The following is a 144,179-nucleotide window of genomic DNA, read 5'->3' as shown; positions in this document are numbered from 1 at the left end:
GTTTTAGTGCACACGCCATCAGCATGAGCTACACAGCCCATGTTAAACAGTAAGTGGATGTGAGTGCTCCATGAGTGGGAGAGGTGTTCGTTAAGGCTTCTTTCATTTCAACTGACGGGTTGAATGCTCCTTAGAGCAAGGGGAGATTTGGGGCTTCACAATATGTGACAGAAGAGATTACAGCAGTAATCCAGCCTGCTCACCGGGGAATCATCTTGTTCTTATTAACTAGTTCACATTCACAGTTAATTAAGAAATCTCTTAATTTACACCTTTTTGATTTACGTAGTTTCTGTATTCAGCAGAGCAATTGGACTAAATATCTTTTATTCCATGGCTAAGCTATGTTTCATTCTAAGGCCGAGCTATTATCCTTTTAGCTGTGGGTTTGATAGACTTTGGAATAAGTAGTCATGTAGTTTTGTATTACAATAGACCTATCCAGCAGTACACGTAATTACAAGGGTTCCTGGCTAAGTCAAAGGTTCTTTACCCCATAGCCTCATTAGGCAGTGTTACAATAAAACGTTAGCCAAAATGTTTCAATGAGACATTCATATGTCAGATTTGAGGCCACATTTTGCTGATACATTTCTTTTGGCCATTGTGGCCTTCCATCCACAAAGAGCCTGTCTTAAGTGTTTGAACTGATGACACTGGCCCTACTGTCTATGGTGGTTGGGAGATGCTTGGCAACAGTCCAGATATATCAATAATTTATGATGCTAGACAAAAGTATTTAAGCTTACAAATTAAAGGAAGGGAATGTTCTCTGAAAATTGATATGAAGAATGATTTATGGTAGGGTGAAACATTTCTTTTCTTATCAGTGCAGTTTCTTCTAATATGGTGATGCCATGGGACTTCCATGGGGCAAAAATGATCATATACTATAGTGTTTTTTATTAGCTTTCAACACAGGTGAACATCAATGCAAGAATTTGCAGATGTGTTAGAATATCATTAAAGGATCATGTTTAATTCTCAGTAGAGCTCCAGAGACAAATTGTGTGAAACACAGTGAAGCTTTTCTAACAGTAGATGGTGGTTTTTCCTTTAATTGTCATCCCTGCTTATGAACTGTCTACTGAAAGGCAGCTACACGCTGCAATATCGTGATTGTAATGGGGTGTTTCCTCGTGCTGTACCTGCTTTGGGAACCTTTGAAATGTAATTAGATTTTATCAGTCAATAAAAAAAAACTTCTTGACCGGGTCAAGTGTGTGCATCATGTGATAAATGCACTGTACACTGATAAGATGCATTTCAGTCTGAATGAAGATGTGGCATTTGGCCTTGAGTAGGTAGTGTGTATCATATAAAATACAATTTTCTTCACATATATACATATTTAATTCCATATATTAACAGATTATCAATATTATTCATTTCAAAACATGTGCAGAAGCCATTCTGATTGCTAAGGGATAGATTTTGTGGTGTGGCTTTTTTTCGTCTAAGTTGCATGGGGTTAATTTAATGATCAGAAGATTATTCGTCATTGTAGACTTTATTGTCGTAGGCCTTTTTCAATAAAATTTCATGTTGTCATGAACACTTGAGGTCTGTACGCATGTGAAATTCCTCCTTCTACATGACTTAACACACAGACAAACATATTGTTCATTGAAAAACAACAAGTAAGCCAGTAAAAAACAAAACAAAACAGTGGAAGTGAATCTGGGGTCCACAGAAGCAATATCCAATGTTCAGGGTGAAACCACCCTGCTGTCCCTTTGTGAGTGGATTAGAGTTGGTCCGACATTCCTGCCAGCTACAAGAAAACCCCAGTTTGTTCCTGTGGCCTGCTCTTGGAGTTCTTTGACATTTGTATTTTTTTATGGACCAGGATTTATTTATTTTTCCGTTATCTGAATCATAGGGATCAAGGAAAATCTGTACAGACTAAAGAACAAATGCACTAAAAACACACAAAATGGATCTGTAAAAGTTTTATATTTTTAATGTGAAATATATGTGAAATATCTGCATTTTTTCATGCAGATATTTCATCAAACAAAAAGTAAGGCCAAATAATAAACTACTTTCCTTTCTGTGTGCACCATAGTAGGCTATAGTACATTAATACAGGAATATTGCTAGATTAATAACATTCCAATTATCCTGTAAGTGATATTGATTGTCTACACAGAAATTAATGTTTTCCAGCTAAGTGAATGTAAATTGGAGATGTTACTGGTTACTCTTTCTTCAGTCTGCTGCCTACAACACAATGACTAGATGGAGACTCAGAGGTTTTCATGTTGCAATAACTATGTTCACCAAAATCAATAGCTCAGGAGAAGGGGCAATAATGCAGACTAAGTGAAAGGAATGAAATCAGACAAAACAAGAGGGGACAGAAGAAGTAAATAAGGTGATTTGTATTGAAGAGTAGGCTTTTCATTAAACACAGACCTTCTGAGTGTTGGCCTGCAACATTCAATTCTGGACCAAGTATTCTTTTAAATCCCAACCCTAAATTAAATATTCTGTGTCAGCACTATTTCATTATTGCTATTTCTCTCAGGAAAATAAGCAAATCATTAAGAATTTAGCTGTGTGTTTTACATCCGCAGTAAGAAATTTACTTTGTATAAAGGTCTTACATAAATGCATCTCAACCATTGTATGTATATGCTGTTATAAATTTCACAGTGTGCGAGCACTGGCAACCTTTCTCATAAACATATTCTTTTTATCAAGTTACTTAAATTTCTCAACTTGCCTTTTCAGATTTTAATTAAAGCACACCACCCTACCCTACTTCCTTCCTGCAGTCCTGAGACCCCTGTGCAGGAGGATTATGGGATTATATCAATAGGGTCCTAGCTTGTGAAAGCCCTCTGTAGCAACTAGTGTACAGCTAGAAGCCCTGTGGCACAAAGGAATTCTAGGTGGAATTCTTCAGGACGACTAACAGAGCCGTGGCCTTTGTAAGCACTAAAGCACCTCTGCCAGCATCTGATGGCAAGCTTCCATAGTGGCCCAATAGTGAGAATAACAGCAACTGATTATAAAAATGATTATCCATGTATTCAGCAAATTTGAATTCTCTCAACTTGTAATGCCAAAAATTAACTCTAAGGTGGTATTTGTGTGTGTGTGTGTGTGTGTGTGTGTGTGTGTGTGTGTGCGTGCGTGCGTGCGTGTGTGTATTTGTGTGTGTGTATTTGTGTGTGTGTGTTGGTGGAGGTGTGGTGAGGCTAGCTGCTGTTTGCCCCTGTAAGTGTGGCAGAATTAATAAGACTATTACCTCAACAATTACTGCTCTGTGCAGCACCCAGGATTCATTTCTGTGGAAACTCAATGCTACTAATTAAAACTGTTGCCATTGCTCTAGCATTAGAGTGATTGTTTCAGAAGATACATTCCCCACCAAATTACAAAGGCAATTTTATGAGTTGGAAAACTGAGGGCAATTATATTAACAAGCATAAAGCATTTTCTATCGAGCAGCAGTCTTGGCTGATCTAATATTAGTGCCCATACTAAAAAGAGAAAAATAAAGAGTGAAGCCAACATCAGGAGAAAATGAGGCTCCCTTTCTCAGAAATCTGTTAGGCAGCGACTTGTAGGCCTCCTGCTGTTACTCTCTGTGTGGTCACAGACTGCCTGGCCATTTTTACAGGATGCACAAAGACACACACAGAGTAGTTTGTAAGGACGCAATATGTTATGAATGGCACATACTGGACAGAAAGACAGTGGCTTTACTGCATGTGTGTGTGCGTGTGTGTAAAGTTTATACTACAGAAACTGCAGCTAATTGCTACTGACGGTATCATAATGACTCACTTATACCAAGAATTTATTTGCACGAATCTGGTTTAAAGCAAGTTTGCCATTATATTCAAAACTGGAAAACTGCCAGCCAATTACATTCGCAGATGAACACCACAAATGGTTTTTTTTCATCATGTTTGAAAGTGTACTCTGTGTATGTAATATGAGACTGTGGGAAGGATTTTCATAAACTTCAAAACTCCACATCCAGGGTAAAGAAACTCTAAGGATTATATTTATATCTAAATTACTAGTTGGTCGGATGGGACACCTTTTAACAAAGAGTGTACTCTAGTGTCTAATTTTTCAAAAGGCAGAGTTTATATTGGTAATGGGTCTCCTTTAACCTTAGTCATAATCATTTCATAAGCTAACCAGTTAGCTTTTGCTAGTGAATTGAGTTAGTTAGTGAAGGCAACATAACCGCCGATGAACATAACTCTAAAAAACAGAAAACAAAGTTCAAGGCACCAACAGCCTCATTAACATGCTTCTTATTTATGCCAACACCACTACCTTGTTATGCACACTTGTGCTCTTTCCAAGAAAAAAAAAAAGTTGGCTCTCTGAGTCCATTATTGCTAAAAAAAAAAAAAAGACCTTTCAAGTATGTACAATGCCAGAGGCATCCGACAAAAAAATCAGCATTTGATAGCCTGGGATAAGAAAGTGTTTGACTGCCAACAACACTAACATATTAACACAGCATTATGATTATTGTCATAATCGCTAGAGGTGAGTCCCTATGTGAAATATTGATCAGTTTTTACGTATGTCTATGGTTGGGGCCTGTACGAAACAAGTTCATTATTCCCAGAATGTATTTTCCTTATGTGGCTTCACTTACCCTAACATGGTCAATAAAGCTAAGCAATCACTTGAAGGTGGCTACAAATTTGATGAGTCAACCCCAATCTAGCTATAAGAACATTCTGATAAAGGGGCAGTACTGGTAGCATATGACCAACCTAAACATAAACATGTCTATTGGCAGAAGAGCTGCTTATTTTTCTGAGTCAAAGCCATTATACACTGAGCGTGTTGCAAACGAAACACGACCGAAATTCAGAATTTTTCTGATTCAAACTTGTTATGCACAGTGTGCACACGCTGAAAATGTTGCGCTTTTGCTGAAAATGTGCTCTTAAAAACTGCCCTGTGAAAAAAATGAAATTGATGTCAAGTCATGAAGAGCTGATCCTGATGTTTCTAAACAAGAAAAAAAGGGAACGGAGATTCTGGTTTCCATGGAATTCTTACAAGAAGGCGCATCAGGGAAGATTTGATGGTTTGATCCCAGAGTTGAAGCTGTATCACCACCGCTTTCATATTTCAGGATGTCAATGGGGCAGTTTGAGCTCTTGTCAACACAGTTGGGACCACATCTGAGGATGCAGAGAAAGAATTTTAGAGAGCTGATTGACCCAAAGCAAAAGTGTGTCACACACAGACACTGCCATAAAAGCTGAAAAAAATAAATTAGGAAAATTACTCCAGTGAAATTATGTGATCAGTGTGAATAGCTGCATTAGGAATAGGTGAATCCAGAAAATATTTTTAACGCATGAAATATTTGCACAGATTTTACTGGTATACTTGTGCTTGTCCTTGCAGCACTCAAAAAGTCTCATAATCAGAATCATAATCAGAATGTTTGTCAGTGCTAATCCAGTGCAACTGAATCAGCAAAGATGTGACATGTGATAAAAGTAAGAGCAAACCAGAGATTTAACGGTACCATGCAAAGTGAAAGCTCAGTCAAAAGGTAGCCCACTGCTCAAGGATGATTTAGGTAGCGTTTTCATTGCCTTAAGCACAAATCTGTCAGGTGAACAATCAAGGACTTGTCAGTCATCCAACTTTTAATAAAGTCTAAAAAATAAATAGAAATTTATATGTATTTTCATATTAGCATACTTTAGAGCTGAGAAATATATATACCTTCCCCCTGTGTTTACTTGCTCAGATCCACAATGTTCCATAACCTGCAGCACCATGTCCTGACCTCATCACACTAACTTATAAAATGTGACTTTTCACACAAGTTGCTTGAGACAATGCTGTCTCTCCTTGCCAAAACACATGAAAGATTCCCCTACATATTCAGTCTACACACATTCGTCAGGCCTCCCACTTAGTTCAGCGGTGTCTCTTCATTCTCCATTATATTCCCAATTAGGGTGGAGTTTCTGGATTTAACAATATTTTCCCTGGTAACACCCACTGTTTACAATACCAGTGTCTCTATGGATGTCACAGGGAATTTGTCAGATCTAGGAAACTGAGACCATTAGTGGAAGGAGAATGCTCTGTCAGTGAAGGGGCCTCTTTAATAATAGTCATGACACAAGATTTTGTTAGTAAAAGTTTGTTTTGTGCTATTGACATGTCAGTGGTGTGCTTTAAGTCCCAACACGTCCAAAACTATGTATTTTCCAGCAAGTTAAAAAAATCTCTAGATGCTTAGATCCATAAATAAATATCACCAGCTAAATCAGGCAGAGCATGGGTTTTGCTTTGTAAAAAGGCACTAACTCAGACATCAAGTGATATAATGCAAGATAAATACGACATGCATTATATTACATAGCAGACTGTCCTGTGGGTACTGCATGTCAACATGAGATCTGGACAGAAAAGAAATTTGCTACTACCAAAACAAATTCACTGTGGTATATGGATATCCATGTAAAACAGTATACATGGTAAAGAAATATGTAACAAGCTGTTTATCTGGCTCTGTCCTCAGTCTCCTGTACATCTGGCCCTTAAATTACAGCTGCTGAAAACAGGGAGAAATTTACAGTGATCTTGACAGGGCTTCAGACTGGGCACAGAGCCCAGACCCCTGCCTCACACAGGCTTGGAGCCCTGAGCACACATGGGGGCCATTATTTGTAAAGTAGCTGCGGTGGCACCAGGGAATGATTTGAAAGTAGCTAGTGTGTGTGTGTGTGTGTGTGTGTGTGTGTGTGTGTGTACGCACGCGCGTGTCTGTCTGCATGTGTGTGCTGGAACATGCAGCCCGAGTATGTTTACTCTTAGTTATCACATCCCCACATCTCCAGTAAGTGGCAGGGAAAAAGTGTGTCGTGTAGAGAGGCAGATATGGAGAGATTATTGTGCTGTTTAAACCCTAAACTCTCCCACCCACTCCTTTCTCCTTAAGAATGGATTATCTTTTCAAGTATTGTAAAGCACTTGAGTGAAATATTCACACACACATTTATCTCACTTGCCATTTGGCAGTGAAACTCTGCCAGATGTGTTATTACAGCACTAGACAAAGCACAACCTAAAAAGTGTGCCTGGATAGCAAAGAGATCTGGAGGTTTATAAGTGCTACTACATTTAATTTAAAAATAGAATATTAAATAACACATAAACCTGGAAAAAGAAAAAGACATAAATGAGAGCGAAAAGAACGAGGGGTGGTGGCTAAACGAGGGGTGATATAATAATAAGGGAAAGGGGATAATATCTCTGGCGTGCAGCCCCTCAGTAAAGCCACTGGTTGGTCATGGCTCTGGGCTGCAGACGGACCGTCTCCTCGCAGCGCTGGGTGAATTAGGCTGTGGTTCCTCAGCAAACCTCAGCCAGCCTCAGCAATGTGCTAAACCCAGACGTGACTTATGGCTACCCACCAGAGATTTGGCCTTTGGACCCAGGACCTACACCACAAAACAGAAAGCCAAAAGAAGTTTTATCATAAATACTGCATTACCAAAGAAAGGACAATGCATGACATATGCACTGCTACAGTGTGGTAAGCTTCATGCTGTATAATTGTTCTAACTTAGCATGGCCAAATGCAGAAAGGCTGGGTTCTGACCAGCCACTGCCTGGCTGTGTTCGTGGTCTGCTGGTCAGTACAAAGCCACAGGGCAGAGATGTTCTTCTGAGACTTCATAACCACAGCTCATAGGGATACTCCCAAGTGGGACAGCTCTGAGTAACAGTGGTTAAAGATGGTTTAAAAAAACATGATTTCTTCCACTTTATTATTTTCGGTTGGATTTTTCCTAAATAAAGGTTTTTCAAATCCTTGAAAGGGAATTTTTGTCTTTCTAGGAAGAGCAAAAAATGGATTAAAGTCCCTCTCAGCATGGATATCTTGCAAAATGAGAGCCTGCTTCATGTCTGTATTTAATATGCACCACCAAAGGTATAGTAGAAACCTAAAACTTTTTTGTTTCCTTTCCAGTCACAATTAAGTCATTACATAACAAGAAAAACCGCAACGTCAGTGCTGTCTTAAGGGTAAGCTCCATGTGTGTCAGAGTGACTTTAAAGTTTTCGCCTTGTTAGAACATGTTCTGATAGTTTTAATACACAACTCTCATTGTCATTCAATATGGGACTCTTTCTCTTTTCATATATAGCGAGGCGAGTAGCGCTTGATTAATCAGACTCATGTATCAAGCATCTTGCTTTTCTGCTTGCCATAGAATCTGTTTTTCATGCTTCAGCTAATAGACGCCATGCCCTGCTATCAAGATAGAGTTTCCCTAAATAAAGTGACTATTCATTTATTTGTCAAAGCTTCCACGGGGGAAACTTCAGCACAAACTTGTACCATATTTTGTCATTTTAATGCAATCATATAAGTTAGAATTGTGTTATTATACTACCCTTAGCCTTGGCCCATATTTAATATGCATGAGGTTACGATAAGCAGCAAGCACGTTAGCTAGCATGTGCGCTTGACATAAGAATTATGAACTACCATTGATGAGATTTACAGTTTCATTTGCAGCATGCAGTCATTTATTGATCTGGAGGAGCTTATTAGCGATCCCTTCCACATGCTTTATCAACAACATGTATCTGTCATCCCTCCTAAGCAGCAGGTTCCTGTGAGAAATCTATGGCTTTGTCACTCACTCTAGGGAGTTAAAGAATGCCCTGTCACAATACACAGCTGTCTATTTTATACAATATACATCATGACACAGCTTCAGGCTATGCTCTCACTATTCTACATTTTGGGGCAAGGACATCCTTTAACTCGTTGGTCTTTTTTTATATATATATAGATTGGCCCAAAACACTTCACAACATTGTCAGTTCTTTCTAGTTTGAGGTAGTAAATATTCTACTTCTGCTTCTATCGTTTTTGTTCATTTGATTGCATTTTTTAAAGTAGATGTTTTGTTTTGTTTTTTAAAGTGGTCAGTGTCACTCAAGTCTGACACTATTTTGCATGTAGGTTTTGTATTTCATATATGTGTACAAGACAAGTTCATAAAAAGAGCAGCTGGTCAGCTATGCAAAATGTTAAATGGACTGGTTCTTATATAGCACTTTTCTACTCTTTCTGAGCACTCAAATCACTTTACACAACTTGCCTCATTCACCCAAGGACTTTTTTCTATGCTCTTTCTATGCAAGTGCTTTCTGTCCAACATTTGCGTGCATTTATACTCTTATAGACAGACTGGAGAGAAACCCGTGGTTAATATCTTAGCCAAGATTATACTCTTTGCATGCAGACAGGAGCAGACAGGGATCGAACCACCAATCTTCCAATTGGTGGTTCTGATGCACCTGAGCTACAGCCACTATTGAGGCAAAAGTGGGCATGTCTTCACTTCACCACAAGGAAAAGGCATACTCACATGAATTCTGTCTACAGCTAAGACTTAGCTTGTAAAGCAGTGACTCAAATGTTTACAACTTGTGAACTTCAAGTTGATTAAAATCTGATATTGATAAATGCTATATTGGTTATCCCAACTATGTTTGTGATGATTCAGCGCCCAGAGCTTGACCAAATATAAACGTAAGACACGTAATGTCAGTGGCTTGAAGCCTCATCTTTGCTCCATGTTTGAATTTTAAAACACGCATTTATCCCAGATCATTTATACAGCTTCGCTCTAACACATTTATTGGCCATCATCAGTCTTGCTTAAAGTATCCATGCATTAGAGATGGGGTTGCTGGGGGGGAAATTGCCCTAGTTTGATAATGAGGCCTGCAAGAGGTAGGCTGATGGCGGTGGGTGGGCTTGGGGGAAGAGACTCAGTAATTAAAGTGTACAGGTGATTCATTCAAAGAGAAGGCAGAGTATGGGAATGTGACAACATTGCAGTGAAGATGAAGCTTAATTGCAAATGTTGGCTATCTCTGAAATGAATTATTCTTACTGGGGTGTCCGTCTTAGCAGAAGCCGTGCTGTGAGGATGAGTTTATCTATGAGAGTTTTACTTTACTTTGTTTGTAAGTATAAATATAAAATATGTCTAAATCGTTTTTTTCCCCTAATTTTTTCATACATGTAAATGATTCACATAATGTTCATCAGACTTGTTTACTGGCCAACGGTCATGATATAAGATTGTAAATATGATTTAAATAAATATTTCTTTATCTTATATGCAGTTACATACAGTAGAGCACATCCTCAATCGTGTTTATTAAAGCTGAAACGTAAAGCTTAACTTAATATCAGTAAACACTCATATTTTACTAAATATCCCAATGATTTCTTTATAGCTTACCACCATTAAGGACAACCTTAACAAGAGTGTGCAATGTATTTAATTGAAATAGCATTTACAAGGAAGAATGTAGCCTTGAATGCCATAATAGCATGGCCTAAACCAGTGCACGTAACTGAACACTGATCTTAAATAGCTTAATACCATTAACTTGTCCACTCATTCTGTTTACAGCCTGAGAACCATCTTGTGACCAGTGGTTAGGAGATGCCATTGTAAATAGCTAATGGCCCAACATTTTTTAACTGTCCACATACAGACAAATCTTGTATTGTAGTTTCTTTTTTTTCACCTGGCCAGCATAAAAAGTACCCTAAAACATGTCTTTAACTGTATTAATATTTAAAAAATAAACAAACAAACAAAAAAACATTGGATGCATTTCATAATTATTTCTGCCTATGGCGGTTCTGAAAACAGCAGCTTAAAGAAATTTGGTAGTTATTGTAATTGAACAAGTTCTGTGCTCCTAAAATGGAAAAAGAGCTGAAAAGTCAGAACGAGGAGAATTAATGCTCTAAAATGCAAAGGAAAATTCAAATATGAGGTCTTATAGAAAGTAACGGATTTGCAAAGTTTAATCCCTTTTTAAATAGACTGTACAGTGAAGCTAGTCCTTAATCTAGAGGAATTCACAGTCCATTTCAGATGTTTGGGCATAGTGGCTCCACAGGGGTGTCACTGTATTAACCCCGAGTAGGAATCCAGCTAGTCCATCCACAATAATTACTGTTATTACCAAGAAATGAATCTGGTCTATACTTAATAAGGCTCAGATGAAGACTTTTCTGACATGAACATGTTGACTTACTTTGATCTCAGTTGAAGAAAATGACACAAACTATCCAGTTCTCTTAACAGCAGTCCGGAGAATAAAATTGAATTCAAAATCTGTGTGCTATGTACATCCACACAGCTATAAACAAAACCATGTTCTTTTTCCTGCATGCTAAATATTTATGAATATTTATAAAAATTATTTTTCTTAAGTATATTTCAAGTGTTAGAAAGGTGTTTGATGATTGTAGTGGACAGTTTTGCATTACAAGCCCTGTGCTACTGGAAGAGACTACTTCCATCACAACATTAAATTGATTTGTTCCCTCTAATGGGATACATGAACCAAAACCATAAATATATATGTATAGCGTTGTACAGTACCATTAGATACACAAAGTAAATTTGTGTAACCAAAACATGAAAACTGTAGTGGAATCTTTTGTGGTCAGAGAGGTAAGATCCGCCAACATGTTTCAGAAAGAACTCTGCATTGCTTTTTAACTGTGAATAATTAATTCCAGGGGCTGAAAAAAAATTAGCTATTCATGACCTTGATAGTGCACACATTAAAGAGGGTAGCGTTTGCTAAACGTGAAATTATATGCGACTAGAAAGGCATAGCTACATCACTGAAGTCACCCCAGAGTAAACAAACGAGTTCAGCAAGCAGAGGAGGGATTACCATATCTCCACTTAACTTATTTTATCCTGTGAGAATCATCAATATTAAAGGGTAAGGAGAGGGAGAGAAAGTGCTGAGGTGGGCTTTTAGCAGCAGGGTGAACCACTGTGTTTAAGGAGAGAGATAAATGAAAGATCTCCCTGGAATCTACAAAGAGAGTAAATATAGTCGTTTCATCTTTTCTTTTAACTACACAAGGTCTCTTCATTTTAAAATAGTTTAATGCAGTTTGATGTAACAATCATCCCCATTCCCATCCTCTCGTGATATTGAATAACTTCTTATAGGTAATGTATTTGTGTTGTCAACCTTTTTGTTTTCCTGTGCAGAAACAGACAAACACAGATATTGACTGGACAGTTTTGAACATATCTGCAGTCATGGTAATATTATTATTAAATCAATCATGGCTACATTTTGCAGGTCATTGCAGTTTTGACACATAAACACAGTGATTCTAACTGAGGCGTGACCTGTGTTTTTGTGCCTTTGGGCAATAAAGCCAGTGAATATGCTGTGCTTGCCTGTCATACCAGTATTTTGTACCATACAGAGGTAGACAGTGCCCCAGGGCTATCAGAGTCAGCATGATGTCTTTGCCAGATAAATAATCCTACAGGGACAAGTACTGCAGATCTATGGACTTTATTTCTGTTACTTTACTTCTCTTAACTTATCTGTCAGTCAAAAGGGTGTGACATTAAACAGCACACACACACCCACCACCACCACCAATACAGTGTTTTCACACATGCCACACACATGCTAGTCAAGGCAGACACAGCCCAGGAGGAGGCCACTTGTTACACAGCCAACCTCCAGCTGATATAAGTTATTGATATTTTCCTGGCTGCTATTAAAACTTTATAGAGGCTGTGATTAGATGGCTCTCAAAGCCTTTATTTAACTGTATAAAGGTGTCCCTGGTGTGTTGCACTGTGGGGCCATACAGGTATAACAAATGAACATCTGTGCTGCGGTCCTCCAAATCTTGGGTTCCATGTAAAGGACTTTACCGCTACTTTCTAAAGTTGTTCATTTACATCCTTAAATCTATTAGTAATGTTAGTAATTCCATAATATAGTGTGATTTAATTCTGTTACACTTTCCCTTCAAAATGCTTACTTTATGTTTAGTAAACTGTAATATTTGTTCTAGGTCACACAATATCCATTTCCCCCCCACAAATAGTAGAAGTTGTGTTTAAGCCAATTGTCTGTCACTGGAAACATCTTTTTTCTTTTTTTTACATGTTCATTGGACCTATAAAATAAGCTGGATCTATCTAAAAAAAAAAAAGAAAGAAAGAAAGAAAGAAAGAAAGAAAGAAAGAAAGAAAGAAAGAAAGAAAGAAAGAAAGAAAGAAAGAAAGAAAGAAAGAAAGAAAGAAAGAAAGAAAGAAAAAAATGTTAAGTTTGCATTTCATGTTTTCCCAGTCTTGTTTATGGTAAAATTGCATTATGCCACTATGGTATTAACCTGCACTATAAGTATGTAAAGTCTTTGAACCCATTATTTTTTTGGACTTTTTTGGACAATTTGCAGGAGTAGACTCCATTTCTATTGATGCCTTTGCTATACAGCAGAAAAAGATGGCTCAATTTCATGGCCACTTTTCATCTCTTCACACCGTCTACATAATTTCGCTGTCATGTTTGCTGTCAAACTATCAACATTTTTCAGTCAGGAGGAATTTATTTGGAATGATGATGTCAGTCATTTGTCTCATACAAGGTTTCTTTTTTTTATTCTTTGGGGTCCATTTATAGATGCTTCACACTGGACTGTGACAGACATGAGTGTGCGTCAGTACCATCTTGGACAGTGCTAAAGAATCATGACTCTGATGGTAGGGAAATATGAGGGTAATTTTACTGCAAATAAAGAGTACACTGTGCTCCTTTAAGGCATTTAAGGCAGTGAAATACAGTTGAGCCCCTCAAGAGATCACAGGGTTTTGTTTTGGGTTTTTTTGTTTGATTGATTGTTTGCTTGTTTATAATTTTGATCTTATAGTAGTCACAGTACTAACATAGTGGAATGCCTCGTGTTTATGTAGCAATCCAGAATGTAGAATAGACAGGTATAATAAATTAATCTTCTAGTAGTTGATACCACACCAAAGCTTTCATGGTAACAATAAGGATGTGGTAAGAAAATGTAACTGACTATTAAGTATGAAACCAGGGCTTTTAGAGTACTGTTTGATACTCATACCGAAAACCTGATGTAGGGGAAATATCTCTGTGTAAGAGTATTACTATGTTCATTTATATTGTATACATTTACTTCTTTATTTATTTTTAATTAGCAGCTGTATTATTGTAGCTGTAGAACTTTTAACGTTGTGGTTACAGTAACACAAACAGGCCACAAACAACACCCGTTAGTCTCAGCCCCACCCCCGCCCCCCCCCCCAATACAGCTCTCATCATTTTCTCCATCATGGTCTGTCATTCACTTAATATTCACCCTTTCTTCTGTCTTCCTTGTCTTTTGGTCTTTCCTTCCTCTGAAAGCCCTTCAGGCTCATGGTATGCTGAACACTATCCTCTAAGACTATGAAAGGTTTAGGTGAAAGATGAGCTTTACGCAAAACAACTGTCTAATAGCTTGGAAACAGATATGCTGACATAACATCTGAAATGTCAAAATATCTTGATATGACAAAAAACAATAAAACAAAACCCAAACAATAAAAAAATGTATGCAACAATTTATCCCAGTGTGTGTTTGTATATATATATATATATTTCTCTCTCTCTCTCCCTCTAAACATTTTTATAAACACTTTTGCACTACATGAAAATAGAGTAGACAGAAATTTGGGATAGAAATTATTTATAACCTCACTGAAGATTTTGTGACAAAATTTATGTAACAACCTCAGAAGAGCTTTAGTAATAGCAGTCTATTAACAGACGAGTCTCACTGAGGTTTCAGACTATGCAGCTTTCATTAAATTCTTAATTTAAAAAAAAAAAAACTACAGAAGCAGATAGAGGTAAGTGTGCTATACCACTGAATGGAGCAGTTTATTACTTTCAATTTACAACAGATTGTTTTTGTGTGTTTTTTCAGGGGATTTTGTGGAAAACTTTTTTTATTACCACAACACAAAATATAATTTAAAAAAAGAAAAGAAAGATAAAAATGTAGAAATACAGTTGTAATGAAATTCTCTAGTAATTCATTAAATGTGTTTTAACAGCTCACAGGTAATTTTGGTGAGGACTTTTATGGTATTTCCTTATTTCATGCGATTAGATGAGACACTTATCTGTCTTTCCACCAGCAACTGCTTCATGTCTCTTTTTTCTGCCCCACATTCTTTGTTATTCATTTTGTTTTTGTACCACTAGTGCTTCCGTCTTCCTTGATTTTCTTTCTGCCTTCAGTCTTTTCAAGCTTCCTTTACCTTCCTTACTTTCTTCTATTATTTGCACAGCTTTGTGGGCTGTTACAATTCCTGAGGGAGGTTCTACCTTGAAGAGCCAGTTTTGGAAGTTGGCTCTTTCCACAAGTACCACGTCCAATTTGGCCCATCTATGGTGGAAAAGCCGAGTGGCGACCACATAATGACCACTGTCTGAGGGCCTGGCTAATTTTTCATGTTCAAACAGGCGGCTGACTCCTGGACCCAGACTAGGTCTAATGTAAGGTTTGTAAGTGCCTCCAGAGGTCATAAAACACGGTAACCTGTGCGTCTGATCTCTTTTATGTAATCTAAACCATGACTTTCATGACAGCCTGCTGTGGCAGTGATAAATTCACTAAAATACATTAGAAAAGAGTCTGAACACATTTTCCTGGAAAAGTCTGTCTTTATCAGTTAATTTAACACAAGACTGCTTGGCATAATAAAATAAACTTTTGCCAATATGTTCTTTCAAAAAACAAATACCTCATTTTTGGATTATGCATTTTTAAAAATCTACTCTCTTCTTCTGCACCGATCTCATCAGTTCTGAAACAGAGAGGGTAATTTAGGTGGTGTCACACCAAAACCAGTTTTCCTTGCTAGAAATGCCAGGCGCTCATCTGAAAACACCCAGCTGGGACCACTTGAGAGCATTTTGGAAGCTCAGTGGTTTATCAGCTGTGAAAATTTGGTTGCTGTGATACAAAACTTACTTGAAACTAATGTGTTGGAAAGGAAAGTACCAGAGTCTAGCTGACTGCTGCTTACCTGGTAGACCCACAGTACAAACTCAATTGAGTAACACACCCAGTTATTCTCTGTAAATCTGTTTCATCGTTTTATTTAAAAAATTTGACTGGATTCTTTACATCTGACATCTTGCAGTGTTGGACCTCATGCTCCTCATCACTTGCTCAGTGCAGGTGTTGAAGAATGTTTAAAATGTGTGCATCTGTTGGAATTCCAGACAGTGTCTTGATAGTCCTGTGAGAGTAAAAATATTGTGGTGTGTTGGGGGATTGTTGTACAGGTAATAATATAGTTTCTCCTTTGCTTTCCTTTGCCTTTGCCTCCTTTGCTAATAGAACGTGAACACTTGAAGAAGGATGCAAAGTCAGTCTAGTATTTGTCCACTTCAGTTTCACTGTAATTGGATACCTTGGTAAAAATAATGATAAAGAAAGAAAGAATAAAAGAATAAAAGAAAAGAAAAGAAATAGACAGTCATGAGCTACTTCAATTAATTCTTGGAGATCTGAAAAAAAGGGTTATAATCACTTTAACCATTATAATCACCTTGCCACAGTGTTAGTGTTTTTCGCATCTTATAAAAACCAATCTAGCATAAAAGTGGATCTAACAACAGTGACTTCACCCACTGGTTTTGGACTCTGCATTAGAGCATTGAACATCTTGCTTTTTTGAAGCCAGAAATGATCTTACATGAGACGGTAGACTGCACAAGTTTTCAGCTAATAATAGCTAGCTTGGTTAGAAAAGCCCTTTAATAAACTTTATCTGTGCAGCTCAACAGACAGAGACAGTGAGTACAAAGTGACAAATAAAATCACTGAAACTGAAGAACAAACTTCTTGGACAGTCTGGACCATGCTGTCAATCAAAGCACCTGTGGCTCTAACTCAATTATGCAGATGGATGAATATAAGAAGAAGAAAAAATCACCCCACTCATGGTTTTTATGAAAACAGATGTCAAAACAGGCTGTAAATAATGCTGTAAATTTGAACATTTATTATAAGAGTTTAGGTGAGTTTAGACTCCCTTTCAGAACCAAGTGGTACAAAGAGGAACTGCAGTTGTGGGTTGGGTTTCTCAGCTCTGGATGTTGCCCCATGGTAAAAATACAATGCTCCTAACATTTTGGCTTTACAAAAAACACTCGTGAGTAAATGCTCCCTTATGTTAGCAGTTTTATTTTAGAGCTTGAAAACATGTCAGCTAACCCTTGTACATATTGTCTGAAACTGAAGGCTATTACTCTTGATTCTGTCATGTTCCCATTAGTTCAGCGATAGGTGTTTATGTACATTTTCTTTTGACCACAGCTCCCCACAGAGCAGCTGCTCTTAGCTTTTGGGGCCTGTTGCTTGAGTTCTTCACTCTCTTCCCAGCCTGTCCAAGTGACGTTGGCTTTTTGGCCTTATTCTGTGTGGTTTTGCTCCAGTAAACTGCACACAAATCATGCTTCCAGCAGGCAGAAAGATAAACATCCTAAACGTATTAGCAATAGCATTCTCACTGCAGTATGGCAAAGAAATGAAAATATGGTTTTGGAAGGCAGTGCATCATAACTGTTAAATACGGAGTCAGCTACACTTTGTGGGGGTCACTTCAGATTTTAAATAGGTTAGTGGAAAGTATGCAGCAAAAACAAATGTCTTGCGTCATCTCAATCCTCTAATTATTAGTAGGGATAAAAAGAATAAGACACGCAGATGAGCCGCAGTAAGAATAATAGACCACCTCTATTGTGACCTAGATAATCCATTATGTAAATGGCAATATTCACTGCTCATATTGTGTTAGCCGTCTATATTAATTTCTACTGTGTATTTGTGGGTGCGGTGGTTTACCTCCTTGTGTTTACAGTGAGTTGTGAAAATAAAACAAATCCACAGTGAAGAATTGCCCCTTTAGTATAATTCTTATACAGTATAATATGTATATCTTATTGTAGAAGAATATGTCTTAATTATTTTGAGTGATCACCTTTGCACCACTTTGGGATTTTGTTGTGTGTAGCCACATAATTACTTTGCCACCCAAAAACATTCTGGCAGAATAAGGTAACCTATTGTTATGATGTATCATCGTTTTAAAAAACAACAGCATTTCACTGACTTCTATGAACTTTCTTCAGGAACCTTAAACCAAATTTTAACCCTAAAACTTAATAGCCCCCTTAGAACCAAGGAAAAAAGAACCTTCCTGTTGAACTTTGTTTGTGATTTCCTGCCTCTTTGGCGCTAAAAGAGGCCACCCAAACACATGAGATATCAATTGAAAATCCAGGATGCCCTCTATTTAGCGCATCAGGACTAGATACAGACCAAAAACAAATGTCCATTACAGAGGACGTAAAAATAAATAGGCTGGTTCTCAGGAGGATATAGAAATATATGATAATCTGCTACAGTCTTCCTCTTCCTATAAGTGAACACCACAATAAGTGATAATCTGTTGCAGTGTTCCCATTAGCCTTTAGGTAATTTACATCATAATTCTTCCAGTGGATCACTTTGTCTTGCACATCATCTTTTAAACCATATCCAGTAAACATACAGACCCGAACTGTTCATTCTTGCACTGATAAGCTCTTTCACGCTTACTCGAAATGCCTCTTTGTGGATTTCCTGTGTGAGGAACACAGACTAGTCAGCTTCTCAACGAATCCGGACTTTTTCTTGAGGTCTTCTAATGAAGGGTGTTGTTACTGCAATACAGGATGTAGCTCACTGGCATCTTCATGTACAACTTAAAACTTGAAACCTCAATGAAAGTACCTTGTGGCCTTGTGAAATGCGAATGAAGAACTGCTTTTTAACAATTAAAAAAAAACTTCAAGCAAAGGAAAAGACTAATGTGAGAAAGTTTTCCTCGTGTAGTCATTTCATTACTATAACAGTTGTGGTTTTAGAAGGTGATTACACTGCATGCTCTGCAAATTGTCAGTCTAAAAAAAGTTATACATGTTATTGAATATGTTAAGCACAACTGTTGTTTATGGGGCAGTGCTCAAGGAGATGAGTAGGAGATGTGTTTTCTAATGCAGAACAACTAGACTATGTACTCTCAAACACTGAGGTCTATTCAGACACATATTCAATTTAATCTCTATTTTAAAAATGTTTGATACTCAAATCTGCACTTAAGGAAGCATGGGTTTCTCATTGCCCTTGCTGACATACAATATCCCAATAATTGAGTTGTATTTATGCCAGTGACTGGAAATCTAATGCAAATGTGACGCAAAACAGGGCAACCTAAAAAGATGGTTGGAAAAAGAAAGGACAGCTACTCCACTTCTGGGATTGTGGCTATACAGTAGCTGCCAAAACTGAGACAAACCCAGTAATTCACCCAAATGTTAGTCTGTTAATTCATGGTATCTATACCAGACAACTGTAACACCAACAAGAAATCTAAAAAGGCACAAATGCACAATGAAGAAACTGAAAAGCAGTGGTTAATTCTGTTCTGCATTTCTGAAGAAAATAAAATATTTTTGGGTGTGTAAAATCTCTGTTAGTTTAAAAAAAAACATATTTGCTCACTTGTACATAAAACTTCAGATCATTCATCTTTTTGTGTGGGAAACACTGAGATTGATGCAACAAATTGACTTCTAAGTGAACAAGAATTACATTCTTCTTAAAACACTTAGTAGGTTTGAGTTAGACATCATCGACATCTTCTGTCAGAAAAAAAAGACATAAAATGAATTTTAACCAATATTACCACTTTCATCTACACTAGGATGATGTGTCCTAAATCAATAAGTAATCAAAACAATGTATTTACATTTACTGCCAAAAAATGCACAGTAGTTTAACACTGCACAAAATAAACCTGTGAAAGTTAATGACCTGAAAGCTATTCTATTATAAAATGCTCTTAATCACAAAACCCGAGTAGACGATTGGAATAACAAAAGAAGCTTCAGAGAGAAACTTATTAACAAAGACACCTCTAACCTTAAAGGACACACATTTGTTTATGTCTGGATGTGTGTATATTTTTTTGAGTGGGGGAGGAGGAGCTGTCAGTGGCTTGTCTCATCTGTTGGCAGGCCTTCCATCCATCAGGGCTTAAGTAGTTTTCCAACAGTACATTGACCTTGAGTGCCTGGTATCGATTTCCTGTGGTGTCGCACTGAGAGGGGTCGTTACCACGTGGCCCCTGCCGTGGGGTGTGATCAGGAACAGATTCTTGAAATCCCGATGCGATGGTGATGGATCGGCAGCCTCTGCAGACCATCAATCCTCACCTACCGTAACCAGGGTGACACCTGAACTGAATTTATCATCATACAAGCCACAGACGTGGCAAAGACAAGGATGCAGTGTTACACTGTCAAATAAACTTTCACGCAGGTACAAACATATACACACTCAGTTGTGTGTACTATATCTGACCTTAGCTGAGAGCATATCCTTTTTCTATCTACGGTGGGCCCGTGATTAAACTGAGGATAGAATTTAGATTGCTGATGTGACAAGATGATGTATGACTAGATAAGAGTGTGTCCAGATATAGTTGTTCAGCTACATATAAAAGGCATCAACACAGTAGTAAAGATATCCTCTCTGTCTATGTGACATTGTAAAGAGGAGAAACTGAGCGAGCGCAAACTTCTTTAGCATTTAAAGACAAAAGCTCAAGTGACCTTAAATGACTTGTCATCACTGGTTGTTATGAGCAGGTTTATTCTTATGATAGAAAGGTTATAAAATCAGGTGAAAAAAAAACACTCTCCTTTTTTAAAAAGAAATTAAATTTGTTGTATCTATATTTTCTGTATCCCTGATATTGTCTCTCTGAGAAACAACCATGGTGATAAATTCAGTTCAGGTACCTGTATTATTTGCTTTGTCGTAGAGGGAGTAGTCTGTCGTGCCCTCCAGACCACAGCTCAGAGCCACAGCTGTAGGCCCCATGTGGAGGACATCAGCTTACAAGTGATGCCCAACAAAACGCTCTCACAGTACAATGCTCCTTTTCTCTGAGTTCCCCAACAGGCACCACACGATGAGATTGAGCCAGAGATTTTAAGAGCAAGCAGATACACGCACACACACACACACACACGCACACACACACACGCACACACACACACACACACACGTCCAAGTTCTTATATACTTATTTCATTAACTCTGACAGCAAAAGAGATTAATGCAACGCACCAGTAATAGCAAAAAAGCAGAGTCTAGAGGCCCAAAACTTCTCCATATGCAGATGCCTCACTCCCAACATCCTCACAGTAAGACCTGGATTAGGTTGCATCAAAGGAAGACGACTGTAATCAATCGATTTCTTTTTTAATGTTAATTCTTTCATCAAAAGTAAAACTTTAAATTACTCTTACTTTTTATTTTCAATTAAGATAGATAGATAGATAGATAGATAGATAGATAGATAGATAGATAGATAGATAGATAGATAGATAGATAGATAGATAGATAGATAATAATCTTTTCTTGAATTCACATGATGAACTATGTACAACTGTTGACTAGACATACAGAAAGATCTTGCTGTGATAATTGTACAAACGAATGCCTTTTCATGTGCTAATGCACAGTTTTTTCATTGTTCTTTGATCTTCTCAGTTTGACAGTGGACTGGCCTCCATCTCACCAGTTTGACTGAGAACCAAAGCAGACAGGACTAATCTATCCACACACAGAAGATGGCCTAGACCGTGCTTCAGAACAGCACGCTGCTTTGATAAGGAATGGCTTTGAATGATTCCTTAAACTATTGATTGGCTTGAAGTTGACATCCAGCAGCAGGAGAAAAAAGACAAAAAAGAAAGATAAAATCAAAAGGCTTCTTACTTATAACCCTTTAAGGCAAAAGTTTTGTATGTGAATATCTAAGTAGTTTTCCTACTTGTTTTCTCTAAAATTCAGTCTTACTTGCACATAACAATTTATTTTTATTGCTACAAATGTTTTTATTTAAATATCTGAAAATGTCTTATGTAATTAGTATAAATTGTCCCAACAACTAAGAGGCTTTACCAATTTAGGTGTCAAATTAAAAACATTTTTAGTGTTTAAAATATACTGATATGAATTTATTTAACAAAACACAATACTAATGATAAATGACAGCACTTAAAAATAAACCTATGGCGGCATCAGCTTGCATAGTTTCCTTCATATTTGCGGTTTCAGTGTGGTACAGTAAATACATAAATAAAGGCATTGGGTTGGAGGAGTTGCAATGGGTCTTCCTGTTTCCACTTGTGGTGTCCTTGTCCGTGGTCTGCTTCTGGCTGCACAGGCTGTTGTAGGAACAGCTTCTTTCTGTGCACCACATAATTCAGCCTGGGAGGTAAGCTCACCCCCTACAGCAAAGTGGAGACAAGACATTGCTCAGTTCTTCCACTACTCCATGTACTTCTACATGAATTAGTGGAAGAACATGTAACCATCCACATTTCTTTCCTTTTTTTGACAGAAACGAGCTTGGGAATCGTGGCTTTTCGAGTTGTTATAGTTAAAACCTCTGTATTTTCTGATGAATTTTCTTATAAAAACATAAAAAATAAATAATAGCAGCAATATGCTAACAACTACACAGGGAATTTTCAGCACTCTACAATCCTTTGTTCATATGTCTGTGTCCTTCCAACCACTGTGCGCCATTCCTCTGCCTCTCTCTCCGAACATTGACAACAGCGTAATTTGAACTGCTTTTCCCAGGGGCCTAATCGTTTACTTCCTGCTTGCAGAATATGCAAGTATTGATTAGATATCAGACCCTAATTGGGGTGCAATCTCTCTCACCCTCAAATGTTCAAATCTATGATGGAAATGGCAGAAAGTAAATAAGCTAATAATACTTGTAAATAATTCTGGCCACTTGCCCTGCCACCACATAAGTACATTGTCTAATATTCATTCTTTCATTTTAAACCCAAGCCTTTAAGATCAAAACAGTGGAACTAAACTTTGCTTTAGCAAACATCTGCCTATTAGATCCATGTAAGTGATAGTTTCACTCTCTGTATTGTATGTAAAAGGATTGACCTACATGACCCCCAGCTCTAGAAAGCCTGCACAGCTTTCTGCTCTGCTTGGCCTCTTTGGAATACTGTGGGCGGCTCCGGGCACACAGTGCAGAGCATGGCTGGAATGGGAACAGACAGTTAATGGGCACTTACAGGATGGTGAAAACATTTTCCTCTGGAGATTGTGTGGTTTGGAGATTTCTCAGCAGGACGTAGCATAGCCAGTGTCCCGCCACTCACTGCCTCTGTGTCTATGTCTATTTTTTAGTGTACTTACCCAGTTTGTCTTAATTTCTGGTCTAATACCATTCAGCTGTCGGCATACCTCAATGGTAAATTGCAACTGCTGGTATGCTGTTTACTTATGCCTATCTGCCCCCCTACTAACTTTATTTTTCCTTCATTCATCCCATGGCACTCCACTGGACAGGTTTGGCACACACCAAAACCAGTCTGCTTATGGTGTGTCTGAGGGTCTGGATTACAGTGGAGCTTTTTGCTCACTGCCCAGCAGTGTCTGGTGATGGGTACTGGCTGGGCCCCAAGCCTCACGTCCACTCCAGACCAGACATATGAGAATGCCTTTGAGTCTGGTGTCACCTCAGGATACGTTGGAGTCAGCTGCACATTTTCCGAACCCTTCGTTCTGCTTTTTACTACACTGCTATATCTCTGTCCATTTAATCCACACCTCATATAAGTTTGGACTTCAACCTCAATATACAGTAGATTTTATGATCTATAAAAAGCACTTTCCCACTTTCACTTTCATGTTTTGTTTTTTTTCACTGAATATTTTTGCTAATGTTAGGTCAAGTGTTTGCACTGATTCCTACTTTTCCACAGAATTGTAAAATTTTCCAATATCTACATATGAGGCTTTCTTTTGCGCCAGTCCTTTTGACTGAAAAACAGCAAAAAAATCTGAGGCACAGATTAGATCACTTCAGTTGTAAATACGGAAGAACATACAAAGGCTAACGATGGCTAATGACTGCTGACATCTCAGCCTTGTAGACTGTTTTCTGCCACAGTACAGAATATGCCACAGAGGATTGTTGAAGTGTAGGTGCTTATTCTACGAGAGTGAAGGATATGTGTGCCTGTGGGAGGGGTGAAATCTGCAATGGAAGGCAGAAGTGTCCAAATGTGACCCCCTCAGCAGAACCATCCAACTCTAAAGGCTATCTAATTGACTGGACGGTGCTCTCCTGCCTCTGTCCATCCTCCCCCAGTCCCTGTGGATAGCCATCAGATGGATTGTGTGAACTTGCCCCTAATCAAGACCCATTCACCACTAATGAGAGGACGGTTAATGACCAAATAATGTGTGTACATTAGGTCAGTGTGTCAGTAAGGCAGAGGGATGCATAAAGCTTTAGACAAGCAGGAAGCTTGAAAATTAAAATAGTCATGTTTAGCTGATATGGGGGAAAAAATCAGCTTTTGAAAATGAATAACAATAAACTGAAAATAAAGAAAATACTTGTTTACTTTTTGCTTTTTAAACATTTGGAAAGCTGACTCTAAAAGTAATCTCTGTCTATGAAACTGGACTTAAGTAGAATGTCAGCGGCTTGTTTTCCACTAAATTTATTTGGTAACACATTCAACATTATATTTGTAAGCTGTTATGAAAGCTCACTCATGAGAGAAACACTCTCTAAATAGCTGAACCCATTTGAGAACTCATATCAGTTGTCTCACGAAGATGCTGATAATTTTCTTGCCCACTGGCTAGGCTATAGTTGCACATCAGTCATTGCCCACAAATTTAGATATGTTTTTATGTATCTAAATGTGCCATTTGTTTTAATACCATGATCACAATGTTACTGACATCCCCACCATCAACACACTTTAAGCATGAGGAGGAAAAACTGATGTGTTAATGGTGTAAGTGGAACAATGGGATATCATTATTTTATTACAGAGCAAGTATCTCCATGCCATCAATTGGAAGTAACACAAAGCTGATGCACAAAAAAGGAACTTTAATTAATTTATTTGTAATTACTTTGAATTGTAATTAATTAATCTGCATTCGGTTCTTCTATCAGGTCATCTCTGGAAAAGTTTAAGAAACAAAGCAAAGAAAATTACCAATTAGTAAAAGAAACAATATTACAAATGTAACTGATAAGCTTCCCTAGAGTTACCACCAAACTTGGTAGTGAGACCTACATTTGGTAGGGGGAAATGTTCATGGTTAAATGTAAAACAATAGCCTAAAAGCAGGCTCAACTATAGCTCTGTTGGTTGAGCAAGAAACATATATGCCAAAAACCTGCTGAAGCTTGGGTTCAACTCTGCTCTAGAACATTTCCTGTCTCCTGTGTTTCTACTCTGCTTGCACCATGATGCTAATAAAATATAACCAAAAATTATGTTTTTAGGCTCTAATATAACTCTCATTTTGGTCTCCCTCTTTATGAGTCCATAATATGATGTTAATAGATCTATTTAAAACTGGAAGTAGTAGTAATAAGGTCATTGACAAGTACTTTAATGAATCTTGAAAAATCTCTCTCCAACTCTTTGGGATAGGTGTCCCCATGAGAATTTAGAACCAGACTACTATTTAAAAGGCCCTGGATGACCATTTTCCAGTCTCAAACACCCCTTTCAGAGTCCTGGTTAGTGTAATAAATGTCTGTTTCTAGCTGATTGTGTGTCATCCTTGGACCGGATTAGTTAGCAGGCAGCGGGACCTCTGATGGACCAACATACCTTCTTCTGCCACAGGAGAGACAAGCATGAGGATTCATCCATCACTGCTTTTATGAAGACCTTCCTCAAGGGAATGAGCAACTACTGACTGCTTTGCTAGGGTTGGAGATGAACCTCTGGGGTACATCATGGTCTTGTTTTCTTGAAACTGTGAACTGGATTTGATTGTGATTGCTTGATTAGCTAAATGCAAGGCAATTTCAAAAGCTATGCCTAAATAGATAAGAGCTGTAAGTGTTTGAGACTGTTGCTTTCACTTTCAGTAGCACACTATAGGGTTAAGCAGAGTGCTGCTCAGGCTGGATTGTATTCTCTTCCTCCACACTGTGCGGGGCCAAGGAGGGGGAAGGGAAACAGGAGATTTATGTCCTTCTGTGACACATGCTGCTCTAGGTCTCATGTTAGTGGAAAATTAGATGTTTAAGAGTCTGGCAGAGAAATACAGCTCTCTTTAAATCCTCTGCTTGTCAGCCAGTGTAACAGCATTATAACTAAAGTCCAGCATGATAATGCTTTTAATGACAGCAATATGTCACCTTTTCAGCAGATTTTCATGATTCTTTTACTCTGTGTCCAAGTGAAGCCCTCAGCTGTTTAAAATACAGCTTATATGATGCTTTATGACTGGTCATGTTAGGCACCTACAAGAAAAAATGTAACTTGACTTGAAGATGAACTTAAAAAATAAAGGGTTTTTGTCGCTTTGACCTGATTAATATTCAGACGGCAAGTTCACTGACAATGGAAGCCCAGTTTATCAACGTGCCTGCCCACTCTGCCTGTACACAGAAAGGTCTATGAGTGAAAGTGGCTCATAATGCTTTACCTAAGGTCTGTGGGAAAATGACTTGGGACATAATTTGGCAATCTTTTCCAAACAAGAAGTCACAATTCCATACTTTCCACCCATGACAGTTAGCCTTTGTCCATCCAATCTGACATTCCCATAATGCCCACGTGTTTCAGATGCCTCCCTCTTCCTTGTTTCTTCAATTCTGTGTCTGTTTACTTTCTAAAGGGCTCTCTCTGCCCTCTGTTCTCAGCCTTGCTGCCCACTCTTCTGTAGGAGAAGAATGGAGACTGTAGTAACTGCTGGACTTCTCGATGATGCTGAGGCTTGTGCCACAAGATAGAAGGTCCAGAAGCTTTTGAACCATCCATCCATCCATTCTCTTCTGCCTATCCTTTTTCCCATTACACAATTTTTGTTCTTCAAACTGAGTTTCATCACATTTATTTTGAATACAAAATGTAAATGTCATATTTAAATACCAAATATCTGGTAAACTGGAATATGTTTATATCAGTAAAGAAAAAAGAAAGTGAATGTGAGATTTATCCTTTTTAGCATACTGTGCCATAATTTCTAGGGGTCAAGCAAATACTAAATATATTGGGAATGCTGTACATGTGTATTCTTTAAATGTTACTTCATGTACAAAATAACTAACATATTATTTATAGCTGATTGAGATTTGAGAGATCTTTTCTGTTTTACCCCCAAACCAGTCATGGTACCTGGCTGCTCCTCCATGACCCTGGTTCTGCCTGTGCTCTATTACTCTCAGAAGAGAGGTCTTCCTTTCAGTTCTCATTAAGTGCTTGTTCAAAGAGATGCAGAGTCTCTTCCTGCCGGTATATAGTATGAACTGAAACTTTGTAATTCAAACTAAAAATGTTATATACAGTGAAAAGATGTGACGACGCAAGTGAAGGAAATTCTAGTAAAAAAAATCACATTTCACAACCGGGAGGAACAGAAGCTTACTGAGAAGTAGAAAATAATTTACCTGGTCAAAAGAGGATTTCTTTTTAAAAAATTATCAAAGATGTGATCCCCAGTGTTGTTTATCAGAAGTACAGCATTGGTTTGGGTTGTCTGGAAATAAACCGAGACCCTACTAAGGAAAATGGAAATTTTCAAGTTGTCGAAATGATCAAATTTATCTATAAATGTTCATGGCTGCTTCTTTTCAGTGATATACTAGTAGCCCAGCATGAAACCCACAATAACAAAAACTGAAAAAATTAGGGTTTTTTTAACGTAAGGGTAGATTTAGTCTGTCAATCACAAAGGTTCTATGAATGTCAAAATTAATAAATGTATATGTGGAAAATAGTCTAAAATATCAACGGAAGCAGTAAAGTTAATGTAGCAGTAGTTCAAGCAGAGTTTTTTTTTTCTTTTGCAAGAACATGTTCATACAATTACCAAGAAAAGCAGTTTCACTTCACAGCTGATATGTGACTGCAGCAGAGGATATCTGTGACCTTATAAGGAAATCTGGATGTTGACATCTGCTCAATACTCTGAAGTTTGAACTTTCGGTTACTTTTACAAATGGGTTTCCCAATTTTTCAGAATTCAGTTGAATTCAGTTCGGCTTAGTTCATTGTTATTTATATAGTATCACAACAACAGTTGCCTCAAGGCATTTTTTATATTATATATCTTATTATATATCTAATTGTTATAACCCAACAATCAGTATATCCCCTTATGAACAAGCGCTTGGAAACAGTGGGAAGCAAAAACGGCCTTTTAACAGGAAGAAACATCTGGCACAAACAGGATCAGGGAGGGGCAGCCATATGTGTGGTGAGGGGAAAGAAGCGAGCAGAATGAAGAGAAGCTATTGTGGGAGAAATATGGTCTCTCTTTCTAGTCCCTGTCAGATATTCTCACTACAGCATTTTGGATCAACTGAAAGCCGTTTAAGTAGTTTTTAGGACAACCTGATCATAAAGAATTACAATAGGCCAGCTTAGAAGTACTAAATGCATGAACTAGTTTTTCAGCTTCACTCCGAGCCAGGGTATTTCTAATTGATCAAATATTATGCAAATACAAGAAAGCATATTTGTTTAATATCCACATTCAAGGAAATGTCCAGGATTCCTTACAGTGTTACTGTAGGCCAAGGTAATACCATCCATACTAAGTATCTGGTTAGACACCATGTTTCTAAGATTTTCTAAGATCAGTTTGATGGGTTTGTGTCATCTGGCTTCATGTACGAATAAAGTTGGGTATCATCTGCGTAGCAAAAAAAAAACACACGCTATGCCTTCTAAGAATACATGATTGAACACATAATGTTCTAATCTCTGTTGTACAAACTTGCAGTCAATGGTGCACTGAGTGCACTGAGGTTTAGCGGGACAAGCATAGAAATTAGTCCACTGCGAGAGGCCACAACAAGATCACTTTTTAACCTGCATTAGGGATGTTTCTATACTGTGATGACAGTTTTACAACTCATCTTTCAAGAATTTTTGAAAAAGAAGGAAAGTTGGAGATTGGCCTATAATTAGCTAACACAGCTGGATCAAGTGAGAACTTTTTAAGTAATCGTTTTATTACCGCTCCTTAAAGGCCTGCAGTACACAGCCCATTAATAGACTTATACTGATCACATTTAAGACTGAAGCAGTAGTTAATATAAGGATTTCCTTGAGCAGTCTTGTATGAATTGGGTCTAAAAGATACATTGATGGGTTGCAGGAAGTGTTTATTGATGTTATTCCAGAAAGACTAATAAGAGAGAAAGAGTAAACATCATTAGTACTGTTAGTAGCTGTACACAATGATACATTTGTGAGGATTATTGTGAGGGATTACAAAAGTCACTGACAAAAAGTCATTGACAGAAAAAAGTTTTTCATAAAATATCAAAGACGATATTTATTTTTACTTCTTCTCTGTCAGCCCAATTTTATATTTTTATATTTTTAGAATAATGATTTATCTCTATAGAAGCATTGATCTAAAACTTTACTGTTTGCAATTGAACCACGAAAGACACTTTATCTCATTGCCTCATCTGTAATGGCTTCAGGACTATCATCAGACTTATACTGCCAGGAGATGGTTATCACCGCCGGACATCCCTGTTCAAAACTTAAAATCCAGCTCACCCTCATCAGTGAACCAATCCCTAAAACAACAATAGGGGAGATAAAAACAGTGCTATATAAACCACAGCAGCTTGTCTTCCTCCTGAGCACAAAACCTGTGACCACTGCTTCCTGGGTCAGAGATTGCAGCCGGATTTCATCCAGGAAAGGACGAGTATTCTCTTAGCTAATCCCAGTTCTATGGATGTTGTGAGAAAAGCTTGACCAAAGAAAAACACTGGACTCCCATGAAAAGAACTGAATAGAAAAGCAGCTGAAATTTTTGTATAGTATATGTGGGTTTGTGCAATTACCAGCACTTTGGGGGTTATTTGACGCATAAAGGAGAAGACGGTGGAAAAATGTTCTTCAGATGGCATTTAATAAGTGATTTGTAACGCTATAGCCTAGAGATTATGCTGTTTGTATACCACACAAGGCCATCCTATTTAATCTCATCAAACATAACAACCCATATCATGTCTTCTCTGCCTGGCACTCCTTAGAGATATACACAGCCTCATTTATCTGGTCTGGACTGGGTCCAAAATCTTCCAGCAAAACCTAAATTTGTGTAACAAGATCTGGACCTTGAGATGCACGCCTGCCACAGCAAATTGGCCTCATGTAGAGAGAAAAAAAGAGGAGAAGTAGGGGAGGGCTGCAAAGCTAGTGAAGATGTAAGCTAGCAGGGGGAGGTAATCTTAGATCCTACATGGCCTGGAGTAGCGTGCCCCCTGATGCTAAACATTTGGCAGTGGACCAAACTGTGAGGACAAACACCATGTCTTCTACAATTAGACACAGTTCTCTCAACATAGTAACATAGTGCTACTTCAGATGGGTCTTTTTTTTCAGAATTTTTGTTGTTTAATTTGGGTTTGCCACTGGAAGTGGCACTGGCTTAGTACATACAGTCAGTGAGCTGTAAATCCAGTAGGTAGGTGCAGTTAGGGTTTTTTGTGCGTGATAGAAAGTCTTGCATTGATCATTGTTACAGTTATTTGTTTTGGAGTTTGCAATGCAAAATAAAAATTGCTTGATTTCAGACTGAGAAAGATTCTGTCATTCAATGATGTTTAAGATTGACTGTTTGAAAATCAAATATTCTCTCATGGGAACACTTTCTGTAGTCTCTCTTTGTTCTGTTTCCCTTTTTCTGTCTGACAGCAGATGTAGGTGTGAGATAAATGTGTTCTAGTAGTGCGTTGCATGGCTGGTTGCAAATTTAATGCATATCCTTTTTAATCTGAAGTTTCTCTTGGTTTAGGTCCAGTTCATATCCACAACCTCTATGTACTGTTTTCATTTCCCTGGTCAAGTTTTTCTTTCCGTAAAGGTGCAAATTAAATCATTTTTCTACCTGCCAAAATATTTACAGCTGCTTAAACAGCAATATACCACTCCAACTTTATGTCAGTGTTTCCTTATTACACATTTGTTTAATAATAATGAGTTGTTAATTACTACCAACTTCCTCTCCTTGTCCAGAAGTGATTAGTGAGGTCCTTAATCAACTCATAGACAGAGAGAGTTTAAGACACGCTAAGAGAAATCCACCAAAACATTCATCTGCTTGGATCGTATTGAGATGCAGCTTTTCTGGGGGTGAATGAAGCACTGGAAGTACTATCACTGTGTACTTGAAACAGTGCATTTTGGGTAGCAACTGAGCGTACAGAGTGCAACACTGTGACACTAGCGATAGTTCTCTCATCTATGGTGAAGTTTACATAGTACAGTAAAAGCACTTTGGTTTATGTTAGTCAAACACTGTGGTCATGGTTAGAGGCTGATAAATACAAGGCAAGGCAAGTTCATTTGTATAGCACAATTCAACAACAAGGTGGTTCAAAGTGCTTTACAGAGACATTAGAAACAAAAAATAAATAAAAAGCATGATTTAAATACAGGCAAAGTCACTGTGAACATTCATACATTAGAAATCTCACCAAGCCACACATTAACTAATATAGGCCAACTGGGCCAGAGGCTAAACATAACCATAAAACATAATAATTTCACTCAAGAGGATATTATACAGCAAAATCGGATCTTTTAGCAGAAGGCAAATCCATTCTCAAATATAATAAGTAGCATTTTTAGGAAATTTAATCTGTGTGCATTTACCTCCCTTTAAAAAACACTGGCTCTCAATAGTTAGCTGTAGCCTATATAAAGGGAAGTTCTAGAATCAGGAGTCAAAAATTCAAAGAACTTTATCAACTAGTTTGTTCAACTTTCTTTCATTTGTTATTCTATATTTGTAGCTCTTCTTTTAGTATATAATACAGATTTCCTACACTATTTCCACTGTATATTTTTTATGCACAGGCCTTTTTATTGTGCTGAATACAAGGCCAGTTCGTGCCACGAGCTGGAGAGAATGAAGAAACCTCAGCTCAGTTTATGCAGCCGACACTGTAAAATTAACCCTTTCCATTCCTCAAACTGGCTTTCCTTTGACCATTTCTTGTTGAAGAGTTATTGCATATGCATCACCCTCCGTTGTGCCTCCTGAACACAATGGGTTAACACAGACACTTCCTGTGTTGGCAGCAGTCCCAGATAAAACATGCCTCTGCACGTAGACGTGCAGACGATGAAACATCTGTGTTGCAGAATTGACACATGCATTCAACATTTTACAGTTCTGTGTGCGCACCCCCCACAAATCTTCTTTATTGTTTGCCTTTTATCATATTTTTAGATGAAAAGATAACAATGTGTGTTTCATGAGTTTATATCAATTCAGATTTGGAAAAAGAAAAAGAAAGATGCTTTATATAGCAAACTGCCAAGTCATGTGAAAGACTCAAAGCGCTCATCTAATGTCACTTATTAAGAAAACAAGATTTGACACTACTTTTAAAAAACCAGTGATTGCAGTTGCCTTAAATGTTTGCATTATAGTTTGTTAAAGAATCAGCTCTTTTATGAAGTACTTATTTCCACCTTCCAGTACTTTGTTACCTTGTTACTTCCTAAACATTTTTGCTTTCTTTATCTGTTGCAGAATAACAGGGTCATATAGAATGCACAGACAAAGTCCTGTTAAGCAGAAGTCAGAAAAACCCAAAGGTTTACTCATGTTGCTGGCAGTGATTAGTGAATTTTAAATTATCCCTTGCTGTCTTTGTTACTGAACAATCATAATCACATTTTGAGTACTGGGAAGCTATTCAAACAAATCAAACCAACCTGTGTGTCCTCTGTAGATAAAAATGAGCGTCTCGTTTGATCTTAATTTAAGCTATATGCTCATTATAACATGGAAGTCCAGCTTTTTTCTTTTGTCAAGTGTATGACATTGGTGACATTAACACTGAACTTTGAATAATCCATGAACTTTAATAATACGGGGGTATTTTCCCCCGTCCTTCCTCATGTCTTCCAATTTGTAAACGTGAAGAATACATTGCACTTTCTACAACAGAGACCTTTTGTTTATTTAAAGGTTGCTATGCCAGACAGGCAGTATGCAACACTAGAGCTGCGGTGCCCTGAAGCAGTCAAATTAATGAAAATCAAAACAATTGTGAGCAGCAGGAACAGCTGTCGTGCATACATGTTGGCAAAATGAAACTGAGAAAACTGAGAGGAGGTAGTCCCCCAGTCTCCATTGCAGTATTAATGTCAAGGAAATTTACACTACTACTTGCCACTTGTTAGACTTTTCAACCCATCTCAGTTATATGTGCATAACTGCATCTCTCACTTGTTGCTTGTGTCTAGGTGCAGGGAGCTGGGTGTTTCTGCCCCAGGTGGAATTACTACCCTAACCATACCACTCGACTCGCTCATCTCCTGCTACAGGTGTGTTGTCTGATCTGGAAATCTATGGGAATCAGTTCTCTCTTTGTTCTGTTCCCCCATTATTTTCTGTCTTCCAGGAAAGGTACGCCTTACGATGCCAGTAAGGCATCTAGTGCAGATGTCACACCCCCATCCATCGACCCAGATCACGTCACTCACTAAACTGAAGATTCACTAAGATACAGAACTTCCGTTAATGACTTTATGCTACATCAGCACAACCACACAATGCTAAACCATGCTAAACCACACAAACTCAATTAAAACAATTAGTTATCCACAGTCCAGCTAGTGGTATAGCATGAGTTAGATTTATTTGAAAATACTTCATTTTCTTTTTTCCTCCATGCATCCTCTTGGGATTGTTTCATGATGGGAATCCTTGAACTGGATCAGTGAGGTTTAAGACCTTCAGAGGAATAAAAGCTGTATCTTTTTATCAGACGTTTCCCCACAGATGACAGACAGTTACAGCAACACAGGAAACATTGTAGTGTTTTAACACGTACCAAGTCCGGGGTTCCCCAACATCTCAGGATGTTATATATGAACTTGCGGCATCACATCCTGCCTTCCTCTCACTGCTCTACCACATCACATTAAAGCGAACCTATGCACACACACACATATATATACAGACAAAACAGTACACAGTACACATACACTTGAAAATATTCCCACACTGTGGTGTTTCAGTTTTGTTTTCTTTGCCATTGTACTTCACCTACTTTCTAGGCTTTTTTTTATCACTCATTGTTTGTAACTTTACCTCTTTAACCACCTTTGAAGTAGAATATTCTCTTATGTGAATAATGTAGACCATGCTTTATTTGGCATGTGAAAAAGTTAAAAGATTGCTTAGCATGTCTGCTCCTGAATGTCCTACATTGTAATAAAAGGATGACAGACCTTGTGAATATTAAAATGTCTTTCAAATGGGTACTGAAGAGCGAAAATGGAAATGTTAATGCAGAGAAAGAGAGACAGATCCGTTTTGCATTGTCCATGTCTGACTCAGTGCTCAGTGTGCAATAATGACAGAAGTAAAGCACACCACAGTGATCAGTTGGGTAAGCTCCTAGACCTCCAATACACCCCTCTTCACTCTAATTGACGACTGTAATTTGATGGCACTCGTAACAGAGTTAGAAAGCAATTAGCGTCATGGCCCATCGGCACAAACAGTGCAGAGAGGCCACCTGTGGGTCACTTTTTAATTTGGTGAGTGCTTAGTGCTTAGCGCAGGACTATGCCTTTGATATACTCCGTAGATGGTAAATCCTGTTAGTGCTAACTTCACAAACTACCCCACCAACCAATATCCATCTAATCCACTGGTTAGGAGCTCACCAAGCCACACAGCAAATTATTAGGGTGTCATCTGGCCTAGGATTAAAATCCAGACTCCTTCGCAGAAAAAAAAAAGAGAGAGAGAGATGAAAAAGTGGAGACGAAAGGGAGGGGAGGGAAGAAGGACAAGGCAATGATGGGGGAGGGTGTTTAATTAAAGCGACTGATCCGTGCTGTTTGTTGAAGGACTAATTGTCTTTCCCCTGAGGAGGCTGTTTCCTCAAGGAGCCTCTCCAAATTATACTCTAGACGGTAAATCCTTCTTGGTGGTGAGGACTACAGCTCTAACTGGAAAGGAAAGAATAATTTAAGGAAATAAGTTTATTTCAAAACAATAACAACATACAAGGAGATTTCCTTTGTTCCTTTTGTTCTATGTAAATACTGATGGTCCCGAGTGTCTGTGTTTGTTCTAATTAGGCCAACAGTGTTGATCTTGTCAGACACTGTGCTGTCCCTTTTTTGTTTTTTACCCTGGGGAGTGTGTTTAACATGTAGCCTGCAAGCAGGGTACTTGACCCAGAATGACCTTTAACCTCTAATTAAACCAGTTTGGGTTTTCCTCCCTAGCTGTTATCCTCTGGCCCAGATTTCTGACTTTCCTGCCTTTGACTGTAAACCTGCCTTTGAGCAAAACGCCACATGGTTCACCAGGACACAGTATAAGCTGTTTATGGCAGTCAGTACTCATTGTGTTTATGTGCATTGTAATGTGTTAATGAAAAATGCATTGTACCAGCTGTATAGTGGATAGAAAGAAAGAGTTTGGCATAGTCTGTTTCTCAGAAAGAACGTTCCCATCACATGTTTTTAGGGATCAGTGTTTTCTTGTTTCCAAGACTTGACCCTGGTCTTGAGCAGGAGTCCAAATTATATTTTGTCTAATCTGGTCAGGTGAGGTTATGTTGCATTGCTGGATTTCAATATGACTAATTCCTTGATGGATCTAAACAGACTCCCTATTAGCGCTGATCAAGTGGTGCACCACTATCATCACATGTCGGTTTTCAGGTGGGACAGAGAGTGTGAACTGATGAGAATATGACATTTATTACTACTCATTTTGACCACAGCTGCTCATTAATGAGTAGCACGTCATGCTGCTGCCAGTTTTAGTGTTCTTTAATTGGGTCTGTTTGGGTTTACCGCATTTTCAGATCTAATTATCCTCGTGTTCGACAGTCTTTGGGCACTATTTGGTTGAGGTCTGTTTTTTGAAAGCTAATTCAAGCACATCTGGTCCAGGGAAGTTCTTCGTGAGCTTATTTGAGACTGTTCTAAAATTTATTTTTCAGAACTTGAAATATTAACAAGATCAGCACCACAGCTTTTACTTTAGAATCCATAACCCTTCATTTATCAATTCTGATCAACTTCAGTTAACAGAAATCCTGATTCACACAAAAATTATGATCTATCGGAGAGGAAAATTCCTCTAACTGTGGAAAGTTACTGTTTTCTGTTTTTTTCTTTGTTTTACACAAAAATCAAACTATGTAACTGAACTCACATAATCACCAAATCAATGTATTGAAGCATGACTGACCTTTGCTTTTTTTGCTTTGCTTATTCAATTATCAGGAGGTGAGACTCTTACACTAGACGTAGGTGTTTCATTAGAAACAAATATTGCACAACCTTCAAAACATAATTATACATATGCTTTACATTCTCCATCAGTAGCTCAGCACTGATTGTGGGCTTTAAGACTGAAGGTTAAATCATGGGTTTTTTGTTTGTTCTGTTTTTTAGAATATACATCCAACAAGTCCATAATGAATCACATGTTCAATTCCAGTATGGCTTCTGATTGGTGAAGAACACACTGTCACTTGGCAGTTTTAACCAGTTACATTTCTCAAAACTCCACCTACATAGACAAAGCCAAAGCTGTGGCCCCCACTTGACCAAACAAAAGAGGAGAAAAATAAAAGAACTGAGAGATCCCACAGTGCTGGACAATGACACAGTGTAGACTGGACATGTGTGAAGTGTGGATGCTGCATCAGCTCTTTGTGCTACGACTGCTGAAAGCCTGAGTCACAGTAAAGTTCTCTGGGTTGATTTGTAACTGGTCATAGTAGAAACATACTAGTTATTCTTTTCTAATAACAGGACTTGAGAGAAATATTCCAATAGACAGCACTATAATAAGTACTGGTAAAGACGTTTGAATGGCCCTTTTAAGCTAGTGCTGGATTACTGAAAATTCTTCATAATATAATATCAGAACACACTGTCCTCTTTTACATTTAGTATCAAAAGCCTGCAGACTAAATCAAGATACTCCACTGGGCATAAAATCACAATTGCATGCATATAAAATGTAGTGGTCTCTAATGCATCCGTTCTCCTGCAGTCTGCAGCTGAGGTTTGTCTATGAGGCCTGTGTGGACGTGTGAGTCTAACTGGCACTCTTGCAATATTTCCAGCCGGCGCTAATGTCTTTAACAGCCAACTGTGGTCTGAATGGGGTGCAACAGGAAACACATAGCTGTCATCAAAACACACTTTTCTGGTCAAGGGTCCTTACGATAAATAAAAACAGGTTTGATTCATGCACTGACTATATTTTCATGATCCCAGATAAGCTTGCCAATTCACTGTCATAAGCAGAGTGAATTTACCGTTTCTATTTTGCATTTTCTATGGAAGGGAGAAGGTTAAGTAAAATCCAATGGCAACATATTCTTCCTTGTACGAGAGTGAGCAGTGCTGTGTCTTCACTTCAACTGTGCATGGAGTGGGAGCAGCAGTCACAGATGGTGAACAAATGTTCTATTGAGGGAGTGTTGCACAAGAGTAGGTTCATGCGCAGCCTAGCAGTGAGCTTTGCTGCTGATGGTGTGAAAAGCAGCCACCAACAAACGTACTCATGGCAAACACGACTTCTTCCATTGATCTATGGTGCAATTTCACTTGAAGAGTGGGAATACATGTTTGCTTTATAGCATGTTCCCCTTTGTTTGTGTCTGAGCCCTTGCCAAATCATTTTACTCATTGATCAGTATTGGTCAAATTAGCTTAGATATGGCCTAATCAGTCTTAAAATTTCTGTAAGAGCTGTTGTAGATTGGTTTTACATGCCATGTATTATTATTTAAAATAAATCAGCATCCTGTGTTGTCTGTCTGTGAGATATAGCTTGTAATGTAACACCACTGAGTTTGGTTTTAAGAGAAATAATATTAAGACAAAAAACATTTCTTGAGATTTATGTAGGGCTAAAGCTATTTCCATTACATCTGGAATATTTCATCTCACACTGAATAACAAACCAGATTTTGCCCACAAAATTGCAGAGCAGGCCATTAACACATAATTACTTGGTGTGAATAACGGCTGCATATTTGAAATACAAGCATTTGGACAGCATTAACTTTTTTCAGGTTTATGTGCCTTAAAGAAACTGTGAAAATTAACAAAATGTGTCAGGAAAGGGAGGCTGAGTGTAAGTATGGACACAATATGATATTTAAATGATCTGGAAATGTGTATTTTCTTTAAATTTACGTTTTACACTGTTTTATTGGAGGGGTAACCTAGCATAAAGTAAATCAAATATAATTTGTTCAGGCCTCATATCTTTTATCACTGACATTTGCATTTTCTGTCTTAAAAAAGTAAATAAATAAATATTACACCCAGTTTTGTTTTTCATGGTACACCTAGATACCAGTGTACAGATTTCTAGGGAAGATGTCCCACTTGCAGATGTTTTTTATTAATTTTTTTAACACATCTGCTCTTTGGTGGAAAAGACAGACACACATACATGTTGCTCTATCTTTCTCTTTAGTGTTGACAATGTTATATTTGATTCAAGTCACGTAGCATACTTGGCCAGGTCATAGTTTTCACTTATTTCTTCTTTAGAAAGCCTCTGTGTGATTTTGGCAGTGTGCTTTAGATCGTTATCATGCTGGAATATTGCTCTTCTGTCAGACCTTTGGAGAGTCGGACTCGTCTCATCAGCCAAAATATTGGAATTATCCACAAGCATTCGCGGTGCCATCAATAAATTTCATCTCCCAAACACCTTTTGCACTCCATATGCATCACCATATTGTCATACTGTCACATCCCTGCTTCACTTGCAAAACTACACATTCACTTCTGCAGAGTTTGCCAGGCACATGCCAAACATGCTGGACACCATGTGCATTCATCTTTGTGAAGTTTCAGAATGAGATTTCTCCAGTTCCTCCGAGAATTCCTTTTTTTGTGAAGCCTTGATGCAGACACAAGGATAGACACATCCCATAGATCCAAACCAACATACTTCTATTGCTCACATGTCATTATATAATCATGTTCATGAAATTAACCTAATTAATCATGGGTCACCATCAAAGTTTCAACAAACGTGTACTTTCGTGGAATTATTTTTATTCTTTAAAAAAAATCATTTTATTGTTTAGAAAAGGAATTTTTACTTTTCAAATTATGAAATATTTGATTGGTAACATAGCCTTGAATTGTTTCACAATTGAATTGTTGCACAGGGCGGTAGTCTCTTTTTTGTGTAACGCATTTTCCAGGAGGACCCCTGATTTTGCAGTGACAAGACAGATGTGCATTGTGTTATGTATGTTGGTAAAACCAAAGGAAAACAAGGTCAAACAAATGTAGCGCTGTAGGGAAATCATAGATGAATTTGGAAACATTAATTGCTATTGGGCCTGACAGCAAACACACTACCAGGACTTGTTGTTATGGCCTTTACATTAATGTGAAAGCATGCAATGATTGAGGATTCTTCTAATGAACGAGTTAAGATTAATAACAAGATTGGACCAGGAGCAGAGGGGAAAGGCAGACGGGATAATGAGGGTTGCCCTTGTGTGTGAACAGTTATGCCATTGTCTCTGTGAGTAGGTGTTTTGGTCTGGATTGGTGGGCCCTGTGCTGTAATTGCGGCTTGGAATGTCAGTCTGGTTAGAGGATGTGCTTCGACTACTGGGTGTCATTGTCTGTGTGCAGTCCAATGACAGAGCTGTGGAGTCACAAACTACAATTTAGTTCATGACTTTTTATTAGCCAATTTAGTTCCTATGTCTCCATGGGAAGAGCATCTTGACCAGAAAGACATTTGACTAACTGCTTTGACAAGCCTGAATGTACAACAGCAATGCCTAGCTTGAGTGTTAGGCATATTCTATGTAGTTTATATGCATAGTATAGACTGAATGTGTGTGTGTCTGTGAAAAGTACATGTGTGGTGGGTGGCAGAGTGCAGTAAGCATTAATACTGTATCCACACACAGGTGCCACATTGGTTGCTAGTTTACTGAAATAATGCATTAATGTGGCTGCCATATTGTTCTGAGGTAGGCCTCTTAATGCACGAATGCCTGTGGAAGGAGAGGTCAATTACAACTCATTACTTGGTGAGGTTTTTTCCATTTTTATTTATTATTTTACACCAGCAACCTTATCTGACATTTCTATAACATAAGGTTTTAAACTGCTTGTCACTGACTCTACAGTTTTAAAAAACTGATGGGATTAATCATTCATTTAGCTGTCTGTCCTGCCTGACTTTAAAGTCAGCTCCAAATTGGTAATTTTGTCTCCTTTTCGTAGCACTGTGGCCGATGAATATCGTCAAACTGTACCTTTTAGGAAAACTTGCACAAAATACACAAAATAAATCCACCTGAAATTATTTGAATGTGTTATTAACTACAGTTCAAAGGCTGCTAGCTGTCACTAAAGGCCATGTTGGTATCGTTAGCATTCAGAGAAATAGCTTACATAATTTAAAGTCACTTTAAACATTTACACATACTGTTGCATTGAAAAGTGTTACTGATAAACTCACTCATTTCATCAGAACATGAAATCTCACAGAAATCTGGCATTTAGTCTTGGGGCAGTTGCAATACCTGATGAAGTTACATACCAAATTCAAACCTGTGACATTCTACTTTGAAGCTACCATTAAGGTACCAGCGTTCAGTACAAACAGCCTACAAATAATGGTGCTAAGTGTTTTGACCTCTACTGAGCATTAAGTCCTTAGCACCTCACTATAAGGTTGACCTTTATTTAGTCATTCTTTTACTGAGTTGTTGTTGAGTATTCATATTTAGAAAAGTTATTCAAACCACTGCTAATAATTCTACTACTGAGTATGATATACTCTAAAATTCCCTTCTTTCATCCTTTACTTTTTGTGGAGTACACTACAGTGGATCAATACATGGCCAGACTCCAAGCTGTTGGGGTAATAATCCTCACTTTCACCATGTTTTAGACAAAAACAAATGCTTAGCAATTATTCACTCTTTTGCAATAGCAATAATAATAAATGTATGACTTGTTATTGTGTAAAATTTGGGTCAAACAGCCAAAAATGTAATGCATCTATTGTTATTCAGGATACTAAACAGCATTTGGTAATGATAAGCCTGTGACATGCATTTCAGTATGACACCTACAGATCCATAGATACTTGCATTTGTGTGTGTGTGTGTGTGTGTGTGTGTGTGTGTGCAAAGGGAATTTTGATGCTTTGACACACTAATCACCACATTGACTGAATTATCATCATGTGCTGATTGCAAGAAAGCAATGTGAACTTTTATCAGTTTAGCTGCCAAGAGATATAAATGTACGCATTGTGCAATGGTGATCTATCTCTCTATCTCTCTGTTTTTCTCTCGCTCGCTCGCTCGCTCTCTCTGCCTATCTCCCTCTGTGTCTCTGTGTCTGTCAGACAAGCCCGGAGACTCATTGTTGCGCAGGAAATGCTCTCACGATACAGACTGCTAGCTTGTATACTCTAGATTTAACCCTATAATAGCAAGAGCGACATTTAACTAACCAGCTCCTGTTTGCCTTATGTTAAACCCTCATTCCAAAAACAAACTGGACTTTGACAGACTACAACCAAATAGAGTTACCAAGAAAAACCTAGACAGAAGATGAAACTGAAAAAACAGGTGTTTTTTCAAATTATATTTGTATTTTTGTTTGACATTATGCTTTGGAAATAAAAGATATATTTCTTTTTTTTTTTCATTTTTTGTTCAAGAGGTCTTTACGTTTACAGACACTGACAATCTCAGTGTCTGTAAACTGCTTCTGCTTCTGCCACTCATAAAGACTGACAATTATTTACCTACACGTCTTGTGTCTCTCACGTACAAATACAGTGGGGCACTAGTTGCCTTAGCTTAACAACATGTCTCCAGAGGAAGAGACTTTTACAGGCCAAACAGCCCTGTGAATATCTTATCGTCCCCCTCCTTACCTATGCCTCTTTTATATGAGTCCACACTCATCAATGTCCACACTAAAATCTCCATTAAAATGAATCATTAAAATAGAGTTTGCAAATGAACTAAAACATATCTTTTGAAGAGTAGCAGGCCTTTGGCTCAGGATTGTTTAGCGCATTTTTTAGGCTCATTTAACAGTGATAGATTTATTTATCCAGAAGGTGCTTCTCTGATCTTTTTATCAGTCCTGTAGGCTGAGAATGGGCCTGACTTTCAGCCTGCCTCCTAAGCCTCGTCAGTATCTTCCCATTTCATTAGGAATCACTCAGCACTTCAGAGAAACATTCAATTACGCTCCAATGGTAATTAAATGTTCTTCAAATGAGTTCATTTAAATCATCGCCATTTGGGCTTCAGTTGGGTTTTTAATGCCGTGCTCAACACAGAGCTCAAATGAACGTTAAGCGCCTCACCCAGTGGGAATATTTGAACGGCCATGCTCACAATCACAGTCAGATGACTTTTAACCAGCTTAGCAGCGTTAACAATAGAGAAGATATCATTACTAGGAAAAGATCAAGACTGCAGGATTTAAACATGCAACAACTCTGATAATATTGGTAACTCTCTAAAGCAGATGGTGTGTACTTGCAGGTCAGAAATGAGTACTGCAGCCTCACAGTTTCAATGTCAGAGTCAGTCTTATTGGAGAAGAGCAAGTGTGACATCGCCTGAAGTTGCTTTGCTCACCGTGTTAGATTATGTCTGATTTGACATGGTTAATAGAGGGGACAAAATTCATCCACTCACGTTTCATTGTGACGAAGGTTTCCACACTACAGGTTTGGAATGTATGACGATAAAAGGCTTAAATGTCATTGCAAATCCTGTGATTAGAAATGGCTGAAATCCAAGACCAGATTTTTAACATTATGGGACATTATGGAAAAAGTTAAATATGACGAGGCAAAGCCCATAATGACACTTTGTACTCTTTCTTTTGTAACAGTCTTTTTATTTAGTTAATCAGACAATCCATTATAAAGGGCACAGCTTTAGTTTTACAATAGCTAATGCACCACTATAAAAGCTGTAAAGTGTTTTGCTCTTTTGTTTTTTTACCAATGCTACCTTTAGAGCAGAACATAAGTACTGAGTACACTCGCAGAGAATAAACTTTTAATTGTTCATATTGTGTGTTAAAAAGACCACCTCCTACCACAATGGACCAGCCCTGTACAGTCCAGCATAATAAATGCAATAATTATGTGTTTCTGATATAACTGTAAATCATTTAATGACCCTACAAGCGAGAGTTATTTTTAAAAGGGGATTCATCAATATTCTCCAGGGGTGTATAAAGAAAGGTCAGAAAATCTCTCATTAGGCTTGAGCATGCGCATGGGTGTGTGCCTCTCTTTGCATTTGTATATGTCTGCATGTAGTTGGGAATAAGTTTGTGGAATTGTTTCTGCTTTCATGTATTCATTTAGATAGAAGAAATGTCCTTATCACCAGTTCACAAATATGTAGACGTATTTCGTCACTTCATCACACAAGACTGATAAAGAATGAAGATCCTGCTTTTCTAAACATTATAATATTATGTGCCATAGCCCTGAGGCCACATCATTTATTGTATATGAGAAGTATTAGATTTATGTACCAACATACAACACACTGGATTTGAGAACCCTTCTAAAAACTCTGTGGATCTTATCAAACTGTTGTTTGTCATAAGCAGACTGTTTATCTTCACTAAGTCAATAGTCTGTATTGGCATATTTGACAAATACTGTGTTGAACATAATAAAGAGATAGTCTCATTAGGTTCACTGTAATGACCATGTAGAAGGTGACAAATGAATGGAAAAACAACATAAATAAGGACATGTCCAAATGTTAAACTAAAGCTAAAGCCCTTGTATAGAGTCACATGGAAAGGTATAACATTAGGTGGTATTATATCATATTATTATTTACCACTGCCATGATGATCAACCCAACAAAAGTAACAGGAGTAAAAAATGTATCATAATAAAATTTAGCTTAAAAAAAAGCAAATAATTATTGTTTTCTGATATTCATTGTGCATTTATTCATTTTGCAATTGTGAAAATACACAGCAGGAGTTAGAGGCTGGATACTTTCCAGATGCTTCTGTACAACACAACAACTCCCCTGAACATTGCATGTTTGCAGCTTAAAATCTTGTAGCCTGGAAATTGAGAAATAGCAGCTTTATGGTAACGAACGTGCTATATCAGCACTGAACTGCTATATTGTATATTGTATGGAAAAACCCCCCTTAATTGTTTGTAAAACAGCAAATGCAAACAATGAAGTAAACATATTTTATGTTCCATCCATCCATTCGCATCTGCTTATCCTTTTCAGGGTCGCGGGGGGCGCTGGAGCCTATCCCAGCTGTCATAGGGCAAGAGGCGGGGTACACCCTGGACAGGTCGCCAGTCTGTCGTAGGGCCAACACACAGAGACAGACTGTCATTCACACCTATGGGCAATTTAGATTTTTCAATTAACCTATCCCCACAAAGTGCACGTCTTTGGGAAAGCTATCCACCAGTTAATATATCATTTAATTGTGATACACATTAACCTTACACATGACAGTAAACCAATACATTATGTTCATGTGAATGTAATTATGGCTAATATGCAAACCACTCTGCCAACTCTTGTACAATATTGACTAGTCTTCTTCGATTACTTAGCATGGGGTGAAGAGAATAGCATACATTTACTTGGCACAAAGTATTAATTAGCAACCATGTCAGTGAACTTGACAAATATTCAGCTGGGGGGGAGGGAATGGAATATGAGAGATAAAACCTCAAAACTCATGTGTCATCCCTGGGTCGTGTGACACTAAGACAGTCTAGAAAACATGTGTGACTGTGCTGTTCACAGCACTGTAACACATTCACTGGTTTACTGCTGGTTCTTTGCCATGAAGCCAAAGAACTGATACTAACTTGTGTTCAGACACCAGAGTTCTCTGCTTACATAAAGCCCACTAGCTGTAGGCTACGAAATATTTTCCACCGGTGTCACAGCGGCTAACCAAACTCCACCTCAGACTACAACCCTGCTCTCCTCCTGACCTTATTTTGTCTTCTCTGTCCTCTATCACACCCTTCTCTGCCTCACCCTTCTTCTGACTAATGGATTAAAGTAATTGTGACATGGCTGTGCCCACATTCTGTTGGTAGGGTGAAAATTGATATTCCGGCTTTGTTGCTGTCACTTAACTGTTGATGAAACTGCATTACAGCAGTGCAATACCAGCTCATCCCGTTAGTAAAGATGTAAAGCATGGGTTGCCTTTCTGTCTTCTTCATTTTACAATTAAAAGTAATGCTCAGAATGCTATGTTTTATTTGGTTTCTTGTTTGATAAAGCCATACTAAACTTTGTTTTTTAGCTAAATTGCCTGTATGGTTGCAGGCTCTATCGGCTTCCAGGTATTTGAGTGCCAACATGGATACAGTAACAGTCTCTGGTTAGCCCTGCCTGAAACTGAGGAACCCCCTTCCCACCACACACAGAGTCTAACAGATACAAAAGACAACTTATTGACCTCTGATCTTCCCACTCAGTTGCCTCTAGAGCTAACCAGAATGAGAGAAGTTCAGACAGATAACAGTATTCATGTTAATGCTAAAATTCTCTTCTAAGGTTTAACAACTACTGACTATATACTTTGTAAAAAAATAAGTGTCACCATAGACAAGGAGTCACACAACAGATGTGTGTAGAAGTAATGGAGAAGTAAATTTGAGTCCTTATCTTATCAAAGCCATTTTTAATATTCTAGATATGTTGACGTAATATTCTTCCTTTGAACCAACATAAAAATATCAAAGTCACCAGTCTGTTGTCTAAAATCGAACAAGTGGACATAAAGCAGATATCGCTAATTAACGTAAATGTCATCTTGTTTTGTTTATGATGTATAATTGCACTAATATTCCTGTTTCCGTGCATTGCGGGCATTTCCTTCAGCAAGGTCTGCAGGATTAAAAACATAATGCCAACAAAAGAAACCTCTAACACTTAGATATCACAGGAGCATGGCCCCTAGCTGATCAGATCTAATCTGAGGTCAGCAGATCAAATTAGAACATGACCAAGACCCTAGATTGATCATAAACCATTACAGACCGAAACTACAAATCATGTTGTTTTGTTTCTTGTTTGTTTCTTGTTTGGTTTTTAAACAGTACACTGTAAACAACTACACAGTGTTTAATGCATCACAACTGATGGTTTACATGATGCATTTTAGATTAGCAAATTTAACATAGTCAAAGCAAATGAATTGATAACATGTAAGTGGATCCATAATTCAGTGTTTAACACATTCACCTAACCTGTGAAAGATCCCCAGCTCAAGAGTGGGAAGGGACGCAAATCCCAGAGAGAGTTATGCCAGGAAGGGCAAAAATCCATGCCAAATCAAATATGTGGATTCATCCCTTGTGGCAACTCAAAATGAAAATGTGTGTTAATTAAATGAAATGAGTGAAATAGGTGACACACAAAGTGAGTATATACACAAATAGCCTTCTTAAGTCGTGTCTCACGATTCTTAAGTTTGGAAAGCCAATGAACACATTGAACATTAATAACTACAGCATTCTAACAAGCTGCACTCTTCAGTTTCATGTGGCTGCTGTGGTTTCAAAAATCCTCCAGGTTTTTTTTTTTCAAATTGCTGAAAAGCCTGAGCGAAAAAATGAGGTGACCTATTTAATGAGGCTGGATGGTTTCATATCTTTATAAGTCAATCTCGCGTTGCTGTTCCATCTCATCCCATGAACTTCTGTCTTTCCGGTTTGATAAGTTGTCTTCACAGCATATACTGATCTCTCTCCATGTAGATCTCTCACAGCTCTGCATCATCAATAACTTCAAAGGCACAAAAGCAGCTAAATTAGGTTCGCCACTTTCTTCTGTCATGACTAATGAGCTTTCCCTTCGTTTGTATATTAGTCTCAGTCCGCTGTGGCCGCACCCCAGGGAACAGGCCGCTGCTGTGCCTTCCTGTGAACAGGTAAGCCCAAACAGATGACAAGGCAACAGAATGGAAATAAAAACAATAGGGTTTTGTTTGAATTTTATTTGAGCCATATGTAGCCTTCCATTACCATACAAATGGATACATCCACTTACCCTTTAATAAAACATTCAGTAATAGTAATGATGATGTTTTTACACAAAACACAGCCTTATAAAAAAACTTTTATTCTGCATTTATTCTAATTTATTAAGTAATAAAATATTTGAAAGTCTGTTGTGTTACCAAATTCATAATATATAACTAGTATTTCTCCCATTTAATGAATAGAAAATCAGAATCAGAATACTTTAATAATCCCCGTAATGCTATGTCAACAAAACATAAAGACATAACCTGAACTATAGTTTTGGGCAGCCATAGCCAAGTGTTGAACTCCCTGTGGTTGTAACATATCTGGTTTATTGTCAAGATCATCTTCCACAGCTTTTGGCAGAATGGACATGACTGAGTTGAACTATCATTAAATAGGACGCATACAAAAATCTAAAAATATACATCATTGCAAAGATGAGATCATACACTTGGCGAGAGAGTGGGAAACAGGCTATGATTATAGGCTTTTGTCACAGGAAAGAAATGGTTATTTGTCAGCACCATGTCAAAATAGGCCACAAAAGAAATCAACACTCTTGTGGTCAGTAAGACAGGGCCACAGTGTGGCTTACATCACTATTTTCCCTAACAAACTGCTTTATTTTTTTAAAGTGAGCTGCTATTAGTCATTAGTTAATTGCATTTTGCCTATACATTAATAGGAAACTTCAACTATACACTGTATACAAACTGTATACAAACCTTACTATTTATTCTGACTTTAAAAAGTCATGCTGTGTCCACTGGGGTAAAGAAACTATAACCACCTAACTAGACAGGACTTACAGTGGAAGCTGGATTACCAAGACTGACTCATGTTAGTGCTGTACACAAGTCAATTAAATGCAGGAGACCTCTGAACTGAGATAAAGAGCAATGTACTCAGATAAAGTGAGTTTTATGGCTTTCACAGAATATCAGTTTGCACTGAGCAGCGGGTTCACTCGCATCCACTTCCTCTGATATGACTTCTTCCATAAAACACAAAATCGACTTTGTTATGTAAGTTGTTTGAAATTTAGTCGGGGTACCGTGTCTTTTTCCTACTGAAATGAAGAAAACGACACTCGGACCGTGTACATCTGTTTGTGTTTTGCAAACAGTATATGTTTCATTCAACTTTCAACTCTTCGAAAATTGTGTGGACTGGATGGGGAGGGGAATCCCTTTCACTAGCGTGCCCAAAAGGTGGCAGTGTTGAGTTTTATAATGTTGTGCGAAAACATGACAACCTCTTCAGTCCGCCTTTCATATTTTTTTTTCCTTTTTTTTTGTCAAGTTGCCGCGCAGCTTCTTACATGCCACTTTTGTTTTATATTTAGTTGATAAAACATAGTTTCTAGATTTTAATTGCGCTGTACATTCAGACAAATATCAGACATTGCCATTAGGAAGTGGACGGGTTTTTTTCAGGTAATGTTCGCAAGATTAAGACTTATGTCTTAAAATGTATAACCAGTTTATGCTGCAGGGTTACGCGAACTATATAAGGTCTGTTTTATGATTGCTTTCGCTCTCTTTTTTCTATATGTCAAGCATCACAACTCCGTTTTGTAATTCATTTAGAGCATGCATGCTCTGCTTCGTTCCACTTACAACTCATACTTCGAAAAAATAAACAAATAAATGAATAAATAAAATGAAATCGAAATTACGATAAAAAGAACAAAGGGATCTATGCTCCGACTGACAGTCAGCTGGTGTCCATTAACGGTAGATAAAAGTTTTGTTTCTCTGGGCTACTAATATGTTAATTAGCTGTTAGAGTGTGCGACCCTATTGGCTCGTCGTCCGAGTCAATTTCCCATTTCCAGCCTGACGTCAGAGCGGCTACAATGCTTAAACTCATCTGCTGTGTGATCCCACTAAAAAATCGCCCCACCAGACAGCGGCTTAGAACGTGCAAGTGAGCTTTTACTCCCTGACTTTCGGTGTGTTTCCCTCTCCGCGTGTGCAATGTATTCATGAAGACACCGTAAAGTGTTAAATGTTTGAAATCCAAAACCGCCGAATTTCACATGCTGAAAAAGGACTCCGCTACTCGTACGCGCGGCACTGGTGTGTCAGTGCAATAGACTCTGCAAAGAAACTCTACTCACACGCCTGCAAGTCCGCGGCTGCAAAAAGGACGCCGAAAACCTATTTTTTTTTTTAGTTTCAAGACAAACGCGTAAAAATCAAACTGGCTCACGTTCTTCCCAACCAACCCAGTTTGACAGCTGCTCTTCACCCCGTTTGGAGGACTGTCAGCAGCAAGAGGATGGCATCAGAGCTGGCAATGAGCAACTCCGACCTGCCCACCAGTCCCCTGGCCATGGAATATGTTAATGACTTCGATCTGATGAAGTTTGAAGTGAAAAAGGAGCCGGTGGAGCCCGATCGCAACATCAGCCAGTGCAGTCGCCTTATCGCCGGGGGATCCTTGTCTTCCACCCCGATGAGCACGCCTTGCAGCTCGGTGCCCCCTTCCCCAAGCTTCTCGGCGCCCAGTCCGGGCTCGGGGAGTGAGCAGAAGACACACATTGAGGATTTCTACTGGATGTCCGGTTATCAACAGCAGCTGAATCCAGAGGCGCTGGGCTTCAGCCCCGAAGACGCGGTCGAGGCGCTGATCAACAGCAGTCACCAGCTCCAGTCTTTCGATGGCTATGCCAGGGGCCAGCAGTTTGCTGGTGCAGCCGGAGCAGGAAGCACCATGGCCGGGGAAGAGATGGGGTCCGCCGCGGCGGTGGTGTCGGCAGTAATTGCTGCGGCAGCCGCTCAGAACGGAGCGCAACACCACCACCACCACCATCACCACCACAGCAGCAGCCACCACCAGGCACCGGGCGTCCAGTCCAACGGCACTTCTGGGACAAATCACCCACACATGCGCTTGGAGGAGCGGTTCACAGACGAGCAGCTCGTGACCATGTCAGTGCGGGAGCTCAACCGGCAGCTACGGGGGGTCAGCAAAGAAGAGGTGATCAGATTGAAACAGAAGAGGAGGACCCTAAAGAACAGAGGCTACGCTCAGTCCTGCCGGTTCAAGCGAGTTCAGCAGCGGCACGTCCTGGAGGGAGAGAAGACACAACTCCTGCAGCAGGTCGAGCACCTAAAGCAAGAGATCTCCAGGCTGGTCCGGGAGAGGGACGCGTACAAAGAAAAGTATGAGAAGCTCATCAGCAACGGCTTCAGAGAAAATGGATCCAGCAGTGACAACAACCCTTCATCTCCGGAGTTTTTCATGTGAGTTTCGACATTATCGCGAAATAAAACTATATCAGATGAATAACTCACCCCGCGTAAAAAGTTTTCATTCTGAAACTTTTTTTTATTATTTACTTGACGCAAATCCCACTGTATGCCTAGATCAAGAACTAATTTATCAACTTTTTGATTTTTTTATTACATTTATTTTTTTGAAAACAAGTTCCCTCCATTCTACCACTGCTGTAGATTTGGAGGGCTTTGTTATCCGCATTTTTTTAATCTAGAAGAGGCGTATTGAGAAAACTTTTTACTTTTTGCTATCATACTCAGTATATTACACATAGTTTGTCTGTCAAGATTTTTTTCATCTCTGTTCATTAGATTTGCAGTGCTTGATATTTGAAAGTTGATCCAACTTTATGCCGCAGTATACCAAGTGTGCATGCAAGCACTAAGTATACTCCTTTGAAGTTCATCAACTTGGCCCTTTTTCATCATTTTAGTTTTGATTCAGTGTACAGATTCTTATTAAAAGTGCATCCATCGACAGTATGTTTTTCCTTTTTTTCTTTCTTTCTCCTTTTTTTATTTTTATTTTTTCTTTTTTGTCTGCCAAACTTGGAGGATTGCAAGCCTGCCGTTTGACGCCACCTCATCTCATGCGTTTGCTTGTTATTGTGTGGAGCAACAAAAGACTGTATCCATTACAAACTCTTCATTGTTTTAAAGAGATGTGTTATTGAACTGCCCTGCATGCTGGACATGTATGGTTTTTCTTTCTATGCTTGAAGATGTCCTTTTTTGTCGGATGACTCCAGCATGGCACTCATACTTCATTTAGGCCTCCTCACTTTTTTGGGACAGAGACAAAAAAGTGACAGGACTTCCCACCCCCTGTAGTGGTGCATTTCAGCTGTGTTGAAGTGCACCACCATCGGCTGTCATAAGACTGCAGTGAATGCGCTGGCATTCCTGGTGGAAGTTTGTCGGCGGGGACCCTGGTGCGAGGGGAAAAAGAAAAGACTTCAGTATGAAGGAAATTACCAGTCAATTTCCTGGAAGTTTAGTCTGTTGCTAAGCCTATGTTGTTATTTAAATATATTCCATTGTGCATTTGTCAGCATTTGAATAATTTTTAAAGCGTAATTTAAAGACAAAGTTTTATAATCTATGATGCAAAAGATATCATGTGCTACAGCTTATGTCATATAGATTTCTAGGATAATTAATAATAAGATTGCTGCCCAAAACTACTTTTAACACTGATTAAGAGAAATTGGCTCGGGTCCAATTTATACAGTGAGCAGTATTGTGCAGTGCATAAAACAGCGCTTTTGCAGCATGTGCTATAGACCGAAGTGTGAGAGATCTGGTGTCCGACACACATTTTATTATTATATTTTAAATAACTATATTAAGAAAAAGTATATTTGGAGAAGACAATTCTCACAACCGGAGTCTAAGTAAATTACTGTGCTTTTGAAAATGTGTTTCTTGATTGAACTGACTTATTCTGAACGGAAATGCACTAAAAAAATGTCATGTGGAAAATTAGCTTTCCATCTCCCAAGAAGATAGATCTGACATTCGTTTACGACGTAGTCGTACCATTTGGAGATATTAGCATCAGTTCAGGGTATACTGTTGTTTTCTCTTAAATAAACGTAAACATTTGCAAAGCAATAAGTAATTATTCTAATCTATAATGTCCGGACATTATTAGATCGTCAGGGAGTGTCACCCTGCATGTATAAAAGGGGGGAGTACCATTCGCCAATAAATTTTGAAAATATGTTAATTAATCTTTCATCTTACATATAGTGTATATATATACATATATATATATATATATATATATTTTGCTGTGCAAAATTATTTCATTCACTAACCATATGTGATGTTCATATGTGCTCGTTTCTCATTTCATACAATTAAATGATATGCAATAAATGTATGTAATTGTCTTCAATAAGTTTCTCACTTTTCTTTTGAGTTGTCCTGAGACTCTTTGTTGTTTGTGAGTGAAACACACAGAAATGAAACTAGAAAACATGTCATCTCCACATTACTGCCCCACATTTTAACACTGCTTATAGGGGTCTTGTTACCCTCTTTTTAAGGCGTTTCTGCCAGAATTAATTTAGTAAGAGCTTCTTAGACCATTTTGGAAGAATCAGAAACAAGAATGAGTTGAACATTTAAGCAAAGCAATTCAGGCTGGCAGTGTAAAAAAAATGTAAAATGCAGAGATGCAAGTCCATTGTTGCAATAACTTAATGAAGCCTAATAATAATAACAATAACTCACAGTGGCGTGCAGCTAATTAAACATTTCTGCTTTGACAGTCTGTTGAATGATAGAGACGCATGTTTCTTCACAATCCATGAATTAACACCAAATAAAAATATATGTATTTATTATTTCCTATGATGATGATCCTAAAGATCATCAGACCTTACCTGCTGACTCCAACGTGATTCTATCATTATAATCAAAAAATGATGTGTTACAAATATGGTGTTTGCATCTCAGTTCATGAACTTCATCCTCATTTTTATTTGCAGAAGTCCAATTTGATTTTATGTCTGATAAATCATGTTAACATTATTATGAACAGTCTGGTCATGTGTGAGCCTTTCTATTTGTGCATATGTGTGTGCTTGTCTTAAGTGCTGCTTCATGTGGGAGTATGCAAGCGTGTATTTGGACTTAGGTGTAAATCTGAATGTGTGTGTGTGTGTTTCCTTGAGTGGCAGTATGTAATAATGACAACGCTGTGAGTTTCTTGTGGCTGTGCATGATGCATGCTCCATATTTGTACCCTTCACTTACCCTTTTTACACATTCTTTGCTTACTTATCTGTTGTGCCCGCTTACCGTGTTTCTCGGACACTCTGCACTTACAGTCATTAGCATGTCATCGTTTGGCTTTCTCAGTTTCATCCAGCTCTATCCCTTTTGTCAGTGGGTCTGGACGTTGGCCTGAAGCAAACATGCTGTGGGAGACGGGGCGCACGGAGAGCACAGCCATGTCAGGCATGTGAGGAGGCGCTGGAGAAGGTGCCAATTTATGTCAGCCACTGTGGTTAGCAGAAGAGTCTCTGCTCTGCTGTACCCAATCTTGCATTTCATTTGGTGTTTTTACATCATACGCTGATTTTCTTTTTAACATAACTTTTGGACTGCACTTGGACACGAACTAAACTCGCCACTTTCCAGAAAGACAAGACGAAAAGTTCTTTGCTGAGTTCACAAGGAATAGGCTTGTAGGCATTCGGAACAATTTGTTTGTTGAAACAGGAAGACCAACGTGCCAAAATACACTTTGAGGAAACGCTACAGTTTCTGAAGACAGATTCAATCTGGATTTGTCTTCTGTTTTGCAGTTTAGCCACAGATTATCAGTGTCCAACGGATACAGACAAAAAACGCCTTTCATAAAAATGAACCACACTGTCAGTGTGTTAAAGCAGTAAGTGCTCAACTGTTCGTAGTCTTTGCCATTATAAATTTCATACTTGTTAAATTTGCAAAAAAGCAAGCTTCTGCGCCATCTGCCAATGATGATGTTCTACACAGCTCATCAAAAAGGAGAGAGAGGGAGAAAGATGGTTTTAACCCAAGATCTGAGGTGTGCACTGCTGCTGTGGTGGCTGATTTGCCCAGAGTGAGGGGAGAAGCTGAGACAATAGTCAGGCTTGGGCTGAATTAAATGATTTTGCTGATGATTAATAGTGGTGTGGGCCAGTGGCTCCTGCGATGTAAAGATGATAAATCGTGAGTGTAGCTCTGTGCAGCTGTGCCAGTGTTGGGTCTTAGCATGTACACACCATGCAATTTACAGCCAAGCCGTTCTCCTTCTTCCTCAATTTATCTAATTACATCTAAAGCAGTAGTACCGTTATAGTCTGATATGTCACATTAACCACAACAATGTATGAAATGACTTTAGAGAGGATAATCATTTGCTTTTCCCCTCATTTAAAAGACATGTTTTTGTATTTGCTATTTCAAAGAGGAAATAATTTCCTCTTTGCTTAAGAGTCTCTTCTTTTCTGCCTCTCTTTAAACCATGCTTTCAGTGCAGTGGGGTTTTTTTTATGTGTTTTGAGTGGCATGTAAAAAATGAACATTTGTTTTTTGCTAGGGGCTTCTTTATAAGACTCTTAAACTTATTTAGTTCGACTGTTTCCTCATTGGAAAAGATCATTTAGACCTCTAATGTCCATCCACTAAAACACAGTCACCGCACGCATACTAAACATGAAAACACACTCACCAACTTACAATACGAAAACAAAAGGATAGATTTGCTCCATTCTTTTGTTTCAGACCATTGTGTTACTTGTGCTTCTCTCTGTGTGTGACTCAAACACTTGAGTCCCCGAGCTAAATGGCATTTTTTTGCGAAGACAGATCTAATTTGTAAAAAGATGTTTCCTCTTATATCTGTGGTGCCCGTACGCAGCAGTTATGTAAGTGATAAAATGATCGATCTTCCAGCGAGACACTCATGTGGAACGCTGGCGCTATGCAGGTGACAGCATAAGATGCAGCACAATGTTCAGTTAAGTACCAGTATGCCAGTCGACAGAACCAAAAATAAGAGCCGGTTGGGGGTTTGAATTCTTACAGGCTTTAGAAAGTGCCAGAGGAACAATTGGAGCAAATCTTTTTGTCTTGCTGTTTCGCATGGTATGTCATGTATGTGTTTGTAGGTGTAGATGCATGAATCCGTGTGTGTGCATGCATGTGTATTTCTTCTTGTTGTGTTTTTTGTCAAAGAGGATGAGCAGAGGTCAAAAGTTACAGCGCACAAGGCTGCTCTCAAAGTCATTAGAGTAATCCCTGCCCTGGGGAACTCATGCTCATTTCCTCTGCCCAGAACCCAATGAATGAGATGTACACACACATCCGACATAGCATAGTATCCAGTAAATTCAGCACAACTCTCTGCTATATATATTTTTTAATTATTAACATCCTATATTTCACTCCGGTCTTTACATTTTTTGAATTGCAAGAAAACAAATAATATATTTTTGACTGTGAAAAAATGATATAATAATACTATACTATAATAGCACACATACAAAAGGAGTTTAAATACAGGGTGCAGGAAAAGTGTCTATTAAATATGCTGTGAAGGGCAGTGGCACTTGGCTTAAGCTGGCCAGGTATATTTTCACACTGCCATTCATTCTGATTATTTTCATGTATTCATTTATTTATTTATTTATTTACTCTGAGTCTGGTAGTATTTGTGGCACACATGGTGAACATTTAATCTTGTTCTCACACCCACTTCATTCAACCATTTCATTGTGGGTGTTGCAAAACAAAGCAGCCAGTCGTACTTGGGGTAAATTCATTGTTCCTGTCTTAAATATCAACTGACTCAGAGTGGGTGTGTTAAGCTGTGGCTTTCTGTCACATTTTATACAACTGGGGTTAATAAAGACTCACAAAATATCAAAAGTGCCAAGTTTCAACTGTGTTTTTTTAAAACATATTTTTCTAATCTGTCTTAGTGTGATGATGAATCCAAAATAAATGGAATAAGATCTGTTTCTTTTTTTTTCTTTGCATTTTCACATTTGTTCGTCCTACCTTTGCATGAAATTTGCCTCTGTTTTTCATTTTTTACTATTTTCATTTTCAACAGTTAGAAAATGTTTTATATGAGTTTGGTTGTGGATAAAAACCACTGTCGACAGAAGATTGGAGAGAGGATGTGCAGCAGCAGTGGCAGTCATGTGTCTCAACACAACCAGGTGGCAGCCACATCTGTGAATGGTCTGTCTAAGTACAGAAACAAAAAAAGGAACATTATTCTCACATTCATAGTGTAGAAGAGAGGAATAGTACAATCGTATAAGAGAGGAATGGTGCAATAGTGCGGTTCACTGGGAATAAATAAATGCCAGGCATCAATACTTACACTTTACACTTTGCTGTCGATGATGTCTGTACATTTCTTTCTTTCTTTTTGTTGTGGAAGAAAGCTTGCTTCAAATAGACATTAAGCTGATACATGTGGTGTCATTAGAGAGTCGTCCTTGAAAGACTGGCTGCAGGTTATGTTGGTAATGAGGTGGTAGGGATTTGCTGGAGTAATTTTATATGTCTGTAAATGGACCCAAACCAAGAGCCTGTGACTTAAATAAATGCAGCAGAGCTAAAGCAAGAGGTAACAGAGTAAAAGAAAAAGTGAGACACAGTCTTTCAAACGGGCATATGTTTGTGAAATTTCTCCCACTAAAAATCTAGCTACATGAGTGAAATCCCTCTGCACTCCACAAATGTTTTTGTTTTCTACACATTTAAGTCCATTCCTTTGGTTCCTCAGGTGTAACTTTTAAAGCAGATCAGTATGAAATAAGGAGCTGCATGCAGAGCGATACACATGGAGCATAGATGTAAGTGCAATTTTGTTGTTTAGGTAAGTCTAAGTCATATCTCAGCATATGTATTTTTACACTTTCAGTACTTTCACCTTGAATGACAGGTGAAATAAAGCAAACCTAAGACATGAAAAAGATAATATCCTGCTATATCTAGCAGGTGATATGATTTGTCAGCTGATTGGCTGCTGATCACAGTTTAGCACCATTAGGAGCCTTTTGGTTTTTTTGGTTTTTTTCTTAACATCTGTCATCACAACAGCTGCCTCACTGCTTTTGTGCCGGTTCTATGCGGCATTTATTTGAAAATCCAATGATTTAAAATTTCCCTCACAGTAGCGTACAGGCAAATTACTTCCACCGCTGTTATTTTCCAGGAACTTTGACCGGCCCGGCTTGGAATCTGCACAGGGAGCTAAGAGCTGAGCTAATGTTTTTACTTGTGCAGCAACATTTATAGGGGATATGAACTGTATTTGGACCCGCCTAAAGCAACATGCCCACTTTTGTATGTTTTGCCAGGGTACTTCTGAAAGTTTCGGTCACAAGGTAGCAAGGAAACAAGACTTTATCCCTCTCTTTTTTTATTTGCCACAATTCCTCCTCTGTTAGAACAATTCATTATTCAACTGAATGAGATGAACAGAAATAAATGCCTTGACAAAAAAAAAGGAGAAAAAAAATCTATTTTGCCTTGTCTGTGTGATGGCACGCCGTACGTACGCTTAGATATTTTAGTTTTGTCTCTTGTGTTTTGATGCATGGGTTCCGCCTGTAGAATCTATTTGCATGTAAATTTTTACAATTCCCCCAGCATCAAACATTTACTATGATACATGTAGTGTATTTCACCAAAGAGACAAGGTGAGAGTGAATCTTGCTCAGAATGAGTCTGCTTGTTTCTTTGTGATTGTTTGTGTGGGCCTTCTTGTGTGTATCCGTGTCTGATGCAGACAGAAGGGAAGAGGGTGTAAAGGTGACACCAAGCATATTTACGCTGATATTAATTTATCTGATCTGTTTGTCCAATCTTTTCTGCTTCTTCAGGTCATCAAGAAAATTTCTCCATCTGTGATTTCAAGCACCATCCCTCCGTGCCCTTGAGGATTCTTGAGGTAAATGTGTGATAACTTTGGCCTTTTCTTTTTTACATTTTCTGCTTAATAATAGTGAGCAATATCAGATTTGTTGAGTTTACAAAATATTCCTTCTTTAGAAAAATACCACAGCTTTGCACATGCTACCAAACATAGCTGTGTTATGCTATATTATACAAGTATTATTTGTGGTATGCATTTTTCATTTATAGCACTACACAATTAAATCCATATTAACTATTCATTAATATCAGGCAGTCATATTAAACAGAGAAAATAGTCACCACATATGCTACTGAATGTTTTAAAACATAATGCATGTCTGTAAGCTTTTTATAATGGATACATAATGCATTGTATATGCTAAAGAGCACACACCTTCTTAATGTTGGCAATATCTCTCTACATCTATCTCCCTGATGCAATAACGTTCCTTGATATCGTATCCATTATCATACCTTATTTTATCCATGGAGAAGAAAAATCACACGACACATGAAGTGTTGAGTCTAGGGCAACATCCTTCATGCCCGATCAGGACAACCAGCAGATTAGAGCCACTTATTCAAATGCAAATTATATGTTCATGTTTTGCACCAGTGACAAAGAGTGAAGAATAAGATTTGAGTCTTGATATCAATTTGCAGAGACAAAGGGCAACCTGGGAGAATTTATATTGCAAACCCAAATGTTCCTGTAATGGTTTCACTGATTGTTCCAAAGCAAACAGCTGCAATGTGCTTCATCATGACACATAAGAATGAAAGAGCACTTGCATTCTAACTTTTTCCACCAACGTAAAGAAGAATATACTGTAAGTGTGTGCTTGTGTACATGTATTTGTATCTGCTGTTATTTACTTGATTGTCTCTAAGTGGGGAGCGGGATCAGTAGCTGGCCTTTCGCCAGATCCACTTAACTTCAGGAGGGGAAGCAGGACAAAAGCCATCAGGGAAGACAAGGACAAATCATCTTTAGATGAAGTGTTTTAAGTGCTCTGATTCTCCTCCCACGTCATCACTGTGAATTAGGTGCCCTCTGCTCACTGCTGAGGGGTGTCGAATATAAACAATGCCATGGGAACGGATGTTAAACGAATTAAAGTGGAAAACCATGAGGGTGTCTATCTTACGCGGCCTCGTAAATCTCGGTTCTCCTGCCATGCGCTATGCTGATGTTGTGCTCTGACAACCTGCCAGCTGAACTTAGAGGTGCTGCGTGCGGTGTGGTCTGGTCGATCCCGTTCTTAGCAGTTTCAACCATGGCAGACATTCCAGGCAGAGCCATGTCTTTGTTTTATGCAAATCCATGCATATGAAGAATGGGGTGGGGGGGTTGGGGTGATGAGCAGTCTGGCCACGTAGCTCCAGGAGGACAAGCTGAGTGATGGAGACGGAGAGCCAGGTCTTGGTGTCCTTGCCTGGGGAAACAGTGTCCTGACTCGAGCCTGGACTGCCACCAGGACACTATGTCACTGCGCCTCTATCTAACTAATCCTAGAAGAAAAAGATTTTCCCAGGCACAAATGTATTTACGCCACAAGATGCAGAGCTGGTATGAAGATACTGTAAATAGAGGTTAACATTGGTATAAAGCTACCTGCCAATGTGCTTTTCCTGTGTGTTGTAAAGGTAGGCACAGCTCAGGGGATTGCCATGCAAAGAGACACTGGAGTTCAGAGCCCAGTAGGGAGCTGAAGGACCCAGAATATGCTGACAAAGATAAAATGCCAGGTGTGTGTATATGCAGTGTAAGAGGCTGTGAGAAAGTGGAGTGCAAATATAGATTGGGGGAAAAAGGTCTCTGTGTGTGTGTGTGTGTGTGTATGTGTGTGTGTGTGTGTGTGTGTGTGTGTGTGTGTGTGTGTGTGTGTGTGTGTGTGTGTGTGTGTGTGTGTTTGTGCTCACATAAAGATACAGCATACAGTCATGTGACCATTGTATGACAACGTGGTTTGGGTGAAACCTACTGAAGCAGCATCACCCACATACCACAGCTCATCGCACTGTTCAATTTCCCATCTTAACAAGTGTCTTTCGTTTCTTCACATCGGTGTTTTTCCTCTGTGCAGTAAATTATGTTGTTTTTAAACTTCCCAAAACATCTTCTCTTGCCCACCCCTTCTTAGAGTTGCTTGTTAACGGTAATGGTTAGTAGGAGGCGAATCCGTCACAGTGTGCTCTATTTCTGGGTGCCAGGATGTTGGTCTCAGTCGTTGAGGGCAGATGAAATCGATCCAGATTAACCTGTCATGTGGGGGAGAAAATGAATGGGACAGAGGGGTGCAGAGGCCATGGAGAGAAAGGGGGGAAGTGTGAAGTATAAAAACAACCTCCTTCATATGGGTCAAAAGTTGTGGGATGATTTATTCAAGACTGGGTGCTATCCCACCTTCCCCCCTTCTATCTGCTCCACCTGCCTCTTGGAAAGGAGTGAGAAACTGGAGACTGTTCAGGAGGAGGTGACTATATTTAGCCTTGGTGACCAAAGACACTGTGGTCTAACTTTAAAGTTAAAAATACATATATCCATGTACAGTGAGATGGACACAGTTTGCGTCATCACAAGGCACCTATCACAAATTTGTCAGCTTGAAGTGACTCAGATGCCTCGTGAAGAACGAGTGCAAAGCAATGTGCAGCTTCCAATAGATGCGTTTTCATTAAAAGACTGTATGAGATTGAACTAAGTTTTAGTACCCCTGATTAAATTCATGCTATTAAAAGTTATCATGAAACAAAGATTTTACTTGTAATTGTGAAAATTATGTATCCTAAGAAAAATGTGTGTGTGTGTGGGTGGGTGGGTGTTACGGGGGCAAACAAATAAGCAAAAACAGAAGAAAAAGAATTGAGATTTATAGTTTCATTTGACTGTGAAGTGCTACTAGATTTAGCCTCGTGTGTTTGGGCAGAGCTCCACTTTGCTAATTATTTTCCTGTGGCAGAGTTCTCAGCATGGCGCTCCTTTCTCACTCTGAGAAGAGAGACTCACTGGTAAGTGCTTAGTCAGCCCTACTCTGGGTGTGAGATACTGTTGAGTCTCTAGTGGACTGTAGGGAGGCAGAGCAGCGTGGGACCAAAGCCATCACAAGGTGAAGCCTTTAAAGTGAGGGTGGGCCCATCATCACCCATCAGTGAAAGGAAGAGAGATGATATATGAAAGTTGGGGACACTGAAAAAGAGTTCTGTTTAGTATACTCCTTATTCTGTACTGTTAAAAGTGTTATGGGAAATATCATTGCTGTGTTGTTTTGCTAGGTTCTTGATGCCTCTTGTTGAGGCCTGAAGAACCCAGACACTGAGCAAGAGCTGTTATAAAGCTCCATAAAGCCAGCGGCTTCGCTCTTTATCAACTAGCAGTGGCATGGACTTTAAAATATATCAACACATCATCATCAGATTCAAGTTATGACTTGGTGGTTCTTGACTTGATCTCTGGAAATCCTGCCTGCGTTCTGTTTCTCTCTTCCCTCTCTATTTATATTCCAATGTCAAACTTGCCCTTCTTTCTATCGCTACTCCTCTTTATAGAGTGGCACACAGCTCCTCTTCTGTCTGCCCCGCTATCCTCCAAATGACTCTCCTCCCAAACAAACTTAGCTTCCTTCCCCTCCCCTCTGTTCCCAGCGTCACTTTCCCTCCCTCCCTCCCTTCACCTCACACTGCACCTGCTTCCCTCCCGCTTTCTGTTCCCTCTCCAAACGTCACTACTCTCCCCCCCCCCCCCCCCCACTTCTATTCTCCCCCTCGTTAGCTTGATGAATGGCTTCACTGCAGGGAAAGTGCTGATTTTCATCCCTCTGTCTGATTTCTGCTGGCTGTTATTAATTTCAAACACTCAGAGAAAAGCAAGTGAGTCAATAAATAAGGAAATGAACACACTTCATCCTGCCATATAGCAGCTCTTGCAGTCATTCACCCAGGGTGCGGGTCCTCTATGGAGGCCAAGTCTGCATTTACACTGATAGAGTTCAGCTCCCCTCTTGAATCACAACACGGCAACATATTTTTAAGGCAAGAATAAAAGTTGTCCAGTAGCACTGCATCATATCAAATGTTCCTGTAATATTTTTAGTATCTTGCTTCAACAGGGCTAGGGGGGGAGACAGAATGGTACAAAGCTAATAGCTCTGAAGAGACTTCCAGTGTCTTCTCTCATCTTTTCTCTTTCACCCTATACTGCACCATTTAAGAAATGTACACACAGAGTGACAAAGAGGAGGAGAGAAAGAGAAGCAATGAGAAGTAACAGGCTAATAGAGTTATTGCTGCGCATTAAACAATGCTGTCGACGCTGTGTAGTTAGGGCCGTATGTCTAAGCGCACATTACTTACATTCCTGGCTTAATGCATTGTGCGTGCCTGCTAATGTCAAACACAAATAGCCTCCGAGAACAACACAATTCTCTCAGTTTCTTGCTGTCAAACAGGAAATTTCCAACCAAAAGTTACTTTTCTTTACTTTCTGTTTTCAATTAAAATGCTAGGGTATTTAATCAGTCCAGGATACCAGTAATACATGCAGAGGGACAGATATTAGGCCAAAGATATTATCAGACTGTTTACAAAGTGTTAAGACAAGCAATCAGGTGGAAGCTTTAGTAATGCACACACATCATTAGATGTTTAGTCTGTGCTCTGGAGCCACAAGCCACAGGGCTGTTTCTCTTGGCCATTAAAGCAATATTTGGTTTTACCTTAATAAACATACAGATTTTTTTGTAATTAGCTGATAGATTCCTGACACCTTAGTAACTTAGTAATTTCAGCTTTATAGAGCTCCCCAGCTGAATCACTGCAGTGTTAAACAGTGTTGCAAGTGCAATTTAATGTTGTTGTTTTGCAGGCGTACGTTAGCCATAACTTGACTCGCCTAAACTTTTAGGCAGCATTTTACATTTAGCACACTTAATAGAAACTCCTAAACATGGAGAAAGTCACACACGGCTGCACAATGCACAGTCAGACAACTTGGACAATTTAGACAAAACTGATATTTCTCAAAACTATTTAAGATAAGATTAGGTGTGTTTAAAAGACCATGAAGAAAACTGGGTGTTAAGTTAATTTTGCTAAACTGATAGAAACATATGGTGTGCGTGGACGCCAAAGCCCTTACCCCTCTTTCACGATGTGGGGACAGGAGTGCTGTAATAGAAGAAACAGTTAGAGCATTTAGCACTTTGTAAATAAACATCGGGATTCTAAATGCAGTTCCATAACTGAACCAGAGGCCATTTATGGGAGGTGAGAACAGACATAACATATTTTAACTATGTATGTTTGAGAAAGTCCAGACTTGTTGTTCGGTCAGAGAAGAACCAAATAACATAATATAGAAAAGTGTGTGTGACCTAAAAGATTGTGTGTTTAATTTAAACAACAGTAGGTTCTGTTTCTTTTTGCTTACACTGATTATAAATTATGTGGGAATGTTTGGTGGAGGAAGATAAAAACAAAGCTGTAATAATTACTTAGCACTCTTCAGTTGCACCCTGTTAAAGATATACAAACTTTGCTTTTATAAAGGGATGACATATGTACATGAGAGGAGAGGAGAGGAGAGCTGTATTAGTAGTAGCTGCAGGGGCAGTGGAGCCTGTATGTCTGCTTCATGGCTCTGTGAGCGCAGACATAACTATTGTGTTTACAAGGCTGAGTTGCTCTTACTGTTAAATTATCGAGGTGGGGGCGTGTTAAAAGAGGAGGAACAGAGGGAAGGGGTGGGGAGGGGGTAAATATTTGTCCGTCTCTCATAGTTCTGGTTAACCGGGCTGAGGAATTCTCTTTGCATCTTGTAATTACAGAATTTGGGTAGTGTCACTCTTGGAGAGTGCATGGCCTCAGAGACCTGAAAGAGGAGGCCCCTCTGACACAGCGTGGAGAACGAACCTTAAAGTGTGGAGGCGGGAGAGTGGCACGCTTCTGCGTCTCACTACTGTCAAAGAGGCTTGTGTCAGGAGATTACACCGTGAAGTTAAACACCGCATTGGTCACTTTTTTCTTTTCATTTGCTCTCTTTTTATTTTGGCTTGGACGAGTGTGAGACCTTTCGGAAAGAATGTTGTGGCTGAGGCAAAAAAAAAAAAAAAAAAACTGAAATGAAGAAAGAACCACAGTCTTAGTTTGCTCAGTCTTTCGCGGAACGGAGGAAGCTCTTTCCTCTCCCTCGTGCACAGCCCCATGTATTGAACAACATCTTCACTCCTCTTAGTTTTTATTCCTTCTTCCTCTCTGTGGCCTGATCATTAAAGGAGAGGGATGAGTTCACAGCTGATAGTGTCTGGTTGCAAGAAGCGGACAACGGTATAGGATGACATTATCGGAAGCAGCTGCATATAGATGCTAAGACCAAAAAAAAGACACAAACAGAAAGAGAATATTATGGCGTACTTCTCTCAGTATAAACGTCTGTCTGCTTGAATTACAGTAATGACCCCTGACAAACCATAATAAGACACATGCATCTCTATGGATACAAGCCATGACCAAAGGAATGGCTCTCTGTTTACTTTCCAGTTTGACATTCTGGAGTATGAGACTCTTGTTAGCAAAAACTAAAACATGATTAGTTTCCTGTTCTCTTCTAAAACTAATAATACACTGCACACACACACACACACAGGGAAAAACACACACAGAGAGAGGCACACAAACACACACACAAACCCATATGAATAAAAGAAAGAATATTAGTAACTTACAGCCAAGTATGGCACAACTGTTATTAGTGAGAGAGATTTGTAAGGAGAGTGATGGAGAGGGACGAAGCTTACCCTCTGTCTCTGTGGCTGAAGTGGAATAGTTGTGGTGACGGGTTGTGACAGCCGAGGGAACGAGGGAGCAGGAGGGGAATATCACTCCAAAAATCCCCAGGATACAGGGAGGGAAGAGTAATTTAGAATGAATGGCCTGCCGTATGCTCTCGAGCAGTTTCTCTTGTCTTTCTCACTTATGGATATAGAATTGCATGTGGACAAGTCTTTTTCTATCTCCTTCTCTAACACACACACATGCGAACACACACACGCTTGCGTAATAGATATTTACTCTATGAATTCTTGCATTAACTCTCTAGTCACTAGATTATCATAATGATTCAGCCAATAAGTATTAATACTGGCTCCTTTGCTGGATCCCTCGGGTCAAAATTAGACATACATCACACATATGCCACACCAGAATGAGATGGGCACAAGTCCTGTACACTGACTCTCATTTCCTTCCCTCGTCTCTTGATAGTATCCCTAATAGACCTCTCTCCCAGTGGCACACTGCTGTTGCAACATTCACCTACTATTGCTTTAATGAGATGTCTGCGCCTGTATGAGTGTGTACGCATATGTCTGTGTGTGCCTGAGAAAGAAAGATGTTAGCGATCCTTGCGGCCCTGTTTATCTCCACGCTTGTGTTGGAGTAGAGGGAGGTCAGAAGCAGGGCTGCTTGTATCCATCTCCATTCCCATGGCTGCTCTGTCACAGGCACAGTGGTCACAGGAGAATGAAAAGACTATGGATTTTTTCTCCTCCTCCCTACACTCACCAGAGTAGGAAGATTAGGCAGAAGATGAGCACAGCCTGGCCCATTCAAAGCAGCTTTAAGCCCAACACTGGAAGCATCTGACCTGAGTTCTCTGGTTCATGGAGCACAAGTACACACAAGACATGCATTCGCGCACGCACACATGCACAAATCAACCAGGGAAAGATTTCTTGGTTCACTTTTCCGGTTCAGAGCTTGGTCACATGGTGTCTGGGTGTTAAATGCTGACATTGTGGCCTGTGTACATTAAGATGCTATAAGCACACGCAAGTGCACACACCTAAAACACTGAGAAATAAGCCTTCACACTCCCTGCTCAGCAGCCCCAGATGGAGGCTGACAGTTGCATGTGCATAAAAAGATATTTTTAGGGAAAACTTAATAGACAATAAGGTGAAGCGAGTCAGGAAAAAAGAGGGGAAGGAGGGGGCATCCACTCATAGGCAAACAGTAATAGGGAGATAAAATTCAAAGCTCTGCAGCTCTCACTAGCAATTAAAATAATTTCCGTATAATTTGAGAAAGGCCCGACCCGCCTTATCGGTTTCCAGATAAGTCTCCTCCTCCTTCTCCTCTTCTTCACCCAAATGCAGAGGGCCTGATGACTGAAAACCGACAGCGCACTGATAACCACCGCCATATGGGCTCCCTCTTCTCTGCTCAACTCATTTCACTTGCTGCTCTTTCCTCTGCACAAACACTTAAAGATGCAGGCACACAGTCACACATGCAAACATGAAGCAAGCGCCATGATCAAAAGCTTCCCTTGTTTCTTGTTCTATTGTGGTGTGTGTCCATGCGTGTGTAATTTGTATCATTTCATATTCTTTGTTTTGCACCTGGGTGGAGAAGAAAAAACGTTGAGCATTTGTTTCTTTTAACTGAATGGAAATTCTGATTGAGAAAAAAAGCGTAAGATTGAAAGAGTGAAGCATATTCTAGAGAAAGTGTGGGTGAGCGAAGCGAAACTAAACAGGGCCTGAAACCTGATGCCGTCTCTGTTTATGGGGGTTCCGTGTAAAACTATATATACTATATTAGATAAAACTAATGGTGTGGGCAAACGTGGACTGCAAAAATTAAGCTTGCCCGAATGACATACAAATGAGGCATCATTTAAATATCTTTCACGGGACTTGATTAGAGCGACGAGTAACTGTAACTACTTCACACCTAGCAGATGTATTGCTGGGGACAGGCAATGTCAAGTTACAATATATTTATATTAACTAATATATATTCCAACATAGATTAAAATAAGTTGTGGTTAAAAGCTGTCTTTTGATACTGTGTTTCATTTGGGTTGAGTGCTTTGTTCTGCTGTGTGTGGGAAAAGATTCCTACATTGCTAAAAACTGACACAGATACACATACAGTGACACAACATGCAGAGGAGAGGAGAGAAACTAGTGTGGTTGTAAAAGATGCGAATAAAACAAACTGTGCACGTACTTTAAATAAGCCAAAGAAACAGAAGTCAGAAATTTGTTTACGTGTGTCATTTTTTTATTTTTTTTTATACTTTTATTATACTTTTTGTTGTTGTTTTTTCATTCCTTCAATAATTTGGATGATTAGTTCTTAAGAAAGTTACAACATGAACAGGCCCATTTTAATAGGAACTTCTGATGACAATTTAACGTGAAAGTGCATTAAACCTGACTTGAGTAAACGGGTGCCACCGCAATATGGCACCCGTTTGGGAAGCCAGTAAGTAAGGGTTCCAGTAGTCTAGTGATGGTTCTGCAAATATGAACTAAGTTCCTCACGTGCAAGCTACATGGGAATCACTGTGGTCAAACTGTTGACACTCTTCTTGGTAGATGATAGGATGTGACAACTGACTACAGACTTTTTGCTACTTTACATAAACAGTTGTGGTGGGAAATGGTCAGTGGCAGTTATGGCTTGTGTGTCACAATGTGTCAGGTAGGCTGGTCTCAGATGGCCCATTTGGGTCATGTGTGAAACAGTGATGTGACACTGTTATTCACAAATGGTGTTTAAACCACAACCATCTGTAAGTGTGTGATCTGCAAAAGAGAGATCTCGGTTTTTCCAAGAAACAATAGCTTAGATTAGGTGTCATTTGGTGTGCTTTATTTAAAATCAATGTTGGATTTTTTTTTTTTTAAAGGCGATTACAGATTTAAAGAATGTGCTCTTGTGCATTGGGATGTTTGTGTATCTTTTTTACCTGTGTGTGTAGCGCAAGCCTCGAAGTTGGTAACGTGTCTTTTTTGGGAGGTTTTGCTGTCACGGACGCACAGAGGGCAACGTTCCAGTGAACAGGAGGTGGGTGCAGTGACATAAGCGGGACACAGTGCATCTACTATACGCGATACTCTCACAACACCTACATATGGAGGGGTCAAGGACATGCACACGCTAAGTAATGCATATACACTATCATGAGATGTAATTTATTTTACATAACACTGACTATTTTAAAGACCAATTTCAAGACAAATTCTGTGCAACATTTCTTTGCACCATTGTACTGCATTTAAAGTGAATACAATTTTTTTTTTTCTAGTCTCTGAACAGATACAGTACAATACAGAGCGAGTCTGGTTTCATATACTTGGCAGCATCCTGCGCACACACTGTGTGCGTGCTGTAAATAGCCAGAGTGTGTCGTGCATCTCTGCTGTGTTTGGACCTATTTTAGAGCTGACACAGGAAACAGGGCCATTCTGACAGCCACCCTGCCAGCCGGTACTGCACACAGCAGCCCCGGAACCTTCTGTCACACACACAAACACGCACACACATAGACACACACACACACACACACACACACACACACACAGTCATACACACAGAAAAACTAGAAGTTTTTCATGTTAACAACCTACCAGTGCTTAATCCACTTCATAGGCTTCCACAAATCATTTAATGTCCTCTTTAAGTCCACACTTTTGTGTTCACCTGAGTTTTGTTTTTGGGGGTTTTTTGCAGTTCAACAATAAAGACCTTCAACAAAAGCCCTGGACCCCTGTTCTCAAGCATCTCCTATCACATCTTAATTACTATCAATTTCAAACCTTGCAGTACAGAAGTGATTTCACATCTGAATCAACTAGAAAAAAAATAGCTTCTGTGTTACAGATCCTTGCATAATATCAAGAAAAACGATAACTCTGGCAGAGAGAAGCTCAGTTACTCAAGACACAGGTTTCTGCTTTCAGCTACATGAGACAGCTGGAGATCCAGTCCACAGTTAATTTAAAGTTAATTCGTGTTGTTCAGTGTGTTTGCTATTCTGCTTCCTTGTTCCTGCACCGTTCTATTTTTTCATATATCCACCAGGGTGATGTAATTTAATTCAACATCTTTGTAATTCATTCATTTGGTAAATATTTTGAGGGACTTAGTAATATAGAGGCACAGACTGCGGGAGTTTAAAAGCTAAATTAAGCTGCATCTCAGTGATATGACAGTGCTAGCTCATTTAGAGACAGTTAGTATACAGACATAAATGCCTCTTCAAAGGCTGCTGCAGAGTCCCACTCACCAGCCTCTCATGTTTGGGGTGGAAGATAAATTCTGCAGGCTGCTTCTGCCTTCCTGTGTAATTATGTGCACGGTGATGTGCCTTTACAGCCTGCCTAACAGTCGGAAATTATCTCCCGGAAATGAAGTCCAATTAATTGTGGCACTTTGCAGGCGTACATGTGTGCAGAAACACTGTAATGACACTTAACGGGAAATTGGCTCCTGTTGAAATATTTAATAAATAACTTGCGAGGTGAAACAACCTCATATGATACTGACAAACGTAGCTTGTTCTTTTGGTTTTTTCTACACACACAGACACACACACACACTTCAATTTAACAAATTTCTCAGTTGCTTGGTGTAAGGCATCACACTAACCGGTAGTTAAAAAGACGCACACTATGTAAACGTATCACAGTTTTTCCTGTGGACCTTTGTCACATGTCACCCATTTCTTTTTCGCCTCATGTTTCCAGTCACTGCCTGCTGCCAGCTACCGAAGAGAAGAAAAATGCCTGAATTTATCTTTTTTTTAAAGGAAAATTTAAAAAAATTAGGTAGATTTTTTTTTTTGACCTACACGTGGCTTTACAGTATTGATACAACCTAAAATGAAAAGGTCTATAAATGGAAACAGCAGTCTTTTAGGGTCAGTGACACACCGTGTCACGCCACAGCAGCTCTCTATTGTAGGGCACAGTGTGTTGAGTCAGCACTTTTCAGAGAATAGCACCTTTTGTTTTTGTCTCTGGGAGTCTGGGTGTTCTGCCCAGAATCACCGTCCAGACACAAGCCATTCGGGAATTCGATTTTTCTTTCTAATAAAAAAAGAGATTTGTTTCTTATTATGCTTATTTTTTTAGTTGCTCTCTGAATATATTTGAAGTTTTAATTCACTTTTGATATAGAATATTCCCCCTGTGATTTCTTATTTCTGAAATTATGTGATTACTAAATGTACAGCAAACAGTTACTTTCTGTACTCTCATACAAAAGCTGTTGGAGTGGATTTGGTTGATTGCTCAAGCACTCCTCAGCAGCAGCGTTTTACAGGAAGTGAGTGGATTTGAACGCGCATGCATCTGATCATCATCATAATTGGCTTCAGATTAGCTGAGACATTCCTTTAAAAGTTGATGTGTTCATCTAATTTAAAAATTCCCATCCTACAAGACAGGTTTTCTCAAATGTGTATGAAAGGGTGCGTGAGTTTACATTCACCTCTACATATTTATAACACTAAATGACATTAGGGCCATTGTGATCTGCTTGGTTACACATAATAGAGTGTATCTGGCCAACGTGTGAGTCTGTCAATATGTGTGTGTGTGTCTCTCTCAGTGTGTAAAGACCCGTTCAGCTCGGCAGTATGGCACATAAATGGCCACAGAGGGGTGCGAGTGTCAGCCAGAACGCGTGCTTGGCAAGCACAGAGCTATGCTATTAGCAAGCGCTAACAGTTTTATTATTAGAAAATAAACGGTGCGCTGCAAAACTCTGAATGTTATTAGCACCTCACCATCTGGGTCTGACAGCTGTGTTCAGCCACCATCATGGCTGTTCTGCTAAAGGCTATATCTGAAATCGCCACTCTTTATCTACAGCACTTTCACAGTCGTCCTGTGTCTGTCAGTTTCCTCTCTTTCTCACATTATCTCTTTTTCTTCCTCTTGTTGTTTTTCTTGCAGACATGAAGATGGGTAGATAATTCGCCAGCACAAACTCTTGATTTCTCACACTGAAAGAATTCAAACATTTTTTATTATATCAATAGAGGTTTTGTTAGTCCTATGTTTCAAAGTGTTTCACTAAGATTTAATTTAAATAAGAAAAAAAAAAACCTAACCCAAAACCACAGGAAGAATTCTGCTCTCACAGAAACTCAGTCCTTGACTATTGTTCTATTTTATATAAAACATGTTTTACACACAACAGACAAAAAGAGCGTGGAAACAGTAAGTCTCATAATGCTTTGTTAAAAGAGACATACTGTCTGTGCTTCCTTGTGCGCGACCTCTTGCACACTAAAATGTGTTGCCTTTTTGCAAGTGCTTGAAAGTGTGTCTGCAGGGATACCTTTAGATTTCTTTCCCCCGCATGTGTGTTTTTCCCTCCTTGATCACACAGCTTCTGCAAGGCTTTATTTAAACAGATAACCTGCTACTAGAAGCCCCCAGCACCCCCCCAAAACCTCCTAAGTCCTCTCCTGGCCTTCCAGTCTTTAACAACAACCCCCATCGAAAGGAGACACCTCCAGAAATTAGCACTCTTATTGCAGACACTGCAGAAAAGCCTACCCTCCAGTGTTTCTCTTTCTCGAGCAGAAAATACTTTTCTCCACTAAAACAGGCCAACTGCTTCTAGGCGTGCATCTCCTGTGCCCGACCTAATCTACATGCATACTTACCTTCCTTTATACTTACGGGCGTCGCTACCGAGAAGCGTGAAGGACTCTGGATGGCATAAGAATCTATTTCACATATAGATGCACAGGGCTTGCGCACAGGAATAGGAAAGAGAGCAAGGAAATAGGAAATATGTTTTCAATTTCACTGACCCTCCATTGTATTGTGCCACGGTTATACGCTGTCTAATTCTATTTGTTTAAGTGTTCCTTCACTGTCTGGTGGGTTTAGAGAACAGCGTCAAATAAGCTTTACAAAGAAAAAAAAGTGGATGATAATAATTCATTATTTTATTTTAAATGCGATTCTTTCATTTACACAAGCAGCACATATTGAAAAATCCACAGCATGGGTTTTAGATAAGCTAAGAGGTGTCCAGTACACCTCTTAAAATTGATTGAGATGGACTCAACTTTTCTTCTCTGTCCAGGTAAAAGTGGTTTATTTTTAAATCTTCAAAAGCAAGTCTTCAGGATTCAGTTTTGGTACAAAAACTTGGCTTTAATTTGTAATAATTGTGGGAAATGACATATGGATGCAAGATAGAGAGCAATTTATACAGACTTTAAATGAGTACTGAGCAAGTGAGTCATTCTGGCAGAAGAAAAAGACAATATTTGGCTCTGGACTTGTTCAAATAAGTTACACAGCACTGACAGTATGCTTGTATTTTCTTCAGCAGTATGGTCTAAACAAACAGCTTTTGAAACGCTATCAGACACAGGGAAAGCAAGCACACTCATTTCACACTGCCTGAGGTTTGCAAAAGGACCATTTTGTTTTGATGGTGTGTGCGTTTGTATTTTTATGCAGCAAAATGTACACATCTGTGTGCAACGTGGTAACGCACTTGACTTGAGCCTGACCACAAATCAAAGTGATGGTTGGTGAGCACCACATAAGAGAACAGAAATGAAGCAGATAAGATTTGAGATCAAACAGACCTTCCCCAGTCGAAACTCCCCTCAAGGAGCAGCACGGCTACAAAGTGCTACTTAGTGTATGTCTCATTTAGTGGAGCCACTACTGCAACCACTAACGAGGTGATAACACAGACAGATGATAAGTTATTAGGAAAATGAAATAAGACCTGTTAAGTCACTTTTCTTTGCTTTCTCTGTCTCTCTCTTTCTCCCCATTATTGTGCCATTGTGCAGTATTTAATGGCATCTTTCAGAATAAATTCTGTGTATAAATACAGACTGTGATTTCAGTACTTTAGTGACTACATAGAATGCTGGTCTGAACTGAGATCTAAGCTCAATTGGTCCAAACACAGCAGACAATTGGCCTCCGAGGACAGATGAGGAATGGCATTGATGAGAGGTTTTTGTCACTGGCTGGGAGCCAGAACTTAATGTGGATAGTGGAGTATTTGAGTTTGACAGGACTGAATGCTGTTTGTCTGACAGCTTACTGCCGCATATCTAACTCTAGATAATATCCAAAGCCACTTCTGCCCCTTGTGCTCCCCAGTAGCTTCTTCTTGTTTTTTTTTTTTAATGCATGCTGAGATTTTCCCTCTCCTCTATATTCCACATATCGGTGTAATTGGTGTAATTCTCATTTTTAGTTTCCAACACACTCCAGCAAATGAAAAGGTCTCAGTTTCACTACAACCTAAGTGTAGCATATTCCAAGCCTAAACATGCACATATACAGGAGCACGTACTGCTGCACAGATTCATGCGTTGCACAATTATGAATGAATTTGTGGAATAAGTCTGCTAAAGCGAGCCCTTGTGAGAAAACTATAAGAATGTGCCAAATAAAAGGGATTGGGAACCAGTGCTGTTAATATCGTTGTCTATGTGTGAACTGCTATCCCTCCAGTTTTTGTTAACTCTCCCCTCTGTTGCTGTTTAATGTATCAGAGGTAGCCACCATCCGTCTAAGAACTGGGTTTTGGCTGACTCTATTAATGGCAGAGTGACAGAATCAAAGGCGGCTTTATAACCGTTATCCCCCTGTTGACAGCCAAATTGTTCTGTCAGAGAAATCCTGACTTATCTTATCCATTGTTCCTGTGGTACAAATTCAACCACAAAGCAATGGATACAATAGCACACTCTTACACTTTAAATAACTTGAATTCAGCGTCCTCTCCTTTTGTGTTTCTTTTTTGCAGTGTAATACTCTAAAGACATTTAGGATTTCAAAGAGGACAGATTTGATAACTTCCAAATGTGCAGAGTGAGCGTACGGGTATGAAGGGCGATGTATGTTGCGAGTAGTGGATTGAGAAAATGTTATTACATAAATGGACTATGCAAGACAAAGACGCTGATATTATCATAATTAAAAGTGAGCAGCACCATATGGTGAGGGAAAGAAAGCGGCTCATAAACAATCAAATTGAAAGCCTCTTGGTAAAAGAGAGGTAGAAGAACAGACAAAGTCTGAATGTACACTTTTCTATAACCTTCTCCTCTCGTCATCTCTTCTCATCCTCTATGTGAGTGTATGCTTGGTCAGTGCCCTGGTCTGCTAGGGGTCTACAGTATGCTCCAGGAATAGTCCAGTCACGTGGACGCTCTGTGGGATCTGTTCCCCTGGCAGGAAGCTGTTATATGGTTACAGTTATTTCTGTTGTCTGTCTGGGGATAGTTTTTACTGCGCTCCAGAGGATCAATAATTGTCATAAAAGGACTGCGTCACCTGGTGCCTTCTTTGAGCAGGGCATTGAGGCGGTGTGTGTCTGCGTGTTTACATGTTTGCAAGTATACACTGTGCGCAGGTATGAATGGGTGAAATGCTTGGGTGTTTGTATATTAACTTAAGAAGGGAGAGTGGTCTGTCGATCTAAGCGTGTGAAAAATTGTGAAATGTGTTTGTTACGTGAGAGGAAATGAGCTGCAGACAGTGTGGTATCCGTGGTTATGAGATGTTTTTTTAGATGTGTTACATTTGATATATAAGGATGAGGTGACATGGGTCAGTCAGTGTGTTGGTGAATTTGACCACAGCGTGCACTTTTGTGATGGTTTCATACTTGCAATAACAGTACATATTGCCCTTTACCTCTTTGACCTCTTGTGTCTGTCTGCACTTTTTTTTGTCTAAAAGGCCACACCACATCCCCGTCTGTAGCATGTCTGCCAAGTATCTGTGTCTCTCTTATAACTTGTCTACTGTATACAGTATATGTACCACCACAGCCCTGAAGCTGAAGTCAGCCCTGGGGACTCAGAGAGGAGGTCCTATAACGGCACGGGCAACGGAAGCTGGCTTCTAGCTAATTGGTTCCTGTGTTAGCGGCACACAGAGACGGTGTCAGACTCAGCACTTTCCCCCCTCGTTCCCTCTCCTTTTCCCTTTCTCCATCCATCCATCCCTCGCTGCCTGCCAGCCACAGATGCCGCACATTTAACATCCCTTCAGGACACATTCATGAGCTAATATGTGCATTGCTTGATGCCTGTGTGCTGTGTGTTGCCAGAGAAGTTAGGTGTGGCTCAGGAGCTAATAGTTTGGCAAAAAATCCAAAAACAACATAAGAAATTTGGGTGAAAAATAAATAAATACTTAAAAACATGGTTTAAAATTAAGAATTTCTCTTTTAAATCTATTTCCTCTTTGAGGAAATCTACACCTCGGTCAGTGATATTCACGGTGATTGCTGCTAATCTATCCATCTATGCCTGCAATCTTGCCCATCATTGTCTTCTTTGTCCTTTGTATCTGCCTCAACCCACAGCCACAGCCCTCTCTATGAGTACAGCTGATGAAGGTCACTGTCTAACTCTGTTTAGGTCCACCCTCCCCCCCTTCCACAAACACATACGAACACTCCTTCAACCGATGGTCCCAATGACAGGGAAGGCAGACTTCTAGTCCAAGTAATCACAGCTTGTAGGTGTCTGCATTCCAAAATGCACACAGATGCCTCCACTGTGAGTGCGTGTGTGTTTTCATACTGTGGGAGGAGATGACTATGAAGGGTATCCCACTGAGTGTGAGTGAATTTGAGGAAAGCGGGCCTTTTCGCGACCCAATCACAGAGTAGGTGTCTGGCTGGTCACCGCCTAGTGCTGTGTGTTTATCATCGCAGGATGTCCTCTCACAAATGGGCTCAAACTTTGTGAGCCACTCGCTAACTCACATTCATAAGGTATTATCCTCTACATTCTTGTGTTCTTGCCAGAGGGTAAAATACTGTAGCACTGTCTGTGCTGTATTTTCTTGTAGTTAATGTTGATGGGAAAAAAAAAATAATCATACATATTCTAGATAAACAGAGAAGCTTAGCAATGCTTTGTCCAACAACTCAACAACAATCAAAATTTGTTTAAAAAAACAACATATGCACATTCATATATACATTTTCAGTATTTAATCCTTCAAGTTTTCTAAACATCACCATAAATGTTTGCAGTCGGCAGGAAGAAATATTGTGGGCTTGGAAATGTTGTCAATGAACATTTTTCATTAACTGAATTTAAATATATCCCTATGGTATTGCATTTCCTGCTAAATGCATTTGCTAATTAAAAAAAATGTTATGCATGGAAATATGTTTTAGGCTGATCTGCTGAAACAAAGCTTTACAAAAATCTATGAGATGGAATTATTTCCACGAGACACTTTGTGCGACAGACCCTTGTCTCCTGTCACACCCTTTAAATCGCTATGGTCTCCCTCCACCCTGTCGACTCCAGAGATGACCTCCTGTATGAGGGTGGCAGCACAGGCTTGGCCCCCTCTCTGCTCCACTGCATTAAACATTGATGGAGCTGTAAGGGAAAGCTGGAGCCTGTCTCACACTGTGGTGTGGCCCTCGCCTATAGCAAGTCTCTTCTCTGGCTGCAACCTGTCTCCTTTCAATTTCTCCCCCTCCTTTCGTAATCTTTACGTTTATTACTGCTGTGGTTATTTGAATGTGGTTGAATGAAGCTGTCTGCAGCAAGTGCTACTCAGTATAAGGAGACACATCAAATCTCAAGAAAAGAGAATGATAAGTGTGTGCCTGTGGCCAGTTGCACTGCACAACGTGACTTCCTGGAAATGACTGCGTGTGTGTGTGTGTGTGTGTGTGTGTATTTGATTTCTGTATTTGCATCAGTGTCTGTTTGTGGTACATTTATGTTATGCATTATGACTCTTAACCACAGAGCACAGCTATATGAAAGGAAGTGGTAGGAGACAAGACGGCAAATACTTTCCTTTCCTTATCAGTGTGTGTGTGCTTGTATGTAGCAGAAGCGGTGCATAACATCAGACCATCAGCACCCTGCTATTTTCACAAAATGTAAAAAGATGCGCAATTGCTTCTAAAGCACTTTCAGATGCATATGAATAAAAGCTTGATTAAATCATACGCACAATGCAATTATACCTTGAAAAAATAAAATAAAAGTGTATGAAATGTGGGAGCATGCAGTGAGGACGGCATCAAAGTAACAAGCATCACTAACAAGTGAAATTTACTCATCCATTAGGCCAGTTGAACAACATGTAGTGACAAGTTCAAACACAAATATATCCAAGAGAGATTTAGTTACTGCCACCCTACCTCACCCATCTGTACCCAGTGCAGACTTACCATGGGAGATCTGCCACACAACCAACAAGTGGTAAAGTTCAGCTGCATACCAGACCTGTTAAGACTGTAAATGTATTTATAGAGTGCAATATGAGCAGGGTTCGGGTGTTGGACAGTAAGAGAATGAGACTTTGTAATCTACTATGTATGAGAATCAATGTCTGGTGTTACTTTGTGTTAATGTGCGAGGTCTGGCAGGAAGCATGTGCCGTACATGTTTGTGTGCATGTGTGTGTGTGTGTATGTGTGTTCCTGTGGTGAGGATGAATGTGTGGGAGAAGGCTTGCGTTAATTAGGATCATGCCTGATTATGTGGCTTTAAGGCATGGAGAGTTTGTAGATAATCACAAGTGGTTTGTGCTAGTGTGTTGGATCCTGAGAAGATCTACTGATAGATCTCTCTGCCAGTTACCTGCTTTAATAGTTCACAGGCGAATGTCCATTCAACACATGTAGGTAGGACTGTTTTCAGTTCTGAATTACACAAAGCAGGGATATGATACATCCTGCAAGTGCTGAGTAATATAAGAGCAGTGCACTTTTGAAAATAAGATCATCATGATGCAGTGCAAAAACATAGAGGAGATAAAAAGTGTAAGACTCTAATAAAACACTCAACTGATGCGGTACATTCCTTACTTTTTTTTCCCTAGGTATTTTAAAATGATCTGAATTGGCAAAACTAAGCATTCTCATTAATCCGAGCATCTCAGAAGAGTTATCTGCTTTAAGATGAGAGAATCACATGAGAATAAACCTAAGTGAAATAATCACAGCTCTGAGCAACAGCAAACGCGGATGAATAAATAAGGCTGACTAAATAAATGATCAGTGATTGTTTGGCTCTAAGTGCTGTTGCTGTAGCTCAGCATCCTGATTTAGTCGAAGCCTTCAGCCATCCCTCAGCGGCGCTATGGTCTTAGCGGAAGAGAAACGGCTAAAAAGCCCCATTCTTCTTCATACCTTCAATATTCAATGAGAGTGCTAATTGCAACGTGCTGAAAGAAAGAAAAAAGGGAGGGAGGTGCAGTGGGGAGGTGGGAGGAACATACTGGCTAATGGTCCGTAGGGGGAAAATAAAGAAGAGGAAAAAAGGGGGATTTAAAAAGTTAGACATATCCTCAGGAGGTTCCTTCTTCTGTTTTTTTTTACCTGTGCGTCTCTTAGCTCTAATACTAATGCTCATTAACCAGTCTGTGTGATATCCGCCGTATCACTGCTACTGTTAGCCACCATCACCGGGAGCACTCTGGTGAAGCGAGTGCATCGAATGGTTACACATATGCTCCTCTGTTGTCAGCCGGAATACGACACCCCCACACACACACCTTTTTGGGTTTTTTTTTTTTTGTTTTACCTCAAAAGTTAGTTGGATAGATAGCTTGGAATATATTCGCTCAAGGTGCACCCATTTGTGAAGAAGAATTGGGGGATGCATATGCATTAAAAAGTCTTTGTGTGTATAAAATGCCAGCGCAGCACTTTAGCTTTCCCTCATCTTTCTACCCCTGTTTCTTCCTTTAATCTTTGGCTGAGTTATAATACAATAAGTCTCTATAATCACTGAATCTGCTTCTCTCGACTTTGCTGGGATAAATGAATGGGCTTTAAAAGAGGTGAAGGAAACAGGAAAAACAAAATAATGCAAATTTAAACTTGATATTAATCATTATAGAATAAAAAGTGATCAAATATCATTAGGTTTAATACTTTTTGCATTGGAATATTCCACTTATGACCACCAGAGGCAGCATTTCCAACATGTCTCTCTTAGATATTTTAGCTGTGGTGTTTCCTTGTCCTATGTCTTGCAGTCAGCCCTTTCACTGTCCCCTGGTATACAGCAACTGAAATACTGCTGATAGGAAGTTTTCCTCATAAATCATGCCATTCACCAAACAAAGCAATAAAGATGTTTGTTTGCATTATTGAAGGAAAACTATTGCCTGAGGTCAGCTTTAAGCAGTGGTGTGTGTGTGTGCGCATGTATGCATTCTTATAATACGTGTTTACTTCTTTGTTTTCCTGCCAAGTTTTTTTTTTTCCAGGTCTAAGGAAAGCACATTTTGTTCATTTTCTATTTTGTCCACACTGGATCAGGTAATAGTATTTCAGACTGCTCAGCCAATCAAAAAACAGCAGTGTGTGTGTTTGCGAGCGCTTTTGAGTGCTAAAGTGGTACTGGGAAGGGGGTTCTGTATAATGCACAAACTTAAAATATACGTTTGGCTGCATGTCTGTACTTGTGCATAAGAGCTGGTCCGCTTTTATGTTCCAATGGGATCTTTGGGGATTATTTACAACTCTTGACAATTTTATAACAACCCATTTGGTGCTATTTATATTGATCACACATGCTGCCAAGTACAGACTCAGAATAAAGGCTCTTCCTGAAATGTACTCTTTCTGGGCTTTCTGTTTTTTACTCTTTCCTCCTCTTTTCACTACCTTACTGCAGTTTTGACTTGCTTCAAGTTGTTTTTTTTGTTTGGTTTTTTTTTTGTTTGTTTGTTTTCGGTGACACAAGCTCTCTCCTAAAACTTGTCCCTGGAGTTACAGTGTGGCCCTCTTATTAGACACACATCATAGTATATGTCATATAGACCACTTTCAGTTTGCAAAAATATATTTGAGGTAAAACTGTGTGTTTTTCGCCACGCTCATGCTAGACTCAAAAAATGAATATTAGTAGTATATCAGTACTGATCAGTGATGTCTGCCTAACCCTTTGCCTTGTTTGTGTTGTGTGGCTTCTGTCTTTCTATTGGTGAGTCACACAGATACCCAGATAAATACACAAAAAACACTCTGTGGTTTTGTGTTTTAATTACTGAAGTGAGTCAGGAAACTGAAAATCACAAAAAAATGTTTCTAAAAGCACATCTGACATAAATGAAATACTCCATATTGTCTGTTTGACAATATGTCAAAGGTCAAAATGTCGTCAGTACCTGTGCAACATAGCTTACACCTACTTGATAATTAGAGAGCAACCCAACCCAGGTCTCTATCAATAGGACCCTCTGCACAGTTGGTCAGTAAACAGCATTCCAGATTAAGCCTGAACCTGGTACACTTGTTAAAATCAAACCCAAGTATTTGGTTTCCCGTCATGACACTTCCATGTGATTCATCACTGCATGTGTTTGTTCAAGTGTGATGAAAGTTTATAGGCAACGTCTCCAGCTGTGCTGTAACTTAACCTAGTCCATGGGAGTCTGTTCTGGGCTCTTGACTGCACTCTCATGGCCTTCAAGCAGTCAGCACTTCATCAGAGGGAGAGTCTGTGAGTGCTTTGCATGGCAAAAATACTACTTTTATACTGAAACCAAGAGGGAAACTTAAAACACAACTTGAGAACGTTAAAAGACAAGTAAGAACATGGGAGACAGGTAAAAGGTGTGCACTGGAGGGCTCACATATAGGAAACTAAACAGCTTATAAGAAAGACATTACTTGCTTGCTGTCCACTTACTTTAAAAACTTTTTACGATCTTGTTTATGCTGCCTCCTCATCCTTGCCACTCCTCCCTCCCATTCTGTCACAGAATGAGTGATGGTAAGTGGCTTCCAAGCGGGTACTGCAGAGTGAGGGGACGAGAAAGTACCTGCTTTTGTTATCTTAACACGCAGCACCATGCAAGAGACAACCATCAAACATCCTGCACCACACTTGACAAGACCAACCTCTACTGATGTGAAGGGAGATGGGATTGACATGCTTGGTAGAGTGCGCTGCATCCCTGGGCCCGGTAGCTTTATGAGTCCAAGTCGACGATAAAGACACAGGCTTCCATGGCCTCAAATGCTCCCCGGGTTAGGGTTAGAAAAGCATATAAAGCAGGGACAGGATGCCTGTTTATTCAGAGTTCAGTGTTATCTGAGTAAGCTCTCCCCATTCACAGAAGCAAGAGTAACCACAGCTCACTAAGACTTGAACTTTAAACAATATCCGTATCCACATATTACCACTAATTTTCCATTCAAGGTCACACAGATGCATCAAAATGAACAATGCAGCTTTATCTTTCCACGGGCACAAAAATAGGCAACTAAACTACACGATAGTGTATGCAGGCACAGTTATAATCATACATAGTATAAAAAATGTAAAAAGCTACTGTGACATCACCTATTGATTTTGGACTCTTCAGTGTTAATGTTTTTTTTCCTGCTACCACATTTGGATGAAAATGGCAGTGTCAGTGCACAAACACGTATCACCACCAGTTAGTGCAAAGTAAAAGACTAATGAAACACTAAAATTTCACACACTAAAACTGGAAAACAAAACTCTTGGATAGTTTGTACCACACAGGAAGCATATTTTTAGCTAGATAATCTATTAAGGATGCCCCGAAAAGCACCGAGATCACAAACACTGTGTAGTGAAGAGGTCCAGCTTTGTTGATTCAGCCACATGTCAGACCTACAGAAATTGCAGTTTTCTGAACTTACATTAGCTTCATTTCTCAGTTTTGCCCATTAGTTAGGTTTTTTTGCAGAAAGGTGAAAGATAATGGTCAAGTGAGGTCATGGTGAAAACACAGTAGTAAGGTTGACCATGCAGCACTTGGTAATTGCTGCTGGGAAGTGCAGCCAAGGGCTGAAGAAAGATGAACATGTAAGGAGCAACAAGAGAACTATCAATAATGGGGTGAGGCCCACAAAGGTAGGACTGCAATCAGGTAGACAAGATTTGTATGGACCTGATGCACACAGTTACTAGTAAGTAGACTACATAAAAACAAAGAGCTAGGACCTGAGTGTAACCACTGAGCAACACAGGAAATAGATGGATAAAGTACAGGGAAAAGGGGAGAAAACAGAGGGCACATGCTGAACAATGGCAGCCACAAATGCAGACGTGAATACACTGGAAGAAAAGATTATTTCCTGCTTTTCACATACCTGTGGCATGTCACTGACAGATGCTTGTGTCAGAGTTTGTTTTAGCAGCTAGGTTTTTGGATGACAGGAGGAAGCTCTGGAAGAGCTCTATCAGTGTTTAGACAGATACCAGTGGGACGGAAAGACACGCAGGCTATCCCCAGGCCATCAGGTCACTACTCTTGAAGTAAAAGTATCTGACCACAATAAATGGCCAGATAATTGGATGTATTAGATGGGTAGTTTTACTGTCTCAGGGCAGTTTTCACTTTGCGCAATTGAAAAAAATAACAAATTTAAGAAGAAAGTTGTAATATATGTTTAATCAAAACTAACTGTACGGGCCGTGCTAAACCCTGTCCATTTATAGCTAATACCATTAGGTATGAGTAATTTAAATGAGTAATTTAACATAACCAGTGACTGACGCGACAGTCTGTTTGATCTCGTTTTCAAAGCTTTCTTTATGACTGGAAGTGCCCCTCTTTGCAGGAAGTTGAACAGTGTTTCCTGGAAGAGAAATCTTCATTTTCCTACCCTCATGTTAGGGAGTTAACAGGACCATGATGAGGAGCAGGCAGAAAGAAGATGAGGAGCACAGGCAAGATTAGACACAATGAGAACACACAAGTAGGCACATCTGTTCCTACTGAGAAACTGATGAAGAACAGACCTTTACTTTCTTTAGGTACAGAGACACACAAACACATGCTCCCGGCTGCACTTAATGCACAGCGTACATGCTCTTGTAGCACAGATGACGGACAAGTTTTCAAAACATTTTATGGATGTAGTTTAGCATTGTTAAACTGGAAATAACAAGGCTGCAGGTACATCTAAATGCAACTGGCCGAGAGACGGTGGAGATGTGAGTCAGTGCCACAGTCCAATCGCACCCTGTTTTTCTAGGCGTGTGAGTGAGCGTTCCCTTGACAACCTCTGACAGTAAAGTGTGAATCATCAGTTGTTTCATCATCATCACACTCCTCCCCCGGAGCACAGTATGGGGGCTGTGACTGCTCCAATCTTGTTTTCTAGTAATAGGTTAGCCAATAAAGCTTCATACACCTTTCTTCCTACTTTTCTAACCCGCCCTCTATTTGTATGACTTGGTCATGCTCTCAATAAAGTGGATCAGCTTCATCTTTATATGTATTTAAAGGAAATCCATCTATGCAAAGCAAATTACATACAAATTTATTTAAGTCTTTGACATTTACGCCAGGCTCTTCTCCAGAGTAGAATTTATACAGATTGTGATCGGGTCACTTTCCTCTTTTCTTTTTTTTTTTTCTTTTTAAGATGATTTAATTTCAGGAACATTTCTCTCAGAGACGAATTGGACTGGGAATTGGAATTAATTAAATAACTCTGTGGGTCAGTGATGAATGGTTTCAAATGGTTCATGCAAAAAAAGAGAAACCACAGCCCCGCTACTTGTCTCTAACAGCTCCTCAAACTGGAGGGGGGTGGGGGGGGTGGGGGGGGTGGGGGGGGGGGTGAGGGTACGGGCTGAGGGGTGTGGGGTGAGGGCTTCCAAAGGCAACCTGTGGTAAAGGTGGTCACACTGAGGTTCACAGCTACGTGTGAGTGCTGTATTGCTTTTGTTCAGATGAACTTGCGCACATCTGCAGACACAAACCTACATCCGTGTGGGGCCGAGAAAAGGGAGAGAGGCAGGTAGTGAAGTTTCTGTTGCCACAGATAGTGTATCAATTCTCACCGCCTCAAAAGTCACCGGAATGCGAGACTGCAGCTTCTGCCACTGCTGTGCAAACAAAAACACTAACAGACTCTGAACATCTAAAATGCCCGCTGACATGTTCCACTGAGCGAGCTAACATAATGAATGTTGGTTTTCAGCAAACTGTCTTGACAATAAATTAACTGGATTTATTGCAACGGTACATAGTGACCTGGGCTTTCTGCTGTTAGAGACAAAACACTAATGCATCCAGTTATGTAGCTGTATTGCCTTTGTAGCTGTGCGCATTTGCGCCTGTTGTGGAAAGGTGTTTTATTTATAGTTATATTGTTTGACATTTCTAAAAATGCATTATACGTGAAAGGGGTGCATTAAATTGCCTTGGAGAAAAGTTGATGCATGAGATTTAGGATGGAGTGCAGTGTTTGTGAGCGAAACATCAGCGGGCTGTTTTGGCGCCTGCACACCAATGCTGCCATGATTCACTCTTGTCCTGTGCACAAATGAAAATAAAATACCCAGCTCGTGTCAGTTACAGCGGCAGTTGTGTAGCTGTGCATGAGATCAGTGGATGCAGAGGTGTGGGCAAAAAAAAAAAAACCTGAATAGGTGAAGAGAGGCCAAATAATTGCAAAATGAAGCAAAAATGTGAAAAAAAAAATCATCGTGTCCAAAAAAAAACTGGTCACAGTATTTTAACGTTGATCAATTCTACTTACTAGTATAATGAACTGTTAAATGTTGAATTTTTTGTCTTGCAGTAGTGTTTGTTTTCTTCTGTAATATGATTGTCCGATATGAGCTGCACCTTCCCAGCACTGCGGAAAGGATGGTATCTATTTCTTCTCCTTCCTGCCATGGCTTATAGAGCAGGCATCCATATCTTACCCTAACCCCATCATAGTTCTCTCTAGCCTGATATCTTTGTCAACCGCACTGAATAAAACGCTGCTTCCTGTTTGGGTTGTCCAAGCAGGGCCAGCTCTCTCTTACTGGCTGCTCTAATGTTCCTATGTCAACTTTGACCCTACTTAACTGAAACCACTGTTATCAGCCTGGTTCGCCCCAGTCACAGGAAGTCATGCTCTGAACTCAAGGCCTAAGACAGGGTTACGAAAGCACGTTAAAAAAAAAAAGCGAGGGGTGAAAATCTACTCAGCAGAAACATTTTGTCCTTTCAGCCTGCAGTATGCACACATGTAGTTTTAGTGAAAAACTGAAAAACAACAACAACAAAAGTTATATCCTGGTTAGTGATGATGCTCAGAAAATAGGTGAAAAAAAGAACATAACCTGAAATGATGCTGCTTTGACTGGGTTGGATTATTTATGATGTTCAGTATGGGTGTATGTTTATTGTGTTGCAGTCCTTTTCTCATTTAGATTAAACAAACAGCTCAAGGTTTCTGCTTCCGGAGTCTGTCTGGTATAACCATCATCTTTTCATTCACGCTTTCAGAGATGATGTTTATTTGACTTCCTCTTCTATCCTCCTCCATTTCTGGTGTACTCTAAACCGCTACACTCCCACACGGAGTGCTGCAGCCCAGCAGCTGGTAAAACAACGAGTAAAAAAATTTAAAAAGACAGACCTCTTTTGGCTTGGCTACAGGGGTAGTCACACGCAGCTAGTAGGTGCTAAGTCTCATGCTAAGTCTGAGTACAGAAGACTTATGCTCCAGCAAAGCTCTGTCTCCTTGGTTACAACACTGCGTTGTGTGCTTGTTATGCTGCTAAACATCCAAAGGTGGACTAAGTGACAAATTATCAGATGGGAATCTTTGATGAGAAATTTTAAAGAGTAAAAGTAGGAGTGTCTGTCTCAGTGAGGGTGCATACATAAGGGACAGCATAAAAGATGACTGAAGTTTGAAAGGAGGGACAGACAGCATGACAGACCACTGAGTGTCTATGAAAGTGAGCATAGCACCGTCTCCATCTTTCTTAATAGAAACACGCACTAGTCCATTATGGGTAGGTGCTTGAGAATAAATCATCTAACAGGGCCCTTTTCAAAGCATTACCCTGTCAAACCTAATCTAACCTACCTCTGTCTGCCTCTCTCCTCCCCTCCCGTACCATCCCATGCCGCACTCCCTCTCCTCCCTCCCTTAGTGAGCAAAGCCGTTTGCCGCCTCAGGCAAGGGCTGGGAACATAAGCAAAGTCAGAGCAGAGTCGTAGATTCGAGTCACCACCACAGTGTCTCCTCTCAGACTGCATGCTTTGCCTCGCAGAAACAGGCCAGCATTATGAAGAGAACACTCTGGGTGAACACCATCAATTTGTGTTTGCTCACCCATCGCAATATTTAGGCCTCAAAAATGATGCATTTTGTGTTCCAAGGACATTGTGAGTGCGGGATTTGTAAATGAATTTGTTTGTGAATTTAATTTTTAGAGGAAGAATGCCGGAGCCTTTGGTGAACCAAAAGAAAACAAGTTAATAGCGTTTGATGTGACCACTGCTGCATTGAACAGAGATGAGAACTACTTTCCTCATGTCTCCTCTGTGTCTGTCACACAGTGTGGTTTTCACCACAAGACACATCCCCTATCCTTCTGGGAACCATAAGGCCAACCTCTATAACAGCATGGCAAAGCAACAAATAGACTAGTGCAGAGACTCTGAAAGGCAGAAAAGTTTTTGGAAAAACATGCAGAGCGATGCTATCTCTTATGCGGCTTAAAGAGGGGACTATTTGACTTTAAATGCTCAGAAGCTTGTCTCTTTCTGACTTTTTTTTTTATCAATTAAGTTTGAGAGGTGTAGAAAAAATTTTGTTTTCTAATTTGTACATTCAGAATTAACAATGTAAGGTTTGGCAAGGATTCTGATACATGAGAACTGTTTTGCACAGCTTTGCACTTCCGTTCTCACTTAAGGACAAGCCCCATTGATCGGTTGGGATATCGGGCAATAAGCCCTGTGTGTTTTTCCATGGTTCCCTCCAGAGCTAAAGCACGCTGATGCACAGAGCTGCTATGACTGAGATGGCTCGGCCCACTGACTGACAGCACTGGATAAGGGATAGTGTGACTGTCCTCAGTGCCAGCACAGCTAGAAGTGATAAACACCAGAAACCTGATCCAGAGACAAGAGACGCCTTTGCCTTCGACAGAGCTCAAACTTAATGCACTTCTGTTCTTCTTAGCCAAGCCCAGATTTGCTTGGCTCACTCTAACTGAGCCCGATATATTCTGGCCAGGTGGAGGTCAGTGGAGGCTATTCTGGTAGTTTTTTGCCCACTTCTGATTGGCTCTTCCAATTGCCAGTCTATCACAGCACTTGATAGACAAACCATCAAACTTTCAATCTGTGTGCTGCCTCTGCATTATACTGGGCCTTTCAGTCTCCATTATTCCAAAAGCTTGTCCTATCCAGTATTCCTAAAGGACATACAGGACCTGAGCATTCTCTCCAGTCTGGAATATTTATGGAAAGTTTTTTTTATCTGTTTTTTTTATTGCTACTCTTGTGCAAATAGCCCCCCATAGAGTCCCTGGTCCCTGCCCTTGCAGTAATGGCAATGTAAACATGGGAAAGTAATTTGAATTCTAACAAAGTGGAGATTAGCTGGTGACAGTTTGTGGCATGGGCGATTATTTCTAAAATAATCCTGTTTTGATATGCATCTGCTTCCTGGCAGGGATTTTCAATTTGTTTCCCCATTGCCGCATGTAAACAAGCTCTAGTGTCTCCTTATCATGGCGTCGCACGGACAAGGAAAGCGCGTATTCCCCCCACCACCCCACCCTTTCCATCTCACCACACAACCTGTCTCCTCAAGCCTGCATCTGGTTAGAGTCGCTGAGCAGCCGCGCTTGTCTGGGTTTCAACAAGTCTCTTTATCGAGAGCAGGTAGGGGGTTTTATGTGTGTACCTGCAAGTCATTTGCAAACATGAAGTCCTCAAAACGCACCTCCTGAATATGTTCTGCTTGAGGGGTTCTGCCCATTCCCCGTCTGAATAGGCAAATATGCAGCATGGCAAAATGGCCTCCTGTCTGCCAAAGGAGGCATCCTACCCACAGGTCTGGGGCATGTGATAAATGTTTACACTTTTGATTGTCAACCAGCAGTTCGGAAAGAATTGACTATTAAAATGAATTACTTGCATTAAAAAAACACTTTAAAGTTACAGACTTAATCCAAAATATTACTGGAAAATGCTGTATTAGAAAGATTTATTGTTGCAAGTCTTATCTGTCACTTCTGTAGATGGTAACTAGTGACGGGCTTTCCACATGGTATCATTTCAGATGGTGCTTATAGAGGTGGTAAAACCATGGTACGTTCTGAGCAGCAATATATTAGCTGTTTACTTGTCCTTCTTTCATGTGGATAGAAAGCCAGGGAGCTATTTATCTCTCTCTGATTGATTGCTCCTGCCTGAAGCTAATCAGCATGTAGCTTGTTGTGTCTTAATGTTTATGGGGATTAAAGGAGGATAAACATGGTAATCCCTAGTGTTGTGCAGGACTTCCAATTATCACGCTGCTTCACCAAAAATAAGGTCACCATAGATTTAACCTATTAATACGATATAAGCCAGCCAATATCCCCCTGTTGTTCATTTCACCATAGCTAAACGTGACATTGGACCCAGATCCAAACCCACAAGAACAGGCTAAAACTTACAGGTGACTCATCTCCACGACAGTAGGTTGTGACTGGAGCTGACCAGCTGGGTTAGGCTGTGGTCACTGACGTGCCAGAGGCAGGCTTCCTTACAGATAGAGATAACAGACAGAGGTGAATGTCTAGTCCATGCTGACAGTCTGGATCGATTAGGGATGGATCACTTACACGTACCGATCGTTACAACCCCACCCCAGCACTCAGGTGGAGCCATGGAGTGCACAGCAACATAGAAAGGTGATGGTCCTGACTGAAGTGCGTCCTTGCCCAGATAGCTGTTCTTTGGTGGAGGTGGCATTTGCGTGAAGTTACTTTTAAGAGTCATTTCCAAAACTGTTGACAAAAGTATCCTGCGATCTTTGACTGACATAGATTGCAGGATTGATATACCTTCACATTTCATACCATTAAGGGTGTATGAAAAACAGAGTGGACTGGCTTTCAGTGCAAACCACCTCCATATCCTCCCCTCATTAATCTACTCTAATATATTCAGTGCAAAGAGCTGCTTTCCTGGGGAAGAGCAAGCAGGCCTTAAATTACAATACAGAGGAGTGGAATCATTACTACCTTTAATGTTCCCAATCTAATTGAGGTATTAATTTAAGTAGAGTCTCCAGTGAGGATTATTCATAACTGCATTTTAATTTAGAAGGGTGATCAGCAGAAATATTCCCAGATCAGAGGCAAAGTTCCTCCCCTGGTTTCCCATTTCACTGCTTTTGAAACCCCCTGATATTTACATGGTGAAGCAGGAAGAAAATACAGCAGAAGAGAACAGTCAGGTTTTTTTTTTTTAGCAATAAACGCAAACAATAAATTAAATCTACTTTGGTGTGTTTCTTTTGTAATGCTAAAGATTATGTGTTGCTCAAGGCAAAACTAGACACAAGTGTGGCACTGACTATGTAAAGTATGCTAATCTAAGTATTACTGAATGTCTCTAGTCGAATGATAGCAGAGAGGCTGATGTGTTAATTAGCTGCTTCCGATGAAGCATAAACAGTGGATTGAAACACAATATCAGTGTTCTGTCTGAATGAACCCAGTCAAGTGTAACAGAAGCTTTAGCCGAGGAGAATATATGTATGTATACATTATTCCTCCTACAATGAAATGTTTTTGGAAATCCATGACAAGTTTTCACAGACTGTGTTCTTCCGTTTGAAATCACTTACTTAAACAGTGAGGCTCAGCGGGGAGGATTATTTGTGATGGAACTCCATATTGAACCACAGCAGCCAAATTTGGCCAACGGGGAGAAATCAGCAGCCCAAGAGAGAAAGGCATTTGACTTTAAAACACCCCCCCCCCCCCCCCCCATCCCAAAAAAATGCACTTAAGGGACACGCATACACGCTTACATTCACATACCAAAACAAGCACACTCACACACACATGCACATGGACCATGCCCCAAGGCACTCGAGTCACGCCGATACTGTCGCAGTCCCCCTGTGGCACAAGAACCAGGCATGGCATGCCATCTGGAGTTGGGAGGAGGGTTTGTTAGAAGGGTGTTGAAACCGAGTGGTACATGCTTCGACCGTGCGGCTGACCATCTGGCTTGGCATACTGTGTATCAGTAACTTTGAGCATTCCTGCAAGAGGGAGGAGGAGGGGAGATGGATGGATGGAGACAGAGAGGTAGATAGCTGTAGGGTTAAAAGCAGCCAGAGCACAGTGGCACCAAGTTGATGGATGTATTCTGTGCTCTCTCTCTCTCTCTCTCTCTCTCTCTCTCTCTCTCTCTCTCTCTCTCTCTCTATTTTCTCTTTTGCATTTGTGTTGAGAAAGCAAAGTTGTCAGTTTTGCAGGGACACAATGAGCACACTCTGTGCTCATAGAGATTAAATAAAATTCTGCATGCAGTACACAACATTAGGAACAAAAATACTGATCACTATTCTTTAATAAATCTATTTAAACAAGAAATTCTAGAGTTTAAAATAGTTGAGTGTGTCTTTTAGATCACTCCACACAAGTCTTATTGCAGTATCATGTACTTGTACTGAGAAAGTGGATGAAATATGAAAGTTTGGCAATATATCCAGGCAGTAAGCAAAGACTGTTGGTATGGCTAAAAAGTAAACGTAGCTTCAGTATATTATGTGTCAGCACTCAATTTCACAGTTCACAACCCAGCAAATGTCATTAAAAAAGGATAAGCATGCTCTTGGTCATGCTCCTCAATTGTCCTGCTGCCTTCAGGTTTGGAAACTTTGGACCCTTTTTCTAAAAACCTGTTTGGTTGTAGCTAAAGACCCAGATCTCGTTCCCTCTACTTATCCTTCACATGAAATCGGGGGTTAGTTTGAAAGAGATGTACACTCTGTGGAAGTCTGTGGTCCCCAGTGATCACAGAGCAAATGCTCAGAACAGGACTTCCATGGAGTAATCTAAAACTAGCTGCTGCAATTAAAGTTGCCTGGAAATACATTGGAATCTAATTTTAAATGTTAGATAAGCTACACTGAAATCAGGTTTTTGATTTTTTTTTTCATGGCCCAGACCTTTTGATCACACCTCTCAGTCTCCAGTTAAAACATGCTTTTACCAACTAAACCATCATTATCAATACAGGTGTCACTGATGTCAAAGATGTGAAATTACATATAGAACTGTGGCGAGAGACAAAAAGTCTATTTTTAGCTGATTTCTCTATTGATGGGTTAAATTAGTATCATCAATATGAGATTAATAATAAATTAAATCAACTCACTATAGTTTCAGATAACCGGCACTTGCAACACAGGCATTCCTGGACTTCTGCATGCTTTGAAATCAATGTGGGTGTGTGTGCAGAGTGGCTATACTGATCCTTCATTGTCATCTTTATAAGTATATTCTGACAGACAGAGTACATGTCTGACAGTTCAACGGATATTTCAATTATAGCTGAATGTGAGTGTGCAATCAGAGACACGCTCCTTTATTTCATATACTGAAAAGCCTTTTTATAACAATTATGGTAAATCTAATTCATTCATTTTCATATTCCAACATGTGAAAGTCTCTTTATGCTGGAAATGAGAAGTAAACCCCTGGTGTGTAGTCCTCTGTCACTTGTGTGCTAAGTTTTTCTTTTGTTGTTTCATTTACTTATTTATTTTTGGATTTTATGTCACACATTGCGGATTATGAAGGGTGCATGGGACTACCCTAATGCGCGTACATTAACCTCTTCTACCACACTATCCCAGCAGTGATGCTATCGGTCATCAGTGGCACAGGGACGACGAATGATTGGACTATGGAACAGATCGCCCAGTCCTAATGACACATGAAAGGCTTGGCAATGACATGAGATGCTAAATGGCTTTAAAAGCGCATGCTATGATGGAAATCACAGTCGCTGAGTTCTAAACTTTTTTGTTGGCTGCTTTGGCTGAATTTTGTGCAGCTTCTTTTGTTGTTTTCTTAAATAAATTGTGTAGTTTACACACATATTTTAAGTCAGAAGTGGGACATTACTGATCTTATTTCCAAAAAATAACGTTCCTTTAATTTATTGAAGTACAGGGGGAAGTTTGGAAAATGTAATCATTCATTAATTTTTAGTGACTTCTGATCAAAACAATGCTTTTTCTTCTAATCCAGTTCTTACTTATTACATAGTGTGCATAAGCAAAGCAAATGACTGGCACGATCGTGGCTCAAGAGTTGGCAGTTCGTCTGGTAATCAGAAGGTTGCCGGTTTGAGCCCGGTTTGACAGTCTTGGTCGTTGTGTCCTTGGGCAAGACACTGGTGATGGCCAGAGGGGCCATATGGCAGCCTCGCCTCTGTCAGTCTGCCCCAGGGCAGCTGTGGCTACAACTGTAGCTGCCTCCACCAGTGTGTGAATGTGAGAGTGAATGAATAGTGGAATTGTACAGCACTTTGAGGTTCTCGAAAAGCGCTATACAAATGCAATCCATTATCTGTGATGAAAGTGAAGACAAAATAAGTGCAGGAAAAACCAGTGCTGAGGAACTCCTGCTTGTGGCAGACCTGAAAAGAGCCGACAGGAACGCTTAAAATCTGTGTAGCTTGAAACTCCATGACATTTTTTTTTTTTACCACAAAGACTGACAGAGATAGTAAGGGAAGGAAAGCGCGAGAATGAGATAAAGAGAGAAAAAGAAGATTTCGCTTGTGAACCTATGTGTGGCCTGACTCGTGTCTGCATTAAGCCAAGTGAGGTATCCACTTCCCCTTAATATTTTATGGTTTCCTTCAAAGAGGTCCTGCTGCACGTACTAAAGTCTCTGTAAGGGTTCAGTGCAAGAATTCAGACTTCCTACCTGGTATCCTGGCCCTGTATAGAGTTACCCTCCCTCTTTTGCTGATCTCCTTCCACACACACTTAACTGTATTTCCCCAAAACAGTGACTGCGCAGTTAACCTGAACCCATGAGGAGAAATCCACCGAACCATACTTACTGGATATATGATCAGACAGCTTCTTAGCTGAGGTAGATAAAAAAAACTTCAAAAACATGAAAAAGCTTTGATCTAATTGGCATGAGTACGTGTTACGGTGTCATGGCATGCTATATATTGTAAAGCTGTCAATAATGAAACGTGTCAATGAAAACAGATTCCAGACACTGTTAATTCGATCTTGTTGAAAAACTCAGGAAAATACATTTTTTTAAAAAGAAGATGCACTATATGTATTTATCTTGGTGCCCAATTACTGACCAGTGAAAGGGACCAAAGATTTTCAAGGAATACATAAAATCTGGCCTTGCTTTAACTTCAAAGCCAGGAAAGGGTTCCTAAACACATCATGAATATTGCAAGATTGTAAAGTCACTCTTTCTGATCTGAAACAGAAACTTTTGAAGAGCTCCACCCCGCCCTCCTCTACCCCTCCAACTTACAGTAGCAAAGCGGATGGGCAGTCCATTAACTATTTAAATGCACACAGAGATGTGAGAAGTACTGGCCAGCATTTTAATGAAAAACAGAAAGTGAATTGGCTCCTGGCGGGACCACTCTGTTTCTGATTACCATTACTACAGCTCAGAGTTACATTTTATAGGTCTGGATGTGATTAAAGTTACATTGCTATTTTCTTTTCGTCTTTTTCAGTCTGCATATGCATGCTCTTTTCTACAAAACCAGATGTGGGTACATAACCTTCGTGGCAGATCCATTTCAATGTCTGCAAGTGTAGACGGTGACAAACTGCTACCAAATACAAATAGGTTTGAGTCAAAGCCAAAGTGTCATCTGTCATTCCTATTTTCTAACCCTTGGAGCGGTTCTCACCCCTCCAGCTTTCATGGTCCTATCTTTTGCTTGATACAAAAAACAACATCTTGTATTTATGTTGTGCTCTGGTTCGAGACTTGGTTTCTGTCAGGATGAGACATAGGGGTTGAAAGATATATCACACCTTCACTCATTCTTTCAGAGTTTTCCTGTAGACGCGGGTAGCTTTTTACACTCATTTTTAGGTTGGTCCTTTTTACCTGAGCATTTTTTTTTTACCTTACACAAACGTATGAATCACATAAGCATGAAAAATGCACTTAACATAAGGGATGAATCAGTGTTGTATCTACACATAACAGACGACTTAGCAAGGACCCAAATTTAAATTGTATCTTTAAACACTTTTGTTACTATCACCCTTTTACAACAATATATAATTTGTTTAGTTGAATCCAAAAAATAGTGTTTTTGTTCCAGTAATGTGATTATTGTTCAGTGAAACTTCATCAGCGATGGTCTGAGTGGAAACCTGGCAATCAAGAAGATGTTTGAAAATTTGGGTTCCAGTTGTTTTGAAGTCAAGCAGAGAAGCAGAGCAGCCATCTGTAAAACATGATGGAGGCACTATCGTAGTCTCGGGCTACATTTTAGTCACTGGTGGTGGGATCTTGTCATAACCGATGGAATTATGAACATAGAAAAGTACCACCATATATATATAAAACCACCTGGAAAGCATGGGATTGGCAATGGCTTTATTTTTCAGCATGATCCAAACACACTGTTCATTATATATTCAACTAATGAGTCCCAAACCGAACAAAAGCTGAATACAAACATTTTAGATTGTAACAGTGATGCATCTCTAAAATCACCCTCTGTTCTAAATGCACCATGAAAGAAGGTGCTGCACATGTAGGGTGCAGTGCACCACTAGATTATGTGCTTCAGTTGCAACCAAAGTATGAATCTCATAATACATCCACTCTCTCGCAAACATGGTCACTACTTTCTCTGGTGTGTTCCAGTCCCAGCACAGACTGGAGATTTTGAGAAATGTTAGCTTTGTTCAGGTGGAGTTCACACTAAATAGAAGCCTACAAGTAGAAAAAAGATAATAACTCGTGTATTCAGGGAAGGAAACAGGATCTGTATTTCCTATAAGGGATTTTTTTTCCCCCAAATTAATTGTTTGTAGATCTCTACAAAATAGTCTTGCAATTTTGTTTTTCACCATCAGAACAAGATTACAATATAATTCTGACTTTGCTGTGAGCTCTGTTATTGTTCCAGACATGAATGGTCTCTTCTTTATTCTTCTTATATCTTTCATGAATGTCAAGTTTGTTTACATTTCACGTTGTTTGATGCAAATTTATGTTTACATGTCAGCAAAATTTAAAATCTTTTTTTTTTAAATATCTGGAAACACAATACGACTGAATTGTGTGATAATAATTACAAAATTCAGGCAAGATTCACTTTCCTACAAGCATATTATTTCTACTATTGTAAATGATTTAATACTGTAATATTTTGGAGCTAGAGAAGAACATCTGGACATAAAGCACAGCAATATGTAATCTGATGCCCACGATCTTAAGTATGTGTGTAACAGATCCATAAAGTGATGCAAAAGTTTTTACATATATTCTGACCGTTTTTTTACTGAACAAGTCTACTAATGCATCTAAGAACAGAGAGTGAACTTTAATGAAGCATTATTTCAAGAAGTATGTACTGTCTTTTTAAGAAAACTAAAGCACAGTTCTGTTCTTTATTTTCAAAGCATCTGACTCTTTAGTATTTTTACCCGAGATGTTACAGCAACAGCCACTTGAGCTCCCTCAGGCAGGGTGCTAAGTGGCTGAGAGGACTGGGAGCACTTGTGCAGAAGACTAAAGACGTGCCTCTGTAGACACGCATGCATCTTTGCACCGCTCCTACTTCACACACAAGCTCTCCCCAGCAGAGTCAATAAACGGTTTGTTTTAAGTGTCTCTCTCACTTTCATTCACTCTGTGTATCCTTTGCTTAGCTCTGTGCTCATCTTATGAAATGCCTTTCTCTCTCTCTTCTCTCTCTTTCTGCGCTTCTGAAGCAGTGCTCAATCTTGCGCTGCAGCGCAACAGGAAGCCATTTAGAGTGAAGTCCCCACCATTGTTCCAGTCTGTTTCTCTCAAAAAGCTTTTATCGCTTCTACTAAGCGCTCTGCCAGGTGGAGAAACAAAGATTTGTTGATGGTTTGCTGCTACTAAAATTGCACCCTGGAGGTCCACACGCTTAACATGTGGAACATGTAATAAATTAGGAAAAACGATATGCAAACGTGGATGATGGAGGATGTTCCTGTGAGTGATGACAGTGGGGCATGTACCATGGCAGGGACACTGCCATTTCCTCTTTGCTATCTAAAATCCCTCACTCTAGCTTTCCTGTTGATCTTAAACCTTTTCCTTCTTTTTTCCTTCGCTTTCCTGGAAACAATCGTGCCTGTTTAAGTCCAAGTCTGTAGTTGTGAATGTCACAACAACAGTTAATAATGTTTATTTGTTTAACTTGACACAGCACAGCTTACAAGTCATGCATAAATATTGCATTTGACTTGTAGAACGACAGTAAGAAAATGCAAGACAAAAGGACCCATCTTATCAAGAACCAAGCACTACAGATGTCTGAAAGACACACAGTGGAACTAATGATATTGGGATTTGGTTCTCAAATTATTATTTTTAATCACCTCATTTAAGGAGTATATTATGATCATTGGTTTCTTAAACACTGAATATCAAATTAAGCTATGAACAAAAGAAAACCTTTTTTATTCTGAATCTGAATCACAATGGGCAACACTATAAATATAAAAAGTGCCTACAAACTTTTTTAAATGTAAAGATTTACATTTTATTGACATTCATTTTCTTTGTCACATTATCACAAACATCTTTATATAAAATATTTGAATAAAAATCAGGCAAATAGATTCTGGAGTCATCAGCATATTACGCATAATATAGTCTCATGCTTAGAAGGGTGTGTCTTTCTCTTGACTTGTCCAATTCTGTCTTGTTTAATGCTAAGAATCCAAGTCTGTTCCTTGACCCTTGCTACGGTAAGCTACTTTTGGATAATCAGTGAACATAAGTTAAAGTTAATTGCCATGTCACAATGTCACAGACACCACAGACTCACCATTGAGGACTATGTGTGGGAGGCAGTTGTAAGAGGATTACAGGGACCAGATGTCTGTCTGTTTAGTTTGGCTTTAGTCCAGGCAGGTTCAGGTCGGACTGACCGCCAAGGTGAGTTCCCAGGAAAAAGAAGAAAAAAGAAAAAAAAAGAATTTATGTTCCTGAAAATGCATCTTGTTTTATTAGAAGCCACGGTGTTGCCAGGTACTGACAGTTACACTGATGAAAATCATAAGACCAGTGAGAGCATGTAGTACAGCATATGTTACCATGCAGGGGTAGCAATATCACCCCATAACTTCAGGACAGTGCTACACTAACAGGCAAGCAATTTCTTTTTCTTTTTCTTTTTTTTTTTTTTGCATAATATTACACTATAACCTTTATGTAAATAATTTAAAATGCTTCCTGAATTATTCATCAAAAGTGGCTATAAAGCCAAGTAAGCACTCAATCTGGCGGTATTCCATTTTTTTAATGTTCTTTACTATAGTAACTATATGTATTTATTGAGAATACATCACTGCATTTCTTTGTTGATGCCCAGCTAAATGCATAATGTGAACATATACAGTCTTCTGAGCACAGATGAGGGCTCATTGGTGTTGCCACTATGTCTACAAGTCATGGTTGCACAGTAGTGCACAGCTGCTTATGATATACAAATATGCTTTTAAAGCTGTACTCATCTATAGTGAAGCATGTTTATGTGACGATGAAGAACCTTCTTGGGTTTCAACATATCTGTTGTGCGGTGAAAACCAGCTACGACTGATCTATAGCTGCTCTTACAGCAGCATGCAGACTTTATCCTAGAGATAGAGTCTAAACATATACTGTTGCAGTTGAGCGACCACACAAGGTATTGCAGATGTGCTCCCTACTTAATTCCCCCAATCTCCAGCTGACAACTTTGTAATATCCATGCTAAAGTCATCCTCTCCTGCCTCCTTGATAAGGCATGTGGCTGAGTAGAGACTTGGGTTGGATACCGTGAAGGTTTTGGGACTGGAGCAACTCTGGTGTTCATACCAAGGACTGAAGGCACCCATCAAAGCCTTTTGTCAGCCTGTCACCATCTCTTTTCTGTGTGACTTATGTCCCCTCAGGCATCTTTGGGCCTCCATTACCTTTGTGTGTATTGTGGGAATGCCAGGACCTTCCCGCGTGTAGAGCGTGTGGCTCAGATTGATGGGCAAAGGTCTAACTGTGACCTGGCTCACTTTCGCTTTGAGCACATACAGATTTATATGGTGCAGGGATGGGAGAGGATACAGAGACACTCAAGGGAAACATTTAGATGACTGATTTACAAGCATACAGTTCCTGAAAAATCCTTTAAACGAGGACAATGGATTTTTTTTGTACACATACACGAAAAAGTGTCATTTAAAACCTGTTAAAATGGCAATCAGAAGACTCCAAGCGGTAAACAGACTTTTAAAAAAAAAACAAACTTTTATGTCACAGCGGCAGTGTTGAAACAATGACTTATGATCTAAAGGTTAAAGTTAGTTTCACTTACGTATTGGGCAGCTGTGCAGTGTTTCACTGCTGGTAGGAGAAATGTGCCACATTTGTGATCTGTTGATCTGTGTTTTTTTTATAGAAATTATAATAAACACTCAACAAGACACTTATTATTTGCACAAAAAGAGAATTTTGCTATACTGTCTGGTAAAACTATGCAAGCCTACTTTCTATAGTCGTGGTTTTCTCTCCATTTCCACATTGCAGCACTTGAACACATTCAGTTGTCAGTTCATTGGGTTGAGGAGCGTAGTGTTTTTTTCCCTCCAGAGAAACTGTACAGCGCCTTGAGCAGAGAGCTAAAGCTTTGTAATCACTGTCCTGTCTCAGCCTCTGCATTTCTCTGTCTGTGTTTTTTGTTAGTATTGGAGCTGACAGCCTCTCAGCGCAGGATGGGTTTTGAACCTGGGGGCTCCTCTCTCTACCAGAGGCTAATCGCTACTTCAGAACAGGGGACTGCCCCTAAACAAACATTTGCTGTTGTAAAAAGAGGGTCAGCCCCTAACGATGTGGGTCAGCAGGGCCTTTTTTACTGCACAGCCTTTATGGAGACGGATGCCAGAGATGGACAAATATCATGACATTAGCTGTCAGCAGCACCAGAAGGGGCCAGATCCAGTCATACTTTAATAGTTGTTTGTTGGTGGAGAGGAAGAGCCTCATAAAAGAGGAGACTCTTATCTTCTGCGGACCCTGTGTGCTTGTGTCACAGCCAAGATTGACCACAATGAATCACCACCAGACTGATTCAGGCCAGAGATGGACTGCACTCCATCTAATTGCAGTGCATACTTCCATCTACAATGGCCTACAGAAGGAATTATAAAGCTACATTAGCATTAGAGTCTAGCTGTCTTTATAGCATATTCCACATAGGTTATTTGTCAACACTGCATATACATTAGTTTAGGTGTCATGTAATACAATGATATTTTGGACAGCATAATCAGTTCATCCAACAAGGTTTTATTTGGTGACAGCGCTGAGGGTCTTTCTCAGCCTGAGGATGTACACCCCCCACCTCCACATGCTCACACCTTTAACGACTTCTTAAATGTCACTGAATGTCAGGCGGGGGGATAAAAGCAGAGGACCTCCTCCTGCTTGCCAGTGATCCTCTGTAGTTTTTACTATGCTACAGTGCTGCCGGGCAGGACATATGCACTCAGGTGTGGCCCAGATTTCACCGGACCGGCTGGTGACATGATTTAATGCACTCACTACTAAGGAGCCAAGTGAGAAGAACTTCTTGTCAGTGGAAGAACACTGATTGAGCACAGCATGCACTAACAAATGTATCCTTTGTGCATGACACTTAGGAGAAAACCATCCATCACGTGCGGTTTCATACAGTATAACACTTCAAAATAAAAAGCAGGCACAGAACCAGGACCTTCACAAAAACCACACTATTTATTTTCCTTTGTTTCAGAAAGATTTAAAATCATTGTAAGTTGACTGTGTATTCCCTGCGGAATGGGCTACTGCTGTGATGAAATAAGCATCAACTCTGCTCAATTTTCCATTGAGCTAACCAGGCAGCTCATCTCCATTAGTGTTAGTCTAACCAGCTCCGCTCTGGATCTCTTTAGCTGTAATCTCGCCAGAAGCCAGCTGGGTGTTATATGTGTGTGTGCGCGTGTGGGTTTGTGAGTGAGCTTGTGTGATTTTGTGAGAGCTCAGTACTCTGAGCCCTACAGCTGTGAGAGATCTGAGTGTAAGGCCATGACGGGGCTCAGTTAAGCTCAACAGCGTGAGCCTGTATCAATTACGCTGCAACAGCGATACGGACACAGTGTGCGGTCTTCAAAGACAAAGACTTATGACCGCCCAGCGTCTCAGTTCCTCTGGCCACAGAGTCAGCTGGATAACCTTCAGACAACACACACTCAGTAGGGGGTGGAGAAAGACACAGAGAGACGATTTTAATACTATGTGCTAAAAGCGTTACAGCTTACGCACAGTACTTTTCATAGAGATGTAAATCTACTCAAATAAGAGTTCAGAGTTTGAACATTAATATAGCGTTAAGTATTGCATTTTACATTGATTGTGCTGAACTAGAAAACCACAGGCAATTATCTAACTTTGCAAATGTTTACAGTCTAGACTGTAAAGTCTGTTACAGTACTCTGCAACAATCCTACACATCTTTGAGTACATAATAGAGTAACTTTTGCCATTAAGGAGTTTGAAGTGAAATAACATAGGACAATGAAGGACAATGGTACCTGTCTCACCTCTCTGCAAAAAAATCTGTGGTCCAGCACTCCTTTGAACATCCTATGGATCTAGGTCCAGGGCCGGAGACTAGTGGTATAGATGTATAGATGAGCTATAATCCATGCAGGTGTTTCTCTACCTAAAATCTTCTTTCCAATATCTTTGTACCTCCACATCCAATATTGCTCAAAAGGCAAGCCAATTCCTTTGAGGATATCGCCAACTTTGAGAAATTCCAAAGGCAAAACTGTCACGCATATTATGTCTGGTATTTTCCTCTACTCCAGTTAAAGAAATGACTGCTGTATCAACCAGTCAGCTGTGGACTGTAGGGAATGTAAAGGTGTATGCGTGTGTGTGTGTGAAGAGTGGTAATGAATGAAGGTAAATGGCAGGGTATGAAGCACTTCCTATCGTAATTTCACACTTGTCAGCTCTTGTGAGGAAACTTCACCTTTACACAAGGATAGCAGAACAGGCCAGACTATAGAAAACAGAGAGAATATGTCTTCATGTTGTGAGATAAATTCTCTATGCAAAGAATTTCCCTTGCAAATATGAACTATTTTTAAATCCAGTAAAATAGTGTGTGTTTTGACAACATTTCAGTTGTCAATCAAAGGGTATTTAATGAATACACAATATGCATTTAAAAAGTCAAGCCAAAAGACTGTAGCATTGTATACGTTGCTTTATAGAAGCAGGTGGCACGGAGCTAAGTTGTCGTGTATGTGCACAGGCACACGCGCACACGCCCACGTACACATTAAGTTGGGTGGTATCTCATTAAACTCTGAGGTGGGTGCGTTAAGTGCAAGCACATGATATCCATTAAAGTCGCTTCTTAAACCACATTAATAAAATTCATCACTGCTTGATGGGAACTGCTTTTCATTATTAATCCTTGTGCATGTATGAGTCAAATCCTCACAGTGACTGTGGGATGAAAGGACCCTATCATGCTCACGTTCCAGGACCATACAGCCGATAATCTCCAGCTAAATTGAACCGTTCCTTTATTATTTTTAATTATTTATTAGTTTTATTTTTTGGCAGTCAAGCTCCAGTTAACAACAAGAACAGGGACAACAGTCACCCCTTCAGTTTAAAAAAAACTATGAATTGTTTTATGCATTGTTTAATGTACACAACAATAAACATTTATCCTCAGTGTAAATTTTAGCTTCGCTCTGTTCAAACATTTATTTTCAGTCACCGCATTTACTCATAATGTATTAAATGAGAGACAGACGTTATACAACTCTCTGCTGATGCAGCACTATCCATATTCATGTTCCATGCTTTTCACTGAGCCCTTCAAACTTTTGTAAGTGCATTACTAGGAAAATCATTATCGCTTCTATAACATTTACTCCAAACAAAGCTTAAAAGCTAAATTAAAAGTACAAAAAGAGATATTCCAATATTAATGATATTGATTAAATATGGACGGAGCTGAAAAAATAATCAATTGATTCATTTGCACATGTCAGCTTCTATCTATCCGTTTAATATGTGACGCGAGTTAGGGAGCATGAAAAGTAAGTGTTTTCGTTTGTGTGAGCACGAGAGAAACGGAGCAGGGATGAGGAAGGGGTGAGTAGAGGGAGGATATGGGAGCCTTCTCGGGGGACCTTAAACAAACTGACTAAAGTGGTCCTGTTTTCTGATCAGGCACAGAGAGGAGAACACTTAGCACTGCTAGAGACACTCTAAACAGCCACTGAGGAATTAGCCTGTTACTGGGGAACTTCACAGCTCCAGTACTGGGCTGTGTCCCTGACTAAGTAATACAGAAAATAGAACAGACAATAAACAGCAATAAACAAGTGCAAGCATGCACACAGCTATTCATACTCCACCCACACTTGTTCACACATACACAGGTGTAGCAGGATGTACTCTGTGTATCCAGCACTCTGGATAGTTGTGTCAAACCAGCACAGATAAACATATAAGTACAAAAAATTCAGGATACCATATGCAGAACAGTTTCTCTGAGGAAAAGTTGCAGATAATGAATGGCCCCCTCACACATTTCATAAAAGTGTTGCATGTGACTTAAAGAAAAATATGTTTCCACTGAGGAAAAGCGATGACCTTATTCCTTCTACGTGTCCTCCGTGTACAGTTTCCCCGCATCGCCAGGTTTGTGCAAACAAAGATGAGTTTAAACTTAGGCCCCATGATGTCAACACAAACACAGGATAGAAAGTTCATCTTTAATTAGGTGTCCCCCCTTTTCTAAAGTTCATTTCAATTAGTCCCACCTCGGCCCCACTTTCAGGTCTCAGTGATTTGTCAATGCCTCAACTTTTATGTAGCGCAGTGTGGTCACAATGCAGCATGCAAACAGGCGCGTGTATGTTTTCTGCATGCGTGTTGGTGTTTATTCTGTTTGTGTGACCTCGACCAAAAAAAGAAAAGAAAAAAGGAACTCCTGTGCCCTTGACATTTCTTTCTTGTTCTTATGATGAATTGCAGGGGTTATTTACTAGTTCATAGGAGAGAATCCCAGATCCCTGCTTTGTTACCAAACGCTCAGAAAGAATGCAGAGACATACATAAAAATAACTGCTCTGGAACTTTAACTGTTTTAACGGAAACGCTAGTGAGAAATGCACAAGGTGTACTGCTATTAACCTCAAATTATTTTGCAATTTTGTAAATTAGGAGATTAATATTTCTAGAACACTTAATGATTTTGTTAATATCAAGAACATGATTTGTTAGTTAAAAGACTTGGACTATAAGAAAAGGTCTTCTTAGTCACATCAGAGAAGCAGTTCAGTTGCTGATTTGAAGTTTAATAGAAGTGTTGTTTATACAATAAGCACTTTTAATCAAACGCTGTCAAGTGCCAGTGGGCTGTGCACAAATCAAGCATCAAGAACTGTTAAAGAAATATGTCTCATGATTTACTGTATATCAGCGTCTCATGTAGGAGCCTTGATAAATAGCCTATAGGTACTGTATAGGATCCTGAAGGTATATTATGTCTACTCTGTCCATTTTGTGACACCCTAACATAAGCCGATCAATCAGCTGTAATGAAACCCATCAGGTCACCTTTGAAATTTATCATTTTTTTTTTGTGAGCGTAAAATGAAACGCCCCTTGATGGTATGGATGCTAAATTTAGATTACCTATGCTATATGCAAACATATGTCTCCCCCTCCCCCCTCACAAAAAAGAGGGGGGGGGGCTGTGAATTATGCTGAGATACCGAGGCCATATGCTCATGAACTTGTGGAAGGCGAGTCTCAGATGAGACATTTGACTTTGTTTTTGCTTTTTTTCCCTTTGCAGCAACTGTTCTATTTAAACATAAAATCATGCTCTTTTGTTAAGAGCAAAGTTGAAAATGTAAATGTAACATGTAACGGTGCTTTGTTGCTCATCAGCGAACAAAAAATTGAGCAATCACCTGAGTGTTTGACTCGCTTTCACCCTGTGGTGTGCTTTCCTCTCTTGCTAAGGTTTGAGGTGCTTAGCATCTCTTGTTTGCACACAATCCGTCTGTGATTATTGCCCGCTTCAGGCTTCGTGCACAGTGATGCGTCTTTTCACAAAGCAGCTTAATTTGCATAGATTTTGCCAAGAACCTCTCAAGTCTTTAGGAGTGTGCTTAAATGAGCAATTATAATGACAGATCTTCCGGTTTGGTAAAGGCATGCGATATCAGTATCAGCTGAGTTGCACGCATTAAATTGGCTCTTCAAGTCAGAGAAGGCTCACAAGAACTTATAAATAAATTTGTTCTGATGTGGTGGGAGGATTTCCAACACTTTAGTGAATTTTCCACAAGTTTTCTTGAATAGTGAGCGCAAACCTGTCTAAGTGCACTCCAGGTCCAACTCTACGGTTCACTTTCTGCAGATGGCACACAAAAAAGCCCTTATTCGAGCATTTGCAAAGAAATAAGCTTCTCTTATGTGTTTGTTGATTTGTTTATTTATTTCTTTATTTTGTTGTTGTCATTTTTTTTCTGCTGAACACAGCTGCTTGGGCTCCGCCATGCATAAAGGCCCAATATGGCTATGTCTGTAAATCGGAGTCTGGGGGCCACAAGACAGAAAAGAGGGGAGAAACACCCGGCGAAATTTAGCGCACGATGGCTCCCAGCGGGCATCATTTGGGGACCAGAGAGATTTTTTTTCCTCATTCTCTTTTTTCCCTTTTCCTGCATGGTGAGCAGGTTGGAAAGCTCAACCCTAACGTTGCTGCTGACACAACCACTCAGGGACGGCTGTAACAGCTCTCTTAGCATGGCACCTGTTATTGAGCCATCAGAGGGAGAAAGAGAGAGCGAGAGAATGAGAAAGAAAGTATTGCGGGGTGGGGGGGGGTGGGGGAGGTAAGTGTGGAAGCAGGAAGGAGTGAAACTCAATTGTAATTTCAGGGTTGTCACAGTTCTCAGAGCCTGTAATTCTGCTGTCGTATTGGCGAGTGGACATACTAGACTGACTCTTCGTGCTGAGACTGATCTCATCTTCACAGTGCAGCCTACCTAAATTTTCATTCATCTCAAATCAAGTAAACAAACTGATTATAATTAGATTCACATCAGGTTACTTTGTAAACAGAGAGCGGTGTGTGTGTCTACGTAGCGGCCACACTCCTGCTCTTACTTTTTCTCCACTGTTGTGTTTGTCTGGCTTAGCATATTTTCTTCCCACTGTCTCTTTTCCATTTTATTGCATCTAAAATTACTTGGACAATCCAGTCTGCCTTTTATGCGACTCCTTTTCATTTGTCTTCATCGCCTGAATACAATTGGCTTTTGGAGTGAAGTGATTCATAATGCTTTCATCAATGATTCTAAGACTCCCTATGTCTCAAGCCTTACGAAGATAAATGAGCTAGTGTACAGTCAAAGAGGAAGTAATAATAGCAATGCTTTTCATTCATGATCTATTTTCTCTTGAAATGATAACACGATAGAGAACAGAGACGTTTCAAGGATTTCCATAACAGGTCAACATAACTGATAGTTGAGAGAAATCGTACAAATATCAGTGAAGAAAACAAAGACAAACACTAGTCTTGTTTTTTTCTGTTTGAGACAATCATAAGAGGTGCACAGCAAGTTGTTGTCCACTCAAGCAAAGCAGCTGCATTCCTCTGCAGAGCAATCAAAATGGATTAAACCAACCACGCTCCAGCTGCCTCCACGCAAATCAGATATGCCTGTGATGATGATAATCAATCCATAATAAAATAACACAACATAAATCTGATAGTGTTGTTCCAACAATTTTAATAACATAGATTTAAATATTGCCATGTGCACTGGAGTGATTTATTGACGAAAAAGTGCTATCAAGCTTATATACACCCCGTTCCTGGTTGCCCGCCAATAATGCCATTAACTGCATTGTTCAAACTCATTATGTGATGAGAAACACAATAATAATCGCAGGACTACAAACGCACAATTTCTCCCATTGAGCTAATCACTTTCGCTAGCATTATTAGTCTCTCTTCCTCTCTCTCTTTCTCCCTCCCCAGTTCTCTTTCGCCATAAATCCTGGGAGAGGCGGGTGTATAAATCCCTAGCGCTGAATTAGTATTGTAATTTCTGGTATCCATGCATGCTTTGCCAGCACAGACTTTGGAGTTATTAATCTGGGGAGACAGGTGCCACAGAAACAATATGCTGAGCGGTTGGCCTGGATACTGGGCCGACCCCACCCAAGTTTAAGTCCTCAGTGCATTCAATTAAAATTGCAAGGCATGGACTGAAGCCTGCTTTTAGAGAAAATAAACAATCAGAGAACTGCAGGGATTTTTATGTTTTATTGTTGTAAAAAATGCAAACTTATAAAAAGTAATAATCACATGGAACTTAAAAGTGGTGAAAAAATGGCTGTTTTTTTCTCTTTTGGCATATGGATTGAGACTTCTTTTAAGTCCTATAATGTGCGAGTCACTGTGGTTTGCCACATTTCTGATAGAAAAACTGTTACCGCACACATATGGGCGACTGACAAACACAACAGATGAAACACTTTGTTTGCTTTTGTTTAGGCATGAACTCTTCTCCTAATACAAGCCTTTTAAGTGATCAAAAAGGCCTGGCAATATTTGATGTTGTCTGCGTGAAGAGGGGGAGGCAAAAGAAGTGTCATCGAGTGATATACAGCTCTAGTCCTCTGTCACACAGCGCAGTGTCTGCTGGGAAATAATCTGACATCTTGCGCTCGACACATTCAAGCGATGAGTACAGCCGGGTGGAGAAAAAAAAAGGAGGCGGGGGGAAAGGAGAGATGGAAAGCAGAGTGATGGGACAAAGAGGCGAGGGAGGAGAGAGACTCCAGAAGAAGTAGGAGTGCGAGCAGAAAAGTGAAAGGAGAGAGAGGACACAATCAATTCACCAGCCCCGTCTCCATCATGTCATCGCCTGTCAGCATAGATTTAAGAATAAACCTTTTGAGAGACCTTCCAGAGCTTTAGTCTGATCGATGTCCTGGCAGTGTTGGCCCAGATGTCACTGACATGAATCACATGGCCTTCCATCAACTCATCACTGGGAACTATCTGACCCTACTCTTCACTATTCTAAGTTTGTACTGGCACCCATTCTGTAATCCTGTCTTATATCTATATACAAGTATCCACATATAATCCTACACAACCCAGACAAACTAGTTCAGATGCTAACCTTGCACCCATTACTAATAATATCCCAATGGGACAGAAAAGTGAAAGCACATATGGGCAAAATCATTAGAAAAAAACAGAAAGACGGAGAGAAAGCAATAGTGACGGGGTGAATAAATGAAGTCATTAAGCATGTGTTTGTGGGAGCCTGACTCCCATATGACAGTGCAGGGTGGCAGGATGCTTCCCCCGCCTTTTGCCATAAACAGACAAACAGATTGACTTGATCGTCTCTCTCCTATGGGCGGCTTTTCACCTCCTACTTTCTGGGGACCACTTAGGACTTTGGCTCCCCTGACTCTCCAGAGAGACTGCTGCTTGTGCCACTGCAGTGCATGGCATGGCTTCTCTTAATTAATCATTAGCTCTATCAGATATCTGACTGATATAAAAGCTGATATTAAACCATTTAGTCTGTATCCACAAATAAAATGACATTTATTTTGTTAATAATTTACTGAAAGCTGTCAAAGAAATAGAAAATGTTTATTTAAGGTGTAAATAGTTGCTCTCTTTTTCTTTTTCTTCCTTAGTTTACCAGCTACAGTATAGTGTGGAGGATTTTTTTTATTATCACCACATTTGCCTGAAACCATTTGATGTAAGTAAAATGTAAGTAGAATTCCAGGCCCAAATGGTGCATACTTATGGCTTTCTGCTGACCCAGCTGTCCAGGATGTGGACTGGCAGCTTCAACAAGAAACTCTATCCTGTCTGTTGTGAACTTCCGGACTGAAAACACTGCCTTTAAAAATAAAAACTGATGAACTCATGAATCATCAAATGTTTTATATATATATATATATATATATATATATATATATATATATATATATATATATATATATTAAAAAAAACCTGTATGTGAAACGTGAAAAGTGTTCATGTTTGATCGTACTTTTGGCATAAATAACATTTTTGTTCTTCGAGTCTTCAGTAGGAAAATTAGTGCTCACCAAGGTGATTTTTAACATAGGCAATACTGCTCTAAATGCCTCAGACAGTTTAGGTTCATTGCTAAAAAATGTTAATGACTGGGCCCTAAAATAATAATCCAGGATAAAATGAAGTGTTAAAAATCATATCTGTCAGCAGAGTGGAACAAATTCTCCTCTCTGGCCAATGGAAAGAGAAAACCTCTGTGACTCCATCTCCGCAGTGCATAGTGGAAAATCTACCTCTGAGTTCAAAACCTTATGAAATCATGAAAAAAAATGTTCACTTTCATAGATGAAACTGAGATAAAATTGACTCTTTCCTCTCTCACCGTGTTTGTGTAAGATAGGTGAGCTGTTATTTTTACTTCCGTTAGTTCAGTCCTTCCCCACCCTCTCACTCTGTCTCGTTATGTGAGTGATGTTACCCATCAGTGTAGTGCATGTGTTGTAAAACTGTCAGCCACTGAAAGATTGACTGACATGGTCAGCCCTAAGATTACCACCATAGAACAAGCAGGGGTAGAGAGAAAGAGATACAGACTGAAAGATGTGCAAAGGGGGGGGAAATGAGGGGAAACAGGTGCATTTAGACAGCCACGTTTTATTTTACTTTCTTCTGTGAGCACTGATCAAATCCGGCACTAAAACCATAAAACAAACACTGTTAGCATTAAAAAGAGTGAAAAGAATGAAAAATAAAAGACTGATCTACAGACAAGGAGTGTTCCCGTGCAATTTCCAACAGCTGTTGATTCAAAGGGAAAAACTTTATTTGGTCCAGATGGTCTCAGTCAGTGGCAGAATGAGAGAGCTGACTTCATTGGCTCCAGCCATGTGTTTTTCCTCCTGATAGAAATTAAAATGGTCGTTCGTTTGTCACCGCTCACTACACAGCTTAAAATGTAGCAATGAAACGTTCCTTGGCGATAATGCACCATAATTACTCAAACGCCTGTTCTTTATCTGCAGCAGAGGGAGGACAGAAGGAGCATTTCCTCAGATGAGATTTTAAAACCCAGAGAGCTGTCTCAACCCGCAGCAAAAGATGGAGAACACAATCAAAAGCGTTGTTCTTTTTGAGCTGGAAAGAGACATAAGCCTGTCATCTTCTTGTTCAAACCGAGGAAAATGAAAATCCAAATGTTGTACGACTTGTAATTCTTTTTTTTTTTTAAAACAGGACACGTAGAGTTTGATCAGAGCTTCTCTAGCTACAGAATGAGCCTGGGTATCTCTGCCTCCGATCAGATGTAACGGGCTGTAGTAGCGTGGTGTAGCAAGTATCTCGCTGTGATAAATGTATTTATTTTAGCAGTCTGATAGGTATTGATCTCTTCAGCGGCTCCTCCACAGGTTAACATTATGGGACCTTGGAAAGGAAGATAGTAGGCGATTCTCAAAGAGCACACATCTCACACCTTACAAATGAGGTGAAAAAAAAGTCTGTTGTGGAGGTGTGGAAAGGTTAACAGTGGCCCTTTGACTGCCAGCTAAACGTAAAATCAGTCATTTATCGGAAATAAAAGTAAGAGTATCTTAGCAGATGCCGATGCCGAGATGAAAGACCTAACGTGACAGAAGTTGAGTCACAGCAGCGTGAAACTGACACACAGTGGCGAGAAAAAGAAAAGAAAAACTATCCACATGACATTTTTTAAAGCTGTGATGTGCACATCCAAAGGCACTCATGAGTAGGCAGCAGAGGTATGAGATGAAGTAGAAGAGGTAGATGTGACCTGTGGTTGTTTGACTCAAGCATCCACTACAGCGAGGATGCTGCTTGTAGAGGACACAAGTGGAGCTCACTGAATCATACAAAAAAGATATTTTGAATGGCTGATTGTGACTGGCCTAAAACTCAGCCGTGGGCGAAGTCCAGTCATAATGCTTTGTGAGAAATTTCACAAGCACTTGCTTTTCAGTTCAGTTTCACTCATGTATTTTTCTTTTGATCTCCCTGTCTAAGCCTTTTCATGTTAAAACTTTAACAAATGATTCACTTAGCTTTTTCTATGCCTATTGAAAATGTCAGCTGCATAGCCAAAAGAATTGGAATAATTTGAATAAAATTAAAACTATGACATTAACACATATGTCATAGTTTATATATATATATATATATATATATATATATATATATATATATATATATATATATATATATATGAAATGCATTTGCATGTATAACTATTAGTTATACAATTAAATTTACAATTCCCCAATTTGAAGAGGGTTTCAGTTTTATTGAATGAGCATATAGCATATAGTAATATTTGACATATTTATATTTTAAACAGAAAATGAAAATAATGTCATCAGACTGAAGTGCAATGAAGCAAAGTTTTATTTTTCTGTTCTGTAGATGTTTATGTTTCTTAAATTCAAATGAACTCTACCACTCATGTGTAAACTGAGCTGAAAGGAAAGGGTGTTTTCTAGCATAATGTATTTTACCATGACTTTAAAAAAAATCAATGTGTGTGCGTGCATTGGAATCAAAAATTTAAATATAACAAGATAAATGTGCAAAGGCAAAAGAAGAAAAATGTATGAATGCTAAAAGTTATTTACCTCAATGTTTGGCTGTGCGGATGACGCTAAATAGCCACAGATTATGAAACACTAAAGGAATGTGGTGTTGCCCTCATTGTGGCTGATTCTTTGAACACAGGATCTGATTGGGTAATCTGTGTCTCTGTTTAAGTCTTCTTAACAGGGGGACTGTAAAAGGTTAACCAGAATAATACAATGTTCACAGACATAAATGCTGAGCAGATATTATTAATAATAATAATAGGGAATTTCCACACTTAAGTCTATTGTGATATCAAATCAAGGTCTATTCTGATTAGTGATGATTTGGCGTCGGTTATGAACACGTTCATGGTGATTTTATTGCGCATGCAATAAAGTTGTACATTCCTGGGTCACCTAAGTTTGCTAGAGACCATTTAAATTAATTCACAGAAAATCTGAGTACAATCAAATCCTGTTTTTTTTTTCTTCTTTTTTAATCTTGTTTCGCTGTTGTCTTTCTCACTCTCTACTCTTTCATCTGCTAGAGCTACTTTTAGTCACAATGTCTAACTCATATTTCGAAAATTCATTTAATGTTACATTAAGATTTTTTTTTTCATTACATATTCTCTTATCATTTCATGGTAAATGGATGTTTAAGTGGGGAGTGTTTTAGTTGGTGAGAATTTTTTTTCTTTTTTTAAAAAAAAGGCTATCAGCGAATGTACCACAAGCATTTGCATCTCAGGAAATGTGTCACCCTTATGGGACAGTCCCAGTACCAAGCACTGAATGTGGTCGATTGTTTCAATTCTTTTACTGGAAAAAACTATAAGATTTTTAGAGATTACACTGTGCAAGCTATGGCTCTAAACTACATTACCTTTTTATTATTTTTAGTTTTCATTATGTTACTCGACGTTATGCTATATGTTTCCCTCTTCCAGTAATATTGCATTAGATTTCCAATATTCATGGTGTGTTTTTCCATCTTTCACAGATCAAGACTTCATGGGCTTTTTAGATGAAAAATTATCAATACAACATGAAGCATCAGCAAAAAACCAGTGACACATTGCCAACATGCTCTTGTTCCCGGTGCCAGCATCAATAATTCAAACACTAGCTCATAACTTTATTTTCAATGCATAATTGAGGCCAACCCGTGATGGTTGGTCTTTCTTTATTCAGCCATTTATATGTTGAGCAATTTTTAAACAATAAGAGCAGCAGTCCATTAAGCTTTTAACATCTCCCTTTCATATTCCAGTACACGCTGGAAAGTATGGACAGTGGCCTGTGCTGCTGCTTTACTCTGTGCTTTGTCGTCAGTGCTGTAAGTGGTGGATTGCTTTCAGGTGCTTTTTTTTTGTCTGTCGTTGTATCTAGTGAGCGCATGAAAATCTTAAAGTGATAACTGTGGGGAAAAGCTGTGGTGTGGAAGTGAAAAAAGTATAGACTCCACATTTAAAAAGTGTGGTTTGGAAAGGAAGGGGTCTCAGGCTGAGGTGAGAATTTGCACCTGCAGAAGCACTTCCATTTGTGCAGGGCATGGGTGTCTGTGTCTTTCTAGTAATTTACAGCATGCCTAATTCATTTCAAAGCTATTTTCTAGCTTTCTAAGTTGTTTTCACAGCTAAATATTTGCAGTGGAGAATGCAACTTGGAAGGGCACAACCACTACCCTGTGACTCATTATATGACCTGGCTACATTTATTATGTGTTTTGTACTACTGCTTAATAAATATTGATTTACTATTTTAATTACATGTTAATCTCAAAACACATAGGTACCAGGGTTATTACTCTCTCAAGTCATACTGCAAATTTCCTGTTTGCAAATATTTGTTGAGGATGACATCCTGAGAGGGCCATAAAAGTGAATAGCAATCATTAAACAGAGACTAGCTGTCTACAATATCTGCAAAAGTGTCAATATCAGCAGCACAGACTGACCCAGTCTTTAATCAATTGCTTTTACACTTCTTTGTCAAAAGCAATAATTTTCAGGGCATACACGCAAAAGATATAGGTAGAAATCTCAAAAGTCCCTTTCCGTATTTAAATATGGATTTAAGAAAAGAATCTTTAATGTTTATTTCATTTTCTCCTTAACTTAGGAAAACCAAATAATCAGGTTTAAATTTCCTGACAAGCTTTTGAACTTTCCAAACAGACAGAATGACCCCAACCAATTTTATGAAAATAAATAATGACTCCAGTATTGTTTTGAGATAAGTGTAGTAAAATGTTAGTACAGTCCCAGAGCAACTCGTGATTGAAATGATATTAAATGAAAGCATGAAGAAAAGACAGATTAAAAGGTCCCTTTTTATTTATTTATTGTATGAATGAAATTATCCTAACCATTTAAAGACTCTTTTTTTGACAGATTTAAAGACCTGTTAAAGCAGCTCTTTGAAACTAAGTCCAGGTAATAATTCTCCTAAAGGTTGCAATCTCTTCCGGTTTCTGTTCACAATGATGCAAATCGAATAAAAGGAATTTAAATAACAAGCATTAACTAAGCTGTGTGTGAACTTCTTGCTGTTGTTATACTAAATCATTTTCCAAACAAGAGGGACTTTTTCAGGCCTTCCAAGATATTGAGATTTAAAATGGGAGAAAACAATGGGGCAGGTAAAAGCTATTTTTTTCTCCTTGTACTAGAAGTTTTTTTTCCTTCTCTGTTGCACATGAAAAGTGCTTTGAGTGAAACCAGTAAACAGTAGTTCTTTCATAAGCACATGCTTGACATTTGCAGTTCAAAGACAAAATACTTGAAACTCAAACATCAATCAAACAAACTAAGATTATACTCTGGTAAAACAGTTCCCAGGAAGGAAAAGGAATAAATAAAATACAAACATGGAAATAAAAACTCATAGCTCCAACAGTATTCCATGTTCTCATTACTATAATTTATCATTGTATACTATCTGTAAACATATACTGTATATATACTGTCATAGTTTTTGTTTTGTTTTTTTGCTTGGCATGAAAACCTGCAGACCCCTTAGGCCCTTTCTGTATGTGACTCCTAAAAGGTTATCATACAGCACTGGTTCTTAAACATTTCTAACATGTCCTCTTTCAAATGCCAGAAAAAGCTCAGATCTTAGAGTTTGTATCAATGTTTAACTAAATTAAAATATTAAAGGTGAATTCCAGTAAAATAAAGGTGAGCATGACACAACTGGCTGGCTGTAATTAGTTCATCATATTTGCCTCGTATTTTTTCTTTGGTCATTTTGCCTGAACAAAAGTTTAAAAAAAAAAACCATTTACTTTTGATGAGGGTGAACAACACTGAGTGTGTGTTTGGGAATAATCTATGCAGTATGTAGTATTCACATGGTTTGTTCCTGAGATCAAGGTGGCTGGTTTAATTGAGCCTGTACTGGACCCAGGGCTGAGAGTGCAGGCAGAGGAACATCGATAAACTATAAAATGGTTCCAATATGGCTAATCGATGAGGCTTTGTGAGCAGTTCCCTTGGGACTTTGATTTTCCTCTCAAACAACAATCCAGGATCTCTGGTCTTCAAAGCCAAACTCCATCTTTGCTGTTATTGTAGTTGTTGCTTTCCCCGTGTTTGAGTGATGTCACTGAGGTCGATTTCATCCCTGTCCATAAAGACTCTCCCACACTTGAATCACCCAGGAGACAGCTTCGCTTGGTCTGTGCAATGGTAACAACAACCAATAAAGGTCAATCTCCCATGGTAATGGCCAATTGGGTTTGTTCCCGTTATTGGCCCTCTGAGCAGTGGTCAACAGATGGAGAGCTGGCATCACTGACGCAAGTTACACTCCAACCTTCTGTATCCAGGCACTGCTGTGTGATTCTACTCATCTTCTCCCTCAGCTTGTGTTGGCCTGTACATTACTCTATCATGCACAGCTTTTGTACGAGGAGGACCGTCACAGTAGAGTCACAGGAGTGCTGCCAGTGAGGGCTAACCGTCTAACCATTTCAGCTAATTGCCTCATTAATGATTCACTGGTGTTAGGCTGCTCTAGCACTTCGCTGTGGGGAGCAAATTGTTCTGATTGGTTTGCCTCTGTCAATTATTGATGAGGCAGTGAGCTGAAGTGCTAACACCTGGCTTTAGAAGTCCAAGTGGCCCTGCATTCCCATCACATCCTCTGTTATCACACACCTTGGGACTACATTCTGTTTGGAGAGGATGTAATCTTGACAGTAGCAGTTCTCTGAGAATGGACGTAGCATGCCCTGGGGTAAGAGCTGCGATCTCACTTGCGAGCATGTTAGCTCAAAGAACATGGCTAGCTGCTGTGCAAAAGCTGGACAAAAAAAGACACTTGTAGTGATTTGTGCCGTAACTAACCGAAGGCAAACGCAGGAAGAGGCACCACTGATGAAGCTAGACTGTGTACATGTATTTATATGCAACTACAAATAACAGCAAAATCTAAAATACTTGATTATAATAATGTAAAACTACTAGAAATCCTAATCATAAATCATATTCTTAAGTGTATATTTTACCATCACTCATCATGTCCTTAGGAATCATGTTAGGCAAAATTAAACAAAATATAAATAGATAAAAGTAAAAACATTTTCCACAAATGGATACAATGTAAATACAATGACATAAAAATGTATAGATTCTACCAGCATCAGTGGAGCTGTGATGGTATGCAAAGCAATGCCAATACTTTGTTTATGGTGATTTATAATGGGTGCAGGCAGCACCTTTACAGTAGGGTCATGTAATTGGATCTCCAGTAGATAGCAGCTGAATTCCACTATAGTCTCTGTGTCTAATGGCCCACCCACAAAGACCTCCCTCTGGCCACATGAATCATTCTTTCACAGTGCACAAGATGCTGGAAGGTCTCCCGAAACTTTTTAGAAACACACAACACAATAAAGAAAATGTGTAAAAAAAAGGTTTATGGTTCAAAATGGTAAATCACAACCAGACTAAATAATATTTTAATAGAATTAAATTAGACTCACCCATGCTGTTAGTGAATTGCCTCATCTCTCCTTGGCCTTAATTGAAGCTGATTATAGAGTCACCCCCCCATGCTGACGCCACTGTCACTCTGAATCTCAGCCAAGTGGGCTTTCCATGTACACTCACAGGGTGGTCATTCTGCCTTTGTTTTTACACTGGGACCAGTGACAGCAGAGCCCATCCCACACTTCAAGTGCAGTGACTGTTGCTTACTGTGTGTCACAATAAACCCTGGACAAGCACGCACAGTTCAGACAAGGGTCCTGTATTGCTCACAATGTGGACTTCACTCACAGTCTTGAGGTGTACTTAGTGTGTGTGTGTGTGTGTGTTTACATATCTTTGTGGGGACCAAAAAGTTTACTATACTTGTGGGGACCAACAGCCCTTATGGGAACAAAATGCCTGTCCACGCGAGTTTGAAGGCATTTTTGAGACTCAAAATGTGGTTTTAGTGTCAGAGTTATAATTAGGTTATGGGTAGGTTTAGGGTAAGGGTTACGGTTAGGCATTCATTTTTGATGGTTAGGGTAATGGTAAGCAACTAGGGAAAGCATTATGTCAATTAGATGTCACCACAAAGATATGAAATGTGTGTTTGTATGTGCGTGTGTGTGTTCACGGCGTACATGGAAAAACAACACTAGTCAATTGCAGTATGACTCCCACTTTAATTCTTGTCTTCTTTTCTTGTCCAACCCCTCCTCCCCCCTTTCTCTTTCTGTCTCTCTCCATTAACAGATAACCTAATGACTGAGCAGTGATGACATCAAAGCGACTGACCAATTGCACCGAGACACCTACAAAGCACAACATTCAAAATTATTTCCCGAAGAACAACAAACAAGGCCCGCTGGAATTCTTCAAAATCTCTACAGCGATTCTTGAAAAGCCTCTTACTACTCCTGTTTCCTTTCCCAATATTTTACCTCCAGCTTTTTTCTACAAAACCACAAAAATAAAAAACAAATAAAATAAATATAAAACAAAAATAAAAATCACAGAGACTCATAATCAGGAGATGGTTGATTCTCTTCAATGGGAAGATCACTGATGCATGCTTCTGTAAATAGATCACAATAAAACCCTATTCTTATTCCTAATATAGGAAACGTACCGAGTTGCTCTCACCAAATTCATAAACCTTCATTACTGTGAATAGAATACCCATGGTTCAATATTTTCCATATAAAATCAGTATTCTTACCTATTCAGAGCCCATGTAGCTATCATTTCAGATATTGCTTCTCTAGTCTTTGAAGTTAATTTGATTGTAAAAACTGTACTTACAATTGTTCTTATTCTCAGCCTAGTCTTCCTCTCCAGTATCCACACTAGTATGTGTAAATAGAGACAAATGAAGACAACCGCATGGATCAGACTTTAGTGTATATTTACCACGCTCTTAGATCACAAATCTCAGTATGTGGATATTTCAGACAACATTTTTGAAAGTTTAAAATAGCTGAAAATATTTTCTGATGGCCAGTGATTTAGTCTCAGATACCTGGATACTGTCTGAATAGATAAAATTTATCCGGCCACATTACAATGATTATACAACAGAAACTCCTTTGCTATCATCAGTGAATTCCATTTGGAAACAGGCAAATTGAACAGAAGAAGCAGGCAATTTGCCAAAGCCATGATTCGAACATAGCACCTCTAAGTATTAAGTTTAATATTTGATGTACTGTTTTTTTTTTTTTTTTTTTTTTTTTAATATATCATTTACAGATTTCTCCCATTGTCTTCTTATTTATTATTTTCTACTACAACAACTGCCCTGCCCTCTCATGCCCACTTCGTAACTGTTATAGCAAAGCTGCTGTTAGCCTGAGAGGGACACATTTTTTTCTTTGCATGGTTTGAAACTGTGCTCCAGTCCTGAGCCTACACAGGGGCAAAAGAAGACCTCAGTAACTGCAATGTAGAAATGAGGATTCTGGCCTCTGCCTTCAGTGGACTATGAAGCTAACCAAAAGGACTGACTGACATCATACCAAGCCAATGAAGAGATGACCTCAAGGATTAGGCCCTCACTGGTGAAGACAGAAATCCTTTTGCATGGACAACAGGGATAATTTCTAGCTTGTTGAAGACCTCATCTCCACCGTTGTGCATCCTCTACCTCTCAGTGTTCTGCTGTGCATCAAGAAATCCATGTCTTCACACTGACCCCCCTCTACTACCCCACGTTTCTGCTGCATGTCCCTCTAGAGCCTCACGAGGAGAGTTCAGCATTAAATGCTTTGGATGGATCTATATGGCAATGGGAGAAACCAAACCAATGCCCAACAAGTACACACATATGACGCATGCATAGAGATGCTCAATCATACACAATGCCTCTCAAATATGTTGCTGTATATATGTACACTATGTCAAGTATGTATAGTCTCCGATGCTGTACTTTGCATGTTGATTTGTAGATGGAATGTGACCTTTATTCAAACAAGAGGATGAGCAGGTAGTGAGTGGGTTGACTCTCTAAACCAATGCAAGCCCTTTGACAGCTTTACATCTCCATATTTGATGGCAGGAGATTTACAGTAAGGTGACAGAAACAGTTTGATGTCTACTGTGACATGTTGTCTTCCAGCAAACAGCAGTTCTGATAAAGTTTAAACTCTCTGAAGGAACACATACTGTCCCTGCTGATGTCACACAGAATCTGGCCACAGCGAATGTGGGTAGAAGAAGAGAAGTAAAACTGGGGCGTTCCAATTAAGTGGCAGCGCACAAAGTGGCATAGGGCATCCTGCCAGCAACTGTCTATTCATCCAGTGTCAAAGGGATTTGCACGTCTCAATGAGTGTATGCACTGACAGAGAAGTCCAAGAGCAAAGCAGAGGAGGGGAAGGAAAGGAAACAAGGCTGGGCTGAAAGAAGTTTTTTTTTTTCTTTTTTTGTGTAATTTCACAGCTTAATTTCTGATCAAAATTTAAGGTTGTACTAAGCTTATGTTGACATACTTTACTGGTCGGTGCACTTATTTGTCAATTTTTAAAAAATTTTCAATAACCCCTTGACCCCATCTATTACTATCATACAGCTCTCTGGGCTGTCATGACCTAATGTCCTGTCTAAGGTTAACTTTGTGTTAATGAGTATGGCCCTCTGCTCCACCAGATGTTCACCCTTGTGGCCAAATACGCAATACCCTCTGTGCTTCTGTAATGCCTGCCCACTACATCTGTACTCTTTCTGGATGCAGCTGCAGAAATGTCTCAACCATCAAAAATGCAGTTGAAGTAGGAAACGACATCAACTCTGCAAAACAGGTGCTTTCTTTTGGAGTAAAATTAATAAATGACATTAATCAAAATGCTGCACCATAAAATTAGAATTTTAGCAGAATACATGTGGTTGCCTAATTTGTGTGTCTTACACAAAGTAGGTCTTACAATTTATGTGAGCAAATCTTCTTAAATCAAATATTGTCATAGCACACCAAAGCTATTTACAGTCAACATGTAAACTGACTTGAAATTTGGACTTCTGACTTAGTGGTGATTAGTTAAGGAAGATTTAAAACACAGAAAAGGATGAAGATGTCATTCAAATATGAGACTGTGTGTGGTCTGAGTGTCAAGGCTTTCCACTATGTTAGAAGTGAAACAAAGATGAAGCCGTATGTGACAGGTAGATGTGCTTTCCATGTTTTTGATTGCAGTGTTTAAACACTACCCAGCAATAAAACTGGACAGGGCCAGAACAATATAGACAGCTATACACCTGAACACACAAAACGTGTGTAAATGCATACAAGCACAGAAGCACATCCTTGATCTTTTTGTGACAGACGCACACACACACGCACAGCAAGCTAATCTAAACAGCAAGGCTGTATGTAAACAGATCGTCGACATAATGGGATTGTTCAGTGTGCAAACAATAAGCTGTTAGTGTAATCACAGGTCAAAGATATATTACCCAGAGGGCCACGCTGTATGTATATTAACATGATGGATACGCTGGAGAGGAGGGGGCAGGGATATCAGGGATATAGAGCTCCTCTGATTCGGATTTACCCCCTACTCAGTCTTGCCCGCTGCCTTTCTCTCCTCTGGCTCCTTCATATGGGCCCCACTTAATCAGTTTTCTTCTCATCTTGTTCCTCCCCCCATTCACCCACCTCTTTCTTATACACCAAATTCTTCTATTTCTTCACAACATTCCCTCTTAAATACTTCAGTCATGTCTTTAACACAGTATCTTCATTAACTTATTTCCTCTCCCTGTCGCCCCTGGGCAGATTATGATCAGCTTCGGTAAAGTGGTCAGTCCATCTCTGTGGTCAGTGGGGTATCAGAATAAAGTAGCTCCACAATCTTATTTTTGGATTAGGCCAAGCGAGGTCTGGCTTATACTGGACTACTGAGGTGCTTCACCCATGTCTAATAAAAACAGTGAAAGAGCAAGGATAGAAGACAAAAGACAGCACCATGTTGGGGAAGAACAATGCATGTGATAAAGAGAGATTGCTACATGTTCCCCTTAACTATGTACTGTGCTTGTGTGTCACAGTGAGTAGCAGCATACTAGAGCCATTTCGGGCAGGATAAATGCCGCAGAGCTTACTTTATAAGATCTCACCCTATTAACTTATCTCTACTTTATTTGATTATGATCTAGCCCATTCTCTAAACTGGTTAATAAGTCCATGTCCTCCTGACTAAACACTTGATTAGTGTCATCACCGGCTAGCTTGTGTGTGTGTGCTGCATATGCCTGTGGATCATTGAAGCAGATGCACACTGGGGCCAAGTGACAGAGTAAACACATAGACAGAACACTGCAGAGGAAAAACAACCTGAATAAAATGGGCCTGTTTGATTATTTCAAGTCTGTCTGCCTTCTGGATGTGTGGCTGAAGATATGGTGTAAAGCTTTTGTGTGGACAACCAATGCTCAATACAGAATAGTGAAAAGGCAATGTTACATCAACTACTTCATTACAGCTGCTGGCAGGTCAAATCCTGTTATAGAACTATCCCATGAGTGTGAGACAGTTGCTTGTCACAGGCAGCTAGTTAATCCTATGCCAGCTGCTAAGCAAAGTTCTGTTACCTTGCCTTGTGAGTGATTGGTTGTTGCTATGACAATCGTGCCAGCAAAGATACTTCCCAAGCCTCAGGCATCTTAACCATCAAGTATTGACACTACGCATACATGTGAATCCTGCCAAGAACACATTGCTGTAGCAAGTGATAGCTGCCCCCCACCCCTGGCACACAAGAGAGAGAGATCACTGTTCTGAAACAGGGAATAGCAAAAATGTATCATAGAAAAAAATGCATGACTAAAAGGCAATTTATTGAAAAATATGAGTATAAATTTGACAAGCTAAGATTTTATAGTAAGACCCCAAAATTATTTTTAGTCAAAAAAGCTACAAAAGACTCACTTAACACTGTATAACAGAGTGGCATGGTATTTGGAGCTCTTTAAATAACCACCAACTTTGATCATGAAGGATGGCGGTACAATTTCCAGTGTGAATTTTAAATTCTTATATTGTGTTTGTGTAGCATTAAGCTACACAACTATAAACTTATCCAGATGACCTCTATCCTCTCTTTCTATGTTAAGTAATACTGAAAATATTATTAGAAGAAAGATTTGAAATGGGATATATATATATATATATATATATATATATATATATATATATATATATATATATATATATACATACATACATACAGTAACTTTGGTGACAGACACATGCTTGACAGCAGCTCTTCTCACCATGCAACTCTGTACTGCAGAAATATGCAGCAGCATACATATCCATGCCCTGCTCTTCTTTCTGTCACACACAGCCCCTTTTCATACACACAAAAACACACACTTTGGCTGTCTGTGTCTATGTCTGATGGAGTGTCATGATTAGCAGTGACCTCAAGCTAGACAGGGATGGGGTAGTGGGAGTGGGGTCAAAGGTGAAAGGATTACAGTGAAGCAACCCGTGTCAAGTCCTCTACTTCAATCCTGACCTCCAGGCTGACCTGAGCCTCTTGAAAAATTATTCACATGTATGAGGTCAACATACTGTGGGTACATCAACACATTACTCACAGAATATCTAACTCATGTGTGTATTTGAACTAAGAGAGGACTCTTAAAATGCTTGAAATGTAACACATGAAGTGGTGTGGACTTTGACATAGGGATACAGTGGATGAAGGTTGGTCTCACAACCAGACAGCAAGAAAGACAGAACAGCCCTCCTTATGCCACATAGCTAATGGCAGGGATGAATAATAGAGCCTTTAAAGCCCTTACTGCCACCTCATTCTGGCCTGCACATAAGCTTGAGCTCTAGGTGGGCAGTTAGCCATCAAGCCCCTCGCTGAGATGAGATGAGCTCCCAAGAAGATTGGGGATGGGGGTGAAGAAAATCGGATTAACCAAAATGCCTCAATTGGAAGAAATGCTCTGGGCTGACCTCATTGTAATACCATTGATAAATGCTGTAAACCAAATCTTTAGCATCTGATTAGATAATGGAGGAAATCACAACCTTTGTCTGTGGGATACAATGGTTCAAAACACACAGAATTTGAGTTTTTAAAAACAAAAACAAAAAAACGAGAGACAATAGGGACTACTAATACAAATAGCCAAGTTTGCTACTATAGAAACAAATAAATGGGGAAATAATAAATTGCCAGGAGCTGTGGACAGGTGGCATTTCAGTCTGCACCGTTTAGCTGTGCAGTCTGGTTTCTGACAGCTTGATTTAGTCTCCCACACCTGAGCCAGAAAACAGAGAGAAAATTAACGGCAGGGAAAACAGCTTAACTAGATTCCAATTTGCCTGCTTTGAAACACAATTGATGAAGCTAATGCACATGGAAAACACAGAATGCAGTTTTTGGTAGAGTACCAAGCTTACTCTGATTGTGCGAAGTCTGTGCACACTAATTCAGGGTCAGACAGGAAGGTAATAGTACTAATTTAATTTAACCCTGTTTTGTTCTATTCTGCTTCGGGGGGTGGGGGGTAAGGGTTTACCTTTAGGGTGTAAAACTGAGATTATAGTGGCTCAAGAGGAGATAACATGCTGTTCTCCCTGCTGTGATTCGGGTGTAATCCTTCAGTTTTAGAGAAGTGAAAAGTTTGTAAAGTCCAGAAAGTTATGAATACATCCCTTCTGGGCCCCCTACAGAGCAGAGAGTCTGAGACAGCAGGGGATAACCATATGCTATCAAAGTGTTCTTCAAAGCTCCCATCTTTAGTCGACTAAATTATACAGTATCATCACATATACCTGACAAAAATAGAAGAAACATAATTATGCAGCCTAATGTACTAATGGGGGAAAAAAACATTACTAGAAAAAATATGTTTTAGGAAGTCTGGCCACTTTGAAAGGTAAATAATTTTCTTTTTCACTCGAATGCATTTGTTTAAACTGCGTTTGTGCTCCAATAGTGTGGGTCAGCTCGTCATTTTGTTTTTACATGCTTTTAAAATACTGCTGCTGGTGAACAATTAAAAATTTATGATTCCTATCACAATGAGCTCCTTCACTGTTACCAGAGGTTAATTTGTGCTCGCCCCTCATTTCAATTGTACCGTAGTAAATGTCCACATTATTTCCCACATGGGCCTGGATGAGGGGTTTGATTATCCAAAGGTAGACCTTGGTTGGCTCTGTTATTATCAGAGGGGCCGTAAGCTGCAGTAACAGCTTCTAGGGTCTTATTGCTATGGCGATCAGCCCCTTGCCACTTGGCCTCCATGACCCTAGTCAGAGATAAGCTTTATGGGAAAGCACATTAACATGCTCTGGCAGTCACCTCCCTCCTTTATCAAAGGCAGTTCTGTGAAATCAAGTGTTTATGGACCCCCAGTGAGGGTATAGTGCTGCTGATTGCCCATATTAGAGGTTGACTGTAAATGAGCTCGAGGTGGACAAAGGACTTGTAGCAGTTGGGAGAATTGAGGATACGTAATAGTGATGTTATCCTCACTAAATGAGCAATATCTTTAATGACTGCAACACCCCATGAGCAGGTTACTAGCCCCTGGATTACAAATTCTGTCTGCAGCCTAAATATATCCATGTCTTCCATTCTTTCTACAAAAACTGACAAAACTATAACAATAAAAATGCAAAATCTGCTTTTAGATATGGTGTAACATATTTTGTAGTCATTTATTCTATTCGCACTATACTGTAAGTGGCAGCTTCTTCTTCGACTGTCTTCTCGTTTGTGTTGCACTACATCCATTAAATAAAACATTTTAAAGGCCTTTTTTCTACATTTCCAAGCACACTGATGTGGGCATTTTTCTGTGGCTATGAAAGGCACAATTCGAAAAAGAATGTGTCAGTGTCAAGTGCCTGCTTAGAGCCTGATCCCTGATATAAGATCATCTCAGTATGTCCGCAGTGATGGATGGTGATAGCCATGTCTTTGTACAAATCAGGAGGCCCTCCTGTTGTCACTGACTGGACAGATACAGGAAGCATGAAAGAGAGAGACGCAGCCACAGCTTAATGTCCTTCTCTGGTGCTGTGCATGCTCTTTCCTATTTGCTTTTCCCTTCACGGCACGGTTAACATCGTAAATTAACCTTTCCAAGCCCCCTGTGCTCAGAGACTAGTGCGCAATACAGACAAAGGGAAAACTAGATCTCTGTTATGCAATGCGGTAGCACTGGTCAGAGACAAAGCCTGTTACAAAACTGAGCTATTCCTTTTGCAGTGAAGGGGAATAAAACAACACACCTTGTTTAGTCGAGCAAACATTCTCTTTTATGTGCATGTCCCATGTACTCAAATCGGTATGAGACTGCTTTTTGTTCTCCATCCTAGAAATGTAAATGAAACACATGAAAGAAAATGTATTGTAGTCTTTTCTTCCTAGTTCAAGTTTGTAAATAGGATGTAAATACCAAACAGCTATGCATGCTAATATACAAGCAATTTGTTCAGGTACTTTTGTAATCCCAACTTCTCATATGGCATGTAGTGACGACAAGAAGCAAACACTGAAAATCATAAGAAATTGTAAACACGGATATGGTTTGTAAACAACTTCAAAACTGAAAAGTATATGTCTTTGCTGTTAATGTTTTCTTACTGACAACTAATGCATTGGCCTGCCATTTACTACACTGCTCTGCTTATGTTACTTTTTATCTTTTTTATTTTTCGTAAGGTAGGGCTGAGGCAAAAAAAAAAAAAAATCACTGGTTTGTGGTCTAGTTGGGATGGGGACTAAGAAGCTGAGGGGAAAGCAGTCAGATCATGTTTGTAGGTCTTTTGCTTTTTTGTTGATTTGTTTTTCTTTTCTTTTTTTGAGTTTCTTTTTTCCATTGCCACTGCATGTTTACATGCATACGCTTAATAATTAATTACATATCCTGAATGTCTTCCACAATAAATCAAGTGTTGTGGCAAAACTACTTAAAAGTAGTGAAACTGCGGTGCAATTTTAGTTATTTCACCAAAAAAGTCTTATCACCAGCTTTAGAGTGTGCTCTTTAAAAAAGGCATTAATCTGTTTTCTATAAAAGAAATAACAATTCTGTAAATGTCTGTAAATTCCGATTAACAACAAACTACAAAGCTGGTACAACAGGCAATTTTGACTCCAAATTGTCCAACTCATGACATGCAAGGGAAAGAGTTTTTGATATTTTTTTTTCTAATATTAAAAGAATAATAATGTCCAATGAAAAATGATGATCTATATTTCAAATTTGCCTCTGCCCTAGCAACTCTAATGTGACATTTTATGAAAACAGAAATAGGGAGGAGTGAAAATAAAAAATTGTTTTTGTTTCTAGAGGATTTATTTTCAACCATGTTAGAACCATGTTAAATCCCAAGGCGCTCATAGTAGATGGAAGTGTCTAATTTTTAACCTGTGCTAAAGATATTTTGAATTTAATAAATAATTATTGTAAAGAGAAAACATGTCTGTCTTCTGAAGTCTCTCTTGAATCCTTCTGCGTATGAGTGATAAAGTAAAACTAAACAGTGAAGGGAAACTAAACACAATTACAGAGTTTAGTTATAAAACGCATTAATCCGGTGTTGTGTCCTGATAAACGCTAGCCCTGCTCTGTAAGGGAGCCTAACTGCTTGATTTTTCCTCTTTTTATATCTTTGGTGGAGTAAAAGGAAAGCAATTGACACAATGACCTTTGACCCCTGGCACCCAGTTGTATACAATGGAGTGGAGACCTCTCACTTCACCTTGGCTTTGGTGAACCAGACTGTCTATTATATGCCACTTTAATATCGCAGAGATTCCCATAATATTTGTGAGTTCTGTGGCAATTATCACCCTCGCATTTATCGCTAAGATTACTCCTCGCCTGAAACTAAAGGAATGGCTAATAGTTTTGTGAAGGTTATCAGACTCAGTCTTCAATTAATTAAAAGTCTCTTGCACAGAGCAAGGGAAGTTTGTGCTTTGTATGTTTCAACAAATTGTTTACAAGAGGACACATTCAATTAGTTATTTCATTATCGCCCTAGGTGCAATCAATTGACAATGCCAATAACAAAGCCAAATCAATTTGTGAGCTGACTTCAGCAAATTTCTGTAAATGACTGAAGAGCACTTCTAGGTTCGTGTTTTTCTGCACCGTTTACGCAGAAACCCCAATAACGGGCCATGCTACTGTACAGGCCATGAGAATATTTGCAGATTTGAGTGTTTCAAAGATGTTTGATTCGGTGGCTTCGGTCAGGAATTCCACATGTACACACTGTCTTCTGCAAGGAGCAAGGTTCTGTATTTTTCTTTGCTCCTCTTTTCCCCTCGAGTGATATATGGCAAAGAAAGAAAGAAGCACTCGCTTTCCCTCTGTCATTCCTTTCTCTCCCCTCCTGTAGCATAGATAAACAATGCGAGTGACAGTCTCTCATCACTCAAGAGGCTGAATCTCTGGCCCTGACCCGATAACATCAAGTGTGTGTGTCACCTGTCAAGTGGCTTCTGTCACACTTCAGTGGGAACTCAAAAACAAGACTCTGTGCGTGTGTGTATGTGTGTGTGTGTGTGTGAAGTCGATTGGGGGATGGTGTTGTGGGTTTAAGAGTGCCTGTTGGCATGCAAGCGCAGGCCTCTTTAGGCATGAGTGGAGTTGAGAGTGGCGAGGGGGGGGGGGTGCTTCTGAAGGTATGCCAGGAAACTGAGAAAGAAGGAGGGGGAGGCGTAACGACCCAAATGAGAAGGACTTGTGCAGACACTGTGAAACTATCTCATTTTGTAGGCTCCGCTAGTCTCATTCTCATGTTCAGAATGGACAGGGTGATCTGGGAACGCAATTATTTTCACCTATAAAAGGCAACATATGCCAAGATCATAAAAGATCTTATTGGACAGTAATTTATTAAAGCAAGTCATAGAAATGGAGAGAGGTAGGGCACTAGCTATAATACGAAGGTGTCGTTCTGCTTCTCATTAGGGGCCAGTGTCAGTGAAATTCAATACTCCAGGTGGCTGACAACAGAGGGATAGAAGAGCTAAACAGAAAGATGCCCTCTCTTTATAAGATCCCGGGGAAAAGGGAACATTTACTGCAGCTATATTGTATTGAAATTCCATTCTTGATTCGTTTTCTGTGTTTCACTGGAAACTTCCATAGTTGAATATGTGTACTTAAATGCATCTTATTTCATGGGCACCTCTACTGCAGGACAGGAATCCTTACTATGATTTATTTTTCCATTTTATTGGATAAACATGCGTTTTCTTTTTCCAAAGGTACGAATGAACTGTAGAGCTTTGAGGCTAACAATGATCATCATCCTCATTGCAACAAACAGCTGCTACTAAGCAGAACTGGCATCCTCTTAAATGGATGAGTGATCTGAGACAGCGTGTTTGTTCCTATATTTCGAACGTTTAAATCACTGTTGAGCCCTGAATGAGCAATAATAAACTATCATTGTGATCCTCACAATACTGAATGATGTGGATTAGCCAGTGGGGAGCAGATTGTATTGAGGAACTTATCAGCATCTTCTCATTATCTAATACACGAAGTGAAGGGGGAGATGATTACGCTGTGGCACATTTAAACCAGAACAATAGAAGCTTGTGTACCTCTGTTCATTTGTTGCACAAAATGAACAAGGCAGATATATGCTATTGTCTGAGGTTATTGTAATGTTAAAATACAGTTTTTTTGTTAATGTAAATGACTCTTCTTTCAGACAAGAGCAGGTTTTTGTATTCTTCACTGAGATAAATACCATCACAAATGAGGCGGGACAAAACAAAAGCAGATACAGAGAGAAACGGGTAATTGTGATGGAGGGAGGGAGGGTTTTTGTGCAAACCTATTGTGTAATGTTTGGCAACACGCTTGCATGTTTGTTGTCATCTTTCACACTGACAACCACGTTCTGACACACTCAAAATGGAGGAACATCCTGCACTGCCTGCATTTTTCTGTTCATTTTAACCAAAAATGTGGCATATGTCAGCATGGTGTGCAGTGTGTTTTTAAAAAAAATATAATGGAACATTTCTGGCCTCCCCAGAGCTCTGATCTCAACCTTATTGAATCAGTGTAAAATCGTCTTGATAGAGCATTGAATGTCCTTCAAAAAGCCTGGAGAACAATTGCAGAAGACTGCTTACAGAAATTAGAAGGAAATTTGCCTAAGAGAGGATGTGTTGAAGAATAAAGGTGGTCATACCAAATACTGACTTTCAACCTTAGTAAAATTGTCAAAGGTTTCTGCCTTATACACTGCATTTCCATTTATGTTTGCACATGCTTCAGAAATTACATAACAATGAATTTAATTGCAATTAGTTCCCATTTTCCTAGAAAAAAAGAAGAATGAAGGTCGGTTCTAGACTTTTGGACAGCATTTAACGATTTAAAGTTGAACTGCCAACAACTAGACAGAGATAAAAGTCATATCATTCCATAACTCCTGTTGACATTTCAAATAATCATGTTATTAATTTATCAACATCAGTGATTTTTGCCCTCATTTTTCATGTTACTTTAAAACTTTAAGAAACTACATTTTTTTAAAAAAAAATCTGTTTATCTCAAGTATTCAGTAGAACAAAGACAATCTAAGAGCCTTACATCTCTACAAAGTGTTAATAAGTTATCTACATTACAACACACAGAAGTGAAATTGTGTTACCAGCTAATTAGTCAAATTTACACAATTATGCAAATTCTCAGTGTGTATTGACATGATGTTTAAAGACATTTGCTTTTGGCAACTTCTAAATCTACGTTTTCCCATAACCTCTGTGTTCAGTTCAATCACGTATTGATGTAAACTTGGTCAAGGTTGCACAGGCCATTTGGTCAGCCTGTCGAACATGTCCAGATCATGTCTGCCCGAACTGTCCAGAGAACACAGAAAGCTCTAATCCCTTGTTTGCACTGTAATCAATGTCAATATAGATCTCAGACTAATTACATAATCATACTTGTATCAATAACAGATGGAACTGATTTCTAGACAGTCCTTTATTTATAAAAGTGGTGTAGCCTCATTATAAGGTAAACACAGAATGTATCCTTGACTTTCAGATACAAATAGTACATGCAAATTCTGAAAGCAAGTGAAGGAGCTTATTTGAAGTCCCTCAATGAACTTCATTAGTCACAGCCATGCATTCTTGAACATACAGATGCACATCTTAAGTCAGAGTCATATATGGACACACACATGCATCCAGTATATTCACACAAGCACACAGCCCCTTGGACATGTCTCATTAAATTCAGGTGAGCAGATTAATTAAAATGATATTTAAATCCCTCGGGGCTGTAAATCTGCACTACTGGGGGTATATGTCACACACGCATACAGACACATAGACATACAGATAAAGCATATTGCACGCTGCATAGAAATGAAAAGTAAATGTAAGATGAGTCATTTGTGGGTAAGCATAAACAATTATTATTATTGCATAATTATTAATTATGCAAGCAATGAGTAAATACATAATTTGATTACTTATTAGATCAATGCTGAAAATGTTATTCTCAATTTTAAAAAAATTTTCTAGCATAAGTATACACTCTGAATCCTTCTGCTATGAAGAAAAAAGAAAAACAAATAGGGGCGAAAGGAGAAAAAACTCAAAATCATCAAAATAATTTTTTTTTAAATGCTTGTCATACTGGATCTTTTTTGCACATGAATGCTAAAATGTTTCATTGTTATGTCTAAACCACTTAAGGCTACTTCACCACATGGTGACACTGGGGGTTCTTGAAAGGTGAATCAGCCATCTGTATTCATATTCACATGGGGTGTTTATACACGATATCAACAAAATGTCATTGCATACTAACACAGAAAGCTCAAGTGTTACGTAGGAGGTGTGTTTCGCATATGCTCACCTACTTTCCCACCAATCACATCTAGATAACGGATATGAAATGAAACTTCAGAGCACTTAGATACGTGCCTATCATCAAAAAGGAAATGATGACAGGAAGTGTCAGGTGTACATAAGTCTAATGTCTTTCTTCTTCAAGTTAGCCTCTGCATTTTGAAACTGCGTATTTTTTAAAGTTAATAGCAGTTTTAACCGCTCGTATTTTTCACGCTTGCTTCGTGTTGTATTTATTCCGATTCAGTGAATTGTTTGAAGTTGACCCGAAGAAAGAAAGTGATTAAACATGAAAAGTAAACGAACAAAATAATAAAACCCTCAACTGGTATGCTTTGAGCCCTCTCATGACCTTCACCTGCTGGAAAGGTGGAGAGGCAAATTGCATTAGAGAATGGCATGTCATTCATCTGGGCTGTACTTGGAGGATCATTTAGCTAATTTAATGATTAATAAGTTTAACACCTCTTAATAATTTCATTTGGCCCTCCGATTGAAATCCTGGGCTGAGCGCAGCAGGAGGCAGATGAGGATGTCTGTGACTGAGACTCCCTGTTCGAGGCTGAGCAGAAACAGAGAGGTGTAGAGGAAAGAGAGAAGAAAGAAAGGAAGAAAAAAAGAGAAAGAGGGAGAATCTCCCTGAGGACGACAGATCAGTCTATTACCACCATGACCTTTTCCCTTCACTGGATATGCCATTAGAGAGGAAATCTGAAAGTAAAGCCTTGATTAACACAGTTATCCAACATGTTAAAAGAAAAAAAATGGAAAAGAAAAAATATGTTCCCTCATTAGGAAAATGTTCTGCATTATTAATGTTAGAGAAGCCCGGCTAAGTGGACCTCAGAGCATTTAGAATTCTTGCTTTAACCAGAGGTGATCACTGTAGAGACTCACAAAGACTATATGATACAACATGATTGTGCAACAGAGTGACAAAAGAATTTACTGGAAATCTTGAGACTAATGAATCTTCAGTGATCCAACCTTAATTCTTGGTGACATTTAGTCCAATTTGATGATGTGTATGACCTTTTTAACCGCTTCCTGATCTTGACAAACCGGAATTAAAATACACTGAAGAAGAAGAAAAAAAAGACGAGCGTCTTCATTTTCACCTGTTACGAAATAAATTATGTGGTCAGAACTTTCCACGTTTTTGGCAAACGTGCATGTTCATTTTTCTAGTACATTTGTTTCCATCTTCGACACACGGAGGAAGTAAAACATCAGCATGTCAGTTCTCACGATCTAGCAGCAGAACATCAGCAGTTAGGCAAGAATGCTCTCGACCGAAACTCATGACAATCATCCGGGGGTGAATCTAAGCACAGTGAGCTGAAGTTGTGGTAAGATTACAGTCAGACCTGATCACAGAACTCTGATGGGTGTCTCGTAGGTGGGATGACTTAGCTCTGAGCCAAAGCTTCACAAGCTCGCACACATTCATTTTATAAATACACTTCACCTCAAGCGCTATATATGCCTCTTACTCCAGTAGCAGTTTCACCTCAACAGTCACATCTACACAGTTTGTGTAGCTTAAGCTGAAAACAGAAGAGTAGCCACAAACTGCTCCAGTATCATTGGAAAATGTGTCCCTGAGAGTTTTAGCCACTCGGTGTACTTGTGAGATCTTAGAAGTCCGGAAAAAACTCAGCAAAGTCGTTGATGTACAACACGGTAAAGAATCATGTTCGCCAAAGCATTAAAGTCAGATTGGATTAAAATGGGACCTTGCCCCTTCTCACCTTGGTGTCCACATCTATTGATAAGCCCATTTGCTGTGGCCCATATCAACTAACTAAGCAACCTTGTAAAGCCCATTGAAAAACACAATGACCTTGTCTTTTTCTGTTCTGGACCAAATGCTTTACATCATCCCCACCTTTCTCTCCTCATGACCCAGGCCACACAAGGTCATGACAGATCCCCCCCCTCCAATGTTCCTTTACTACTCCTTAGAGAAGCAAGCTCTGTGAATGAGCAGCCAAACAGTAAAAGACCTCCAGACAACCTTGGAGAGTCTGTTCCAATCTATACAGCCAGCAGGTGATGTTTATCTCTAGTATAGCAGGAAGGAGTCCTCTCTAATTGTTCAAAGCCACATATTGTCACGGTGGACAAAGAGAGTCTATTAAGTTCATGCTATAAGATTCAGGGGAAGCAAACCATAGCATGTGATATGTCAAAACCATGCCAGCTGGCACCACCTCTACATGTGTACACACAAATTTGCAAATGTTATTTTCAAATTTCTTCATTAATAAAACCATTTATTATGTCTTGCACAGCTCAAGAGGCAAGGGAACTCTCTCCCTTAGCACACACAACTGGACTAAACCCAACAAAGGACCAAAAATGTGAAACATTTTGCAAAATGAAGCCTGTTTAACTTTATTTTTTTTACTTTTTTTTTTTAACATTGTAAAAACTCCTTTCTGGGCTCCACAAAATTCCTGGCCTGCAACGCTTGCCTTGACTTAAAAACAAACTTTTGCACCTAAGGCGTGCAAAGGTCTGTGGACGGACACAGTGAGCGGAAATGGCTACGGTCTCTGTTAGGTTACATGCTGACACACATCGTGTGTGTGCTTAAATGCCTTGGTGAAACTCTAACCTGTTCAAAAACCAGTTAGGAAAACAAACACAGCTCTCATTCCAAATAAATGTCTGTTTGAAATGAAATGTTGAACAAATATTTTGGATTTGCTTATACAGAGAGAAAGAATGGAATACATTTTGTAAATGGACTTTGAGCTGAAGAGGGAACTCACTTCGAGGGTGGCGCAGATCAAAGGTTGTGCACTGCCTGTTTGTAAGGGCCGAATACCAACAGCCACATTACTCTGGCAACAGGACCCTTCCTCAGCAGGGTGCACCTGGAGAACACTAAGGCCAGTGTTTTGGCCAGAAAAGTCAGAGGCTTCACTTTTAACTGCTTCTCTCCCAATTTTCTTTCTGAAACCCAAGCTACTGTAAGACTGAAGAACATAAGAGAAATGTCACCCAACACATCTGAGTATACATTTTCACAATTTATATGTGTATACATGCACAAACAAAAGACACAAAAACACTCATAATCTTGCTGACTTGTGTTAATTGCCATTTAGTTGCTGCAATTTGCTCATTTTCAAGTGAGTCGTACTGAAGTGAGTCCACGGAGGGTTATTAAGTAATTTATTTAGCAATTATTATTCTATCAGCAGCTTTTCTTCGTCTGATTTGTGTTTATTGGCGATGCAGTCAAGTTTGTGTTGGTGCCCTGGATGTTTGCTTTTTTTTTTTTCAATTCTTCATTTCTGTTTTAATTGCCTGTTTCCACCTGTAGAGAGAGAAATGGAGAGGTTTTCCCCTCTCACTGCCAAACACAGTAGGCTTTGAGATGTCAGCTGCTCTCTTTAACAGGCCAATGATAGTTTCCTCCTGTCACAACTCCGACTTCCTGTATGAACATAACCTCATTAAAACTGCCACCCTGGTCTGTGGGCGGGCCTCTTGGCCCTCCCCTCCAATTAAGAGCAGCAAGGGCTGTCGCACTGACAACTCCCACTTTGAGTTAAAATCCTAGCGCTCTGGGGGCTAACGCCATGTGTCAAAACATAATTATGATCTCACCCGTACCTCAGTCCAAAAGAGAAGAGGGAGTAGGAGAGAAAAAAGGAAATAAAGCAGAGTGAATGAGAGAGGAGAGTAGATGGGGGTTGCAGGTTTGGGGTCAGCGAACGGAGGCAGTGGAGGGAATAATGAAGTGAGAGAGATAATGAGCACATCTGACCATAGTACATTATCAACCCTAACACATATGCTTGTGTCTTCAAAATAAAGTGTAATATTTATTCTGAAATCATCGCTGTTGGGCAAGGGCATGTTCATCAATTGTGCGCTGATTGTTTCCTCCCAGCGGTGAAGGTTAAGTTCAGCGGTTAAAAAGTCACAGCCTGCCTCTGTTAAAGATGTCTGGAAGTGACAGAGGCGGATACTTACCACGTTTGAAACCATAAACCTCATATACACGTGCAACAATCGACATATATCCATGAGAATCCACTCCCTCTAATCTCTCGTCCCAGCAGGTGAGACATGTTTTCTATGCCAGCTGATCTGCGTTATCCCTATTTTATCTCAGTGGATAGCACATAAAGATGAAGAGGCTGAAGAGAGCGGAGGATGCAAGCGGGAGGTCACAGAAGACTGACACTAAAGGCCACCCCCTGTCTGCAGCACACAGTGCCTCAGTGACCCAGTAACAGAACACTGCAGGGGCCAACACACTCCAAGCTGTGCCAACTGTCACAGCTGCCAGTCAGCTAGCCTTGATTACAAACAAATTATAATACCTATGTACCCCACCATGTGAATCACACACTGATATAAAAAAAAAATCTTTAATTAAACCCGTGCTTTAGAAAATTAATAGGGCAGTAATTGAGTCATAATTTACTACGTGCAGGGATCCTTCCTCCTTTCAATACACAAGATGAATTATCCTCTTTTATTTCTCCACAAACACTCCCATGGTTTTGTCCTTTCCCTTGCTCATCTTGTGTGACCGGGGTGAGGTGGGGCTGGAGACATGAACAGACAGGTGCTCAGGTGTGTGATGTTTGACATTCTCACACAGCATGCGTTCATCACATGCAGGAGATGTGTTTGACAGCAGCGACTCCCTGACCATGATTACATTATCTCTTGGTGTGCTGCTGAAGGTCAGGGCACAGGTGTCGCTGCAGTGAGGAAAACCAGACTTTTAAGGAAGGCAGAATTAAAACAAACACTAAATAAAAATATTAAATAAAAGGATTTCAATGTGTTGCATAAGTCTGTTTATATTCAGATTGAGAAGCTGGTGGTTATTTTCTTTGTCTTGAAACAAAACCTATTCATGCTTAAATATGCAGTTAAGCAAAGCGTTTAATTGTTAAAGCAAGGAATACACCAAAGAAAGAAGAATATATCAAAACTTTGATCAGCAAATGCAACCAAAAAACATTCGCATTATTGTTTTGAGTAATCATGACATAAAACAAGTAGAAAGTAAGTGCTTACACAGTGAGATGAATATCAAGGTGATGTATGATGCAAAAGGAAACCTGCATCTTTTTTCAGGATGATGACGGGCATACCCATTTATAAATCACTTAGTCAAGTCAATCTGTGTCTGTGGTTGCTATTAAACACTAAAAACAATGCATATTTTATAAGGGAATGTTTACATTCTGTTAATATGGCCTAAAATGCCCTTAACTCTTAAAGCTTCCTTACTTTCGTCATAGTTTGTCAGCGTTTTTGGACAAACACGCATCTCGAGGAATGAAGACACAGCTACGTAACCTTTTTAAAAAAAAATAAGAAAAAAAACCTGAACAAAACTGCAGAAAGTCACCTTGGAGAAAGGCCTGACAGGAACAGGTGAGAGAGAGCAAAAGAGTTCTTAAGTATCAAATTCCTACATTAATGGAATGCAAAGAACTGATGATATGAATGTGCAGTTAAGATTTGGCAGAGGACAAAAAGTGTCCAAGACAGACAATGAGATGTAAAGTGGAACGAACAGATCATTTAAGGCTCCTTCATCTCCCAGTAATTAACACAGTCTAACTTGGCTTCAAACAAGAGGCTACTCAAATTAAATATGAAATATTTGTCTGGAACTCATGAATTATACAAAGCTTGGGATAATAATACCCTCATTATTTGCTCACTTTGGTTTTTCCTTCTGTGCTGTTCATTTTTGTTGAATATCAACAAATCAAGCAGAGCAAAACAATAAACATTAGCTCAATAGAGATGTCAGTTACAGTGGGTCCAGATCCATTATATGGGATCGCCCCTGGGGTGGCAGTGTGACTGGAGAGGGGAGGGGGGGGGGGGGGACACCGGGATAAATGGGTCCAGTGTTTGTAATAGAGAGGAGCGTGGCCGCTAGCCAGGGATTTGAGTTAGCAGGCCTTGTCCTGGAGAGGAACACTTCACAATCTGCCAACTGGGGCTGTCCGTGCAGGGAATGGCATGGGGACCGCTCTTTTCTCTATCTCCTTATCCTTGTGTGTTTGTGTGCGTACATGGTCATCATAGTGCAAGAGTGTGTGCATGTGCGAGTGTGATTAAGGAGAGTCCTCTGGAGCACGCTACTCAGTCCTGCTCTCTTGTGTGGCTGACAAAGCAAGCGCGGCTCAGCTTGTTTGCAGCATTTCCCGGTTGAGCTCTGGGGTAGCCATGGTGAACTTGGACTGAAATACAGCATAGTGGGAGCCCCTGCATCTCCTTTGAGAAAGTCTTTCTTGGGCTCTAAACAAGCAGTTTTAACCACTTCTTTTCACAAACTGGCAGGACAGTTGGATTTTACCTTTACACATACACGCGCTCATAAGAGCAACAGAGAAACACACACATACACAAACACTAATTGCTGTAAGTGAGTGAGTGTTTGGAGTGGGTGGACAGGTCTGGCTGAGTGGACGGTTTCACGCGTTCATGCACTGCTGCTTGAGCAGCATAATGAGGTGTGACGCATCAGACTAAGTGGCTAATGGGGTGTGAAGTCATTAGAACACTGCCTGTATCCCTCTAGCTCTCCCTGTCTCTAACTTGATCTCTCTATGCAACTCCATCTCATTTGTTTTCAGTTTCTCCACCCTTCCTTCCTATTCACGTTTTTTGTTTTTGCAACTTCTCTCATTTCTTTTCTTGCAGTGGCCATGCCAATCTGTTTTTAAAGTGATCAACAAGTCTGCATCAAGAGATTGACTTGAAGATAAGACAATTACATTTTATTTTATTTTTTTTTCATTCTTCTAATAAACTAAAAAAAGAAACTTGGAGAAAAGCTTCCTGAGGTTTGGTTTCAAAGCTGCTGAATATAAAAACTGTTTAGAGTTTACAATACATATAAAGTTTATTGAACAACAAATTTAAAAAAAGTAAACCTAAAAAAGATAAACTAACATACAGCGAATAAGAATTGATTACAGTTACAACTCACAAATGCTTCCCTGTAACAAACGGTTATAAAACTGAAGAAAAAAAAGCAGACAGGGAGACTCTACCATCTGTACTTTGGGATCAGACATAGTTGTTAACAGCTGTAAGAATAGAGAACAGATTGAAGTCAGTGAAACTTAATATCTTTGTCCAGCTGTCATTTTTATACTTTGGCTTCTTTTAATACTCAGCTCACTCTTGGCCACAAGGGTAGATCTATTTATCACTGGGACGTTTGACCTGTTACAGTAAGCAACATTAGAGGAAAAAAAAAAACATGAATCATGGATCCTCCAATCGTATTTTGGCTTGTATTTTTTGGAAGCTAACTGACTTAATTGAAGTACAACTTATCTAGTGGCACCAATGCTGCACACACTCTCCACACAGTTGTTCCATGTGTAGTTGCTAATAGTACACAGGACTAAAAAAAATCTAATCTAATGCTGCCTTAGAGGAGATGACGTCTACTGCTCTGCAGAAAGGCATATGGGATACACACTCTGAACATAGTGGAAGAATTTGTCATTTTATGTCAAATATATGTCAAATTTACGTCAAATTTATGTTTATTTCTATAACCTTAAGAGATGTCAGTGTTTTCTTTTGTTTCTTTTGTTTTGCTCCATGTGTTGTTGGTATCTGGTACAATAAAGCAGTTATACTTGTTATACTTGACACAAGTTAAAAATTGTACTTTTAGTATTTTTATTTTTTTGTCAAACTTCTAAAGAGGTTTGTGTCTCATTGTCTATGATATGAGCAGGTTACAGATGAGCCAAGTGATCAGAACAGGCAAAGAAGAAGTAAACAGAAAGCGGAAAGTAAAGCACATATAGAGCAGTTACCATAAATGCAAGGAAAGTGGTCAATGTTTTCATATATATACGTAACTGTTCGCAGTGTTGTGTATTACCACATGTCAGTCTGGTCCATTGTGCTGTATGTTTAGATATGCCGCTTCTTCTATCGGAAATGCACGTGTATAGAATCATTTCACAACTGGCCTTGTTATTTTTTCCAGCATTTGGTTAAGTGTGCCCGTCTGTGAGAGAGCAAACCTGCAGCTGTGGCACAACCCCCTGCATAATTTAATTAACCTTTAAGCAAAACAGAGCATGTACAGATCCTCCCAGTAGATCACAAGCAGTGAGTCCTCCCACACATTTACTGAAAGTTACAGCTGTATCATGTCGAAGGTGTTAATCCATAAAATTCTTGTTTTCTTTATTTTGTGTTCATCATCACTGCTTTACTGTTTTGCACTCAGTTTACTCAACACGTATACTGGGGCTCAGTAGAAGTGACAGCTAGTAAACAAAAGCCAAACCCCCAGACTATTAGGTAAAATGAGCTGCATTACCCTTCCCTGTAAGTTTCAGTGGAGAAGTTTTATTTTCCCTCTGACAAGGTAAGAGCTGAGGTATCTTTTCATTGTTGCACATATTTTTTTTGTTTGTTTGTCTCTCAGTCTGTGAGCACAAATATGCAAAAGCTTCCAAGCTGAATTTAACTTGGTGGGGGATGGAGCATGGGCAAAGTCAGGACCCATTAAATTCTGGTGCAGACCCAGAGCACTTTTAAATTACAAAATAAGGCAGAAGCCTTGGTGCAGAATGCATTCACCGAGCACCCAGGCCAGATAAACACGCAAAAATCAACAGAAAGTGAATGTGACCTGCAACAATTCAGAAACTTGCTTTCCAGGATGGTGTAGTGTGCACCCACACACATTCACGCCCGATAGTGTGAGAAGAGAGAAGTCTTGAAAAACAATGAAACACCATATTCCCTCGACAAAGGCAGACACTGTCCCCAGGCACTGGTCCAGGTTAACTTTCACATTCTATCATATAACAGTGAGGTCAGGAGCTGTGATAGGAGAATCTGATTCCACACCAGCCCGTGGTGATTGCCCTTCCCATGGAGCATGTCTCCTCCCACCAGGGAGAAGGAGATAACACTGGCAGGCCAGGGAAGCTCACAGACTGGAGGAATCAAAAGTTTAATGCTGCAGACTTCTCAGAAATTCCATCAGACCTCATCAGTATTGGCGAGTCTTTGATGACCCATAGCAGCAGTTTGCATATCTTTGTACATTTTTTAGTACATCAAAACACTTTAGAAAACAGAGAAGCGATTTTTCAAAACTATTCTAAGCATCCTTTACTTGTCAGTTAGTAGACATCAGCGAGAAGTTCGCCATTTGTTTAATTTCTGTTGACACACTGTATTTATCCACCTCATCAAGAGCAACAGTAATAATGACAGTATACGCATCTCAAGTAAGTCAGGCTCCAAGCTATTTGAAAATAATTATCAATAAGCTAATTATTTTTTAAAAAATGTTTCATCCAGGTATGCGCAAGACATTAAATGTTGCCCCTCTTCCTACATTATTTTATTACTACACTACCTGCTGCTTACCCAGGTCTACAGCTACGACAGCAGCAGTGCCTGTCTGTGACAGGAGAGAGAAGCGCCAACTTCAGTACTTAAGAACTCATGCTCCTCTCTATTACAAACACTGGACCCAATTTATTTAAGAAGAATAAATGGTTGTATGCCAGCTGTGTCAGAGTAAACTAATACGAAACCATATAACCAAAGCAACGTGTGACTACATTTTGCACAGGTGTGTGCATGTTCTTGACTGCTAGCACTGCTAATGTTGGCTACACTGGGCAAAATAATCAGACATCACCTTTGTACAGCATTATACACAATGCACGGTGACATACATTTCAGTGGAATTAAACCACTATTTGTTTCAGGTTAATGTTTTATGTCAGGATGAGTCAACTAACAGCTAGTAAATAAGTCACGAGGAGCATCCCTAGTTTCATCAATAGAACATATACATACCCATTAAACTCTCATGCAGAGGGCTGCCATTAAATGTCTCGCTGCTGTCAAACAGACAGTTCAAAACTTCCAAACTGAACAGGAGAACTCTAGTTCACTATGAAGAGATGTCCCAGTAACAAAGTACTGTGGCTCTGATTCTTGGTAATTCAGCTGACAGGTTTCTGGAAAACAAGAAATGGCACAAAACAGCGCAGCTACGGAAGCTTTATGAAGCATTGAAACAACAACAATAACAACAATGTACAACAATAAACTATTTAAACAGTTGTATTTGAGTCTGAGTTACAGTCAAGACAGAAATGATCTACCTAAAAGTGCCATTTCGCTCCTCTACCGATCTCCATCTGGGGATACTTACCAGCTGACTAGATGTCTTAATTGCCATGTCTTATAACTTGTGATGCAACAGTAATTTTATGTGCAAATAATGAAAAAAGGTACATTCAAGATGCATGTTGTAATCAGATTTGTGCATAGCATTTTAAGTCAATTAATACACAAGGGATGAAGCACAGCAACCTTGAGCCATAACAGTATGCCTAATTTTGTCAATATGAATTGATAAAAATGCACTTGTATATGAATATATTACTTTTTTTAAAAATATACTCAATCTAAGAAGAAGTTAAATAACGTCACTGTATGTTATGCATAAACCTACATGTGTTGGGGTTAAAGAATCTAAGACAAATTCACTGTTTGAACCTCGGGGGTATTTTTTTTTTTTTGTTTGTTTCTGTGTAAAGCTGGTTAACACTGACCTATTAATCATTCAGGCATAAAAATTGCTCAAAACTCAAGAGATGATCCAGTGTTGTGTTTACATATAACAGACAAGTTGTCAGGGAACCTAATTTGATTATATCTTCAGGAACTTTGTCACTAACACCCTGTTGCTAAAACATATAATTTGGTCCTTTTTCTAGAGTTGAATCTACAAAATATGACAAAGATAACACAGTTTGACACTGCACTTAAAAGGCGATTCCCAAGGAGCTATAAGTCAAACACTGGATATTTCTCAACATGGTATGCAGTGAGTCTTTTAAAACATTTGAGGAAACGTGACAAGCAGAGGATAAAGTGGCAGCTAGAAAGTAAGTGAAAGTAACTGCTTCACTTTTCAGCAGGTTTTTTTTAAAAACTTTTTTAGCTGGACTGAAAAACACACAATGGGGCGCTATCAGTCATGGATTGGACCTCAACGTGGTTTGAAGTGTAGGATCATCTTGACAGAAAACAGAACAAAGACAGCCAGTATCCAAAGAAAAAGTTCGAATGTCTTTCAAGAAACACAGAGAACTGAAGACTATTTAAAGGGCCCAGGATTGTACGGGCCATGCTGAAGAACAAAGGTGGTCATACCCAGAATTGACTTTTAAATTATATCTTGCCTTATATACTGTACTGCCATGTATGTTTGTATGTATGTATTTACACAATTCCCATAATATAAAGAAATCAGAGGTGTATCAAGACTTTTACACATATATTCTTTTTCTGTTTCATTTTGATAACAAATACGGTCTGTTGTTATCCTTTTATCATAATCTCTTACGGTTTATATTTTACAGTGTCGGTATATAAGAAGTGTTTTTACTTACTTTCACAAGGGTCATCATCAGATACAGCAATATCACTTTGGTATATATTAATTCTACATAGAATAATTCCATTTACTCTGTTAAAAACAAGAGTTAGTATTTTCATATTACATTTGTGGACAGCTTTCTCATCTGCCTCTTTCTTGTTGCCTTCTGCTTTTCCTTCACTGTACAAGTCTTGTAGCATGCATGTTAACCACCGAGGAACCTGCAGGTGAAATGTATTTATACATTAAGTTTAATATAAACACCTATCAGATTCAGTGAAACACAACTTTCTTTCAAAATACTAATATCATTTACAGGACCTATACATGTGTGGAGTCTTTGTTCTCAGTGCAAATGTGGCTATTTAAAAGATTCACAGCTTTGCATTTAAGCATTTTCTTTCTTGCTCAGCAATCATATCAACCGTATATTTTTCAACACACAGCTGTGGTATTCCTATGAGCCAGCCAAGTTGGGTTACATGTTTGTATAAACATTATTCACTTGCATAAGCACAAAACTGCATTTCCTCAGAAAATAAACAAAACCAATTACATTTCCAGTCCAGTGCACCACCTACTACCAAGGGCGCAAAACATGTGTTCTTTAGCAATACGCTAAATATTTCACAGGAAAAGAACAACTCCCCAATTAAATGTATGTCCTTAAACTCAAGGAACCCAAGGTTACAAAATAATGTGGGAATAAAGAATTAAGACATTTACATTAATAGAAGTGATGCTAAATTTTAAGTGAAGAATCACAAAAGTTATCTCATTAGTCCAAAAACATTGTAACACTTTAAAACAATAGAATCAGTTATTGAGCTTCTTATACATCACAGCAGTTAAAGGTAAAACATGGAGAAGATTAAATGTTAATCTTGTCTGTTTTCTAAAATCAATATAATGCATCTAGTATCAAAACATTTTGTTAGTGAACAAAGACAATAAAATGTGTTTTAATGTTGTGCTAAAGCAGATTTTTGGAGGTGGAGAAAAGTGACATTTTCATCGTGAGAGCAGGCGGTAAATGGTTTAGAAGAAATGTCGCCACCACAGTACTTGATCAATATACTTTTCATTTTTATATCAATAGTGAAAATGATTAAAAAACAATTACCTAGGAAAACAATTAAAGTATGTGGGCAAGAAGAAATTATATGATTTAGGAATTATTATTCCAACCGATTATCCATTCACTCTCTAATACAGTTAAATGCTGAAACTGATATATAAATATATCTATATATCTATATAGAAAGAGATACATATAAATATGTATTAAAAACAATACAGAGTCATAGCAACATCAAGTAGAAGGAACACAAGAAGCTCAAGATGTAAAGAAATGGAGGGTGAAGTCAACATGTACACTTTTAAGAAGTGGGCTTCATTTGCAGTTTCCTTTGTTAGTGAGGCTGTGATTTTTCACAAATCCATAAGTGGTTGCACACAAAATTAAAATGCACAGTATTTGTTTTTATTATTATTAAAATGTTGCAATTCACACAGTACATGAAAAAGGATTTTAAAAATTAGCACATTATATTATATTTGGAAACCAATTTCACCAAAGTCTAAATTAATATCAAAAATGCTATTATGACTACATTGTTTCCGAGAGCCTGACATATATTACGGGTTGCACTCTGCATATAGAACACATTTCATTTCCAAAGCTCTCCAGAGAAATTCATGTGTAATTAGATCAATACTTACATTTGATTATTTAGCTTTTAATATGAAAAGATTAGAGGTGCCCCCAAAAGGATTAAATGTTCATTTGAGGACCACTGGTGTGTGGCCATTACTCTTGTAAGGATTAAGTAAACTAATTAGGCAGAATTTGCATCTGGAGTTAAATGTGTGCTCCCATTTAGTGAATTGGAGAAACCATGATGTTAACGTTTTCAGCTATCCTTCTTTCTGTCCATTCATGTAGGGCAAATTTTCCATCAATTTTTAAACCACGTGAAATTAAGGGATCACGGCTAGAAGACACTAATATGAGAAGATATCATTAGGGAGACGTGAGAAAGACTTATTAGTTAGTATAAAACAATAATGCAGGGTTGATACTGGTTCTGTCAGCCTAAACTTCTGCTGTCTGAAGAGTTAGGTCATCTGTGAACAGCCACTGCTGTGGAGCAGGTGTGTAGCCATATGCATAAGGCTGCAGTAGTGTGGCCTGGGAAGGAGACAGAAAACTGGGGCCTCGTTAAACTGGTGCTAATCTAAGTAAGCAGCAGTTCTCAATAGGCAGAGAGCCACTTCTTAAAGGGCAGGTGGCACTCAAGCCAAAATATTACAGAATAACACAGAGATATAGTACAGACAATAATCGTGTTCCCACAATTTTGAACTTGGCATTTATCAAACTACACAGTCCCTCCTGGTCCACCCTCTCATTCTGTGTCTTTAACCACACATTCCTTCAACTGTAACTACCAACTGATAGCAATAATAGCAAATGATTCACACTTACAGTTTCATTACACCAATGGTCCCCTTTCTATTACATGTCTTCGTGTGATGTTCACAGCCATAACAGGCAAAGTGAAATTCACTAGCCATGACAGTCTTACTGTAGTCCATATGTCAGAGGATGGCTCTATGGCCTAGCCACAGCAGAGGGGTCAATCTCTCAACCCTAATGGCTCACTTTGGCTCACGTGACTGCCAAGTAGTCTGGTACACTCGTTACAGCAGATAGGAGCAGGAAATGATTATCAAGAGGTCAATTTATGCAAGGGAGAAGGAGAATGACAGAGTAAGAGGTCAGAACCCGTCCATATCTCTAGGCATTAAAGATTGACATGCAGAATCTGAGATGGCCCCCACGCTCCCTCGCTCCTCACCACACACACGCACTTCTCCATTTAAATATCTGACAGACGATGAAAGTGCAGCCATTAAAATGTCCGTGGAGCGCTTCAGGAATGAAATGGGGGAGATAAAAGAATTCCCCTGGGTAATCAACAGAGCTATGAATTAGCTGTGAGTTTTAGACGGGGAGGGGGTTAAAGGATTGGGTGCATGTTTTA

At 39.3% G+C, this 144,179-nt stretch overlaps 1 protein-coding gene across 1 annotated transcript; it reads left to right on the top strand.

Annotated features, from left to right (window-relative positions):
- The first annotated feature begins 48,816 nt into the window (after nt 1-48,816).
- On the top strand, nt 48,817-125,263 carry mafa (MAF bZIP transcription factor a). Its single transcript, XM_085154035.1, has 3 exons — nt 48,817-50,379; nt 57,795-57,862; nt 116,068-125,263. Exons 1-2 carry the CDS (start codon nt 49,412-49,414, stop codon nt 57,820-57,822), a joined length of 996 nt encoding a protein of 331 aa, XP_085010161.1. The 5' UTR covers nt 48,817-49,411; the 3' UTR covers nt 57,823-57,862; nt 116,068-125,263.
- The last annotated feature ends 18,916 nt before the right edge of the window (nt 125,264-144,179 follow it).

This window comes from Neolamprologus multifasciatus, chromosome 1, assembly GCF_963576455.1.
Source record: "Neolamprologus multifasciatus chromosome 1, fNeoMul1.2, whole genome shotgun sequence".
NCBI lineage: Eukaryota > Metazoa > Chordata > Actinopteri > Cichliformes > Cichlidae > Neolamprologus > Neolamprologus multifasciatus.
The sequence above is the reverse complement of the archived record's forward strand: the minus strand, read 5'-3'. Positions and strand labels throughout refer to the sequence as shown.

Bases quoted from the DNA above. Each gene is read 5' to 3' on its own strand.
- mafa (XM_085154035.1), top strand. From the start codon at position 49,412: ATGGCATCAGAGCTGGCAATGAGCAACTCCGACCTGCCCACCAGTCCC. The intron at 50,380-57,794 runs GTGAGTTTCGAC...CTGCTTCTTCAG, and splicing joins TCATCTCCGGAGTTTTTCAT to GTCATCAAGAAAATTTCTCC.